At 38.1% G+C, this 139,840-nt stretch overlaps 32 protein-coding genes across 32 annotated transcripts; 12 read left to right on the forward strand and 20 right to left on the reverse strand.

Annotated features, from left to right (window-relative positions):
• Positions 1–4,678: 4,678 nt before the first annotated feature.
• On the forward strand, positions 4,679–5,249 carry GCK72_004687 (uncharacterized protein; the record flags this gene model as incomplete). The annotated part of the gene is made up of 2 exons (XM_053724831.1): positions 4,679–4,921; positions 4,971–5,249. The coding sequence occupies 2 exons, from the start codon at positions 4,679–4,681 to the stop codon at positions 5,247–5,249; spliced, it is 522 nt and encodes a 173-aa protein (XP_053589025.1).
• A 2,431-nt stretch (positions 5,250–7,680) lies between these two features.
• Positions 7,681–9,313, reverse strand: GCK72_004688 (uncharacterized protein; the record flags this gene model as incomplete). The annotated part of the gene is made up of 2 exons (XM_053724832.1): positions 7,681–8,158; positions 9,237–9,313. 2 exons carry the CDS (start codon positions 9,311–9,313, stop codon positions 7,681–7,683), a joined length of 555 nt encoding a protein of 184 aa, XP_053589026.1.
• A 1,287-nt stretch (positions 9,314–10,600) lies between these two features.
• Positions 10,601–12,270, reverse strand: GCK72_004689 (uncharacterized protein; the record flags this gene model as incomplete). The annotated part of the gene is made up of 6 exons (XM_003104227.2): positions 10,601–10,913; positions 10,959–11,236; positions 11,423–11,753; positions 11,804–12,007; positions 12,060–12,166; positions 12,217–12,270. The coding sequence occupies 6 exons, from the start codon at positions 12,268–12,270 to the stop codon at positions 10,601–10,603; spliced, it is 1,287 nt and encodes a 428-aa protein (XP_003104275.2).
• A 1,144-nt stretch (positions 12,271–13,414) lies between these two features.
• GCK72_004690 (uncharacterized protein) lies at positions 13,415–14,943 on the reverse strand (the record flags this gene model as incomplete). Its single annotated transcript, XM_053724833.1, has 6 exons — positions 13,415–13,715; positions 13,767–14,044; positions 14,092–14,401; positions 14,484–14,687; positions 14,736–14,842; positions 14,890–14,943. The coding sequence occupies 6 exons, from the start codon at positions 14,941–14,943 to the stop codon at positions 13,415–13,417; spliced, it is 1,254 nt and encodes a 417-aa protein (XP_053589027.1).
• Positions 14,944–16,032: 1,089 nt separating this feature from the next.
• On the reverse strand, positions 16,033–17,255 carry GCK72_004691 (uncharacterized protein; the record flags this gene model as incomplete). Its single annotated transcript, XM_053724834.1, has 4 exons — positions 16,033–16,294; positions 16,375–16,487; positions 16,530–16,799; positions 16,842–17,255. The coding sequence occupies 4 exons, from the start codon at positions 17,253–17,255 to the stop codon at positions 16,033–16,035; spliced, it is 1,059 nt and encodes a 352-aa protein (XP_053589028.1).
• A 3,055-nt stretch (positions 17,256–20,310) lies between these two features.
• On the reverse strand, positions 20,311–21,450 carry GCK72_004692 (uncharacterized protein; the record flags this gene model as incomplete). Its single annotated transcript, XM_053724835.1, has 3 exons — positions 20,311–20,584; positions 20,641–20,918; positions 21,175–21,450. The coding sequence occupies 3 exons, from the start codon at positions 21,448–21,450 to the stop codon at positions 20,311–20,313; spliced, it is 828 nt and encodes a 275-aa protein (XP_053589029.1).
• A 1,319-nt stretch (positions 21,451–22,769) lies between these two features.
• GCK72_004693 (uncharacterized protein) lies at positions 22,770–24,402 on the forward strand (the record flags this gene model as incomplete). The annotated part of the gene is made up of 5 exons (XM_003104291.2): positions 22,770–22,823; positions 22,871–22,977; positions 23,022–23,538; positions 23,795–24,072; positions 24,129–24,402. 5 exons carry the CDS (start codon positions 22,770–22,772, stop codon positions 24,400–24,402), a joined length of 1,230 nt encoding a protein of 409 aa, XP_003104339.2.
• Positions 24,403–24,718: 316 nt separating this feature from the next.
• GCK72_004694 (uncharacterized protein) lies at positions 24,719–25,036 on the forward strand (the record flags this gene model as incomplete). Its single annotated transcript, XM_003104275.2, has 2 exons — positions 24,719–24,763; positions 24,857–25,036. The coding sequence occupies 2 exons, from the start codon at positions 24,719–24,721 to the stop codon at positions 25,034–25,036; spliced, it is 225 nt and encodes a 74-aa protein (XP_003104323.2).
• A 136-nt stretch (positions 25,037–25,172) lies between these two features.
• Positions 25,173–26,395, forward strand: GCK72_004695 (uncharacterized protein; the record flags this gene model as incomplete). The annotated part of the gene is made up of 4 exons (XM_053724836.1): positions 25,173–25,586; positions 25,629–25,898; positions 25,941–26,053; positions 26,134–26,395. The coding sequence occupies 4 exons, from the start codon at positions 25,173–25,175 to the stop codon at positions 26,393–26,395; spliced, it is 1,059 nt and encodes a 352-aa protein (XP_053589030.1).
• Positions 26,396–27,484: 1,089 nt separating this feature from the next.
• On the forward strand, positions 27,485–30,284 carry GCK72_004696 (uncharacterized protein; the record flags this gene model as incomplete). Its single annotated transcript, XM_053724837.1, has 6 exons — positions 27,485–27,538; positions 27,586–27,692; positions 27,741–27,944; positions 28,027–28,336; positions 28,384–28,534; positions 30,064–30,284. 6 exons carry the CDS (start codon positions 27,485–27,487, stop codon positions 30,282–30,284), a joined length of 1,047 nt encoding a protein of 348 aa, XP_053589031.1.
• Positions 30,285–31,426: 1,142 nt separating this feature from the next.
• GCK72_004697 (uncharacterized protein) lies at positions 31,427–33,782 on the forward strand (the record flags this gene model as incomplete). Its single annotated transcript, XM_053724838.1, has 6 exons — positions 31,427–31,480; positions 31,531–31,637; positions 31,690–31,893; positions 31,944–32,274; positions 33,147–33,424; positions 33,470–33,782. 6 exons carry the CDS (start codon positions 31,427–31,429, stop codon positions 33,780–33,782), a joined length of 1,287 nt encoding a protein of 428 aa, XP_053589032.1.
• Positions 33,783–36,644: 2,862 nt separating this feature from the next.
• On the reverse strand, positions 36,645–37,645 carry GCK72_004698 (uncharacterized protein; the record flags this gene model as incomplete). Its single annotated transcript, XM_053724839.1, has 3 exons — positions 36,645–36,957; positions 37,003–37,280; positions 37,451–37,645. 3 exons carry the CDS (start codon positions 37,643–37,645, stop codon positions 36,645–36,647), a joined length of 786 nt encoding a protein of 261 aa, XP_053589033.1.
• Positions 37,646–37,826: 181 nt separating this feature from the next.
• Positions 37,827–38,297, reverse strand: GCK72_004699 (uncharacterized protein; the record flags this gene model as incomplete). The annotated part of the gene is made up of 3 exons (XM_053724840.1): positions 37,827–38,034; positions 38,087–38,193; positions 38,244–38,297. The coding sequence occupies 3 exons, from the start codon at positions 38,295–38,297 to the stop codon at positions 37,827–37,829; spliced, it is 369 nt and encodes a 122-aa protein (XP_053589034.1).
• Positions 38,298–39,126: 829 nt separating this feature from the next.
• On the reverse strand, positions 39,127–40,705 carry GCK72_004700 (uncharacterized protein; the record flags this gene model as incomplete). Its single annotated transcript, XM_053724841.1, has 6 exons — positions 39,127–39,427; positions 39,487–39,764; positions 39,862–40,192; positions 40,246–40,449; positions 40,495–40,601; positions 40,652–40,705. The coding sequence occupies 6 exons, from the start codon at positions 40,703–40,705 to the stop codon at positions 39,127–39,129; spliced, it is 1,275 nt and encodes a 424-aa protein (XP_053589035.1).
• A 1,024-nt stretch (positions 40,706–41,729) lies between these two features.
• On the forward strand, positions 41,730–44,167 carry GCK72_004701 (uncharacterized protein; the record flags this gene model as incomplete). The annotated part of the gene is made up of 5 exons (XM_003104283.2): positions 41,730–41,783; positions 41,828–41,934; positions 41,998–42,201; positions 42,252–42,597; positions 43,886–44,167. 5 exons carry the CDS (start codon positions 41,730–41,732, stop codon positions 44,165–44,167), a joined length of 993 nt encoding a protein of 330 aa, XP_003104331.2.
• Positions 44,168–45,287: 1,120 nt separating this feature from the next.
• On the reverse strand, positions 45,288–45,697 carry GCK72_004702 (uncharacterized protein; the record flags this gene model as incomplete). Its single annotated transcript, XM_053724842.1, has 2 exons — positions 45,288–45,623; positions 45,671–45,697. 2 exons carry the CDS (start codon positions 45,695–45,697, stop codon positions 45,288–45,290), a joined length of 363 nt encoding a protein of 120 aa, XP_053589036.1.
• A 3,749-nt stretch (positions 45,698–49,446) lies between these two features.
• GCK72_004703 (uncharacterized protein) lies at positions 49,447–53,345 on the forward strand (the record flags this gene model as incomplete). The annotated part of the gene is made up of 4 exons (XM_053724843.1): positions 49,447–49,459; positions 49,510–49,616; positions 52,704–52,981; positions 53,027–53,345. 4 exons carry the CDS (start codon positions 49,447–49,449, stop codon positions 53,343–53,345), a joined length of 717 nt encoding a protein of 238 aa, XP_053589037.1.
• GCK72_004704 (uncharacterized protein) lies at positions 49,682–51,298 on the reverse strand (the record flags this gene model as incomplete). Its single annotated transcript, XM_003104195.2, has 6 exons — positions 49,682–50,021; positions 50,080–50,357; positions 50,455–50,785; positions 50,839–51,042; positions 51,088–51,194; positions 51,245–51,298. The coding sequence occupies 6 exons, from the start codon at positions 51,296–51,298 to the stop codon at positions 49,682–49,684; spliced, it is 1,314 nt and encodes a 437-aa protein (XP_003104243.2).
• Positions 53,346–54,114: 769 nt separating the features above from the next.
• GCK72_004705 (uncharacterized protein) lies at positions 54,115–54,593 on the reverse strand (the record flags this gene model as incomplete). Its single annotated transcript, XM_053724844.1, has 2 exons — positions 54,115–54,450; positions 54,498–54,593. The coding sequence occupies 2 exons, from the start codon at positions 54,591–54,593 to the stop codon at positions 54,115–54,117; spliced, it is 432 nt and encodes a 143-aa protein (XP_053589038.1).
• Positions 54,594–58,148: 3,555 nt separating this feature from the next.
• GCK72_004706 (uncharacterized protein) lies at positions 58,149–58,439 on the forward strand (the record flags this gene model as incomplete). Its single annotated transcript, XM_003104253.2, has 1 exon — positions 58,149–58,439. The coding sequence occupies one exon, from the start codon at positions 58,149–58,151 to the stop codon at positions 58,437–58,439; it is 291 nt and encodes a 96-aa protein (XP_003104301.2).
• A 202-nt stretch (positions 58,440–58,641) lies between these two features.
• Positions 58,642–60,640, reverse strand: GCK72_004707 (uncharacterized protein; the record flags this gene model as incomplete). The annotated part of the gene is made up of 5 exons (XM_003104205.2): positions 58,642–58,939; positions 58,985–59,262; positions 60,031–60,340; positions 60,386–60,574; positions 60,621–60,640. The coding sequence occupies 5 exons, from the start codon at positions 60,638–60,640 to the stop codon at positions 58,642–58,644; spliced, it is 1,095 nt and encodes a 364-aa protein (XP_003104253.2).
• Positions 60,641–62,781: 2,141 nt separating this feature from the next.
• GCK72_004708 (uncharacterized protein) lies at positions 62,782–65,809 on the forward strand (the record flags this gene model as incomplete). The annotated part of the gene is made up of 5 exons (XM_053724845.1): positions 62,782–63,054; positions 63,176–63,302; positions 63,836–63,943; positions 64,072–64,430; positions 65,519–65,809. The coding sequence occupies 5 exons, from the start codon at positions 62,782–62,784 to the stop codon at positions 65,807–65,809; spliced, it is 1,158 nt and encodes a 385-aa protein (XP_053589039.1).
• Positions 65,810–67,019: 1,210 nt separating this feature from the next.
• Positions 67,020–67,619, reverse strand: GCK72_004709 (uncharacterized protein; the record flags this gene model as incomplete). Its single annotated transcript, XM_053724846.1, has 4 exons — positions 67,020–67,223; positions 67,272–67,379; positions 67,422–67,477; positions 67,523–67,619. 4 exons carry the CDS (start codon positions 67,617–67,619, stop codon positions 67,020–67,022), a joined length of 465 nt encoding a protein of 154 aa, XP_053589040.1.
• Positions 67,620–68,650: 1,031 nt separating this feature from the next.
• On the reverse strand, positions 68,651–71,935 carry GCK72_004710 (uncharacterized protein; the record flags this gene model as incomplete). The annotated part of the gene is made up of 6 exons (XM_003104267.2): positions 68,651–68,781; positions 68,879–69,215; positions 69,819–70,341; positions 70,396–70,711; positions 70,966–71,077; positions 71,729–71,935. 6 exons carry the CDS (start codon positions 71,933–71,935, stop codon positions 68,651–68,653), a joined length of 1,626 nt encoding a protein of 541 aa, XP_003104315.2.
• Positions 71,936–72,577: 642 nt separating this feature from the next.
• On the reverse strand, positions 72,578–79,623 carry GCK72_004711 (uncharacterized protein; the record flags this gene model as incomplete). Its single annotated transcript, XM_053724847.1, has 11 exons — positions 72,578–72,657; positions 72,706–72,932; positions 73,208–73,300; positions 73,533–73,842; positions 74,755–74,935; positions 75,052–75,299; positions 76,097–76,339; positions 77,454–77,719; positions 78,370–78,487; positions 78,648–78,798; positions 79,492–79,623. 11 exons carry the CDS (start codon positions 79,621–79,623, stop codon positions 72,578–72,580), a joined length of 2,049 nt encoding a protein of 682 aa, XP_053589041.1.
• Positions 79,624–88,938: 9,315 nt separating this feature from the next.
• On the forward strand, positions 88,939–96,603 carry GCK72_004712 (uncharacterized protein; the record flags this gene model as incomplete). Its single annotated transcript, XM_053724848.1, has 8 exons — positions 88,939–89,039; positions 89,117–89,206; positions 92,836–92,959; positions 93,008–93,266; positions 93,756–93,865; positions 93,914–95,755; positions 95,880–96,002; positions 96,400–96,603. 8 exons carry the CDS (start codon positions 88,939–88,941, stop codon positions 96,601–96,603), a joined length of 2,853 nt encoding a protein of 950 aa, XP_053589042.1.
• GCK72_004713 (uncharacterized protein) lies at positions 95,116–96,640 on the reverse strand (the record flags this gene model as incomplete). The annotated part of the gene is made up of 2 exons (XM_053724849.1): positions 95,116–95,450; positions 96,373–96,640. The coding sequence occupies 2 exons, from the start codon at positions 96,638–96,640 to the stop codon at positions 95,116–95,118; spliced, it is 603 nt and encodes a 200-aa protein (XP_053589043.1).
• A 685-nt stretch (positions 96,641–97,325) lies between these two features.
• GCK72_004714 (uncharacterized protein) lies at positions 97,326–101,753 on the reverse strand (the record flags this gene model as incomplete). Its single annotated transcript, XM_053724850.1, has 7 exons — positions 97,326–97,446; positions 97,980–98,284; positions 99,809–99,984; positions 100,525–100,619; positions 100,666–100,787; positions 101,200–101,436; positions 101,748–101,753. 7 exons carry the CDS (start codon positions 101,751–101,753, stop codon positions 97,326–97,328), a joined length of 1,062 nt encoding a protein of 353 aa, XP_053589044.1.
• A 3,974-nt stretch (positions 101,754–105,727) lies between these two features.
• On the reverse strand, positions 105,728–106,169 carry GCK72_004715 (uncharacterized protein; the record flags this gene model as incomplete). The annotated part of the gene is made up of 2 exons (XM_053724851.1): positions 105,728–106,110; positions 106,157–106,169. 2 exons carry the CDS (start codon positions 106,167–106,169, stop codon positions 105,728–105,730), a joined length of 396 nt encoding a protein of 131 aa, XP_053589045.1.
• Positions 106,170–110,671: 4,502 nt separating this feature from the next.
• Positions 110,672–117,914, reverse strand: GCK72_004716 (uncharacterized protein; the record flags this gene model as incomplete). The annotated part of the gene is made up of 7 exons (XM_053724852.1): positions 110,672–110,826; positions 111,450–111,825; positions 112,888–114,171; positions 114,843–114,986; positions 116,057–116,458; positions 117,284–117,388; positions 117,867–117,914. The coding sequence occupies 7 exons, from the start codon at positions 117,912–117,914 to the stop codon at positions 110,672–110,674; spliced, it is 2,514 nt and encodes an 837-aa protein (XP_053589046.1).
• On the forward strand, positions 113,878–114,192 carry GCK72_004717 (uncharacterized protein; the record flags this gene model as incomplete). Its single annotated transcript, XM_053724853.1, has 1 exon — positions 113,878–114,192. The coding sequence occupies one exon, from the start codon at positions 113,878–113,880 to the stop codon at positions 114,190–114,192; it is 315 nt and encodes a 104-aa protein (XP_053589047.1).
• A 5,203-nt stretch (positions 117,915–123,117) lies between the features above and the next one.
• On the reverse strand, positions 123,118–126,241 carry GCK72_004718 (uncharacterized protein; the record flags this gene model as incomplete). The annotated part of the gene is made up of 3 exons (XM_053724854.1): positions 123,118–123,258; positions 125,078–125,246; positions 126,111–126,241. 3 exons carry the CDS (start codon positions 126,239–126,241, stop codon positions 123,118–123,120), a joined length of 441 nt encoding a protein of 146 aa, XP_053589048.1.
• Between the last annotated feature and the right edge of the window lie 13,599 nt (positions 126,242–139,840).

Raw genomic sequence — 139,840 nt, forward strand, 5'->3', positions numbered from 1 at the left:
TGCACTTTTAGTTTTGAATTGTGAACATTTAGTTTTGAATTGTGAACAATTAGTTTTGAATTGTGCACTTTTAGTTGACAAATTGTATACATTTGTTTTTAGCTTGACATTCTCTATAAAACTTTGATATCATTGGGATATAGGATAGGTATATGTGTGCATAGAGGGGTCCACCTGTGTGTCAGCTAAGGGGTATCTGCGGAAAAATGGTGTTTTCATAGAAAATTGGGTAAAAGTATAGGAAAATATATGAATTTTTGTAGTTTGAGGGTATAGTTGTGTGTGTAGTAGGGTACCCTTGTCTGATTATGTTCTAACTAGTAGATTAGTCTATTTTTTCAAAAGTATTGTATGATTTTTGTAGTTTCAAAGTATATGTGTGTCATGGAGGGGGCATCTCAACTATGGGGGTATATGTGTTGTAAAATTGTGTGTATTCACTATTTTTTCGAAAGCATAGTAGAATTTTTGTAGTTTCAAGATATGTGTGTGTGTGTGTCATTGAGTGACTATGTTGACTATGGGATATATGTGCTGTAAAATTGTGTGTATTCACTATTTTTTTGACAGGGTAGTATGATTTTTGTAGTTTGAGGGTGCGTGTGTGTGGGACTCAAGAGTATGCTGACTATAAGGGGTATATTGGAACAAACTTAGGTGTTTAAAAAATCATTAACCTCATTGAAAGCCACCAGGGTTAGCCTCAGAATTCGGACATCAGAAAAGCAATATTGTTCCATCTCCGTGTACAAATCAAACGGTGTGTTGTAGTTCTCCTCGTACCACTCTTCAAATTCTTCTCTTTTGGACGTACCCATGAAATCAGGGCTGTAGTACTCTTTGGGTGGCAGTGTTGTGAGTACTTTGTCGTAGTTGTCAGGATGGTTGTATAGATAGGGGAAGTATCCTTTTGCTTCTCCGGTCAATCCAAAAGCACTGGGCATCTTTGCAAGACCCATTTGGAGGTATTGAAGTGAGTCTCGAAAGTGTATCCTCTGCTTTTTGTAACTGAATTCGGCACTGATGAATGTTTTTCCGTTCATGATGAAGCTCGGTGGTGTTGCCTCAGGTCCAGCTAACCTATCCATCTCGGCCATTACCATAACGTGATCATATCGCCCGCCATTATGAGCAATGACATAGGCTCCGTTTGCTCTTGGGTCCGTCATCAGAAACTTGGAGAATTTCGTCAAAGTCTTACTTCTCTCTTCCGGTTCAGGCTCATCCATGCTACATTCTGAGTCGCTTCCAACTTCAGAGTCTTCTTCCTCTTCCTCTTCCTCTCCGGCAAAGTGGTGGTCATCGTCCTCCTCCTCCTCCTCATCATCCTTATAACTGAATATTATTGGTTCTTTCCACGATTTTTCAACAGGTTTTGATTTTCGCTGATCAGTATTAGCTAGAGACTTGTATTAGTCGTTTTTAAGGGTTAGTGTTTTGTTAGTGCGTGAAGTAGTAAGCTTTAATGTGTAAACGTTGTTTATTGGGTAGTGGTTGGACATGGGTGTTAGAAGATATTTGATTTTAATCAGAAAAAATTATAAGATTGGGTTACAGTGTGAAATATAGCGGCTAGATAGGAAACATAATAGAGGACTCGGAAAGCGTGAATAGTACTAGTAAAAATAGTTTCGTGGGTTTGTGTGTAGAATTTTGAGGAATGATGGAGTTAATACATAGAATGTTGGTGGCTAGTAAAAGTTATAGAGAGAATTCGGTAACAAAATAATAATATAGCTGAAAAAAGGGTAGTCTTTTGTTGTTTGGATGAAAAGTCCAGATGGAAAAATAGAGACGTGGGTCAGTTGATGTGGGTAGATAGGGGGTTTAACGACTCATGGATTGTTTAGGTAAGTCTTGGAAATTTAGTGGACTCTCTCTTTTTATTTATGGCAAACCAAAAACGTGTTGTGAAACAGACATGTGGACACTTTCGATATTCCGGTGTTCTGGCGTACCGCATACAATTTGAGCAACTGAAAAAAAGATTGTTTTGCGGAAGAGGAAAAGGGAAAGCTTACAAGAAAAATTTTTTACAGTTGGGTAGAGCATGTCCCGAAGTACATTTGAGGTGTCTGTCAAAGCAATCATGTCCGGGAAAGTCGATATTGCAGTCATCACAGTGAATTTTTATGGCCGGTTCGGGCTTACAGTTGGTGAACCCACACCACCAACACTTAGCTTTGCATTTTTCGGAGTGGTGCTTACCAGCCCAGGTGGAGCATTTGTAGCAAAACCTGAAAAAAAAGATTATTTGGCATACACAAGAAAAAAAAAGTTACCTTGATGGTTTTCCACTCTTGGTATGTGTCACGTATTCATAGTGTCCCTTGTAGTGGAAGAGGCCAATGAATCCTTGTCCTTTCTCGTTATAGTGTGCTTCCTCAGTGAGAACAGTGTCACGGCCTTTGAGTGACCATAGGGTGATCTGATAGTCTTCAAGGTAAGCAGCCAAAACCTCCAAATCCTCTCGTCCATGTTCTTCTTGATCAGGATCCAACTGTGCCTGTTCGAGAAAATTTCTAGCCATCTTTAGTTGTTCTTTCGCTCGAAAAGCTTCGGAGCAATCTTTCCTTGTAAGATTGGAGAGTTTTTTCCTGATGTCAATCTTTTCCACCTCACTGGTTCTTGGGTTAGATGAATCGGAGACGAGTTTTCCAAGACATAGAGCCTTCACCATACAATGACTGTCACCTGATACACGTGTACGTTTCTCTCCAAAGTGATGTAGTAGGATCGTTTCCCTCATTTTCTCCACAGCTCGAAAATTGTTTGTCGTATCCCCCTCAGAATTTAGCGCCGCAAGTGCACTGATCTTACATCTTTCCTTTTGACTTGATTCATTGTCTTCTTGAGCAAATTGAAGTTGATGGCCTTGGGGTCTTTTCTGTACATAAAAAGTATCAGAAAATTAAAGTGTTCTGGAAAATCAACTCACCACACATTTGACATGTTTCTCTCCGGCTTTTCTCTGTCTTGGAATTGCTCGAGATTGGAAATCAGATAATCTCTCCCCTAGATAACAAGATTGGGTCACTTGACTTTCATATGGTGGTGGTGGATAGTCAGAAGCATTGGTTCCATCACTAAAATTCTTGGGTGGATAGGAAAAATCCAAACATTTCAACACAGGAAGAGCAAAAGCTGGTTTATTTTTACTTGAATAAAATGCTTCATCGCCACCTATTTCTTCTCCATCAGTCACATCGTTGTCATTGTCTGTAGAATTTTTTCTAAATATTTCGCGAAAAGTTTCAAAACTTACATTGGCTGGTTTCATCGATTCGTGTGGATCCATCAATTTTTCCGACGTTTTCAATAATACCAGGAATCGAAAGACATTTTATAGGGGTACTAGTCATCAACGCAGGACCGATATCATTAACATCAAGAGGTTTTTGGTCATTTAGATTGTTGAATAGACCGTTTGTGGGTAGTTGGGAGCAGAGTTTCATAGTATCGACACGGGAAAGTTTTGTAGCATTTTGAGGAAAGTCATCAAAGGAACAATCAGCTGGGTTCTGACAAAGAGCCATAGCCTCGGCATGAGTACGTTTTGTAGCACCATAAGGAAATTCGTCAAAAGAATCAGACATTTTTCAAGACACGACTGATCAAGAGCTTTGAAAGATGTTGAAATGAAGTTTTCTCTGTCCAGGTACCGTATTCACCTAATCCGCCCACTTTTTTACACATCATATGAGAGACCAGTGCATGTTACGTAATAGTATCAGTTGTCGAGCATTGAAACTTGGGATGAATGATTCACTTAACTAAGTTACATCAGTATTGTGAATAGTTGTTCATTAGGTATCTGGTATAGCGAAATTTTAACAATGAATCTGAGAAAGTATGAAAAAAGCAGACTTCCGATACAAATTTTTGGGTGAGTACTTTAAACCTTGAGAGGTGCAGAAAAGGTTTATTCCTAATGTTCTATGATAGAAGTTTCTGTATTTTTGTAAGTGTGAGTTTTTCGCAGATATCGAAAACAAACCGAAAACTTATTATTCTCATAAGAATATCAAGTTGTTTTTTCGAATAATTTATATTTCATATGTTTTTTCAGACCATGAAGATCGATGCGACAAGCAGATTCAGACAGTTTCTTGATGAGGAGATCTATAGAACTGTGGTCAGATGGAATCAAGAACATCAAAAGCATCCATATCATTTTGATTTCCACGGGCTGACAAGAAAAAGTGCAGAATGGTATATTGGTATGCCACTCCTGGGATAATCGACCTAAAATCAAACCTCATCTTATGGAAATGCTCAACAAGCGTTCAAGATGCTCACTTGAGCCAGAAAAGCACAATGATAGGGTTCTCAGACTGATAATCTGCTAAGTACAAGATTCTTTGAGTACGTTGTCTCTTATTGGTTTTGATGAAACAATCAAAAATGTGTGGTCCATGCATTTCTGATAGAAACATTACATGTATCGTCTGTATTATTGCTTGACTCGCCAGTAAATTGTTATTCTTTGACTCATTAGTAATTGTTAATGTCTTTTCTTTGGGTTGTTTCAGTGCATTATACTTTCTTCGATTCTTTTTCCAATATATTTTGCAGGATAGTTTTTAGAGCCTTTTCTAATTAGGCCCCGTCCCTTTTGTAAATCCTTAGTGAAGCATTGGATTCTCCAAGACCTCATTCTTTCATTTTGTTGGCGTCGATGTCAGCCGCTTTTTCTGGAGCTCTTTCTAACTCTAGCTATGTGCCGAAAACCCCACTCAAAAACCCCAACAAATTCGAACAACGAACCACTGGTAAATGGAAACGTTCAATTGAAGAGTCACATCCTGGAGCTAATCCAATTAAGCGAGCTTCAACACAAAATTCTGGAGAAGTCGAGGGACAGTCATCTGGAGACAATGCGACGAGCGGAACATTGCATGACGCTGCTCAGGCTCGTAAAGTAAGTCATACATTCCTCATACCATACACTAATTTTTCTTAATTTTCAGGATTATCTTGAAAGCAAAGCTACGGGAGTAGAGCTGCCAACCGAAGAGTCTGCCAAATTGGATCCGAAGTTTGCATTTGGAGAATCTACACTTATCATTCACATGTGTACCAAATGTCGCACTGCAAGTCGTATTTTGGACTGTATTGATATGGGAAATGGAGACAACGGTCTGGTCATCAATCTCTGCACAATTTGTCGCGCCTTGTTCAACACTCAACGCCGTATCAAATTCTTCCAACACGAACTCGCTTGCATCAAACGTCGTCAAATCCAATAATTTTCTTCCAATGTTATGCTTTACATATTCGTAGCCAACCCAATTATCTATGTTTCCCACCAAATTTTCAATTGTTTTCTTTTTCTGACAATAACTCTGTGGTCACTTATTATTCAAAAATAAATTAACAAGTTCCAATAGATCATATGTTCAAGTCTAATCATGATTATGTAACATACACCAAGGTTTTTATGAGCGAACAACAGACACTCTCTTTTCATCAGTGTATTACTTCTGGAGTAATACAGTGTGGCTGTCGCACTAGGTTGATCATGGTTATGCAATACACGCCAAGATTTTATGAGCGAGCAACAGACACTACTTTTTTTCATCCGCACTAATCGAATCATGGCTATGTAACATGCCCCAAGACCAATCTAGAAAATAGGAAACCACAGTATATGTACAGCTCTACAATGAATAAATGTCATCCCTAGTAGAATACTCATGCACTCTAAAAATGTGGTTCCTTAAAGAAAATCAGACCTGAACTAGCAAAAACATACATTTTCACTTGAAATTATGAATTGTGCACAATCGAGTTCTTAGTCAAAGAAATTTTTTCTGTGAAAAAGAATTCTGAGAATGTTTTTTGAAGCAACTTTCTCATAGTCTTTGAGGTATCCTCTCTATATCTTTGTGCAAATCTTGGACTGCAAATACCAACTGTTGTTTATGACAATTGGATAAATCAGCTGTGTGGTAGTAAGAAGGATATCCAAGAAAAAGAGCCGACATGAGGTAAATAGCACCAGAAGGGTCACTCTGTGTGTATTAGATTTTTTTTTTTTGCGGTAATTCTGGATGTTGAGTAAGAATTGTGATGGGAAAATTTAAAAATTAAGCATTGTGTGGGAAAATTCAAAAAGAATTAACACACAATGATGGAATACTATTTGAAAAAAAAACAGATGACAATTGAAAAAATATCACAATCAAGGAACAGATTAGTCAAAAAGCAAATTGACAAACATTCGAAAAAAATTGGCAGGGAAAGTTTGAAAAAATTTGAAAAGAATTTGAAAAAATAAAAAAATTAGCGCGAAGAAGTGTGAACATTTTTTGAAACTTCGAAATTTTTGTAATTTGAAAAATTTTGAATCTTTGAAAAATTTTGAAATTTGAAAAATTTTGAATCTTTGAAAAAAATTTGAAATTGGAAAAATTTTGAATCTTTGAAAAATTTTGAATCTTTGAAAAAATTTTGAAATTGGAAAAATTTTGAATCTTTGAAAAAATTTGAAATTTGAATTTGAATCTTTGAAAAATTTTGAATCTTTGAAAAATTTTGAATCTTTGAAAAATTTTGAATCTTTGAAAAAATTTTGAAATTGGAAAAATGTTGAATCTTTGAAAAATTTGAAATTTGAATTTGAATCTTTTGAAAAATTTTTGAATCTTTGAAAAATTTTGAATCTTTGAAAAAAATTTGAAATTTTTTTTTTTGATTTCACCCGAGATCGAACCTACCCTCTCCCTCCCCTCACCCTCACCTTCCTTCTACCATCCACCCTCCGCGCAACACCTGACACCCACATCTTCACCCTCTCCCTCCTGGAGGGGAGGGTGAAATTATCCCATCCTACTACTTATTTTCATGGGAAATATTCTCAAAAAAGACAAAAAACAGAAATTAATCGAAAAAATGGAGAAAATGCCCGATTTTGACAAATTTTTCGACTAAAAGATTTTGGTTTTTTTTTATATGTTCTCAGTTTTGGTGAACTCCAAATATAATAGATTAGCGAATGAATCAATCTTCAAAGTGTGGTGGCTTTTGTATACCATAAAACGGTCCATACCTAATATTTTTTGAAAATTCTTTTTTCTCCCCTTAGATAATGTCTATGACAACAGTATATGACGAATAAATAAAGCTTTTAGTGAAACACTTCCGAAATCAAACCGTCCTAATGATTCCTCCCATAAATTCAGCTCAAAATCGGGTTTCCACAGAATGACCCCCCATCGAACGGAATCATCCAGGGATTGGTATTCCATTAGACATCACCAAAACTGAGAACATATCAAAAAAACCAAAATCTTTTTAGTCGAAAAATTTGTCAAAATCGGGAATTTTCTCCATTTTTTCGATTAATTTTTGTTTTTTGTCTTTTTTTGACAATATTTCCCATGAAAATAGTTGTAAATTTTACATAAATCGAAAGATAATGTTCTCTTCTAATAGTTTTTTACATTTTTCCGATCGAAATTTCATTCAAAACCGGCGAAATTCCGTTTCCGCCGCCTCTCCCTTCAACAATTGGAGCGGGGAGGCGGGGGACGAGAGAGCGTGCGGCGGCCGAGAGACGCAGAGAAATTTTCCCGTGGCGACCAAAGACAATCTTCACTCTCGCCCACCACTGATTTCAAGAAATCCTGACTCCTAGACTGTCTATCTGTCTGTGCAACCAAAACTCCGGATGTCTGTCTATCTGTCTGTGAGTAAATCTGGATGTCCAAATGTCTCTCTACCCGGCCTTCCAGATGCCTGTATGTCTGTCATGTCCAGATGTCCCTCCTCAAACTCACAAATGACTTCTTTCTTGTGCGCTCGGAACGTCTTCACCTCCTTCATCATCCGAATATCGTACAATTTCACCAAATGATCTCTTCCACCCGTCAACAACCAATTCCCGTTTTTATTGAACTCCACCGCCATCACACTACTCTTGTGCTCCTGAAGAGTCGCCAGACACGATCCAGTCTTCGGATCCCAAATCTTCACTGGTTGTTGAGTGTCACGTGATCCTGTCACCAGTAATCCCTTCGTCGGATGCCAATCGATACATCTCACTTCTGCTCCATGGCCTCTGAGCACTCGTTCTTCTGAGTACCGCGCGAAATCCCAGACACGGGCGGTTCCGTCGTCGGACGCTGTCGCGAATTTTACGTCGGTTGGGGCGAATCTGAAAGAATAAGTGGATGGGGATTTGATATTTTTACAGGGATTTTCTTATAAGAACAAGCCGTTTTTGAACAGTTTTTGCTTCAGAAATAGAAATTTTCAGGTATTTATTAGGAAGAAATGTGTCAATTAGATTTGAAGTATTGCAAGACAGTTTCAGCCAAAATTTCTGTTTTTCATTTATTCAGCTTGCAAAATGAGCAAATTTTCCGATTATTTGTGTCTTTTTGTTCAAAAACTATAATTTTCAGACAGTTTTAAAGTGAAATCAGAAAAAATGGATGTATTTTTAGTAAAATAAGGGTTTTCTAACATTTTCCGAATAAAAAAACAAAAATTTAGTGTTTTTGATCGTTAGAAAAATTGAAATTTCAGTGTTTTTCAAACAAAAATCGCAAATCTGACTGAAAAACATGATTTAAATCAGAATTTATACGATTTCTATGTAGGTTTTTATCAATTTTCTGTTTAAATTTGCGGTTTTTGTTGCAAAAACAAAAATTCTGACAAGGGAACTCCTTTTAGAAAATTTTTGAGAATTGGCTCAAAATGGGTTCATAGGTAGTTTCGACCATTCTGAATACGATGGTAACAAAGTCTTTTGCCCCTTCCTGCTCTGGAGCTCAAAACATGAGCTCGAAACATGCAGCACATGGTTTCGCACTCTTGTCACTCCCTTCCGGGCATTACTTTCCCGTGGCTTCGGCGGCTCAGTGGTAGTGGGCGGGCGCGACAGTGGGAGAGTCCGGTGTTCGACTCTCTCTCTCTCGAGATTTTGTTTTTGCTTTTTTGTATCCCTCAATTTCAGAAGACAGTGTTATAACTTTGTGCCAGAAATGGCTTTTTTTGAGCTTCAGTTTTTGAGTTTCAGCCTAAAGAGTTCCCTTTTAAGTGTTTTTTAAGTAAAAAATAGTCAAAATCAGAATAAATTTCCATGTTTTGCGTTGCAAAACCAGAAATTTAGGTGTTTCAGACTGATTCTAGCTCTAAGTTTTTTTTGTCATTCTAATGAGGGTTGGTTTCCGACCAAAATTCTGACAATTTAGGGAATTTAGCATCGAAAACAAAAAAAAACTTACGCCAATCCTCGAATCGCTTCATCTTTGTGTGCCGAGAACATGTGGGCGTTGTTCATATTCGGTTGCCAGTACTTCATATTCTAGCATTCGTGGATTGGGCGCCCAGCCAGTGCTGAAAATAAGGGAAACTTGCGGTTTTTGAAATGGCGGAATAGAAAGATTTTCGAATTCCCCTCAACTCCGATTCGCATTTTAGATTCTCAAAAGTGTATTTATATGTTATAACATTTTTCAGAATCTATTATCCTGAGTTTTAATCTTAAAATTTCTAAATTTACCTCTATTTCTGCACTTTTACAGCTCACCGCCGACGATTAACTGCATAACTTCTCGATGAAATGCGAGAGAAAAAACATCGCCGGGGAAATTCGCGCCCACGTGGGTTACGGTATTGAAGGCGCAAACAAAACTTTAATTGAGTTTCTGGAAAAAGTACTCATGCCATTTATATTTGAATTCATTAAAAGCAGATTTTCGTGAAATAATTTCCCGAAACCAATCGCAAACAATAAAATTCATTAATTCGAAAATTATAATTTTCAAATAAATGACAATAGATAGCCTCATCTGATTTGGAATCAATATTTGTTGATAAGGCTTTTTTCTCTCGATTTTGAATGAAGTAGAGGTTTTGCAAATAAGTAAGGCATTCAATTTTAAAGGTACAACAATTCCAAGGTACAAGAATATACAACAGGGTACAACGTTTCCAATATTTCTATTCGAGGGTAAATTGTAGGGGGATTAATGTGCGGGGTACTCATGAAAAGTCACCTTATTAATATGAAAAGTGTACTAGAAAAATATTGAAATGAAGAGGAGAATGAAAACGGGAGGAGAAACAAATCCCGCCTTTGCAAAAAAATGTATGGTATTTTCATATTATAATGTATGCGTTTCGCCAAGTTCACTTTCATTCTTCAAGAACCAACTGAAATCGAAGGTTTGGTCAGTGAGAAAGTTCTAGAAATTTCAATTACTAGGGAAGGCCATGGTCTGGAGTTTTGGGTCATGACCTATAACGTTGGAAAGCTCAGAAAACGCAGATTTCAAAGATATATTTACTTGTTGTCCTTGAGATATGGTATTCCAGAAAAACAAGGTTAAGTTTAGAAAAATGTCAAATTATTGCCTTAACGAACTTGTGCGGAGAGGGTTCAAAAGCAAGCATATCTAACTTTTTCGAAATGATCTTGAAACAGGTTTGCATGGTTTGCAGTTCTTTTTGGATCTTCATAGCTCAAAAACGAGGCCATTTGATCTTCTTCAGCTACAAGATTATTCTGTCAATTACAAATTCGCTGGAAGTATGAAAATGTACTCGCCGCATTATAATATGAAAACATCATAACTGACTGCCGCATTTAAACTGGATATTGAAGTATAAGACCATATTCATTGATCTCATCAATCTGCCTTCTCACTTGTCTCAGCTCCTCCTCTAACTCTCGTCTTCTTCTGTTTCTCTTTTCAATTTCTTCATTACTATTTGGCTCATCTCCTTCGTCTATTCTCAACAATTCCTTCTCCAACTCCTTCACTTTTTCCAGTAATTCAAGCATTTCAAATATTCCACTCCACTTATCTGTTGGCCACACATTGAACTCGACAGTTTTATCTTTCTCAAAATCAAGATGACCGACCACTAGTTTTTCGTTTGAAATTTTCTTCATTTTTCTGAAAACTTACACATGACATCCTCCTCTCAATTGATAAACTTACAAAAAGAAATGCGGCAAACCGTTTACATAATACAGTAGAATAGTGAGCTGGTCAGTGAGCACAGTCTCATCAATTACTGTACCTTCCTTCAGTTTCATTGTCAATCTTGTCAGTATTGCCTCATCACAGTCAACCCAATGTTTCAGGAATTCATTCAGGTCTTTGCAATCAAAATTTGAAGATTTGAGATTGACAAAACATTCATTCTTCACTGATTTTAAGTCATCCAGAGTTGCCCATCGTCCTTCATTATATTGAATTTTTTTGTATTTAAATGCCTGAATTCGAAAAAGTTAAAAGCGTGGTAAAGTCGGCAGTGCGAGGTTACAGTAAATATCAAATTGAGCCATTGAGTTACGGGAGTTATTTCAGTTTTTCAGAAACGAGTCCTAACTCCTCAAAGTAATTATCTACTACATTTTGAGGTGGCTTTAAAAATCTCTGAATATTTCCTTCGAACTCACTTTGGAATGTTTGAAATCCGTCGGTATGCCCGCTGTCACTGCCAAATTTGCCGTCACTGGTATCAAATCCATCACTTCCGTCAAAAACTCCCTAGTCAAGCTGCCATTATGAAAAACAAACGTATGAATAATTGTCTTATCATAGTTGTTAACAGCTGTTAGATTTTCAACCAAGTAGCGGCAAACACTATCCATCGACGGGGTTTTAAAATAAAATATCCATTTGATAAGAGAAGGAGAGTACAGTGAAATGATTCGTCTGTAGATTTCGAGCATTTCGTCTGGTGGAAATTCCTGATTGAATTGAATTGAACCGTTCTTTTCTTGTAAACTGAAAGAAAATTTCTATAACTTTTGATATTTCAATAATCTCCGAATTACCTCTCACACAACATTCCCATCTTGTTTACCAAATTCACTTCTTTATTCCCTACTCCTATCTTAAAACTCAATTTCAAAGAGTCTGGAACTTTCGATAAAAATGTCATGTGTCGATCATTGATATGAACACAGAAAAAGTTCATTTTATGTCTGGATGCTCTCAGGAAGAGTTCCAATCGATATGAGCACATTGATAGGTTTAGTCTGCAAAAAATAAGACTCAGTTCGATAGTTTCCAGATTTTTCTAGAACTCACATTTCCTCTGGATTCATCATTTTTGTTATAAGTCTCAATGGAATTGCTGGAAGTCTCAGAAGTGGAAGCGGTTTCTTTTTTGGCGGGGAAACTAAAGAGTTTATGATCTGAAAGAGTAAACAAGGATAAAAACTAATCGATTAATCAGATCACTTACACAAAGAGGACATGAATAACTTGGAACCGTTGAGCCAATTTTCCAGAAGCACATCTTTAGAAAACCGTGAAATCTGAAAACTATAATATTAGTAACATTCAAAAAGACGAAAGAGGATTATCGATTCTGAAGGTGTAACGTCGTTCTCATAGGCCAATTAATGGTTTATTTATCTTGGTATTCCCAGGGACCCCCTCCGGGGTGCCGAACAGCACTATCCACTGCTGTATGTCAATCTTATCTACCAAATAATTGGAAAGAGTCGAGTTGGTATTTACAACGACAAACCATTGAACACAAGTTATGTGTGCAATTAAAGATTCATGATTAAATTGACACATAACAGCTCGAAAACTTGAAATTGCTGAAATACGCCTGGGAAAGAGAGGAGACGACGAAGAAATGGGACAGAAACCGAAACGAATCGAGGTACAACCCTTATGGTTAAATGTGCTTAGGCTGCAAAGCGTAAGGTCTGCAACGGAAATAGTTGGAATTTTCCCAAGTCCCGCTGCGTGCGCGTCGCGGTTTATATTGAAGGATACGACAAATAAACGTAAAATTTGAATTTAGCACCGTGTCAACCGTTTTGCGATGAAGCGCGTTTGGGCGCGTTTGAGCGAATTTACGCCACGAACTGTTGTAAATGTATGGCAATATTCTAATGTTCTTAGTTCCCACTACAGTATAAACAGCTGCTCCTTATTTTATTTTTGTAATTGGTCTGCTGTACGACCGTATTGCCTCCTTTTCCTAGAAGGCTAATCCTCCTGCAGAGGGCCTTCCTCACGAATCAATACACCTTCTTCTTCTACTTCTTTTTCTCCTGTTTCTTCCGATTTTTCTTCAATTTCAGATAAACGAATGTGCGTTTGGAAAATTGGAAAATTTCGTCCGACTTGTCAACGTACGCTATGTGTGACCCTAGAAACCCTACATGAAAAGTTAGGCTAGCAATGGACGATTTCAATTTCTCGAGTCATATACATGTTTTTAGTTAAAAATGTTCTAGACTAAACCACTAGATACACAAAAAAAGGGATATTCAAAAGCCTTTAATTGGTTTTTGATTTTTCAGTAAGGCTATGGTAGTACATGGAAATATACCTATAAGGTTGTTTATTAGCGAGCAATATATTTATTTAACTGTAATATCAAATCAAAGACAGTTGAAGAACCAGAATATTGTTGCTGTTTTCTACATTGCAAAAATATATTCTTTCTCATTGTTTTCCATCAGTTGTCTTCTCAAAAGCACTAATCCGGAAGAAATTTCTCGAACTATTTTGTTCCTTGCTTCCGTCTCTCCAAGATTCTCAGCTGCTTCTTCGATTCTCGACAATTCGATTTCCAAGTCTTTCTTCTTCTCAAGTAGTTTCAAAAGTTCATTAATATCGGGATGTGTCTCAGGGCGTAGTACTAAAAGCTCAAATATATCACTTACAAAATCATTAAAATATGCCAGCGAGAACTCGTTATTGATGTCATTTCTCATTTTTCTGAAATCATTCAAATAAGAAACTCTAACAAAAAATAAGAGAATAACTCACATGAAAATATGGTTACAGTTGTCATTCGGTGTCTGGACAGTCACCAATTGATCAGTTAGAATGTTCTTATCAATTACAGTACCCTCCTTCATTCTCAGGTATAGTCTTCGAAACATATGTTCCTCACAGTCAACCCAATACTTCAAGAACTCGTTGATATCAGAACTATCGAAGTTTGTAGTTTCCAGTGTAACTACTTTGGAGTTTCTGACAGTTTTCAAATCGTCTACAGTAACCCAACGAGCTTCTTTGTAGTTTATTGAAAAGTACTTCATAGCCTGAAATGTTCTAAAATAACACAAATCACACCCCAATTAAAACGAACCTTGGAATGTCTAAAATTCAATGAAATATCTGAAAATATACACATCTCCATGGAAACCGGGGCGCGATCCATTACAGCTGTCAACAACTCCTCACTCAAACTGCCTTCCCGAAATACAAGCATGTCACATTTTCCGGTCAACGCTTTATCGAAATAGTACCAAAAAGTGGGCATTTCCATATCATCAAAATGGAAAGCCCATTGAATGAAGGGGCTTGAATGAAGTGAACTGACGAGGTTGCACATTGCGAGGATTTCGTTTTTTGATATATATTCAATCGAAAATATGTTTTGATCTTCTTGATATCCTCTATAAAGAACTAGTATTAAGAATTATTACGGTTATGACTAAAACAACTATTCCGATTTGGACTGTGAATTGAATAGTTTACCTGTTACACAGTTGCTTCATTTTGGTGACCTTTTCCAGTTGTCTCTCATTTTTCACCTTCTCAAAATTGACAGAGAGGTAATCCCGTTTGCCCATATCAAATTGAAGAAATGAATCATTCAATTGGTAATGAAATCCTCTGACTTTGTATTTTGATGATTTGAGAAAAAGTTCCATTTGATAAGAGCATATGGAGAGTTTCAGGCTAGAAAAGGGAAACATGGATTGGTTGGCACTTATAACATTCCCTTACATTTCATTCGAATTCATCATTCTTGTGATCAATCGTAATGGAACTAATGGGAGTTTCAGCAATGGAAATGGTGTGAATTTCAAATTGAATAATTTTGATAAAAATCTCTGAAATAAAGTAAACAAAATCAATTGAAAAGTGCACTTAAACTTACACAAATTGTGCATCGACAAGTCGGACTAACTTTCCCAGTTTTCCAAATACACATTGTTTGTCTGAAAATAGAAAAAAGATGTAGAGAGCGGGAAAAAAGAACGACAAGAATTATTGATTCTTGAGGTCTGTGCACACATCAGACTATTTACAACGTCATCTGTTCGTCATTTGTCCTACTGTAGTAGAGGATGGAGGGTCATCGGCCCCAACTCCAAGGGTGCAACGGTTTGAGGGTACAACGAAACGTCATGGCGTCCATCCTTTGATGAAAAATTGAAAAAAATGTTCACAGAAGAAAGTTGGATCACCCGGATCAAAAAAAGTTCCTGATTCTTCTCAAATTAGTAGTGACTTCTGGAAGAAGATAGATGGGAAACGTTTTATTATGATGCAGGTAGGTTTTTAAAAACAAGTTTCTTAAAATTTGTTTATGGTTTTTCATTTGTGATAGTATTTTGTAAAAATTTTGTTGCTTGTTATTGAATGAACATTTTGGAACAATTCGATGCACAAAGGGTATTCCATTTTCAGAATCGATTATCATGAGTTTTAGTTTCGAAAATATTGAATTTACCATTCTAAATATCTGCACCAGAGCTGTGCGGAATTCCTTCCTTCGACTTCCTTCTTCTTTCTTCCGTTGAAAATTTTTTGCCACTTCCGACTTCCGTGTAAAAAGTTTACAAAATTTTTGTAATTTTCGACAGATTTTCGGTGGAATTTTGGTGGCTTTTGATGGAATTTTGTATGAAAACAACGCCAAAATTCGTTTTCAAAGATGACTAGAAAAAATTTCCACAAATTTGTCATTTTCAAAATGATCTTCCGACTTCCGGGTTCGGAACCCAACTTCCCTTTTCCATACTTGTCACGGGCCGGGCCGGGCCGGGCCCGCTAAAAAAATCTTCGGGCCCGGCCCTGGCTGGCCCGGCCCGTCAAAACATTGAAATTTTTTTTTCGTTGTTTTCGCATTGTTTGGTCGTTTACTACTTTATGGCAAACATATTATTGATTAGTAATTATAAAAAGACAACAAGTGAAAACGGAAATTGACAGAATAATTAAACGAATCAGAACTAGATCAAATGACAACGAAAGAAACACGCACAAAAAAGATTAAAATAACAAATAAAACCAGTTATCATGGCAATAGTTCTGGGTATTTGTTAGTCAATTGAGTTCCCAGCACGACGTACTCAGCCTTCAAGTATGAGAGTCTAGTTCTTCGTTTGTCAAGAAGAAATGCAGCTTGGGAAAATGCAGATTCACATACAGATTCCGAAGGAACAACTGACAGCACTTTGAGCGCGACATCGAAAAGGTGGGGGTACACGTTTCTCCGGGACTTCCAGTAGTCCTCGACGCTCTCATTGGAAAGCGCATCAACATGCTCGGACTCGTATCTGAATAAATATGCTCACAGGAAACTGTCTTGATGTCTCACCTTTCTAATTCACTTGTAGTTTCACCAGTACTCTCTGACACATCCGATACAAGTGATAGCAGTTTTGAAACACTACTGGAAGATTTAATTGGTTTCGGTGTAACTGGCAAGCGGATTTCCTGTAGCAACAGACTGAGAATGTAGCTTTTTGCCTGAAAAACATGTTGTTTCTAGTCCTGTTGTCGATCCCGTACCTTTTGACGTTCTGAACAGCTGAAACTCAACATCTTCTTTGTTTTTGGAGATATATAGACGGCGGCGAAATGAACACTATCGAATTCTTCGTAATAGTGCGGAAGTACAGCCAATCCTGATCTTGATAATGCGTCAACAGTCTCAGAACAGATCGAATCCAAATCATGGAGAGAAACATCATCGAATTTTCCAGATAACAATGAATTGAAGCGAGTTTCGAGCAGTTTATAAGTCGGAAGAACCAGATGGAGGGTTACTTCAGATTGCGTCTGAAATTCTATCGATTTGAGCATTTTGTATCATTTACTCACCTGGTAGAGTTGATTATAATCGAGAAGCGGCTCCATAACTAACAACGTAGATTTTGCAACTTTCAGCGACTCATTGAATAATTCATGATGTGCCGAACGTACTTTGGTTGGAAGCATGCCAATAACCAAAGAGATTTCATCAGACAAAATGATAATATCCTTCAAACATTTCAGTCCGTTCATCCAACGAGTTTCGATCGGCAATGCAGGAAGTCTCGAGAGATTTTGACAGGCGTTTACATTTCCACGGAGGCCACCGGAAATAATTTGAGCCAGCTTGAAAATTCTCGAAACTTTTTCCAATTGCTTTGAAACTGGAAGTAGTTCCAGGGAATGAGCATCGAGAGGAACCACCATATGTTGAGCCACCAAATTCAACGAATGGTTCACACAGCGAATATCTGAAAACGGCATTTCACAGTTGTATATTTTTTAGGAAAAATACATGATTCAAAAAATGCGGAAAATAGAAGTTTTTACCCGGAACCCCCTTTTTTTATGTGTCTGAAGTTAAAAACCAATCATTTATATCACATGAAAATACAAAAAATCAAGTAAAACGAACCAAGAAGACGATGGCGACGACGAGGAGGAGAACGAGGAAGATGGCGGTGCAGCCGATCACCCCGTATCCGACAAACAATTCCTCCTCGCCTCCCACCGGTTGACGCTGAGCTACCTCGATATCGATGGCTACATCTTCGACGCGTTGAGCTTGACGACGACGAGGCTTAAAATAAGAAAATTTTGAACTTCCAACACAAACTGACGATGAGAAATCGGCCCCTCTTCTTAAATCACGTAAGTATGAGCTTGCCGATTTGAAGTGGGCGGAGCTTAAAAAAATGTCGATAATTTTGTCGATAATTTTGTCCGCACTCATTTTTCTTAATAACTTTCTTTGTTCTCAACTTTTTCAAAAATTTCTTTTTTGGGGTGATTCAAAAACTTGGGGCGCCAGTGGCGACCGGCAGGGGTTAGGATTAGAGCAATTGAGCGAAAGTTATGAGCTAAAAAGTGAGTGCAACTTTTTTCGCTCAAAAATATGGCTTGAGAAATTTCCGATTTCCGCCGTTTTCTATTTCGTACAACGCCAGCTTTGAATATTTCTGGGGGATCTTTTGGACTCAAGATCTCTAAACATCTGGCTATCGAGACATGTAAAAATTATTTGGATATCTGGCAAAATAAGATTTACAGCCATAAAAGTGTGAGCTCAACTTTTTTTCTCGATTTTTTCACTTTCCTCTCGATATCTCGTGCTGTATTGAACCGAGAGCTTTGAAATTTAGTACAGTTATGTAACTTGGCATGGGAAAGATGGCTAAAAAATTAGATTTCGAAATAGATCTGATGGCTTCGAGTTACATTCAAATAACCTGAAAAAAATGAGCAAATGTAAAAATGACGAATAATGACGTGACGTAATGGATAATTGAATTTTAAATCTCAGGTTTCTTTTTTAATTTATTTTCATTTCTTAATTCATTTTGTGAGTATACCTCCATACTTTCAAATGTATCTCAGCTGAAACAAGTCAGTTTTGAAAAAACTTTTTTTTCAAAGGTAGCTGAAATATCCTGTAAAATTTACATAAATTTTTTTTTCATTGTGATCGGCTGAGTTTTTTGATTATCGATTTTTTCTGATCTTGCTTTGAAAATCCGGAAAAAACTTTTTATTTTTGAACTGCACCCTATGATTTTTTGAGTTGAAAATGTTGAACAACGTTCATAAATACAAAATACAATGTTAGAATGCTTCTGTGAATCTTGAACATCGTGCTACAGCTCCAGAAGTCCAATGTGGTATGATCGGCTAAATCGTCATAACTCATCGAAAAATAGTCCAAATTGGTAGAAAATTGCGGGAAAAGATGCGTATTACATTTATCAACATTGTTACAATCGAAAATCATAAATCTGAGAAAATTTTTTTGAATTTTTTCACTCAAAAAACTTCGGCTTCCAACTTTTTGCCAATTTTTCATGTTTTTTTAATTATAAAACAACTGTAACTTACTAAAATAAAGTTTATGTTTTGCTTTTCATTTATAATTCAACTTCTAAATGCGAGTTGTCACTGTTTTATAATCAAAAAACATGGAAAATTGGTTAAAAGTTGGAAGCCGAAGTTTTTTGAGTGAAAAAAGTTCAAAAATTTTTTTTTCAGAATCATGATTTTTTAAAATTGTAACAATGTTGATAAATGTAATACGCATCTTTTCCCGCAATTTTCTACCAATTCAGACTATTTTTCGATGAGTTATGACGATTTAGCCGGGCATACCACATTGGACTTCTGGAGCTGTAGCACCGTGATCAAGAAGCACAGAAGCATTCTAACATTGTATTCTGTTTATATGAACGTTACTCAACATTTTCAACTCAAAAAATCATAGGGTGCAGTTCAAAAATAAAAAGTTTTTCCGGATTTTCAAAGCAAGATCAGGAAAAGCCGATAATCAAAAAAATCAGCTGATCACTTCGAACAAAAAACTTATGTCAGTTTTACTGGATATTTCAGCTACCTTTGAAAAAAAAGTTTTTTCAAAACGGACTTGTTTCAGCTGAGATACATTTGAAAGTATGGAGGTATACTCACTTATGCTCGCTACTGTACATAATGGTCCGTGAATCTATTCGACTCGGCAACTTTCTGCAGCATCTCTGCCAAATGTATGCAAGGCATCTTCAGAATGTTTCTAAAACTTCCGCAAAAAATCGGCTGAACCTCCGCAGACAGTTGAGGGTTGTAAGAATTCGATGAATTGTTCTCTACAAAAACGTGTGAATCGGAACCTGAAGCAATCGAAAAATGATGGCCCGCGGTATGAACTTTCTGAAAGATTGTGTGAGGATAGATTGTTAAAGATCTGGATTTTTTGACAGAACATGGGAGAAATAGGACCAGTCGATTTACTGCGAGTGCCTTTGCTTTGAACTGAAAAGCGTTTTTTTTTTCAAGCCGAGCAAATTAATTTCTGAATTTGAAACTTGCTAAGCACCGCTCACGAGGCGCAGCCGAGTACTGCGGAGCCCGCCGGGAGGCGGGGGACGCTAGTCAAGATTTTTATAAACAGAATAATAGAAAAGAAGAAAATTTACCTCTCCGTAGAAGGTGGGCGGAATGATGGCAACTTTTCTTGACATGGCTGGAGTCAGCTCTGAAAACTGTCCATGCAATAGATATGGTGAATTTTTGAAAAAAAAAAAGTCGGAAAAACTGTTGAAAAACTGTTGAAAAAAGAAATCGTTCGGCAATAGAAAAGCGGTTGGTGATATGATTTTGCGCGCTAAAATATTGGGCGCGCCGCGGGTGGATCAAAAATTTTTAACGATAATTTTTTCTACCTTTCAGCTCACTGAAAATGTGCACAAATGTTTATTGAGATTGTCATTAATAATCATCAGTCATTAAAGAAAAAACAGTATATTTATAATTTATCTTCAATTGGGGTTTGCCAATACTAGAAAGTGAAAATAAATCCTTTCTCTTCCTTTTCATTTAACTGTTTTGTCAATTGTTCCAGCTCTGTAGAGATCTCTTCCTTCCGTTTGTCCCTACTATCCTCCAGGTTCTTCAATTCCATCTCCAAATCTTTTTTCTTCTCAAGTGATTCTAACATTCCGTATATTTCTGAATACTCATCCGACTTGAATGCCCAAAACTCGATTTTATTTTTTGCATTTATATCCAAGACACCGAGAGGAGATTCTAGGTTTTTGTGGTTTTTAGCTTTTCTGGAATGGGAACAATTATTTCGTTTCATAATAAATTATTAAATCCATCAACTTACACATAAACATGATAGCCTACATCACTGTAAAACTGGACAGCCATCAGTTGATCTAATATAACATCTCTATTGATTACTGTACTTTCCTTCATATTCAGTGACATTGATTCCATCATAAATTCATCACAGTCGACCCAATATTTCAAGAATTCATTGATATCAGAACAATCAAAGTTTGTAGTCCCCAGCATAACGGAGCCAGGAATTCTAACAGACTTCAAGTCGTCTACAGTAATCCATCTTGCTTCTCTGTACTCCATTGTAGAGAATTTCAGAGCCTGTAGGTAAATGAACGATGAGTTTTCGAAAATACTTGAAAATTTAAAGATGTCGGCCCGTTTTGCAACTATAGTTGCCACTGCTGGCCTAACTTTTCATGTAGGGTTTCTAGGCCGACGGTCGCAATCAAACGTTAGTTTAATTATAATTTCTACTTATTCCTTTCAATCTGCTATGAAGGACATTTGTCGACTGGATTTTTTAAAAGCAGTAACTGAATAATGTGTCCGAATTTCGTTTGTATAACCAACTCACCTTCGGATGTCTGAAATCCACCGGAATACCCGATTTTATATCTATCCCTATTGTCACAGGTATCTTATCCAGAATCTCCGTTAATAACTCCTTACTAAAACATCCTTGCATGAAAGTTATCATGTTCTCACATACTCTTGTTCTCAATACTTCATCCAGATACTTCATGAGAGTGTCTTTCTCAATTTGATCCAAATAAAATACCCATTCAAGCAACGAGTATGAAAACATTGAACTGATTCGATTGCACATTTCCATTATATCTTTCTCTGACATCGATTGAACCCAAAGGAAATCGTCGTTTTCGTTTAGAAACCTGTCACACAGATCTGTCATTCTGGTAATCCGTTTCTCATTATGCACAACGTTGAAATAAGTTGAGAGATTATTATTTGGAAGTATCATAGTGTCGGCTTGTAGGCTTATTATGTAGGCTTATTGTAGGCCAATTTTCCAAATGCACATTTCGTTTATCTGAAATCAATCATATTCATACTTGCAAAATATCGGCCCGGGCCGGGCCGGTAGAGAAAGTTGTCGGCCCGGCCCGGCCCGGTCGGCCCGGAGTCAAAAAATGAGCACAATTTTTTCACAAAGTTTTTCGAAATTTTCGTCAAAAATAGTCAAAAATCCTATGTAAACTTGAGTTTTTTATGTAAAAACATAGTCGAAAATTCGACTTTTTTGCGAAAAAATCAAAAAAATTTCAAAAAAATTCAAATTTTTGTACTGTGACCCGGGCCGACCGGGCCGGGCCGGGCCGGGCCGGTGAAAATTCTCAAATCGGCCCGGCCCGGCCCGTTGCAAGTATGATCATATTGGAAGGAACAGGAGAAAAAAAAGTAGAAGAAAATGGTGTATTGATTCATGAGGAAGGCCCTCTGCAGAATGATTATCCTTCTGGGAAAAAGAGGGAATACGGTCGTACAGCAGACCAATTACAAAAATAAAATGATGAGCAGCTGTTCATACTGTAGTGGGAACTACGAACATTAAATGTGTATAAAGGAGGTTATCCCTTGAACAATAGATTTTATAATGATGAAAGTGGGCGGAGCCAGAGAGAAATAGTTATGTTGTTCATGGGCTTTTGTTAGGTTTTCTAGGTGATAAAGTTGAGAATTATTTACATTCAAAATGAGACGGAGGGGACGGTGGAACATAATTAAACATAAATGATACATAAAAACAAAAAAGGGAAGTTAAAACGTTAAAAACTAAAGAAAAGCCTATTCGAAAGGTTAATTAATTTGAATCTGCCGCCAGACGAGACAGTGTGTGCACAGTGACCCCGGCCCGGCCCGGCCCGGCCCGGTCGGCCCGGGTCACAGTACAAAAATTTGAATTTTTTTGAAATTTTTTTGATTTTTTCGCAAAAAAGTCGAATTTTCGACTATGTTTTTACATAAAAAACTCAAGTTTACATAGGATTTTTGACTATTTTTGACGAAAATTTCGAAAAACTTTGTGAAAAAATTGTGCTCATTTTTTGACTCCGGGCCGACCGGGCCGGGCCGGGCCGACAACTTTCTCTACCGGCCCGGCCCGGGCCGATATTTTGCAAGTATGAATATGATTGATTTCAGATAAACGAAATGTGCATTTGGAAAATTGGAAAATTTAGTCCGACTTGTCAATGTGCTCTTTGTGTGAGTTTAATATACTTATTTTATTTATTTAGTATGTTTTATTTTAGGGAATGTTATCAAAATGGTTTTCTCTGAAATTCACGCCATTCCCATTGTTGAAACTTCCAACAATTCCATTACTATTGATTACCAGAATGATGGATTCTAATGAAATGTAAGAGATTGTAATAAGACCAGTACATATATCTTCTATTCCAGAATAAAACTCGCTATGTGCTCTTATCGATTGGAACTCTTCCTTCAATTTTTCAAATACAAAGTCGATCATGTATACTTCCACTTAAGTGACATATTCCTACAAGCCGACACTATGATACTTCCAAATAATAATCTCTCAACTTATTTCAACGTTGTGCATAATGAGAAACGGATTACCAGAATGACAGATCTGTGTGACAGGTTTCTAAACGAAAACGACGATTTCCTTTGGGTTCAATCGATGTCAGAGAAAGATATAATGGAAATGTGCAATCGAATCAGTTCAATGTTTTCATACTCGTTGCTTGAATGGGTATTTTATTTGGATCAAATTGAGAAAGACACTCTCATGAAGTATCTGGATGAAGTATTGAGAACAAGAGTATGTGAGAACATGATAACTTTCATGCAAGGATGTTTTAGTAAGGAGTTATTAACGGAGATTCTGGATAAGATACCTGTGACAATAGGGATAGATATAAAATCGGGTATTCCGGTGGATTTCAGACATCCGAAGGTGAGTTGGTTATACAAACGAAATTCGGACACATTATTCAGTTACTGCTTTTAAAAAATCCAGTCGACAAATGTCCTTCATAGCAGATTGAAAGGAATAAGTAGAAATTATAATTAAACTAACGTTTGATTGCGACCGTCGGCCTAGAAACCCTACATGAAAAGTTAGGCCAGCAGTGGCAACTATAGTTGCAAAACGGGCCGACATCTTTAAATTTTCAAGTATTTTCGAAAACTCATCGTTCATTTACCTACAGGCTCTGAAATTCTCTACAATGGAGTACAGAGAAGCAAGATGGATTACTGTAGACGACTTGAAGTCTGTTAGAATTCCTGGCTCCGTTATGCTGGGGACTACAAACTTTGATTGTTCTGATATCAATGAATTCTTGAAATATTGGGTCGACTGTGATGAATTTATGATGGAATCAATGTCACTGAATATGAAGGAAAGTACAGTAATCAATAGAGATGTTATATTAGATCAACTGATGGCTGTCCAGTTTTACAGTGATGTAGGCTATCATGTTTATGTGTAAGTTGATGGATTTAATAATTTATTATGAAACGAAATAATTGTTCCCATTCCAGAAAAGCTAAAAACCACAAAAACCTAGAATCTCCTCTCGGTGTCTTGGATATAAATGCAAAAAATAAAATCGAGTTTTGGGCATTCAAGTCGGATGAGTATTCAGAAATATACGGAATGTTAGAATCACTTGAGAAGAAAAAAGATTTGGAGATGGAATTGAAGAACCTGGAGGATAGTAGGGACAAACGGAAGGAAGAGATCTCTACAGAGCTGGAACAATTGACAAAACAGTTAAATGAAAAGGAAGAGAAAGGATTTATTTTCACTTTCTAGTATTGGCAAACCCCAATTGAAGATAAATTATAAATATACTGTTTTTTCTTTAATGACTGATGATTATTAATGACAATCTCAATAAACATTTGTGCACATTTTCAGTGAGCTGAAAGGTAGAAAAAATTATCGTTAAAAATTTTTGATCCACCCGCGGCGCGCCCAATATTTTAGCGCGCAAAATCATATCACCAACCGCTTTTCTATTGCCGAACGATTTCTTTTTTCAACAGTTTTTCAACAGTTTTTCCGACTTTTTTTTTTCAAAAATTCACCATATCTATTGCATGGACAGTTTTCAGAGCTGACTCCAGCCATGTCAAGAAAAGTTGCCATCATTCCGCCCACCTTCTACGGAGAGGTAAATTTTCTTCTTTTCTATTATTCTGTTTATAAAAATCTTGATTTCTCATCGTCAGTTTGTGTTGGAAGTTCAAAATTTTCTTATTTTAAGCCTCGTCGTCGTCAAGCTCAACGCGTCGAAGATGTAGCCATCGATATCGAGGGAGCTCAGCGTCAACCGGTGGGAGGCGAGGAGGAATTGTTTGTCGGATACGGGGTGATCGGCTGCACCGCCATCTTCCTCGTTCTCCTCCTCGTCGTCGCCATCGTCTTCTATGTTCGTTTTACTTGATTTTTTGTATTTTCATGTGATATAAATGATTGGTTTTTAACTTCAGACACATAAAAAAAGGGGGTTCCGGGTAAAAACTTCTATTTTCCGCATTTTTTGAATCATGTATTTTTCCTAAAAAATATACAACTGTGAAATGCCGTTTTCAGATATTCGCTGTGTGAACCATTCGTTGAATTTGGTGGCTCAACATATGGTGGTTCCTCTCGATGCTCATTCCCTGGAACTACTTCCAGTTTCAAAGCAATTGGAAAAAGTTTCGAGAATTTTCAAGCTGGCTCAAATTATTTCCGGTGGCCTCCGTGGAAATGTAAACGCCTGTCAAAATCTCTCGAGACTTCCTGCATTGCCGATCGAAACTCGTTGGATGAACGGACTGAAATGTTTGAAGGATATTATCATTTTGTCTGATGAAATCTCTTTGGTTATTGGCATGCTTCCAACCAAAGTACGTTCGGCACATCATGAATTATTCAATGAGTCGCTGAAAGTTGCAAAATCTACGTTGTTAGTTATGGAGCCGCTTCTCGATTATAATCAACTCTACCAGGTGAGTAAATGATACAAAATGCTCAAATCGATAGAATTTCAGACGCAATCTGAAGTAACCCTCCATCTGGTTCTTCCGACTTATAAACTGCTCGAAACTCGCTTCAATTCATTGTTATCTGGAAAATTCGATGATGTTTCTCTCCATGATTTGGATTCGATCTGTTCTGAGACTGTTGACGCATTATCAAGATCAGGATTGGCTGTACTTCCGCACTATTACGAAGAATTCGATAGTGTTCATTTCGCCGCCGTCTATATATCTCCAAAAACAAAGAAGATGTTGAGTTTCAGCTGTTCAGAACGTCAAAAGGTACGGGATCGACAACAGGACTAGAAACAACATGTTTTTCAGGCAAAAAGCTACATTCTCAGTCTGTTGCCACAGGAAATCCGCTTGCCAGTTACACCGAAACCAATTAAATCTTCCAGTAGTGTTTCAAAACTGCTATCACTTGTATCGGATGTGTCAGAGAGTACTGGTGAAACTACAAGTGAATTAGAAAGGTGAGACATCAAGACAGTTTCCTGTGAGCATATTTATTCAGATACGAGTCCGAGCATGTTGATGCGCTTTCCAATGAGAGCGTCGAGGACTACTGGAAGTCCCGGAGAAACGTGTACCCCCACCTTTTCGATGTCGCGCTCAAAGTGCTGTCAGTTGTTCCTTCGGAATCTGTATGTGAATCTGCACTTTCCCAAGCTGCATTTCTTCTTGACAAACGAAGAACTAGACTCTCATACTTGAAGGCTGAGTACGTCGTGCTGGGAACTCAATTGACTAACAAATACCCAGAACTATTGCCATGATAACTGGTTTTATTTGTTATTTTAATCTTTTTTGTGCGTGTTTCTTTCGTTGTCATTTGATCTAGTTCTGATTCGTTTAATTATTCTGTCAATTTCCGTTTTCACTTGTTGTCTTTTTATAATTACTAATCAATAATATGTTTGCCATAAAGTAGTAAACGACCAAACAATGGGAAAACAACGAAAAAAAAATTTCAATGTTTTGACGGGCCGGGCCAGCCAGGGCCGGGCCCGAAGATTTTTTTAGCGGGCCCGGCCCGGCCCGGCCCGTGACAAGTATGGAAAAGGGAAGTTGGGTTCCGAACCCGGAAGTCGGAAGATCATTTTGAAAATGACAAATTTGTGGAAATTTTTTCTAGTCATCTTTGAAAACGAATTTTGGCGTTGTTTTCATACAAAATTCCATCAAAAGCCACCAAAATTCCACCGAAAATCTGTCGAAAATTACAAAAATTTTGTAAACTTTTTACACGGAAGTCGGAAGTGGCAAAAAATTTTCAACGGAAGAAAGAAGAAGGAAGTCGAAGGAAGGAATTCCGCACAGCTCTGGTGCAGATATTTAGAATGGTAAATTCAATATTTTCGAAACTAAAACTCATGATAATCGATTCTGAAAATGGAATACCCTTTGTGCATCGAATTGTTCCAAAATGTTCATTCAATAACAAGCAACAAAATTTTTACAAAATACTATCACAAATGAAAAACCATAAACAAATTTTAAGAAACTTGTTTTTAAAAACCTACCTGCATCATAATAAAACGTTTCCCATCTATCTTCTTCCAGAAGTCACTACTAATTTGAGAAGAATCAGGAACTTTTTTTGATCCGGGTGATCCAACTTTCTTCTGTGAACATTTTTTTCAATTTTTCATCAAAGGATGGACGCCATGACGTTTCGTTGTACCCTCAAACCGTTGCACCCTTGGAGTTGGGGCCGATGACCCTCCATCCTCTACTACAGTAGGACAAATGACGAACAGATGACGTTGTAAATAGTCTGATGTGTGCACAGACCTCAAGAATCAATAATTCTTGTCGTTCTTTTTTCCCGCTCTCTACATCTTTTTTCTATTTTCAGACAAACAATGTGTATTTGGAAAACTGGGAAAGTTAGTCCGACTTGTCGATGCACAATTTGTGTAAGTTTAAGTGCACTTTTCAATTGATTTTGTTTACTTTATTTCAGAGATTTTTATCAAAATTATTCAATTTGAAATTCACACCATTTCCATTGCTGAAACTCCCATTAGTTCCATTACGATTGATCACAAGAATGATGAATTCGAATGAAATGTAAGGGAATGTTATAAGTGCCAACCAATCCATGTTTCCCTTTTCTAGCCTGAAACTCTCCATATGCTCTTATCAAATGGAACTTTTTCTCAAATCATCAAAATACAAAGTCAGAGGATTTCATTACCAATTGAATGATTCATTTCTTCAATTTGATATGGGCAAACGGGATTACCTCTCTGTCAATTTTGAGAAGGTGAAAAATGAGAGACAACTGGAAAAGGTCACCAAAATGAAGCAACTGTGTAACAGGTAAACTATTCAATTCACAGTCCAAATCGGAATAGTTGTTTTAGTCATAACCGTAATAATTCTTAATACTAGTTCTTTATAGAGGATATCAAGAAGATCAAAACATATTTTCGATTGAATATATATCAAAAAACGAAATCCTCGCAATGTGCAACCTCGTCAGTTCACTTTATTCAAGCCCCTTCATTCAATGGGCTTTCCATTTTGATGATATGGAAATGCCCACTTTTTGGTACTATTTCGATAAAGCGTTGACCGGAAAATGTGACATGCTTGTATTTCGGGAAGGCAGTTTGAGTGAGGAGTTGTTGACAGCTGTAATGGATCGCGCCCCGGTTTCCATGGAGATGTGTATATTTTCAGATATTTCATTGAATTTTAGACATTCCAAGGTTCGTTTTAATTGGGGTGTGATTTGTGTTATTTTAGAACATTTCAGGCTATGAAGTACTTTTCAATAAACTACAAAGAAGCTCGTTGGGTTACTGTAGACGATTTGAAAACTGTCAGAAACTCCAAAGTAGTTACACTGGAAACTACAAACTTCGATAGTTCTGATATCAACGAGTTCTTGAAGTATTGGGTTGACTGTGAGGAACATATGTTTCGAAGACTATACCTGAGAATGAAGGAGGGTACTAAACACAACTGGCTGTGGTTTTAATATATTTATTAAAGAAGATAGAATAGACGCTCTCCCCTGGGCTTTTATACCAAGAACATAGGCGGAGCTTATAATAATATATAAAGTAGGATAGAATAGTATAGATGATGATTCACCCAGACGGTGAATCATAAAAGTGCAATAAGGTGAAAGGGGGGCACGAAAGTGGGAGAGTGTACAGTGTACAATCGAGTACACTCCCGGCCTTCAGAAGGAAAGAAAGAAAAATACAATTACCAAAATATGAATTATCTTGTTGCTGCATCCTTCCATTTTGACGACGTTGACTATAATGTCCGGTTGTTTTCGTCTGTCATCGTGGTATTCTTGAACTGGAGGTCTCTCTGTGCAGAGAGAGGCTCCCGGCGAGCAGAAGGGGTTGCGTTGCGGCTCCTTGATATCTCTGACCTTGTGGTAACAGAGAATTGTCCGAAGCGTAGTCCTAAAGCAATGTCTCTGTCGCGTTGTCGATGTTGTTCTGAATGAAGAGAAACTTGTGTTTCATCTTCTTGGTTGTCTGTCTTCGTTGTTCGATTAGGCGAACGACAGGATCTTCTGAATGAGTGAAGAAACAGCTGAGTTTGGACCCAACTCCACTCTGTCCTTCGGGGTACGAAATGTGATTTCCGTTTCTTGGGTGACGTCCTTTCGATGTCCAATTGTCCATGTTGAACGGTCCGTCTTCTGGTTGAGCTTTTTGTGAAGCTCGATGAGTGCTGGATTCGCTATCGTTTAGCTTGTCCAAGCGAATGTCCCGTTGTCGATTTTGAGACTGGTGCCAAAATACTCGAGGATCTGCGGGTGTCCAAGCAGCGTAATGGCGATAGGTGAAGTTTGAGTGAGCCAGGTGCTGCACCTTCCTTCTGACTGTTAGTTCTTCGGGAACTACAGTTCGGGTGATCTTCCTCGACAAGTCCATCGTTCGTCAGCTTCAGAATAATAGAACTAGTCAAGCCCACAGCCAGCGCCTGCCACGCGGGACTTGAGAAACACAGGGGGCCGAGACCCACGATGCACCATAAACACAACTGGCTGTGGTTTTAATATATTTATTAAAGAAGATAGAATAGACGCTCTCCCCTGGGCTTTTATACCAAGAACATAGGCGGAGCTTATAATAATATATAAAGTAGGATAGAATAGTATAGATGATGATTCACCCAGACGGTGAATCATAAAAGTGCAATAAGGTGAAAGGGGGGCACGAAAGTGGGAGAGTGTACAGTGTACAATCGAGTACAGGTACTGTAATTGATAAGAACATTCTAACTGATCAATTGGTGACTGTCCAGACACCGAATGACAACTGTAACCATATTTTCATGTGAGTTATTCTCTTATTTTTTGTTAGAGTTTCTTATTTGAATGATTTCGGAAAAATGAGAAATGACATCAATAACGAGTTCTCGCTGGCATATTTTAATGATTTTGTAAGTGATATATTTGAGCTTTTAGTACTACGCCCTGAGACACATCCCGATATTTATGAACTTTTGAAACTACTTGAGAAGAAGAAAGACTTGGAAATCGAATTGTCGAGAATCGAAGAAGCAGCTGAGAATCTTGGAGAGACGGAAGCAAGGAACAAAATAGTTCGAGAAATTTCTTCCGGATTAGTGCTTTTGAGAAGACAACTGATGGAAAACAATGAGAAAGAATATATTTTTGCGATGTAGAAAACAGCAACAATATTCTGGTTCTTCAACTGTCTTTGATTTGATATTACAGTTAAATAAATATATTGCTCGCTAATAAACAACCTTATAGGTATATTTCCATGTACTACCATAGCCTTACTGAAAAATCAAAAACCAATGAAAGGCTTTTGAATATCCCTTTTTGTGTATCTAGTGGTTTAGTCTAGAACATTTTTAACTAAAAACATGTATATGACTCGAGAAATTGAAATCGTCCATTGCTAGCCTAACTTTTCATGTAGGGTTTCTAGGGTCACACATAGCGTACGTTGACAAGTCGGACGAAATTTTCCAATTTTCCAAACGCACATTCGTTTATCTGAAATTGAAGAAAAATCGGAAGAAACAGGAGAAAAAGAAGTAGAAGAAGAAGGTGTATTGATTCGTGAGGAAGGCCCTCTGCAGGAGGATTAGCCTTCTAGGAAAAGGAGGCAATACGGTCGTACAGCAGACCAATTACAAAAATAAAATAAGGAGCAGCTGTTTATACTGTAGTGGGAACTAAGAACATTAGAATATTGCCATACATTTACAACAGTTCGTGGCGTAAATTCGCTCAAACGCGCCCAAACGCGCTTCATCGCACAACGGTTGACACGGTGCTAAATTCAAATTTTACGTTTATTTGTCGTATCCTTCAATATAAACCGCGACGCGCACGCAGCGGGACTTGGGAAAATTCCAACTATTTTCGTTGCAGACCTTACGCTTTGCAGCCTAAGCACATTTAACCATAAGGGTTGTACCTCGATTCGTTTCGGTTTCTGTCCCATTTCTTCGTCGTCTCCTCTCTTTCCCAGGCGTATTTCAGCAATTTCAAGTTTTCGAGCTGTTTTGGGTCAATTTAATCATGAATCTTTAATTGCACAGATAATTTGTGTTCAATGGTTTGTCGTTGTAAATACCAACTCGACTCTTTCCAATTATTTGGTAGATAAGATTGACATACAGCAGTGGATAGTGCTGTTCGGCACTCCGGAGGGGGTCCCTGGGAATACCAAGATAAATAAACCATTTACTGGCCTATGAGAACGACGTCACACCTTCAGAATCGATAATCCTCCGTCGTCTTTTTGAATGTTACTAACATTGTAACTTCCAGATTTCAGGGTTTTTTGAAAATGTGCTTCTGGAAAATTGGCTCAACGGTTCCAAGTTATTCATGTCCTCTTTGTGTAAGTGATCTGATTAATCGATTAGTTTTTATCCTTGTTTACTCTTTCAGATCATAAACTCTATAGTTTTTCCGCCAAAAAAGAAACCGTTTCCACTTCTGAGACTTCCAGCAATTCCATTGAGACTGATAACAAAAATGATGAATGCAGAGGAGATGTGAGTTCTAGAAAAATCTGGAAACTATTGAACTGAGTCTTATTTCTTGCAGACTACACCTATCAATGTGCTCATATCGATTGGAACTCTTCCTGAGAGCATCCAAACATAAGATGAACTATTTCAGTGTTCATGTCAATAATCGACACATGACATTTTTATCGAAAGTTCCAGACTCTTTGAAATTGAGTTTCAAGATAGGAGTAGGGAATAAAGAAGTGAACTCGGTGGACAAGATGGGAATGTTGTGTGAGAGGTAATCCGGAGATTTTTGAAATATCAAAAGTTATAGAAATTTTATTTCAGTTTGCAAGAAGAGGATGGTACAATTCGATTCAATCAGGAATTTCCACCAGACGAAATGCTTGAAATCTACAGACGAATCATTTCACTGTACTCTCCTTCACTTATCAAATGGATATTTTATTTTAAAACCCCGTCGATGGATAGTGTTTGCCGCTATTTGGTTGAAAATCTGACAGCAATGGACAACTATGATATGACCACTTATCATAGGTTCGTATTTCTTTATGGAAGTTTGACTAGAGAGTTTTTGACCGAAATGATGGATCGGATACCAGTGACGGCAAGTATGGCAGTGACAGCAGGCATACCGACGGATTTCAAACATTCCAAAGTGAGTTCGAAGGAGATATTCAGAGATTTTTAAAGCCACCTCAAAATATAGTAGATAATTGCTCTGAGGAGTTAGAGCTCGTGGTCGAAAAGAGATGGCGGCCGATTGCCAAGAGTTGGGATAAATGAGGGTGCCTCGCAATCACAGTCACAATTGTATTTGCGTTCTCACCTCCTCAGAAGAGTTCCTCACTCGGGAATGACTAAGAAAAACCGAAATTAAAGCGGTGTTTTCTGAGGTTTCAAGGAATCACACAACTTTTTTAATATGTTCGAGAAATTAGGAGTGTTGAGAACTAGTAACCTCTTGAATTTTTTTTGCAACCGTAATGATTTTTACCTTCATTCGATAGGCAATAACACTGACTTTGAAAATTCCTATTGGAGCTATTGCCAAAAAACATAAACTGCTGAACTATTGTTGAAAGTGTGGAAAAGTCATCAGTGTGAGATTGCAATAAATGTCAAATTTCGACAATGGAGGGACTACCATATTCTCACCCCGAGTAATGTTTAAATATAGCTCGAGCCTTTGAGTTACGGGAGTTATTTCAGTTTTTCAGAAAAATTACAGCTTTTCCACGTATCCCTACGTTCAATGTTCATAAAATAATTAGAACAATAGAGAACTAACGAAAAGGATGCTAGAGAACGAGATTTTTCATTCACTAGCCATGAATGAGGTTTTTGGTGCGTGAACTTTAATATAAATTCGGGTCAATTTTCGACAACAGAACGTACGTGGAAAAGCTGAAACTTTTCTGAAAAACTGAAACAACTCCCGTAACTCAAAGGCTCAATTTGATATTTACCGTAACCTCGCACTGCCGACTTTTCCACGCTTTGAACTTCAAAATGCTTCATTGAATTCAGGCATTCAAATACAAAACGGTTGAATATAAAGAAGCTCGATGGGCAACTCTCGACGACTTGAAATCAGTGAAGAATGAATGTTTTGTCAATCTCAAATCTTCAAATTTTGATTGCAAAGACCTGAATGAATTCCTTAAGTATTGGGTAGAATGTGATGAAGCAATATTGACAAGATTGACATTGAAACTGAAGGAAGGTACTGTAATCGATGAGACTGTGCTCACTGATCAGCTCACTATACTACTGTATTATTACAGAGACATGCCACATTTCTTCTTGTAAGTTTATCAATTGAAAAGAGGATGTCATGTGTAACTTTTCAGAAAAATGAAGAAAATTTCAAACGAAAAACTAGTGGTCGGTCATTTGGGTTTCAAGAAGGATAAAACTGTCGAGTTCAATGTGTGGCCAACTGATAAGTGGAGTGGAATATTTGAAATGCTTGAATTACTTGAAAAAGTGAAAGAGTTGGAGAAGGAATTGTTGAGAATGGACGGAGAAGATGAGCCAAACAATTATAAAGAAATTAGAGAAAAAAACACGAGAAGACGAGAGATAGAGAAAGAAGTGGAACAATTGAGAAGACAGATTGATGAACTAAATGACGCTGGTCTTATACTTCAATATCCAGTTTAAATGCGGCGGTCAGTTATGATATTTCCATATTATAATGCATGCATTACGACGAGTTCATTTTCATACTTCCAGAGAACTTGTAATTGACAGAATGATCTTGTAGCTGAAGAAGATCAAATGGCATTGTTTTTGAGCTTTGAAGGTCCAAAAAGAGCTGCAAACCATGCTTTCTGTTTCAAGACCCTTTCGAAAAAGTTAGATATGCTTTTGAACCCTCTCCGCACAAGTTCGTGAAGCGATAATATCGAAAATAGGCCTGGCATTCAAGAAAAATAGGGTTAAATTTCCGAAAAATGACAAATGATTTTCGCGTGTTAAAAATGCAATTATTAGACATGTTTTCTAAATTTGACCTTATTTTTCTCGAATACTAGATCTCGAGGGCAAAAAAAGAATATATATTTGAAATCTGCGTTTTCTCAGCTTTCCAACGTTTTAGGTCAGGACCCAAAACTCCAGACAATGACCTTCCCTAGTAAGTGAAATTTCTAGAACTTTCTCACTGAACAAACTTTGCTTTCAGTTGGTTATGCACCAAAAGAAATTCTTAAAGTATGAAAGTGAACACGCCGAAACGGATACATTATAATATGAAAATATCATTTTTTGCTTTTTTTTCTCCTCCTCATATCAACATTTTTCTAATACACTTCATTATAACTTCAATATCCAGTTTAAATGCTGCGGTCAGTTATGATATTTTCAAACTTCCGCGATTTTACAAGTTTTTTTCCGCCTAGAGGTTATCAGCTTGAAACATCTGCTTGCCTACTCCAATTTGGGGATTTTTAAGGTTTTTTCTAGAGTAAAGCTATCAGTTTTTACCAACAAAAACCCCTCCTCGCGAGTTCGTGAACTGATAATATCGAAAATAGAATTAACAACATAGTGAGAAAAACTACCTATACCTAAAGGGAAGTTTCTAGAACTTTCTCACTGACCAAACTTTCCGGCGCTCACTTTCAGCTGGTTATGCACCAAATTAAAGAAATTCTTGAAGTATGAAAATGAACTCGCTCACACATTTTTTTTCAAAGACGGGCTTTTTTTCTCCTCCCGTTTCCATTCTTCTCCTCATATCAACATTTTTCTAGCACTCTTTGCATTATAATAAGGTGACTTTTTATGAAAAAGTTGCCCCCTCAAATACTTTTACTTGGACCCCGCAATTTATTCCCCCTACAATTTACCCTCGAACTGTAGATATATTGGAAACGTTGTACCCTGTTGTATCCTCTTGTACCCTTAAAATTGAATGCCTTTTTTATTAACAAAACCTGTATTTCACTTCATTTAAAAACTAGAGAAAACAAATAATCTTTATCACCAAATAGTGATTCCGAGGCTATATGTACTGTCATTCATTTGAAAATTGTAATTTTCGAATTAATAAATTTTATTGTTTGCTTGTTGAAAAAAACAATTATTGTTTGCTTGAAGGCGGAAGGCGGAAGGCGGAATGAAAATTTATTTGGCGGAAGGCGGAAAAAAAGTTTTTTGCCGGAAGGCGGAAAGAAAAAAGTGGCGGAAAGCGGAAGGCGGAATTCCGCTCAACTCTGCCTTCAATACCGTAACCTACGTGGTTTTCCCCGGTGATGTTTTCTCTCGCATTTCATCGAGAAGTTATACAATTAATCGTCGGCGATAAGCAGTAAAAGAGCAGAAATAGAGGTAAATTTAGAAATATTAAAATTAAAACTCAGGATAATCGATTCTGAAAAATGTTATAATATATAAATACACTTTTGAGAGTCGAAAATGCGAATCGGAGTTGAGGGGAATTCGAAAATATTTCTATTCCGCCATTTCAAAAACCGCATTCCGCTGAACTCTGATGCGTGTTCTCTTCATGAAAATTGAATGGATATTCCAAGAAAAATGGATTCAGGCTGTCTATTGTAGACAAATCTTTTTAAAATTGCTAAAAGTTGCCTAGAAATTAATATTGATCCACTTTCAGACCGCTTCAAATGCACCTACTACTGCAACTCGTCGGAAGGAAGATCCGGTTGCCGAGGCGTTCAGAAAGATTTTATCATCTTCTTCGCATGCATCCCCTTTGGACTCTTGTTATCTTCTTGACCTACGTGTTTTTTTTCATTTTCATTCGTGATGTCCTTGATTTCTAGTGTCGCGGAGCCTCGTCTTCTACTTCCCGTTCTGCCGTCAACCGCCCGTTCGTATCTCGCAGTGTCTGCGTCTCTCGTCGTACAAGAGGATACAACAGGGTACAACGTTTCCAATATATCTACAGTTCGAGGGTAAATTGTAGGGGGAATAAATTGCGGGGTCCAAGTAAAAGTATTTGAGGGGGCAACTTTTTCATAAAAAGTCACCTTATTATAATGCAAAGAGTGCTAGAAAAATGTTGATATGAGGAGGAGAATGAAAACGGGAGGAAAAAAGTCCGTCTTTGAAAAAAAATGTGTGAGCGAGTTCATTTTCATACTTCAAGAATTTCTTTAATTTGGTGCATAACCAGCTGAAAGTGAGCGCCGGAAAGTTTGGTCAGTGAGAAAGTTCTAGAAACTTCCCTTTAGGTATAGGTAGTTTTTCTCACTATGTTGTTAATTCTATTTTCGATATTATCAGTTCACGAACTCGCGAGGAGGGGTTTTTGTTGGTAAAAACTGATAGCTTTACTCTAGAAAAAACCTTAAAAATCCCCAAATTGGAGTAGGCAAGCAGATGTTTCAAGCTGATAACCTCTAGGCGGAAAAAAACTTGTAAAATCGCGGAAGTCAGAAAGTCAGAAACGTTCTACTCTGTTGTGCACCAAATACAGAAATCCTGAAAGTATGACGATGAACTTGCCGAAATGAGTACATAATGATATGAAAATATCATAACTGACCGCAGCATTTAAACTGGATATTGAAGTATAAGACCATATTCATTGAGTTTATCAATCTGTCTTCTCACATGTTCCACTTTCTCCTCTATCTCTCGTCTTCTTCTGTTTCTCTTTTCAATTTCTTCATTACTATTTGGTTCCTCTCCTTCGTCTATTCTCAACAATTCCTTCTCCAACTCCTTCACTTTTTCCAGTAATTCAAGCATTTCAAATATCCCACTCCACTTATCAGTTGGCCACACATTGAACTCGACAGTTTTATCTTTCTCAAAATCAAGATGACCGACTACCAGTTTTTCGTTTGAAATTTTCTTCATTTTTCTGAAAAGTTACAGATGACATCCTCCTTTCAATTGATAAACTTACATAAAGAAATGTGGCAAATCGTCGACATAATACAATAGAATAGTCAACTGGTCAGTGAGCACAGTCTCATCAATTACAGTACCTTCCTTCAGTTTCAATGTCAGTCTTGTCAATATAGCCTCATCACAATCAACCCAATGTTTCAGGAATTCATTCAGGTCTTTGCAATCAAAGTTTGAAGATTTGAGATTCACAAAACATTCATTCTTCACTGATTTTAAGTCATCCAGAGTTGCCCATCGAGCTTCATTATATTGAATTTTTTTGTATTTAAATGCCTGAATTCGAAAAAGCTTAAAGTGTGGAAAAGTCGGCAGTGCGAGGTTACAGTAAATATCAAATTGAGCCATTGAGTTACGGGAGTTTTTTTCAGTTTTTCAGAAACGAGTCCTAACTCCTCATTTTGAGGTGATTTACAAAAATCTCTGAATATCTCCTTCGAACTCACTTTGGAATGTTTGAAATCCGTCGGTATGTCCGCTGTCACTGCAAAACTTGCCGTCACTGGTATCCGATCCATCAGTTCCGTCAAAAACTCTCCAGTCAAGCTGCCATTATGAAATACGAACGTATGAACAGTTGTCCTATCATAGTTGTTAACAGCTGTTAGATTTTCAACCAAATAGCGGCAAACACTATCCATCGACGGGTTTTAAAATAAAATATCCATTTGATAAGAGAAGGAGAGTACAGTGAAATGATTCGTCTGTAGATTTCGAGCATTTTGTCAGGTGGAAAATCCTGATTGAATTGAATTGAACCGTTCTTTTCTTGTAAACTGAAAGAAAATTTCTATAACTTTTGATGTTTCAAAAATTTGCGGATTACCTCTCACACAACATTCCCATCTTGTTTACCAAATTCACTTCTTTATTCCCTACTCCTATCTTGAAACTCATTTCCAAAGTGTCGGGTGTTTTCAATCGATATGTCATGTGTTGATGACTGACATGAACACTGAAAAAGTTCATCTTATGTTTGGATGCTCTCAGAAAGAGTTCCAATCGATAAGAGCACATTGACAGGTTTAGTCTGCAAAAAATAAGACTCAGTTCGATAGTTTCCAGAATTTTCTAGAACTCACATCTCCTCTGCATTCATCATTTTTGTTATAAGTCTCAATGGAATAGTTGGAAGTCTCAGAAGTGGAATCGGTTTCTTTTTTGGCGGGGAAACTATAGAGTTTATGATCTGAAAGAGTACACAAGGATAAGAACTGATCGATGGATCAAATCACTTACACAAAGAATACATGGATAACTTGGAACCGTTGAGCCAATTTTCCAGAAGCACATCTTCAGAAGACCGTGAAATCTGAAAACTATAATGTTAGTAACATTCAAAACGACGACGGAGGATTATTGATTCTGAAGGTGTGACGTCGTTCTCATAGGCCAGTAAATGGTTTATTTATCTTGGTATTCCCAGAGACCCCCTCCGGGGGTGCCGGACAACACTGTCCACTACTGTACGTCAATCTTATCTGCCAAATAATTGGAAAGAGTCGAGTTGGTATTACAACGACGGTAATACAACGACAAATCATTGAACACAAATTATCTGTGTAATTAAAGATTCATGATAGTTTAATACACAACAGCCCGTAAACTTGAAATTGCTGAAATACGCCTGGGAACGGAAGGAGACTACGAAGAAATGGGACAGAAACCTAAACGAGTCGAGATACAACACTTATGGTTAAATGTGATCAGGGGTGCGAGGCGTAAGGTCCGCAACAAAAAAATTTGAATTTTTCCCAAGTGCGCGTGGGTTTTATTGAAAGATACGAGAAATAAACGTAAAATTTGAATTTAGGACCGTGTCAACCGTTGTGCGGCGGAGCGCGTTTCCCCGACTTTACGCCACGCACTGCTGTAAATATTTGGCAATTATCTAATGTTCTTAGTTCTCCAAATTAGTAGTGACTTCTGGAAGAAGATGGATGGGAAACGTTTTACTATGATTTAGGTAGATTTTCTAAAACTACAACAATTAATGCAGCTGCAAAACATTCACAGAATAAAGTGGAAAAACATGGTTTAATAAAAGTTTATTAAAGTTTATTAAAATTAGATTTTCATGAAATAATTGGCCGAAAACGAACCAATCCCAAACAATAAAAATTTAATTTCGAAGTATCAGACCGTATTCATTGAGTTCATCAATCCGTCTTCTCACTTCTCTCAGATCCTCCTCGATCTCTCGTTTTCTCCTGTTTCTTTCTCTAATTTCTTCATTTGGCTCTTCTCCTCTATCTATTCTCAACAACTCTTCCTCCAACTCCTTCACTTTCTCCATTGACACAAGAATTTCGTATATTTCAGGATACTGGTTAGGTGGCCCCACATTGAAGTTGACAATGTTGTTCTCACTCGTTTCAAAGTGACCGATCACTAGTTGTTCATTTACAATTTTCTTCACTTTTCTGGAAAATTGGAAGAAAAAAAAAATTTGCAATAAAGAATAATCGATGGATCAACTTACATGAAGAACTGTGGCAATTCATCTTCATAATACAGTAAAATAGTCAACTGGTCAGTGAGCACAGCCTCATCGATTACAGTACCTTCCTTCAGTTTCAATGTCAGTCTTGTCAGTATTGCCTCATCACAATCAACCCAGTATTTAAGGAATTCATTGATGTCATGACAGTCAAAGTTAGTTGATTTCAGATCTACAATCCATTCATTTCTCACGGATTTCAAGTCGTCGAGAGTTGCCCATCGTCCTTCTTTATATTCGATTGTTTTATATTTGAATGCCTAAATATTACACACATATTTATATTTAATTTAGGAAAACCGAAAGCATAATTAATAATTCTTATGGAAAATTGGATTATAAAAGTGTTAGACTCACATTGGCATGCTTAAAATCCAACGACAAGTCTGCATCGATTTCTACTTTGGCTGTCACAGGTATCCAATCCATCAGCTCCATCAAAGTTTCATTTCTTAAACTACCTGTTTGAAGTGAGAACTTGTGACACATTGTTTGATCACAGTTGCTCATCTCTGTCAGATTTTTAATCAAATAACGGAAGAAATTGTCAATTGGCAATTCATTGAAATGAAATACCCATCTGATGAATGAAGGGGTGTACAGTGAAATGATTCTTCTGTAGATTTTGAGCATTTCGTCTGGTAGAAATGGTTGATTGAATCGAATAAAACCATTCTCTTGTATCAAACTGAAAAGAAAATTTACCATTTTTCTAGCCAGAAGCATTTCTAGATTACATACCTCCCACTCAGCAACCCCATCTTGTCCACATAATTCACTTGTTTCTTCCCTACTCCTATTTTGAAACTCATTGCCATAGTATCGGGTGTTTCCAATGAATATGACATGTGTTGATGACTGACATGAACACTGAAAAAGACCATCTTATGTCGGGATGCTCTCAGAAAGAATTCCAATCGATAAGAGCACATGGATAGGTTTAGTCTGTAAGAAAATATGATATTTTCAAAAGATATGTCTAAATCTCACATCTCCTCTGCATTCATCATTTTTGTTATCAGCCTCAATGGAATAGTTGGAAGTCTCAGAAGTGGAAACGGTTTCTTTTTTGGCGGAAAAACTATAGAGTTTATGATCTGAAAGAGTAAACAAGGATAAAAACTAATCGATGGATCAAATCACTTACACAAAGAGGACATGGATAACTTGGAACCGTTGAGCCAATTTTCCAGAAGCACATTTTCAAAAAACCCTGGAATCTGGAAGTTACAATGTTAGTAACATTCAAAAAGACGAAGGCGGATTATCGATCTTGAAGGTGCGACTCATAGGTCAGTAAATGGTTTATTTGTCTTGGTAATCCCAAGGACCCCCCCCCCCCCGGGGAGACTGGACAACACTATCCACTACTGTCCGTTAATCTTATCTGCCAAATAATTGGAAAGAGTCGAGTTTTTACAACGACAAATCATTTAACACAAATTATGTGTGCAATTAAAGCTTCATGATAGTTTGACACACAACACCTTGAAGACTTGAAAGCGGCACGGTACTGTAGAGGACACCAGAATAATAGCATTCCAGCGTACACTGTTCCGTTTGCAACTGAGGATCAAGCTACGTCCCTTTAGATCTGTATGGGATCTTTTGGCATCTTTTGGCAAAATAGGCGGAGTATGAAATATGGGGACACCGGTAGTGGCAACCGGTTGAACCAACAACACTCTCTCTCTTCTCGTAGATGGAGTAACAGAGAATGGAAGAAAGAGGACCACTACGCACACCGTTTGTTGAGAAATCACATCCCCCCGTCGTGCTCCTCTTTTCATTTATCGATTTGTCCCTCCTGGTAAGCAATGGACGTAAACCAGGCATCCCGGACTTTCCCATGAAGTTTTAATTGCACAGTCACGAAGTAATAGCGAGGAACCTTCAATTCAACTTTTCCAAAGGAGATCCGTTGCGTGCACGTCGCAGATCCTTTCCAGTGATAAAAGCACAGCTTTCTTCATTTTTTGTCGTGTAAAGCCAAAGCCCCCAGCGCCGTCCGCCTTGTTTTGTATCAACGGAGCGAGTTTTTGCGAGGTACCTCCCCATTAGCCAGTGCTCATTTAATTTCTTTCCAATTATTTGGTGTCCGACATCCCGCATAGGCCATTTACTGGCATATGAGACCGACGTCACACCTTCAGAATCGATAATCCTCCGTCGTCTTTTTGAATGTTACCAACATAATTATTATTAGATTCCAGGGTTTTCTGAAAATGTGCTTCTGGAAAATCGGCGCGACGGCTGCAAGTTATCCGTGTCTCCTTTGTGTAAGTGATTTGATTAATCGATTTATTCTTACATACCCTTTCAGACCTGGAACTCTTTACTTTTCCCGCCAAAAGAGAAACCGCTTCCACTTCTGAAACTTCCAACTATTCCATTGAGACTGATAACAAAAATGATGAAGCCAGAGGAGATGTGAGTTCTAACAAGTTTTAGACATATCTCTTGAAATTGAAACTTGTTTATTTTCTCTTACAGACTAAATCTTTCAATATGCTCTTATCGATTGGAACTCTTCCTGAGAGCATCCAGACATAGGATCACCTGTTGCAATTTTCATGTCAGTGATCGACACTTGTCAGTTTCATTGAAAATCCCAAACAGTATGGCAATGAGTTTCAAAATAGGAGAAGGGAAAAAACAATTGAATTCGGTGGACAAGTTGGGAGTGTTGTGTAGGAGGTAATCCGGAGATTGTTGAAATATCAAAAGTTATATAAATTTTCTTTCAGTTTACGAGAAAAGAAGGGTTCATTTTGGTTCAATCAAGAATTCCCACCAGACGAAATGCTCGAAATCTACAAACGAACCATTTCACTGTACTCTCCTTTCTTAATCATATGGGTATTTTATTTTGATAGTTCGTCGCCGTCGGTGGATAGTTCTTGCCGCTATTTGGTTGAAAATTTGACAACTATGATATCAGCTAACAACTATGATAGGACAACTTATCATAGGTTCGTATTTCAAAATGGCAGTGTGACTAGAGAGTTTTTGACGGAACTGATGGATCGGATACCAGTGACGGCAAGTTTTGCAGTGACAGCGGACATACCAGCGGATTTCAAACATTCCAAAGTGAGTTTGACGATGATACAAAGAAAATACCAAGAGTTGGGATCATACTTGCAAACCGGGCCGACGCGTAACTCGCTTGAAACGCAATATAATACGCTGGAAAATATACCAAAATCTTGGCAAGTTTTATCTCCGTCACTTACTATGGGCCGGTCCTTAATATGCCGTGGGCCGGACTAGAATGACTTCTTGGTTATTTTGCGCTTTTTCCGGGCCCGCGGCGCATTAACGATCCGCTATCCGGCCCGTAGTAGGTCACGGATAGAGAACTCGCCGGTCCGTATCGGCCTATTTAGGCACGGTTTGTATAGTGCCGCTCAAAAGTGTATCAAGTTTTGCCTTTTTCAGTTTAAAGTGCCCAACTTTGAGAGTGTGTCATATTAAAACTAACTTTCTTTCAAAATAACTTTTTATGGGATCAAACAGACCAAGAATAGAACTCCATTTTTGTAGTTGACAGCTTTTTTGTACGAGTACTCCCTAGAGAGTTATAGTAATTGTTTTCAGCTCAAAATCACACTATTTTGCACTGAATAGTCGATTTGAGGGAGAAATTACTTTTGAGGGAGAAAATTACTCGATACGTATCTTGCTAGGGACGGGTCGTAAAAAGTTGTCAATTACGAAAATGAAGATCATCTTTTGATCTGTACCAGAGCTGTGCGGAATTCCTTCCTTCGACTTACTTGTTCCTTCTTCCTTCTTCCGACTTCCCTTTTGAAAAGTTCAGTTCCTTCTTCCCTCTTCCGTCTTCCGTTGAAAATTTTTTTGACACTTCCGACTTTTGTGTAAAAAATTTACGAAAATTTTTGAATTTTCGACGGTATTTCGGCAGAATTTCGGTGGTTTTTGATGGAATTTTGTATGAAAACAACGTCGAAATTCGTTTTCAGTGCTGACTAGAAAAAAATGTCCTCAAATTTGTCATTTTCAAAATTAACTTCCGACTTCCGAGATCGGAACCCAACTTCCGATTTCCCTTTTCAAAAAATTATTTCCGACTTCCTTTTTCGAAAATTTTACTTCCGCACAGCTCTGATCTGTACGATTCCATAAAGAAGGTTTTTGTGGGACTGTTAGTTTTACTATGACACCCTCTCAAAGTTGAGCATTTTTAACTCCAAAAGGCCAAACTTAATACACTTTTGAGCGGCACTGTATAAACCGTGCCTAAATAGGCCGATACGGACCAGCGAGTTCTATATCCGTGACCTGCGGTACTGTAAGAATGGTTGGGATAAGTGACATGTAATGACCGTGTTTTTGAAAATTATTTCATTGAATTCAGGCGTTCAAATACAAAACGGTTGAATATAAAGATGCTCGATGGGCAACTCTTGATGACTTGAAATCAGTGAAGAATGAATGTTTTGTGAATCTCCAATCTTCAAACTTTGACTGTCATGACCTAAATGAATTCCTGAAATATTGGGTAGACTGTGATGACGCAATATTGAAAAAAATGGCATTGAAACTGAAGGAAGGTACAGTAATCAATGAGATTGTTCTCACTGATCAGTTGACTGTTCTACTATACTATGTAGACGGATTGCCACATTTCTTCTTGTAAGTTTATCAATTGAGAGGAGGATGTCATGTGTAAGTTTTCAGAAAAATGAAGAAAATTTCAAACGAAAAACTAGTGGTCGGTCATTTCGTAGTTAAGCAAGATAAAACTGTCGAGTTTAATGTGTGGCCAAGAGATAAGTTTAGCGAAATATTCGAAATGCTAGAATTGCTGGAAAAAATGAAAGAGTTGGAGAAGGAATTGTTGGGAATAGACAGAGGAGATCAACCAAATAGTTCTGAAGAAATTGGAGAAAGAAACAGGAAAAGCCAAGCGATTACGGAGGAAGTGAGACAATTGATAAGACAGTTTGAAGAACTCAATGAATACGGTCTTATATTTCGTTATGATATTTTCGCATGATAATTCATGCATTTCGACGAGTTCATTTCCATACATCATTAATTTTTTATCCGGTGCACAGGCCGTTGAGAGCGAGCAGCAAAATTGCCGAAGAAAACTGTGGCCTAGAAATCGACTACGGCCGTGTTGTTTTTTAAAAAATTACTATCGAAAATAACGCCAGAAATAGCAGGATACTGACAAGGGAAGTTCATGACGAGGCGAGTTGAACTTTTTCTAAAATTTGGACCTAAGGTACTTTCGATCCTGCTGATTCCAAAACTGCAAGAAAAATTAGCCAAATGTTTACGTGAACCGAGTTATGGCCCGCCAAACTTGGAATTCTACAACACAAATTTCGATTGTCTAATTGGTGAATTGATTTCTTGCAGTTTTGGAATCAGCAGGGTCGAAAGTACCAGAGGTTTAATTTTTAGAAAAAGTTCAACTCGCCTCGTCGTGAACTTACCTTATGAAAGCGGGATGTGCACCGAATTAAAAAAATCCTGAAGTATGAAAATGAACTCGCCAAAACGCTTACATTATTATATGAAAATACAATAATTTCTTTTTGCAAATAGATGCTTTTCTTTTTTTTTTCTCCTCCCGCTTTCATTCTCCTTTTCATAAATATCTACATTTTTCTGGCAAACTTTTTATAATATATTAATTCCCCTACCATTTTTTTTACCCTCAAATTATTGTCAAGTAATGAACCATTTTAAAGTGGAACCTGACGGTTAACGTAACGATGGAGAACGGAAGAATATGTATATAAAAGTTAATTTATTCTAAAAATACACATATAATGAACATTCCCCAATCCGTTGTCTTGTTGGATTTTGGAATGGAAATATGTGAGATCCTGAAGAAACCAGTAGCGATTGGAACAATCATATTGAAGATCCAGAGTCATGCATTGTTCCAACTCGATTAGAGCTTTCTTCTCCTTGTCGGAGACCTTCTTCTTGAGAACTTCTACAAACTTGTTTCTGGCTTCCGCAATGTCGTAGACCCTCTTGTAGTGCTCGCGGAACCATTCGACGTCGACGTCATACATGTGCTCAGAATTCCATCCGAGATAAAGGACGGCAATCTTCCCTTCTGTTTCCGCTCCCTATAATTAAGTCTCAAATTCAAAATTATAATTGATTTGAACCGTACCTCGAAAATCGCTTGTATTTCCCACATCTTGTCAACCAGTTTATTTTCTGTTCCCTCATATTTAGCAACTTTTTTAAACCAGTGCTTTGACATCATGCTCCTTGAAGACAATTGTTTGTTTTTTCATTGGTTTCACAAACAGCGTTTCGATCGATGTCCACTTTCCATCCGATTGAATCCAGTTGACATATATCTCTTCTTTCGTTGTGTTCATCGGATGAGGAATGCATTCTACGAATGAATACACTCTCCATTTCGAATCGAACATTTCTACAATCGAATCCGAAGTGAGGTCCACAATCCGATTTGTTGGGCTCCAGGCGTCCACAAGAATAACGAAATATAATCCTTGCGGGGTTATACATTTCTTTTTGTAAACCTCACAACTGCAATGGCATTTAGTCGAAGAGAGGGTTGGACTGATCGATTCTGAAAATAAGCCTTATACTTCAATGTAATTCAATCTCTTATTACATTTACATGTCTAGCAAATCTAGTTCAGGCTCTCTACTTTGAAGGGGGACTGCGGTATTCCAAAAATTGAGATTTTTGATATGGATCGACTCAGAATTTTGTAGAAAAGAGAAAAGTCTCACGGAGCTAGGTCCGAAAATTAGTCTGAAACGAGTTATGAGGCTTCAAAGTGTCAAAAAAAGGGCCTCTCGCATGGAATTTTTCATAATATTTCAACGTAAAATTCTCTCGCCGTGCAAAAATGTTGAAATATAATGAAAAATTCCATGTGAGAGGCCCTTTTTTTGACACTTTGAGGCCTTATAACTCGTTTTAGACTAATTTTCGGACCTGGCTCCAAGAGACTGTTCTCTTTTCTACAAAATTCTGAGTCGATCCATATCAAAAATCTCAATTTTTGAAATACCGCAGTCCCCCTTTAATTTCAAAAACTTTTTTCCATTTTTAGAGCCCAAAATATATGTTTTCAAAAACTCGCGGAAAAACTCACCTCCTCACGAAATCGATAATACTTTTCCAAATCCATTTATAATTCAAAAAAAATCAATAAATACAGTTGTTTCGACATCCATTCCGTTAGGATATCTGAAAAATATGGTTTGAATATATTTGAAACTGTTTGTAATATCATTTTCGAACAATTTTTCAAGGTTCGAATATGAAAAACTGAACTTTTCCATTTTACACCAAGAGAATTGCAAAATAATTTGAATTCTAGCCCAAAATTCTTTAATTTTCAGATGATTTTGGTCCGAAAATCACCCAAAATGATTTATTTCAAATTAACAGGCTTATGCTTACCTCAAGAAAACATAAAAATATGTTTGAGAGGGAGTTGTGAGTAGAATTGGAGGGGTGTGAATAGGCATTCAGGGGCCATCTGTCTTTCTTTTCCCTCTCCACTTTCCATGGACTATCTCGGTGGGGGGCAGACACACCACCGCAATCTTGTTGATTGCACACACGGTGATTTTTTCTGTACATTAAATTTGGGTTTCTCTTCCATATTTTTGCTTCTCGCTAGGCCACGACCCCGTGAGGCGAATCCGCTCCGCCGGACAGCGCAGTGTTAATTTCTCTTCCACAATCTTTTATCAGCTATATAAAAAATTAGAATCAAAATTTTCAAAAAACGCTTCCATAGGAAATTTTTACTTAGATCTATTTTTTGTAGAAAAAAATTCTAGTCGTTTTGATGCCTCTTCATATAGAAAACGAGATTCTTCTGAAGTTACAATCGTCAGTGTTAATTTCTCTTCCACAAACTTTGATGAGGTTTTAAAAAAAACTGAATCCATAAATTTAAAAAACGCTTCCATAGGAAATTTTTATTTGGATCAAGTTTTTGTAGAAAAAAATTCTAGTTGTTTTGATGACTCCTTCATATAGAAAACGAGATTCTGCTGAAATTAAAACCCGATGGCCTAGTTTTTGAAATGGCCTAGATTTGAGGAAGTGCACGAAGGAGCTCAGATTTTTCGTGTAATTTAACTAGGGAAAGATCCCGAGTTATGGGTCGACGCACATATCACTAAAACGGCAATTTCGCACTGATTTCAGATCTGTATTCCAATTTTTCAGAACGATTCTGTGAAAAAAATTATTCAGGTTTTTGTGAGATCTCAGTAATAAAAATGGAAAAGACACGAAAATTGTCTAAAAAGCTAATTCAGTGGGATTGAAATGAACCATAGTGCGCTTCAAACGATAGGAGAACATTTTCAGTCGTTTTTTTCCGACGAATTCTGAAGTTTTTTGGTGGCCAACCCATGGGCGAAAATTCGACCACTTTGTTTTTTGATTTTTATGTTGTTAACAGCTGTTAGATTTTCAACCAAATAGCGGCAAACACTATCCATCGACGGGTTTTTAAAATAAAATATCCATTTGATAAGAGAAGGAGAATACAGTGAAATGATTCGTCTGTAGATTTCGAGCATTTTGTCAGGTGGAAAATCCTGATTGAATTGAATTGAACCGTTCTTTTCTTGTAGACTGAAAGAAAATTTATATAACTTTTGATATTTCAAAAATCTCCGGATTACCTCTCACACAACATTCCCATCTTGTTTACCAAATTCACTAGTTGCTTCTCTCCTCCTATTTTGAAACTCATTTCCAAAGAGTCGGGTGTTTTTAATAAAAATGTCATGTGTCGATCATTGACATGAACACTGAAATTGAAATCTTATGTTTTAACTGCAAAGTCTTTTGGTTTGGTTACTGCTCACAGAAGAAAGGTGGAGCTCCCGGATCAAAGGAAGTTCCAGATTCTTCCCAAATTAGTAGTGACTTCTGGAAGAAGATGGATGGTAAGCGTTTTATTATGGTCCAGAGAGGTTTGTTCCCTTTGAGCCAGCAATCTATTGTACCCCAAAAAGTATAGTTGTATTTTCCTTAAAGATCGTTTTACCCTCGAAATTAAATTTTTATTGTTTGCGATTGGTTCGTTTCTGGCCAATGATTTCATGAAAATCTATTTTTAATAAACTTTAATAAACTTTTATTAAACCATATTTTTCCACTTTATTCTGTGAATGTTTTGCAGCTGCATTAATTGTTGTAATTTTAGAAAACCTACCTGCATCATAGTAAAACGTTTCCCATCTTCTTCCAGAAGTCACTACTAATTTGGAGAACTAAGAACATTAGATAATTGCCAAACATTTACAGCAGTATGTGGCGTAGCATTAAATCGCCAGACGCGCTTCATCGCACAACGGTTGACACGGTCCTAAATTCAAATTTTACGTTTATTCCTCGTATCTTTCAATAAAGCCCATGCGCACTTGGGAAAAATACAAATCTTTTCGTTGCAGACTTTACGCCGCCTCGCACTTCTGCTCACATTTAACCATAAGGGTTGTATCTCGACTCGTTTAGGTTTCTGTCCCATTTCTTCGTCGTCTCCTTCCGTTCCCAGGCTTGTTTCAGTAATTTCAAGTTTACGGGCTGTTGTGTATTAAACTATCATGAATCTTTAATTACACAGATAATTTGTGTTCAATGATTTGTCGTTGTATTACCGTCGTTGTAATACCAACTCGACTCTTTCCAATTATTTGGCAGATAAGATTGACGTACAGTAGTGGACAGTGTTGTCCGGCACCCCCGGAGGGGGTCTCTGGGAATGTCAAGACAAATAGACCTGGCCTAACTGGCCTATGAGAACGACGTCACACCTTCAGAATCAATAATCCTCCGTCGTCGTTTTGAATGTTACTAACATTATAGTTTTCATATTCCAGGGGGTTTCTGAAAATGTGCTTTTGGAAAATTGGCTCAACGGTTTCAAGTTATCCATGTCCTCTTTGTGTAAGTGATTTGATCCATCGATTAGTTTTTATCCTTGTTTACTCTTTCAGATCATAAACTCTTTAGTTTTTCCGCCAAAAAAGAAACCGTTTCCACTTCTGAAACTTCCAACTATTCCATTGAGGCTGATAACAAAAATGATGAAGCCAGAGGAGATGTGAGTTCTAGACATATCTTTTGAAAAGTTCATAATTTTCTTGCAGACTAAACCTATCAATGTGCTCATATCGATTGGAACATTTCCTGAGAGCATCCAAACATAAGATGAACTAGTATGAGACCGTATTCATTGAGTTTATCAATCCGTCTTCTCACTTCTCTCAGCTTCTCCTCTATCTCTCGTTTTCTCCTGTTTCTCTCTCCGATTCCTTCATTTGGCTCTTCTCCTCTATCTATTCTCAGCAACTCTTCCTCCAACTCCTTCACTTTCTCCATTGCCACAAGAATTTCGTATATTCCAGGATCCTGGTTAGGTGGTCCCACATTGAAGTTGACAATGTTGTTCTCACTCGTTTCAAAGTGACCGACCACTAGTTGTTCATTTACAATTTTCTTCACTTTTCTGGAAAATTGGAAGAAAAAAAAATTTGCAATAAAGAATAATCGATGGATCAACTTACATGAAGAACTGTGGCAATTCATCTTCATAATACAGTAAAATAGTCAACTGGTCAGTGAGCACAGCCTCATCGATTACAGTACCTTCCTTCAGTTTCAATGTCAGTCTTGTCAGTATTGCCTCATCACAATCAACCCAGTATTTAAGGAATTCATTGATGTCATGACAGTCAAAGTTAGTTGATTTCAGATCTACAATCCATTCATTTCTCACGGATTTCAAGTCGTCGAGAGTTGCCCATCGTCCTTCTTTATATTCGATTGTTTTATATTTGAATGCCTAAATATTACACACATATTTATATTTAATTTAGGAAAACCGAAAGCATAATTAATAATTCTTATGGAAAATTGGATTATAAAAGTGATAGACTCACATTGGCATGCTTAAAATCCAACGACAAGTCTGCATCGATTTCTACTTTGGCTGTCACAGGTATCCAATCCATCAGCTCCATCAAAGTTTCATTTCTTAAACTACCTGTTTGAAGTGAGAACTTGTGACACATTGTTTGATCACAGTTGCTCATCTCTGTCAGATTTTTAATCAAATAACGGAAGAAATTGTCAATTGGCAATTCATTGAAATGAAATACCCATCTGATGAATGAAGGGGTGTACAGTGAAATGATTCTTCTGTAGATTTTGAGCATTTCGTCTGGTAGAAATGGTTGATTGAATCGAATAAAACCATTCTCTTGTATCAAACTGAAAAGAAAATTTACCATTTTTCTAGCCAGAAGCATTTCTAGATTACATACCTCCCACTCAGCAACCCCATCTTGTCCACATAATTCACTTGTTTCTTCCCTACTCCTATTTTGAAACTCATTGCCATAGTATCGGGTGTTTCCAATGAATATGACATGTGTTGATGACTGACATGAACACTGAAAAAGACCATCTTATGTCGGGATGCTCTCAGAAAGAATTCCAATCGATAAGAGCACATGGATAGGTTTAGTCTGTAAGAAAATATGATATTTTCAAAAGATATGTCTAAATCTCACATCTCCTCTGCATTCATCATTTTTGTTATCAGCCTCAATGGAATAGTTGGAAGTCTCAGAAGTGGAAACGGTTTCTTTTTTGGCGGAAAAACTATAGAGTTTATGATCTGAAAGAGTAAACAAGGATAAAAACTAATCGATGGATCAAATCACTTACACAAAGAGGACATGGATAACTTGGAACCGTTGAGCCAATTTTCCAGAAGCACATTTTCAAAAAACCCTGGAATCTGGAAGTTACAATGTTAGTAACATTCAAAAAGACGAAGGCGGATTATCGATCTTGAAGGTGCGACGTCGTTCTCATAGGTCAGTAAATGGTTTATTTGTCTATATTCCAAAGTGAGTTTGACGATGATACAAAGAAAATACCAAGAGTTGGGATCATACTTGCAAACCGGGCCGACGCGTAACTCGCTTGAAACGCAATATAATACGCTGGTAAATATACCAAAATCTTGGCAAGTTTTATCTCCGTCACTTACTATGGGCCGGTCCTTAATATGCCGTGGGCCGGACTAGAATGACTTCTTGGTTATTTTGCGCTTTTTCCGGGCCCGCGGCGCATTAACGATCCGCTATCCGGCCCGTAGTAGGTCACGGATAAAGAACTCGCCGGTCCGTATCGGCCTATTTAGGCACGGTTTGTATAGTGCCGCTCAAAAGTGTATCAAGTTTTGCCTTTTTCAGTTTAAAGTGCCCAACTTTGAGAGTGTGTCATATTAAAACTAACTTTCTTTCAAAATAACTTTTTATGGGATCAAACAGACCAAGAATAGAACTCCATTTTTGTAGTTGACAGCTTTTTTGTACGAGTACTCCCTAGAGAGTTATAGTAATTGTTTTCAGCTCAAAATCACACTATTTTGCACTGAATAGTCGATTTGAGGGAGAAATTACTTTGTCGATACGTATCTTGCTAGCGACGGGTCGTAAAAAGTTGTCAACTACAAAAAATGAAATTCTACTTTTGATCTGTACCAGAGCTGTGCGGAATTCCTTCCTTCGACTTACTTGTTCCTTCTTCCTTCTTCCGACTTCCCTTTTGAAAAGTTCTGTTCCTTCTTCCCTCTTCCGTCTTCCGTTGAAAATTTTTTTGACACTTCCGACTTTTGTGTAAAAAATTTACGAAAACTTTTGAATTTTCGACGGTATTTCGGCAGAATTTCGGTGGTTTTTGATGGAATTTTGTATGAAAACAACGTCGAAATTCGTTTTCAGTGCTGACTAGAAAAAAATGTCCTCAAATTTGTCATTTTCAAAATTAACTTCCGACTTCCGAGATCGGAACCCAACTTCCGATTTCCCTTTTCAAAAAATTATTTCCGACTTCCTTTTTCGGAAATTTTACTTCCGCACAGCTCTGATCTGTACGATTCCATAAAGAAGTTTTTTGTGGGACTGTTAGTTTTACTATGACACCCTCTCAAAGTTGGGCATTTTTAACTCCAAAAGGCAAAACTTAATACACTTTTGAGCGGCACTGTATAAACCGTGCCTAAATAGGCCGATACGGACCAGCGAGTTCTATATCCGTGACCTGCGGTACTGTAAGAATGGTTGGGATAAGTGACATGTAATGACCGTGTTTTTGAAAATTATTTCATTGAATTCAGGCGTTCAAATACAAAACGGTTGAATATAAAGATGCTCGATGGGCAACTCTTGATGACTTGAAATCAGTGAATAGTGGATGTTTTGTGAATCTCCAATCTTCAAACTTTGACTGTCATGACCTGAATGAATTCCTGAAATATTGGGTAGACTGTGATGAGGCAATATTGAAAAAAATGGCATTGAAGCTGAAGGAAGGTACAGTAATCAATGAGATTGTTCTCACTGATCAGTTGACTGTTCTACTATACTATGTAGACGGATTGCCACATTTCTTCTTGTAAGTTTATCAATTGAGAGGAGGATGTCATGTGTAAGTTTTCAGAAAAATGAAGAAAATTTCAAACGAAAAACTAGTGGTCGGTCATTTCGTAGTTAAGCAAGATAAAACTGTCGAGTTTAATGTGTGGCCAAGAGATAAGTTTAGCGAAATATTCGAAATGCTAGAATTGCTAGAAAAAATGAAAGAGTTGGAGAAGGAACTGTTGAGAATAGACAGAGGAGATCAACCAAATAGTTCTGAAGAAATTGGAGAAAGAAACAGGAAAAGCCAAGCGATTACGGAGGAAGTGAGACAATTGATAAGACAGTTTGAAGAACTCAATGAATACGGTCTTATATTTCGTTATGATATTTTCGCATGATAATTCATGCATTTCGACGAGTTCATTTCCATACATCATTAATTTTTTATCCGGTGCACAGGCCGTTGAGAGCGAGCAGCAAAATTGCCGAAGAAAACTGGGCGCGGTGGCCTAGAAATCGACTACGGCCGTGTTGTTTTTTAAAAAATTACTATCGAAAATAACGCCAAAAATAGCAGGATACTGACAAGGGAAGTTCATGACGAGGCGAGTTGAACTTTTTCTAAAATTTGGACCTAAGGTACTTTCGATCCTGCTGATTCCAAAACTGCAAGAAAAATTAGCCAAATGTTTACGTGAACCGAGTTATGGCCCGCCAAACTTGGAATTCTACAACACAAATTTCGATTGTCTAATTGGTGAATTGATTTCTTGCAGTTTTGGAATCAGCAGGGTCGAAAGTACCAGAGGTTTAATTTTTAGAAAAAGTTCAACTCGCCTCGTCGTGAACTTACCTTATGAAAGCGGGATGTGCACCGAATTAAAAAAAAATCCTGAAGTATGAAAATGAACTCGCCAAAACGCTTACATTATTATATGAAAATACAATAATTTCTTTTTGCAAAGATATGCTTTTCTTTTTTTTTTCTCCTCCCGCTTTCATTCTCCTTTTCATAAATATCTACATTTTTCTGGCAAACTTTTTATAATATATTAATTCCCCTGCAATTTTTTTTACCCTCAAATTATTGTCAAGTAATGAACCATTTTAAAGTGGAACCTGACGGTTAACGTAACGATGGAGAACGGAAGAATATGTATATAAAAATTAATTTATTCTAAAAATACACATATAATGAACATTCCCCAATCCGTTGTCTTGTTGGATTTTGGAATGGAAATATGTGAGATCCTGAAGAAACCAATAGCGATTGGAACAATCATATTGAAGATCCAGAGTCATGCATTGTTCCAACTCGATTAGAGCTTTCTTCTCCTTGTCGGAGATCTTCTTCTTGAGAACTTCTACAAACTTGTTTCTGGCTTCCGCAATGTCGTAGACCCTCTTGTAGTGCTCGCGGAACCATTCGACGTCGACGTCATACATGTGCTCAGAATTCCATCCGAGATAAAGGACGGCAATCTTCCCTTCTGTTTCCGCTCCCTATAATTAAGTCTCAAATTCAAAATTATAATTGATTTGAACCGTACCTCGAAAATCGCTTTTATTTCCCACATCTTGTCAACCAGTTTATTTTCTGTTCCCTCATATTTAGCAACTTTTTTAAACCAGTGCTTTGACATCATGCTCCTTGAAGACAATTGTTTGTTTTTCCATTGGTTTCACAAACAGCGTTTCGATCGATGTCCACTTTCCATCCGATTGAATCCAGTTGACATATATCTCTTCTTTAGTTGTGTTCATCGGATGAGGAATGCATTCTACGAATGAATACACTCTCCATTTCGAATCGAACATTTCTACAATCGAATCCGAAGTGAGGTCCACAATCCGATTTGTTGGGCTCCAGGCGTCCACAAGAATAACGAAATATGATCCTTGCGGGGTTACACATTTTTTATTGTAAACCTCAAAACTGCAATGGCATTTAGTCGAAGAGAGGGTTGGACTGATCGATTCTGAAAATAAGCCTTATACTTCAATGTGATTCAATCTCTTATTACATTTACATGTCTAGCAAATCTAGTTCAGGCTCTCTACTTTGAAGGGGGACTGCGGTATTCCAAAAATTGAGATTTTTGATATGAATCGACTCAGAATTTTGTAGAAAAGAGAAAAGTCTCACGGAGCTAGGTCCGAAAATTAGTCTAAAACGAGTTATGAGGCTTCAAAGTGTCAAAAAAAGGGCCTTTCGCATGGAATTTTTCATTATATTTCAACGTAAAATTCTCTCGCCGTGCAAAAATGTTGAAATATAATGAAAAATTCCATGTGAGAGGCCCTTTTTTTGACACTTTGAGGCCTTATAACTCGTTTTAGACTAATTTTCGGACCTGGCTCCAAGAGACTTTTCTCTTTTCTATAAAATTCTGAGTCGATTCATATCAAAAATCTCAATTTTTGAAATACCGCAGTCCCCCTTTAATTTCAAAAACTTTTTTCCATTTTTAGAGCCCAAAATATATGTTTTCAAAAACTCGCGGAAAAACTCACCTCCTCACGAAATCGATAATACTTTTCCAAATCCATTTATAATTCAAAAAAAATCAATAAATACAGTTGTTTCGACATCCATTCCGTTAGGATATCTGAAAAATATGGTTTGAATATATTTGAAACTATATCATTTTCGAACAATTTTTCAAGGTTCGAATATGAAAAACTGAACTTTTTCCATTTTACACCAAGAGAATTGCAAAATAATTTGAATTATAGCCCAAAATTCTTTAATTTTCAGATGATTTTGGTCCGAAAATCATCCAAAATAATTTATTTCAAATTAACAGGCTTATGCTTACCTCAAGAAAACATAAAATATGTTTGAGAGGGAGTTGTGAGTAGAATTTGAGGGGTGTGAATAGGCATTCAGGGGCCATCTGTCTTTCTTTTCCCTCTCCACTTTCCATGGACTATCTCGGTGGGGGGGCAGACACACCACCGCAATCTTGTTGATTGCACAGCACGGTGATTTTTTCTGTACATTAAATTTGGGTTTTTCTTCCATATTTTTGCTTCTCGCTAGGCCACGACCCCGTGAGGCGAATCCGCTCCGCCGGACAGCGCAGTGTTAATTTCTCTTCCACAATCTTTTATCAGCTATATAAAAAATTAGAATCAAAATTTTCAAAAAACGCTTCCATAGGAAATTTTTACTTAGATCTATTTTTTGTAGAAAAAAATTCTAGTCGTTTTGATGCCTCTTCATATAGAAAACGAGATTCTTCTGAAGTTACAATCGTCAGTGTTAATTTCTCTTCCACAAACTTTGATGAGGTTTTAAAAAAAACTGAATCCATAAATTTAAAAAACGCTTCCATAGGAAATTTTTATTTGGATCAAGTTTTTGTAGAAAAAAATTCTAGTTGTTTTGATGACTCCTTCATATAGAAAACGAGATTCTGCTGAAATTAAAACCCGATGGCCTAGTTTTTGAAATGGCCTAGATTTGAGGAAGTGCACGAAGGAGCTCAGATTTTTCGTGTAATTTAACTAGGGAAAGATCCCGAGTTATGGGTCGACGCACATATCACTAAAACGGCAATTTCGCACTGATTTCAGATCTGTATTCCAATTTTTCAGAACGATTCTGTGAAAAAAATTATTCAGGTTTTTGTGAGATCTCAGTAATAAAAATGGAAAAGACACGAAAATTGTCTAAAAAGCTAATTCAGTGGGATTGAAATGAACCATAGTGCGCTTCAAACGATAGGAGAACATTTTCAGTCGTTTTTTTCCGACGAATTCTGAAGTTTTTTGGTGGCCAACCCATGGGCGAAAATTCGACCACTTTGTTTTTTGATTTTTATCTCAAAAACTGTTCTTGTGTGATTGTAAATGTAAATAGGAGTTAACAACAATTCATTTATCAGATTATCTCCTAGATGTCTTAAAATTGTTATTAGAATCGAGGTGAATTGAACATTAAAATGCACTTTTTACGCCTCTTATCACCGAAGAACAGATGAACACAGCTGAATTGTCAAATTTTAGATGTTTTCCACTTGAAACTTTCCGGTTTCATAACCTAAATCTCTTTTTCGAATGAATGTTGACCTATCTTCCATTTTTTAGATTCCAAACGAACACTTTTCATAAAACTTCCTCTGCAATTTATTAACCTCATTTTTCTGTGCCGCGGGGTCGCATCTTTCTGATTCCTTGGCCCCGCCCATTTTTCTGCGCCCCACGGGGCGAAAATTTGTCAACGGGAAATGTACACAAAAAATCACCGTGGCACAGAGTCATTTTTTTTGTCCATATGAATTCAAATTATTTTCCCGCGAAATCGAAAGTCTAGTGGAGCGCGTTTGCACACGAGTCGCTCAGAGTATTTACAATGTCATCTGTTAGTCATTTGTCCTACTGTAGAGAGATAGAGAATGGGGGTCATCGACCTATACTCCAAGAGTACAACGGTTCGAGGGTACAACGAAATATCAAGGGGTCCACCCGTTCGTAAAATATTAAAAATCTGAAATTGAAATCTTATGTTTTAACTGCAAAGTCTTTTGGTTTGGTTACTGCTCACAGAAGAAAGGTGGAGCTCCCGGATCAAAGGAAGTTCCAGATTCTTCCCAAATTAGTAGTGACTTCTGGAAGAAGATGGATGGTAAGCGTTTTATTATGGTCCAGAGAGGTTTGTTCCCTTTGAGCCAGCAATCTATTGTACCCCAAAAAGTATAGTTGTATTTTCCTTAAAGATCGTTTTACCCTGTACTCTTGGAGTATGGGCCATATTTCAATCCCAACCAACATCTCCTCTCTGTCTTATCTCAACATTCCCTTCGTATGACTCATTCCGTCTCTGTCTGTGTAAAAGTAACCAACAAAAATAATCCGACCGGCCTCTTCGTCTATCACACTCTCTTCGTCTCGGCTTCTTCTTGTTCCCAATCTACACTTTTTCATCATTCGACTTCTCTTGCGACCTCGTGTTCGGTTGCTACCTATACTGTTTTTATTTTTTCAAAATACTTGAAGTTTAATTATTCTGCTGTTTTTGTTTGGAGGATGATCACGATTGAAATAGAAATGGTGAGTTGAACTAGTCACTTGGCTTTCCATACTTAACCGTCCTATGAGCATAGTTATAGTACGTATTTTGCGTTTTTTAGATAGAAAGTCTCTTTACAACGGTATAGTAATAATGTAATCCTACTCCTTGTTTCAGGTGTTCGCTTATGAGCATCGGACATGTTAGATTAACGTCAACATCGAGAAAATTGCATTCGCTGAATACCGAAGTACTATCGATGCAAGTTGGAATAAAAGCGTTTGAAAAAGCAACATACGCAATTTTCGCTGATGAAGAACGACAAATATTTCATTCGATCAAAAAATTGGAAGGAAGAACTGTCGACCTTGAAAACGAACTCCTTATTTTTGAGAAAGCGGAAAACGATATTGGAGACGACATCGAGTTGAGCAAGAAGGGTCCACTACTCCACCAATGCTGGTTGCAAAAAAATTAGAGAAAAGTCAAAAACAAATTTTAAATTCAATAAATATTTTCCTATTGGTACCAAGTGTGATCGTGTTAGGTTTTCTTTCAGGAAAAAATAGGAAATTACATTAGAGGGGAGGTAACAATTGAATTAGTTTACAGAACAATTAAATTGACAAAAAATTTGAAAAAATGGGCATATACACATTAAAACTTTTAATTCAATTGTTCTAAGAAACATAAATAAACCCGAAATCATCTTTCTCCTCCATCAGTCTCCTCAACTTCTCCACTTCTAATGGAATCTCTCGTCGCCGTTTGTTCTGTTCCCTCCAATCTATCACCTCCTCTGATTCCTCCATTCTCAACAACTCATTCTCCAATTCTTTAATCTTCTCGAGCATCTCAAGTAGATCAAACACACCGGGGAACTCATTGGCAGACCATACACTGAAGTTGATTCTGTTGTCTTCTTTTGGTTCGAAATGACCGACGACCAGTTTCTCATTTGTTATCTTTTTCACTTTTCTGGAATCATACTGGGAATAAAGATAATTAACAAGATAAACTCACATAACAAAGTGCGGCAGGTCTTTGTAATAATACAGTAAGACAGTGAGCTTGTCAAGAAGTACAATATCATCAATTACTGTATCTTCCTTCAGTTGTAATGTCAGTCTTGTCAACATTGCCTCATCACAGTTCACCCAATATTTAAGAAACTCATTGATGTCATGACAGTCAAAGTTAGTGGATTTCAGATCTACAATCCATTCATTTCTTACGGATTTTAAGTCGTCCAGAGTTGCCCAACGTGCTTCGCTATAATCAATTGTCTTGTATTTGAACGCCTGAATGAAACACAATATATAAAGTTGAAATGATCATTTTAGTATTACCGGCACCGAGTTGCCCTAGCAAAGACATAGTATCGCCCTTATTCAAGCAAACACAGTATAAATATAACCATTTATTAGCTCGGCACAGTTCTTACAACTGCGCTCCACCGAAATGTTGCTTGAAAAATGTCTCTTTTTCTCTGAGTCTCTCAATTCGAACACAATTTTCTTCGGTTTCAGTAGAGCGCGGTTGTGAGAATTGTGTCACGCTAATAACTCTATCTAAATAGTTGGTGAGCAATAATCGGAATACCTGACTCTACATTTCTGTGGTTTTCTCGATTATACATTTGCACCGGACGGGGACAGTCTATATTAGAATGTCTCACTAGGGTAGGCCTCCTAGTGACCGTGGAGTTATGGAACATGACCTATGTCATTGAAGAGCTCAGAAAACAGTAATTCATATATATATATTTTCGAGGTATGGTACTTGAAAAAAACAAGGTCGAAGTTTTGAAAAATGTCATACTATAGCCTTTCTGGCACGCAAAAAAAGTTTTTTGAAATTTTCGCGTTTTAAAAAGATGATAATTCTGTTTTTTCGAACTTTAACCTTGTTTTTCTCAAATACCAGGCCTCGAAAGGAAAAACTGAATATATATTTGGAATCAGCGTTTTCTCTAGCTATAGTAACCCGATTTTGCGATCCGGAGCAGTGGCATGCAACTTAGAAAATACATTTCTTTTCTATTTTTTTAGTAAACACAATCAACTTACATTGGGATGTTGAAACTCCACTGGCATATTTGAGGTAATCTCCAACTTTGTTGTCACGGGAGTTTTATCCATTAGTTCTGTCAGCAGCTCTCTACTTATAGTTCCATTATAAAATGATAGCCTATGACATTTTCCAGCCAGAGCAATATCCAAATACTCATGAAGATCTTCAAGCCACAACTGGTCTAGATCAAAGACCCATCTGATATGAGGGCATGAGTAGAGGGAAATGATTCTGTTGTAGATTTCAAAAACGTCGTTTGGTAAGAATGATAGATTGAAGAAAAACATTGCTCTTAAGTTAAGAAATCTGAATAAAAGTTCTCTGGGTAAGGGTATTCTAACATGAGATTACCTGAAGATCACCTGAGAAATATCCATAAATTCTTTATAATAAGTGAAATAAATCAGAGAATTCTTCCCGGATTTCGTGATGCAAACTCGAATATATCGGCTACTAAAACGCACATGGAATGCATCGATTTCGAGTTTGGACGATGTTAAAATCGAATACATTCGATGAGAGCATAGAGATAGTCTGTATCTGAAATGAGAGCATTATTGATTTTTTTCTTGGAAAAACAACTCACACTTCCTCCGGTTCCATCATTTTAGTAATTAATATTCTCGGAAAAAGTGGCAGTTTTAGTAATGGAATGCTCTTTTTTAGGCGGTAAAATATGGCGTGGATAGTCTGGAAATATCATATCAATGTGAGACAGTTCAAGGGATTACTTACACAAAACAAGCATGGATAACTTGGAGTAGTTGAGCCGATATTCCAGAAACACATTCTTCAGGAATAAACCTTAGGAGCAACAATTATCGATTGAAGAAGACCGTGTGAGACTATGAGAATGGGGAAGACTGCGACAGTGCGAATCTTATCTGTCTTCTAGGAGAAATACCTGCGGCACGGTTTTTTTAGGCTCCGCCTCTATACACACACCCCAAAGAACAGTGCAGTGCGGGATCATTCCGCGTATTAGCACGACACGCTTCTTACAACCGCGCTCTACCAAAACCGAAGAAAATCGTGAGCGAAACAGAGAGACTCAGAGAAAAAGAAACATTTTTCAAGGGTGTTTCGGTGGAGCGCAGTTGTAAGAACTGTGCCGAGCTAATATGAAATTTTCGGTTCTCAGAGAATTCCGAGATAGAAATAGAGACACTCAATACTGAGCTAATATAGTATTTTGAGCTATAGCAAAACATCCTGTAGCAAATGAAAATCTTTTGAGATAATCTGAAATACTAAATCTAAAAATATTTTGAAAATTTGCCACAACGCCCTAAAAATTTAACAATGGAAAATCTGAAAATGTATTCAGAAATGCAGAAAAACCCATATTGTCTGTTCAACTTTAAAAAAAACGTATTTTTTCTTTTGAAGTTATGGTACCCAATTTGAAAACATCACATCCTCAGAGTTCCTTATTCTGCGTATTCTAGGCCAATCGTTGATCCCGCCGTGTATCCGCTAACTTCCATTTTTTATCAGCGTTCACTCAATCAAAACACTTTCCAATTATCATCATCCCACTCCTTCTAGACATTAATATCCGTCTCGTTGTCATGTTATTGTTTCCAACTATACACCGGATACTTATCACACCCAAGAGACGTGAAGTCATTTATTATTCTGTCTCGGTTTGAGCAGTCTCTATGGGTTTCAACCCAATAATTATGATTATGAGAAGAGGTGTCGTGTTGGTTGTTATAGTAGGAAGATCCTTTTTTAAACTATGGTACAGACATCACGGTGTCTTCTTTTTTCCATCTCTTTTCTACTTTCCCATTGTTGTTTTTTTTAACTCGACAGAGTATAGGTTGCCAGGAATACATACACTCTTCAAATGATGGACATCCATAATTTTGAAAATAAAAAAATGATTTGAAAGTGCTCCTCTCTTTGCTTTTTTTGCGTCTTTTTGGTTGATTGTGTTTTGAGCATCGTGTAGCAATAGATTTGTCTCAAGCTGTTGCTCAGAGCCTTCTCAGTTTTCCCCCAATCCCAATTTGTTCCAACTTTTCCATTTTAAGGTTTTTTTCTGAAAACTCTGAAAATTGTTTTTACCTAATTCAGTCACGCTTCCATCGAATGCATGAATGAGTTCCAAGTCGTTGATAACAACATGAAGTTCTACTACGTAAACCTTTCTATCACAAACTCATAAACAAGAAAATTCGAATTATTGATGCTTGAGAGCACAGGATTTCGATATACCAGTTATTTGTGGAGTCCCGCCCATTTAAGATGGTGGTGGTGATCGGATAAAGAATGGGAGAAATGGTACCGCCCATATTTTTCAGCATATTTGAGAATATAACAAATAATCAGACTTTTGGACAATAAAACTAGTAAATTGGGCAACGTTTATTAAGGTAGTCACAAATAATTGTGACTTATGAAGTTGTCATTCGGTATGCTTCAAATGCTAATTAATTTTGAGAATATATTCAAAATCCTCACGACACCATCTTTTCAGCCATATAGGATTCAATAAGTCTACAGGCGAGAAAATCAAGGAATCAAGCAATAATCTTGTCCGAGAGGATTACACGGCCGCGCGGAAAAATATGGTTTCAGTCCTCCTTTAACTACAAAATTATTTTCAGTTCCGGTATTGGGCATTTTCAAAAACTCGTGTTGGTACCAGGGCTCAGTTTTTACGTCCCTCTGTCTTATCTCCCTCTATCACACTCATGGTGTTCTTATTTCTTACCCAATTATTCCTTTTCCAGATTTCCATGCCTGTCACCCTCCTCCCAAACGACTACTCGTCACTCCTCTTCCCCGACCAACCAAATCAGAAACCCCTCAGTTTCTTCGGATGCTTGACTATAAACTTCTGGAAAACCAACGAATTGGACACTGGAATATGTTCTGGTCGAGGTCTGGGATGCGGAGGAACCGGAAGTGGAGTCTACTTCACAAACTGTCACCAATTGACTCCACTGGTTCCACGCGTTCAATTCGATTCAATGGATTTGAAGGGCGTTGAGGAGGGACACGAGGTTCCGGTGAATCCAAGGCTAGCGGAATGGAGTCGGGAGACTTTGGAATTGATGCTTCATGCAAGGGAATGCATGATTAAGAGCAAGGTAACATTGGTTCAGACATTCAAGATATCATGAATTTCAGGAAAACGAACAATGCGTCGCCAGAAGTCTTCCACCACGTCATCCTCGATGCAACATGATCTTATGCCCCTCCATGAAACGGATGTTGGAACATTTACCGGATTGTGATGGTGGTGTTCTTTGTGAACGTTAGTTTGTTTTTTCTTGTTTTTTGTGTTGACCAATATCTGGTGTTCTTTTAACTTTTCAAAGTCAGACCGTCCAAAAGACCGTGGGGGATTCTATACAGGAGGGACGCGTAACACGCTTCAAACTTAGTATTATGAGCTGAAAAATATACTAAAATGTAGATCACAGCGAGTTCTATGCCCTTGACCTACTACGGGCAATGTGGCTATTCGTCACTGGCCAGGTTTGGCCATTTTTGCGTATTCTGGCACTTAATCCGCGGTACATTAACAACTTGCCATTTGTGTTCTCCACGTAAATATAGGTGTTATGTCAAAACGTCTAAGTTTAGAATATGTATAGCAAAATCTAAAAAGGTCACAATGCAGACATTTTCAGTTTTCCAATGGTGTAGGTTTCATCTGGTAAATCACATTTACGTCTAGATCATATCATAGTCGGAATTCAAATGGAATTTCACATAAACTCAAAACTCTAAGAGACAAATCTATTTCTAACATCGCCATCAGTTCGAAATTCTCAAAATTTCCAGGAAATGTGTGTCAAGACATTGAACAACTGATTGGTCACTGGAAGAACTGCAAAGATGAAGGATGCATTGTTTGCAAGCCGATTCTCGAGGAGCACGATAAGAAAATTGGTGAGTTTATGAGCAGATGGATAGCTGACGTCGCGAGGATTTGGATCAGTTTTCTCAAATTTTGGCTGAAGTTGACATGAAGGGAGATGTATGCATGAACATGTTAGCCAAAATTTAAAGACATTCAGAATCTCCACAATTTCAGTTTCCACATGACATGTTATTCATTCCAGTCCACGTCTCCTACATCAACGACATCCATCTCGGTGGCAAATACTCAATGCTCGCTGGATACACCGAGAGTCCATTTCTCTCAACTACCGTAGTCAACAACTACGAACCCTCTCAATTCATGAGACTTATCAAAGAGTCTCTTCGTGATCATCTCAGACAAAAGATCTACGAGGCCATGATCCAGACTCCTGATCCAAGTCCATTGTGCCAGGCTCGGGAGGAAAATTTGAGGGAGTACGCGATGAGAATCGAGAAGGAGGTGTTGATCGAGTCGACTAGTCTCGAAGTTTATTATGCGAGGATTGCGTTGAAGGTAATCAATTTACTGTGTGCAGGGATGGTTCGAAACAGAGGCATTTGGCAACTTTTGAAACAAGTCGCGTAACTCTCTTAAAAAAAGAGTTTTTAGAACTGAAAAATATACCAAAATGTAGATCTCGGCAAGTTCTATGTTTCTGTTATAATACGGACCGGATGGCAAGTTGTTAATGTGCCGCGTGCCGAGAAAAAGTGCCAAAAACCGGGAAAACGGCCAAGAAAGCCATTCTGGCCCGGCCCAGGGACGAGCGGCAATGCCGTTGCCGGGTTGCCGACTTTTTTCTGCAATGTTTTTTGCAGTTGTTTTTCTAAATTTGTTCAATTTTCAAGCTGACTAGGGAAGGCCAGGTGACCGTGGAGTTATGTGTCGTGACATACATCGTTGGAAAGCTGAGAAAACGCTGATTCCAAATATATATTCAGTTTTTGCCTTCGAGGCCTGGTATTCGAGAAAAACGAGGTCAAACTTTGATCACGAGCCATAACTCCACGGTCACCTGGAGGCCTCCCCCAGTGAGTTCGGCAGAGGTAATACAAAAATCGAAAATTCTTGCTTGAAAAAGAAAAAAACGCGGAAGCCAAAAGAAAGTTACTTCAGAATATCTTTATGAAATCCGATGCTGAAAAAACACTTGTGGTTCCTACAATGTTCCAACCAGGCCCGATAATCATGAGGAAGCAATAAAATGTTGTAATCTAATCAATGTGGCTCATATTTTTTCTCGACTTATTACATGTTGCCGAAAGTTGCCGACTTTTGAAATCGGCAATTGTCGGATTGCCGGGTTGCCAAAATTTTGCGTTGCCGCTCGTCCCTGGCCTGGTCCACCGCACATTAACGATTCGTCATCCGGCCTGTAGTAGGTCACCATTATAGAACTCGTCGAGATCTACATTTTGGTTTATTTTTCAGCTCATAAAACTCAGTTTTAATCGAGTTACGCCCGTGTCGGCGCGTTTCTGTCTGGTTTGCAGTTTTTTTCGGTTTCGGTAGAGCGCGGTTGTAAGAAAGGTGTCGTGCTATTAAGATGGCTAGTGAAAAGTTGTCAATTGTCTCAATGTCCTAGCTCTGACAAATTCCAGATCCAAAAACTGCTTCAAGAGAAGTTTGGTTTCGACCAGAACTTCAACAGTCCATGGCAAGCGGACATACCAATTAAAAAGCGTCACAACTCCATCATCCAACTTCTCAACACTCTCCAACCGTGCTCCAATTGTTCAGTTCATCAGACGGAGCAGAATTTGAAGGATCTGTTGGTATACTGTCAATCTGTCGAGGAGAATCACTTCATGACTTCCCAATCAGAACAGGAATACTTTGAAGCTGTTGATAAGAATGTCGAGCATTTCCAGAAGATTCATCCAGGAAATTGATTTTCCTAGAACACCTCTTCCTTCTTTTGTCTATCTCATTTATCCATCACCTCTTTTCCTTCTCCTTCGTAAAATAAAGACTCAGTTTCTAGCTCAATGATTTTGTCATACGAAATTGAATTCAGCACGCTGAGAGCTTTCAGAAAAGTATAATCACAACAAGGTTTGGTAGAAGTTGGGTCTCGCCACGAAAACTACAGTAATCCAAAATTTCGTGGTGAGACTCAGCTATCTCCTAATCTAGTCATGATTATACTTTTCTGAATGCTCTTGACGAGACGATTTCAATTTTGTCCGTTTTTATCAATTTTGGTCAAAAAACTTCCAGGATTCACTGCTGACCCAAGTATTTTGAGCGAAATTGATAAAAACGGATACAATTGATATCGTCTTGTCAAGAGCATTCAGAAAAGTATAATCATGACTAGATTTGGAGAATGTTGGGTCTTTCCACGAAATTTTGGATTACTGTAGGCAAGATCCAATTTTCTCTAAAGCTAGCCATGATCATACTTTTCTGAAGCTTTTTATCCGCGGAGCCTAACTAAATTATTTTCATATCCTCATTTTGGAATTCTGGGTCACCATTAAAGCAGGGACTTATAATTTCGTCAGTTTTGACCAAAATTGATAGAAACGGATAAAATTGAACTCGTCTCGTCAAGAGCTTTCAGAAAAGTATACTCATGACTAGGTTTGCAGAAATTTGATTCTCGCCACGAAAACTACAATAACCCGATTTCTCGTCAAAACCCAACTTGCTTGGAAACTTAGTTCTGGTTATACTTTTTTGAAAGCTTTCAGTGAGCTGATTCTCAATTTCTCAAGTTTTTCACGACAAAGCCACAAAAGTTCAAAAAAATTTTTTGGAAACGGCTGAGAAGTGATTTTTGGTGTTGAGGCCGTATTATTGGAGGTATGCGCTAAAAAATTTGGCTACCAAGGTTATTTTGGGCGCCGAATTTAATGGTATTAACAGTTTTCTTAACAGATAGCCCCGATTAGGGAGGGGGTGACACAAACTTATGACTTTGCTTCAATGTTGAAAGTTTCTAAATTTTCAAAAGTATCGGACCCTGCACAATAAACAAATAATGACTTCAGTCCTCTCCTTTAAATTTGATGAGCAAAAAGTTGATGTGCCAAAATGAATAGAGTTTAATGCAATGAATATTTTTTATTCGCCAACATGAGGTGTCACGGAAGTAAGTTAGCGTTGAGGTGGAGCCAAAGAGTTCCAAGGCCAACCCACAACACCGAACTTTTTTTCCGACCAATAACAGCAAAACTCTGTGTATTTAAAGCTTCGAACATATGCGTCATCAGGTTTATTCCAAAACCACAATCCAGTTTGTGTGTCGCATGTCAAGGGTATTAGCGGAGTTGAGGCTTCGTTTAATTCACGTCTCACGAGCTGTAATTATAGTTATTCTTTTTTTCTTCGCCGCATGGTAAAACATACCGCTCCAGAATTAATGTACGCTGGATGTAAAGTTGAGAAATTTCCAATTAGATTGTAGAAATAAGGCTTCGATCCTCTACCATCAACCTCGCATCCCATATTGATTAACTGATCACAGCCGTTCCAAATATACCTTAGGGGAAAACTTACCACTTGGTAATTCTTTGGACGGTTTTCTGGGTAATGAACCGGATATTGACAGCACTCTGAAATTGAGAATCTGGGTTGACAGACTGAATAGTTCGACTCACTTTGGACTGTTGCTCCGAAGAGACTTGCGAAGAGAAGAAGACAAAAAGAGAGATGCATTGTCACCCAATGCAGTGAAGAAGTTCGAGATGCCCTCATGTTTTATACGGTTCAATTTCTCTCACGAAGTAATAAATAATATAAAAAACACACGAGTTATTCTCTTCGTGATAATGCGTGAGACACAAATCCAAAAAGAAGGAACTATTTTTCTGACAAGATGCAAATGCATACAGCGGATCAAACATCTCCTCGAGTGAACTTAGAGACAACGGACAGTAGTCCTTAATTAGACCTGTCCGAAGTAAAACTGGTACAAATCAAAACCATCAATATTATGGACCTATTCTGGGGTAGCAAAAACTATTTTTTGCTTATTTTTTTGCTATTCAGAAAGTAGCAAAAAAGCAAGAAACTCCTGCTTTGGAGGTATCTTTTGCTTGACCTTTTCTAGGCCAGCCGGAGGATTTCTAGGCCATGTGTAGATTTACGGAAGAATTTTTGTGATTTTTTCAGCATCCATGTACTTTATCGCTACTTTTGAACTGAATTCGTAATTTTGTTAATTTATTTTATGCTTTGTAATCGTTTAATCATTTTTTTCCGAACTTTGCTGAAAAAATCACAAAAAATCTCCCGTAAATCTACACCAAACACAGGTCTCGCAGCGAATGGCCTAGAAATCCGCGGGTTGGCCTAGAAAAGGTCAAGCAAAAAATACCTCCAAACCAGGAGTTTTTTGCTACCCCAGAATAGATCCATTACGTTAAATATAACTACGAAATACACCCCTAACTAGTTTCATGGCATCATTTTAGATTTTTGGGTCAGCAGGTTTTTGCCTGGAATTTTTTTTGACCAAAATTGATAGAAACGGATAAAATTGAAATCGTCTCGCCAGGAGATTTCAGAAAAGTATAATCATGACTAGATTTTGATCATGTTGGGTCTCGCCACGAAATTTTGGATTACTGTAGTTTTCGTGGCGAGACCCAACTTCCTCCAAACCTAGTCATGATCATACTTTTCTGAAAGCTCTCAATGAGCTAAATTCAAATTTTCCAAAAAATTTACCGAATAGTAAAAGAAACAATGTTTTCATTCATAAATACATAAATTAATTAAGATAATTACAATCTAGACTTTCTAGAGTCCAAAAACGCCTTCTTCATTGTTCTCCTCAAGATTTTTCCGGTTCCAGTGCGTAGAATTTCACCGACAAACTCAATTTCCTTGATGTGCTTGTAGCGGGCCAGTTTTTCTGAAATTTTAGGTTTTAAGCTTCTAGAAAAGTATAATCATGGATAGGTTTGGGTCTCATCACGAAAACTACAGTAGTCCGGATTACTGTAACTCACGATTAATATGTTTCATGATGGCCTTCATCGTCTCCATATCCGTCTTCCCTCCTTTTGACACAACACACGCCACTGGTCTCTCTCCGGAATTCGCATCATCCACTCCGAAGACACAGACATCTGCCACGTCATCATGCTCCAGAATCACTGATTCCAACTCTGCCGGGGCGACTTGTTTCGCATTGACTTTGATGAGTTCCTTGATTCGATCACAGATAAAAGTGTCTCCGTTTTTGTCGAAATAAACAATGTCACCGGTTCTCATGTATCCATCTTCGTCTACTAGTTCTTTGAGGAGATTCTCTTTTTTCCAATATCCTTTCATCATTTGGGGACCCTGAAAAACACTTGCTAGCGGAAAAGAACGTAGAAATTACATAAGTCGGATGTGGCACAGATTTTGTTCAATATACCAAAAAGTTGTTGAGACTCTGATTCAATAATTGTGGAATATCAGAACAAACCAAGTGACAACAGTTTTTGATAAAGAGTTCACAAAGGGTACCTCGGATCGTTTTAGCGCTAGACAAAATTTGGAACAGATTCTGAATCCTCACGACGTCAGCTTTCCAGTCATATTGTTTTTAATTGCATGTAATTGACCAATCACTACTGTTCGTGAGATGGTAAACACATGTATTTTACATGTTTTGAACGATTTATATTACTGTATCTCACTATGAGTGTAATTATCGGATGTATAAAAACTAATGACAGACTAAATATGGAAAGGCTTTTCATAAACCGCATAGCATCTCATTTTTAAGGCGTATCGGGGTCAATTATGATATTTTTATGAAATAATCTATGCGTTTCGGCGAATTCATTTTCATATTTCAAGAATTTTTCAATTCGGTGCACAACCCGCTGAAAGAGAGCTCCAAAAAGTTTGGTGAGAGAAATGGCCGAAGCAAATTTTTAAATCTTATGATTTCCTTACCTTAATCCACAACTCTCCAACTTCATGTGGTCCACACAGTGTTCCATCCTCTTTCTTTACCTTCATACTCGTCCCTGGAATCAACCGTCCGACACTTCCATCAGGACTCTCTGGTTTCTGCATATGAGTCGCAAATGTGAGTTCAGTCATACCGTAACCTTGAACTATTCTCAGTTCCGGAATAATTTGTCTCAATTTTTGAACAGCTCCTTCTGGAAGCGGGGCGGAGCCACATGAAATAGTGTTGAGGGAACTGATGTCATATTTTTTGAGCAATGGGGAATTGACCATCCGCACTGCGATAGCTGGTACCATGGATAACATTGCAATGGAATATTTCTCAATCGATTGCAACATCAGCTCCATATCGAATTTAGTGAACAGGATTTGGGTGGAGCCACGATAAGAATTGAGTAAAGCACGGAACATTCCCATGACATGGTACAGAGGGAGGAAATGTAGATCATATGGGAATACAAAGTTTTCAGGGAGACCGAAGGAGCGGGCAATGTCGTCAGCGAATCTGAAACAAAAATGGAACAGTCGGGTTACGGTAATTTTCGTGTCGAGACCTCACCTGATACACGAAACCATCATCATCGAGAAATTCAAATGAGTGATCATTACTCCTTTCGGTTTTCCTGTCGTACCCGAGGAGTACGGTAGGAAGACCAAATCGTTAGCTGGGTCAATCTTTGGCATTCGTAAATTCCTGATTAGACGAGATGTAAGAATATCGAAATGGATGACTGGAGATGGTGGGTTGGCAGAGATCGAAATGATATGTTTCACAAACGATATACCTTTGGAGGCTTCGAGAACAGTTGGTAGGGTATGACTATCAGCGAAGATTAGTTGAGATTGGGAATCTTCAATTTGATACCGCATTTCGTCTGAAATAAAGTTATTGGTTTTCTACTTGTGCAAGCAGTGTTAGTCTGAATTTCAGCCACCAGCATGTCGTAGCTGCACGGTGACACGGTGACCTATGCAAACACGCTCTGATGAAAAATTGGTCTGCAATACGTTTGAAACTTTTTTACGTGAGTTTTTATTAGAGCGAGTTTGCATTGGATACCATGGATGTAGGTAGCGATAAATAAGTCATGTTCAGGTTTTATAATTTTTTAATGTTCCAAAATCTTACACGGTCTGAATTGACTAGACGCTGCAGAAACCACCAATCCAGCTCTCCATGCTCCGAGAGCAGCAGCAAAGCATCGCCAATTGTTGTATGATGCGAGAAGTACGACGTCTCCCTGAAAACCGAAATCTCTTTGAAAAATGCCTCTTTTTCTCTGAGTCTCTCAATTTCGCGCGGAATTTTCATTAGTTTCGGTAGAGCACGGTGGTGAGAAGCGTGCCGTGCTAATAAAGAAGTGTCATTTCGATTACCATAAGTTTGAAAAGTTTGATTGCCACTGATTTATCAAACTTTGCCGAGAGTTGACTACTATCGTGTCGCCAATGATACGTAGCAAGATTTCGAGTTCGTGGTGCAAATGCTGATTCCCTAATTTTCAAATTTTCAAGTGAAAAAAGAAATGATTTCTCGAATGTTTTACAGTTTTTACAACTGCTCTCCTACGATATCATTTCGCACCACTCAAATCCCAAATTACAAATTCCAGTTTTCCTTAGTTTCGGTAAAGAGCAAGGCTGTCAGAAATCGCGAAAATTTCAAATAACCGCGGCTTTCTAGAGTTTCAAGGGAAAACATGACTTGATATACTTTTGACTTTTTGGTACCAATCTGACAACCAGGATTCGACCCCCACTTGGGACAAAACTTTTTTGGGACGACAGCGACTATTTGAATTTTTCAAGAAAAAGCCGCGGCCGGCCGTGCGACAGCCTTGGTAGAGAGTAAAAAGCGCGCCGTGTTAAAAATATCGACCTATCATACCCACCTTCTTATATCCATTCTCCAGAAACCACTCGGAAATCTGAATGATCTTCTTCTGAAGTTGTCCATAAGTCAACGAGTCATTCTCATCTTCTGCAGTAGTAAATGCCATATTATCCGGATCATTTTCATGATGCATTTCATATCTTTTCATCAAGAACTCGTGAATAGGAGTGTCATGATGTTCCAGTTTATCACCGTGGAATATCATTTCTGGAAAGTATTTTCGATTATAAGAGAAGTTCGGTGCAGAAAATAACTAATACTATTAAAAAAATCGAAAAAATAATCTCTGCGTTTCGTCGTAAGATGAAGTGCACTCATGGTGCTTGCACAGATTCTAAGCTACAGTAAAATCTGGAAATTGAGTTCAAAATTTCAAATTTAGAAGATTTAAGCATTTGAAACAGTAAACAAAAAACTTATTCAGATTGTTTCGTTTTGTTATTTGGTCAGCCAAATAAACCGATAAGAAACAAAATGTGTGATACGCGGTAGAAGAAAGAAAGAAGAGAGAGAACAGTGTAGTCGATGTGCGTTGTATCAAATGATTCAACCTGACCACACCGTGGTCTTGAATCAAAAGTCAACAATGGATAGATTGAGAAATGTAGGTTGACTAGAAAAAAAACTATTGGGTGGAGACAAAATTCTTCCACGAAGGCTCACTTTGAGTCAGAAAAACGGGAATTGTGGCATTTAGAGCGATTTTTAGAAATCTCAACAAATTAAATCCTGAAATCTCAACTAATTAAATCCTGAAATCTCAACTAATTAAATCAATAATTATTTCATACAACAATTAGAATAGAGCCAACAAGTAAAGAAACACCATACAATAAATCACAATTATTTATCCCCAAACATCTTCGATGTATTGATCCGTCTTTTTCAGGTCCATCAGCTTCTTCTTGGCGTCCAAATCCGAGATTTCTGGAAAATAATAAATTAAATTGTTTCTTCTGTTCTCTCGTCTCTTACTCTGCTCATTCGCCACAATATCCGCAAAACACTGCCAAACATCTTTCGACATTCCCTTCGCATCTCCACAAATGAAAATCTTCGATTCGGCAGATGGTGTCAGGAATGGAAGAACTTTATCCAAGTGTTTTCTTAGGCCATCCTGTACTCGTTCTCCTTTTTGTTCACTTTCACAGATTATGAGATCGGTGAGGATTCCTTCCGACAAGAATTGCTCCAATTCGTTCCTGGAAAATTGAAAATTCGCAAATTGTCGGTAAATCTAATGTAACAAATCTTATGACAAAATGCAGAATTTCTAGAAAATTGTCGTAATATCTGATGTGTTTGCACAGAAATCAAAGTACAGTAATCTTCCGGTTACTATAGCCCCGGTACCACCACAAAACACTATATTTGACGACAATTCGCAGAAAAACTCAATTTAGGGTAAAACAAGTGCCGGAAATCCAATTTTTCTATCTAAAACTCATGAAAATCTGAAATTTTTCATCAAACTTACATATAAATCGAATCCACAGTGACGTCACGACATCCGAAAAACAGAATACGTGGCACATCGACGAAATCGGACGGCGAGTCAATTTTGAGCTTTCTGGAAATACAAAATTTTGAAAAATTTCTGCATTTTGTCGTAAGATTTGGTGTTTGCACAGAATTGGAGGTACAGTAACCCAGAAACTTAAAAAAAATGTAGTTTTAGGCGGGAAATTCAAATTTTTGTCTCAAACTCGTTTTCAAGGTTACTGTATCCTGAATTCTGTGCAAATACCGACCCCAATACACCATATTTTACGACAAATCACATAATTTTCGGAATTTCGCACCTCAAAAAGTGCAAAAACGACAAGAAAACGGAGACACCAGTTCCGGGTCCAACCATGAGCAGAGGCAGTGCTCCTGCCTGATTTTTCTTCATTCCGAGTGGCGGAAGACGGAATCTCGCTGGCTCTTTGCCAAGAATCTCTACTTTATCTCCAATTCTCAGAGAATTCAACCAATCCGTGGCAAGTCCTTTTCTCGAGTGTCTTCGACCGTCTGTAGCTGGAAACTCCATTTCAGAGTAGACGAAACGGGCACGACGATTCTCGTATGATGACATACTGTACGGACGGGGGATGAGGCGAGGCAGGAGTTCTGGAATACGGTGATTTTTACATGGGAAACTCTGCAATTTGTCGTAAGATCTGAGGTTGCGCAATCAGTACATCAGATCTTACGACAAATTACAGAAAAGTTGAATATTAGTTCATTTTATCACTTTTCAGCTGGAAAACTTGTGAAATACCGACATTTCTGCACATTGTCGTAAGATATGATATACTGGACGGTGTTTGCACAGAAACTCAAATTTTTGGATAAATTTTAGAAAAACGAATCTAAAAATGGACTTTCTCACCTAAAAAGTTTATCAAATTTTTAAGCTTATCCGGGTTACTGTACCTCCGATTCTGTGCAAACACTTATGAGCACACCAAATCTTTCGACAAAATGCAGAAAATTTTCAAAACATTTTCATTTCAGAATACTCAAAATTGACTCGCTGTTCGATTTCGTCGATGTGTCACGTATTCTAGTTTTTGGGTGTCGCAAGGTCACTGTCGATGATATTTATATGAAAGTTTGATGCAAAATTTCAGATTTTTGAGACAAAAATTGATTTTTCATGACTGTACTTTCATTTCTGTGCAATCACCATCAATACGCCAGATATTACGGCAATTTTCCAAAAATTTTGCATTTTGTCGTAAGATTTGATTTATTTTTTTACCGATCTCACGACAATTTGCGAAATTTCAAGATTTTTGAAAAACCATCTCAAATTTGACTTCGCCACCTAAACATCATTTTCATCAAATTTTCAAGCGTATCCGGGTTACTGTACCTCCCATTCTGTGCAAACACCGATGAGTACACGACATCGTACGAGAAAATTCAGAATTTTCAAATTTTTGAGTTTTAAGCGCTTTTCAACAAGAAAAATGTCTAGATATAGGTAATCAAACGCCCTGAATCCGATTTCCACCTCAAAATTAGTGAATTCCCTACCAATAAGCCTATCAACGGGTGGTTTCACATTCGGAAAAGCGAATAGCATATCAGCCAGTGACAAGCCAGGAGTTCTGACAAAATCTGTGAAATCTTTCATTCCTTGAGCACTACACAGCTCCAGAAGTCGTCGTTTCTCCTGGGGATTCGATGTGCTCTCGGCAAGTACACGGATTAGTGGCTGGAAATCAAAAATTTGAAGAATTTGGGGTATTCTGGGGTAAAAAATATGATTTTTTGACGATTTTTTAGACCAAAAATGTCAATTTTCACCTATAAAGCACAATAATTGCTCACCCTTCCCGGCGCTCTGCGAATATCCAAACAAGTGGTGAACATGTGTCGCAATGTCGTGATTTTATGAACGTGTCCCGGAATTTGAGCATTGATTTTCTCGGTTTTCGAATCAATCGATAATTCGCATTGCTGATCGGCGATCGGGAGGACTCCGCATCTTTTGAGAATAAAATTCACTTCTTCAACTGGATTTGGGACACAGAAATAGATGGCATCTCCTGGTTCGTATTGGAGCGAGGGGGCGTGGTCTGGAAATTGGGGAAATTTTGATTTTTAATAAATTTTTGAAGAAAATTGCATAGTTGTCAAGGCCCGGGCCGGGCCGGTAGAAAATTTTCAAAGCCCGGCCCGGCTTCAAAAAATGACCTTTTTTTCCTAATTTTTTATCGAAATTTTTTCAATTTTTTATCGAAAATGTGACCATTTTTTACTATTTTTCAGATTTTCTTCTAATTCTGAATCATAGTCGAAAATTTGACTTTTTCGCGAAAAAATTCAAAAAAATTTGAAAATTTGACTTTCGCGCCAATTTGCCCGGGCCGGGCTTTGGAAAATTGGGTTTTTGAGGTTTTGAGCGGGAATTTCGAAAATTCTGTAATTTATCGTAAAATATGGTGTATTGGTTGGCGTTTGCACAGAAGTACAGTAACCTGGAGAATAAGTTTGAGGTAAATATTTGAATTTCCCGCCGAAAACTACTTCAGACCAACTTTAAGCATTTTTACTCAATTTTTGCAGATTCTGGGTTACTGTACCTCCACTTCTGTGTGAACACTTGCCAATACACCATACCTTACGACAAAACGCAGAAAATTTCAAATTTTCGCAGATTAGAAACAAAAAAACACTTAAATATTCATAAAACAGTGTCTGCAGTTCGAATTTACAACGAAAAACCGATTTTTTTTCGCGTTTTTCCCAAAAATTCCCATTTTTCTTTAAAATCCACATTTTGTCGTGAAACCTGTCACATTCTGTGTTTGCACACATCCCAATCTACAGTACCCTTCCTCCTCCATCTTCCCCCTATCGACTCATGTTTTACCTCCAAAATCGACAGTAATCATTCTCTTTGTCTTAATTTTTTTCGAAAACGGATCAGTCACAAATCCAGCAGAAACCACAAGAACTTCGAATGGTTTCGTCACGACTCCCGGCATTTTACACAGATTTTGCCATTCGAGTTTAGTGTCTCCGTCGAGTTTCTGATGGGACACAGATGAGACGATGAATGGTTGAGGAGCGATTGGAACACGTAGATTCTCGTCATTGGAGAGAGCCGGGGACCCTAAAAACAGAGATTTTGGGAACAATTGGGTAGTTTTTATACGGAAAATTGAGTTTTTTTTTTGGCTGTTTTTCATACTCGTCAAAGCCCGGACCAGCCCGGAAAGGCTCGGAAAGGCCCGACTTCAGAAAATGAACCAATTTTTTTGCAAAATTTTTTAACTTTTTATTGAAAATGTGAACATTTTTGATAATTTTTCAGCATTTCTTGAAATTCTGAATGATTGTCGAAAATTTGACAATTTTTTTTTCGCAAAATTTTATTTTCTGAAAATTTTCCCTATTTTTCCTCAAGTATATTCCTCAAAAATCTTCGAAACCTACAAAAAATCGTTGTAAGGATTTTTTTCAAAAAAAAATTGGAAAATTTTCAAAAAAAAAATTGAAATTCTTTCAGTACTGAACTTCCGGGACGGGGCGGCCCGTTACAAGTCTGGTTTTTTTAGGGAGATTGATATTTTTGCCTGTTTTTGTGACTACCGTAGTCGACTACCGTAGTATAAAACCTTTTTATGGCTAAAGTACGGTCAAGAGCCGCCGTAAATCGAAATTCCGCAACGAGACCCACTCCGCGACCGCGGGCCGAACTTTGAGCGAGTGGTCAGCCACAGAGATGTTGGGAAGTGAAAATTTTCTTATCAGGAAGTCGGAAGTCGGAAGTAAAATTTCTTATCCGGAAGTCGGAAGTCGGAAGTACAAAAACACCCGGAAGTCGGAAGTCGGTGTTAGATTTTTTCGCAAAGATTCAAAAATTCCTAGAAAAAGTTCATAAAATTCGCGAAAATCAGTGGAAAATTAGTTTTTGGCTGAAGAAAAGCCTATTTTCTGTCCTTTTAGACCATTTTTCCATGTATTTCTGCGAAATTTACTTTTCGGAAATTTCACCGTTATGTAATGACAGAAGTCGGAAGTAAAATTCCTTATCCGGAAGTCGGAAGTCGGAAGTGAAATTTCTTATCCGGAAGTCGGAAGTCGGAAGTTGGAAGTGAAAAAAACCCGGAAGTCGGAAGTCGGAATTCCCAACAACACTGGTCAGCCACCGGCGGATGGGTAATAATCTTTTTGTGATAATTAAAAAAAAAAGCATCACTACCCCCGGCCGAAACCCTCTATACCTTTCAACAATGAGACCTCTGGATACTCATAATGTTCTGGAATCAACATCTGAATTCCCTGAACTCCCCCTCGTCCCTCATCATCTGATTCCTCGTCTTGTTGTCTCTTCTGAAGTAACGCCTTCTTCTCCTCTTCTGATTTCACTTGATTCAATTTGATATTCGGCGATTCTGTGATTGCATTCATCTTTTCCGCCGGAATTTCGAATCGTGCACCGAGAATTTTGAATAGTTGATCGATCCATGGCTCGACAACTAGTTCCAGACTGAAAAAAAAAACGTTTTTTAAACGAAAATTAGAGAATTATAGCAGTTTTTTTTCTTAACATTTCGGTTTCAAAACCATTTTTTTTTCTAATTTTCATGTTTAAAGTTTTTTTTAACCTTCCTCAATCGAAAAGACAGATTTCTTTTTTTGGTTGAAACGAAAATTGGAAATTTCTGCATTTTGTCGTAAGATTTGGTGTACTGGTCGGTGTTTGCACTGATTTGTAGATACAGTAACCAAGAAACTTTAAAAATTGAGTAAAAATGGCGGGGAATTCAAATTTTTATCTCAAACTCGTTTTCCAGGTTACTTTACCTATAATTCTGTGCAAACACCAACCAATACACCATATTTTACGATAAATCACAGAATCTTCAAAATTTTCGCTGGAAAACCACCTCAAAGACCATTTTTTCTATTTTTTTTAAATGGAAAATCATTTTTTTAATAGTAATAAACCTTCTTCAATCGAAAAACCAGGTTTTCATACTTTTTTTTTGTTAAAAACTCTCGAAAATTTGTCTTTATCAGTGTTGCTTTTAACATTTTCTGAAAACTCTGAATAAATATTTCCCTATTTTTGGTCTTTTTCCATACTATTAATGTCCGTCTGTCCATCCCTATATCGAGATGTCCCCTATAACTAACCCAACTTGATCATCAGCCTCTCCTAAATCTGATAGACGATTCGCACCAAGTGCCACGAGTTGTTTATCGATTTTACGTGGAATCAGTTGGTAGGATGAGTAATTCGAGTCGCCGAGACCTGGAAAAATGGTTGTTTTTCTGTTTTTTTTTGGCTAAAAACAGCTGAAATGTACGGAATTTTACAAAAGTTAGTGATTTTTTGTAAAAAAAAAACTTAATATTACGAATTTTACATTCAAAAGTGCAGTTTTCCATCCTCTTTTTTCTCAAAATCTCACCCAAAATCATATAATCCAATCCCTTCAAATAGTCATCCGTCAGTGTCCTCCGATTGATTCTCCGAACGAAACGAGCACAATTATCGGGTGCATCACCATCTCCTGTCGATGAGACAACGATTACACACAGCTTTTCCTCGTTTAAATTGAACTGAAAATGGGAAAATTAGAGAATTTTTAGTTGGAAAATTATGAAAAATTGAATTTTTGAATATTTTTTTTCATTAAAAAAGAAGGTTTAGCTCGCAAAATGAAAAATTAGCTAATTTTTACTAATTTTTCATTGAATCTGTTCCGAATTGACGGATTTTTGAAGAATTTGAGCGTTTTTTTCGATAAAAAATCAGACTTTTTAATCATTTTTAGACTAAAAATTTAATTTTTCGCCTAAAAATCACACTTTTAGAGCCATGAGAGTCAAAAAGTGAAAAACGCGCCGAAGGTACGCCAGTTGAGACGATTAAGCTCACGCCACGCCTACTTTTAGCAATTTGAGAGATATTTGTGTGGATTTTCAGAAAAGTGATGCAAATGTGGGCGGAGCTTCCCGATATTTTGAGCATTCATATTTTTACTTCTCAATTGGATTTTGCGTTTTTACATTATGCTAAATTTTCAATTGAAAATTTACAAATTAAAGATTTTTTGATAGAAAAATGGAAAATTAGAGCCCGAGTGAGTGTTTCGAAGAAAAATAAGCGATTTTTGAGTAGAATTTGTTATTTGATGATCAAATCAGTTTTTTTAATCGACAAAACTTTTTTATTTATTCAAAATCGCAAATTTTAGTAATTTTTACTCAAAAACTCTTCAAAATTAGCAATTTTCAAGCTTCACAACTCACTTTTTTCTCATTCTCATCAAGTGGAAACAGCCGTGGTTTCAACCCGATTAACTCTGCTTTCTCCTGTAAACTCTTCGCTATCGTCTCCGCTTGACCCGTTTGTGAACCGTAGGCGATTAAGAAATCCGCCATTTTTCGTCTGAAATTAAAATTTTCGTGGATTTTATTGATTTCTAGACGAATAAGCGACAAAACAAGAAATTCCTAAATGACAAAATGTGACGATTGCTATCTTTCTGGTGACCAGACGCCGGCATCGATGAACAAATAGTGATCTTTCAAAGTTTGCCATCATTTCTCACATTTTCTTTAATTTTCCCCTGATTTTCATTGATTTAAGTCATTTTCGACTTGAAAACTGACGTCAAATCGTTATAGAAACCTATAAATCCCCAAAATTTTATAGCAGAACGGGTTTTTCTTTGTGTCGTTGTGCCAACATGACGAAATCGGAAAAGTGCAAATGATGTGGACGAGAATCAGACAAGGCCACGGCCTTTTCGAATTTTTTGTGATTTTTTAGGCCAGGGATTTCTGAAAAACCCTGCAAATCTTCTTGTTTTTCGATGGGAAATCCGATTAATTCATTTCAAAAAATTAATTAAAATTTTTTATAAAAATTACAAAAATCTGCAATCTGACGTGATGGTGTTTGCACAGCGCGTCGAAACCTGAGAATTTTTGATAGCATGCTCCTTTAAGATTACTGTAAGAGACCGAAAATTTTTAATTAATTTTCACTCATTTTTCATCAGTTTTTCATCAAATTATCTCAATTTTTCGCGATTTTTCTAGTTTTTCATATCAAAATTTCAATTTTCTGCATTCTCCCTCCGCTAAAACCTGAATTTCATCATCGTCATCATCATCGCTGTGTTCAGTGGCTCACTGTTCTGTTTATATAAACAAATTGTCTTTTCTTTCTCTCTTTTCTCTTCTCCGACGGCGGAAAAGAGACCGCAGAGTGGCAACCTCCTCCTATTCGTCTCGAATGTAAACATATCCAATACAGCCCCTCGACGTTTTTTTTTCTATGTCAAGTGCTATCAAAATTGAAAAAAAAAACGAAGAAGAAGACACGTCAGATAGAGAAAAAACGAGCGTGTCGTTTCGTTGAGTCATCCAGTTTTCGTTCCATTTTTTCTCAATCATTTCCGCCCCTTCCGTGACGTGTAATTGCACTTTAATAGGTATTTTCTGTCGACTTTTGGCCTAAAATTGGTTTTTATTGTCAAATTTTGAGTTTTCCAGCAGAAAAGCGTTCTTCTGACTCTAAATTGGTCAAAAACTCGGTCTCCCGATGCTAAAACTTATACTTTTTGCGATTTTTCGTAGGTTTCTCTGTTAAAACATTGATTTTTATAAGTTCAGGTTCCAGATCCCTCTTTTTCGTTCGTTTTTGCGTTTTCCTCCGAGAAATCTGCCGAATAAGTGAAAAAAATCGATTCCAGGGCCTGAAATTTAGCTGGAATTTAATTTTCAGTCTGTTTCTCAGTGATTTTAAGTTTTTCCAGTTGTTCAGATTCCCCAGAAGCTCCAAAAGTGGTTCAGATTGCTCAGAATCTGGTTCCCAGCAGCTCAAATTCAGATTTTTCCAGTTTTTGACTTGAAATTCGAATAAAAATCGTCGTTTTCCGGCTCCTCTGACTAAATTTTCCATAATTTCTCTGAAAATTCGGTTTTACGACTTCCAATACATCAGATCCCACGATAAAGTTCAGATTTCCTCCTAACTGTAGTTTTTGCTTGTTCAAGTAGTAATGTTTCCTTCGAGTAATCACTGGTGTGTGACCTGTTATCACCACAACTCCTCAATAACAAGTCTCTACCCTACATTTTTCACCGAAACACGCCCACAACAAATCAACACAGTAATTGGTAGTAGTTATACGGTAATTGATAGCGTCGAATAAGGGGAAAGAGAAGGGGAAGTGGAATACGGTGGTATGATCGTCGTCATATATGGACAGAGAGCCTATTAAAATCAAATCAAATTACATAAGGGTGTTCTTATCAATAAGACGACTACAATCGTCGTCATCATTTGGGGAAACGACGAAAAGAAGAAAATTCGACCTTGTTTGAATTAGAAACGTCTGCTGTTGCTGCCTACCTCCCCAACCTTTTTGCTGTCAGAAAGGATTTGTGTAACAATGGCGGAGAGGTTCAGTCGAAAAGTTCGCGGAGGGAAAAGTGGCAAAGAAGAGAAAAGCGGTTTAAATTTGACGGGTTGAGAAGGAGAAGCTTGCGAGAAATTTATTGCTTTTTGAACGGGGCGCCGAATAAAAGAATGAAAGAAATTTGAAGGAAATTAGAAAAAGGTCGATCGAAATTTCACACTAGAAAAATGAGTCTAGAGGCGATAAATTCTATGAATTCGGTGCTTGAAAATCGGTCAAAAAAGTACGATTTTTGAACAAGGAAGCTCAAAATTCGGTCTAGACTTCAAATTTCCAGGAAAACTCGAAATTTTCAGTCAAAATAGCTTTTTTTGAAGCTGTTTTGACTGAAATGTGGCTTTAAGATCCAATTGACGGCCTAAGAGCTCAATTTTAACAGAATTTCAGCTATGATTCAGAATTCCAGTGCTCAGAGCATTTTCTCCAATTCGATTCAAAATCCATTAAATTCCACGTCTAAAGTTCAATTTTCGCCATTAAATTTCGAAATTCCCTCCCATTAAAACCCAAAACGACGTACTTCTTTTCCCCCCGCCATCTATTGACTTACACTTTTTTCTCACTAAAATAAACCAACTTCGATCTCGTTGGACATAAGAAAACAGAAACGAGTTGTTCAAAAGACGAGAGGTTGGCGGGGTGACACGTGCAGAAACACAAAATGCATCAGTTATATTGTGTCAATGACAAGAATTGTGAATCACGAGACACATACACAATGATAAAGTGATGTATTGATAGGGGCAGCTGTTTGGTTGATTGGGAGACAAAGATAATTTTGAATTCCTTTTTTTTCGAAATGAGAAAAACATGTTATTCATCAGGAGCAAAAAGAAGAAAAAATAATTGGAAAAACGGGGAGAAAATGCATAACGAATGACACCTATGAGTCAGCTCTCATGAATAATGCAAATGTGCTCTAATGAGCTTCCGGGGGTGAGAAGCCAAGAGCTATCCTCAAAGTGCTCGATTTCCAATTTAGAACCTACAGTAGCCTAACCACATGGTGCAATAGAGCGAATTTGCGTAGTTTGGGCCCGACCTCGAGAAAGATATCGAAAAAAAACCAGTTCCTTTACTAAATATGTCAGGGTTACAGAAGACAAGGGCATTCCGTTCGCAACCGGTGGGGGGGGGGGATGACGAAGAAGAAGATCATTATCAATATATATTTTATTTTTCGTCTCTTTTTGTATTTTTGTTGGTTTTATAATATAAGATTTAGATTTGAAAAAGAAAAAGTTAGAAATTTGGATCCGGGAACACTTTTAGATAGGAATAGAGTAAGTACCGTAGCAAGCTTAAGAAAAACTACAGTAATCCCTTAGACTATGCCAGGATTCACAAAACAATGACGTCACCAGTTCAATAGAGCGGATTTGCAAAAGGCGGAAGTTTTATTTTCCATTTCCTGGACTTTACGTCATGAGTTTTGCCGTAGGGCGAGTTTGCCTAGTCACGGGGATTGTGAATCTTGTTTCAAAGATTCCTGGCTGAAAATCCTTGTAAATCGATTGAAAATTCTGACTAGACGAAAAATGTGGGAATAAATCGAATTTTACACCATTCGAAAGCTCCGAACTCCGAAATTTCACTATTTCACTATTTCACCTAGACAAGACAATGAAAAATGAAACAATCACAACATTTAAAGTGACAAGTAGTGGGTTGGAAACAAAGACCTATACATATACTACTACTCTGCTGGCTGCAAGTATACATCGATGTACTATAGACCTTCGATTGTGAAGGCTGTGTCGATTTGGGGGGACGGAAAGAAAAGAAAGACAAGGGCAAACCAACGGGCGGCAGGGCCAGTTCGTCAGCAAGACAGACACACGGTCTCCAGCCAACGCCCAGTCTCTCACCCCGATTCCCCCCTTCAGAAGAGACCGCCCGTGTCTGGTGTCTCTCATGACTTCAGTATACTCTCCCCTGCCGACTCGTCGAGGGTATACGGTGTGTCTGAAGTCTCTAATCGTGTCTGTGTCTTCTCTACTCTCTATTGATTTGCAATAGGAAGGGAAAGAAGAGAGAGAGAAAGCGCAACGACGAAAAACGGCGTATGCGAGAGAGTGTCTCTCTCTATATGCTGTGTGCCCATCGGGCGCCCCGCGCCTCTCTCTCTTCTCAACCATCTTCGGCAGAATTTTCGGTTCTGTGTTGTGTAGAGAAGGGAGATATATCACGTTTTTTGTCGCTATGCCGTTTTTTTTTGGGGCACTTTTTTCTTTGGGTGTTTGGGGTTCGGATGCTGGTTTTGTTGTGTAGTTCTTAAATATTAGTTAAATTTCGAAATTCTTGGCTTCCGGTGTCATTTTTGCGCTGTGGCTAATCTCAGTTTGATCTACCATTAGTTTCCGCCTAGATTTTTCTAAATTTTCTAGTTTTCACGGGTTTCTAGAAGAGGATTTGTAGACCAAATAGGTTTTTGGTTGGATTTACAATTTTCTGAATCGTTTTTCGTGGATTTTAAGCAATTTTGAATCTAAAAAATTACAGTTTCGTCAATTTTTAGTTTTTGAGATTCAGGTGCTTGCTGTGAGTAAATTCGCTATTCTGGCATTATTTTTTCAGTAATTTTTGGTAAAATTGTCGTTCTGGAGTACTCTAAAGCTACGTTTCATAGTTTTTGAGTATTTATTAAATTTTCTCAAGAATTAGATCGATTTCCTGATCGTAAACCTGTTTTCAGTCATTTGACTCGTATTTTATCAGTTTTCCCACAAACAAATCAATTTTTTTTCCATTAATCATGAAAATTTTCTTAGTCGTGCTGATTTCATATTTCTTGGCTTGATGGATTGTTTTTCATCTATTTTTTTCACTATAAGTCGGATTATTCCTCCAAATTTTAAAATTTTAAGACGTTACTAAAACTGCTACTAGAATTTGAAAAAAAAAGTAGTGCAGAAAAAAATGGTTCTGCCCAAAAATATGCCACTAATCTCCCCCCGTCTCGTCCTCTCAATTGAATTGCTTTTTGTGTCTAATCCAGACACAAATCCAGTAGAATGAGAAGAGAAATGTGTAGATTAGTAACACATGCTAGCACATTTTTCATATTTTTTTAAAAAGAGAGAGACGTTTTTTTGTTGGCTGACGGCGTTGGGATTCTGAATTTTCGAAATTTATATTTTTTCTGACATTACGAAGATTCTGAATTGATTTTCAGTTTTTTTTTAAATTTGAAAAGCTAGTTTTATTGTTTTACAAAATCTGAAAGCGGATTCAGAATCCTCGGCTTTCCGACTATATAATCTACGTATGAAATCTCAAATTTTTCCAAAAAGCTTAGCTACAGTAATCCATTTTTTGCGAAATTTGGCATTTTATGATGGCATTTCCAATTTCTTCTTTTATCCAATCGAAAAAATAGGTTCTCCAAGTCAATTTCGACTCGATTTCGAAAACGCGCTGAAGGTGCGCCAGTCTCTCAGGTTTTTATTTGAAAATTACAGATATTTCCATAGTTGTCAATACCCGAAGGCCCCGGCTTCAAAAAATGACCCCTTTTTCCAATTTTTCATCGAAATGTGACCATTTTTGACTATTTTTCAGAATTTCTTCTAATTCTGAATGATAGTCGATAATTTGACTTTTTTCGCGAGAAAATTCAAAAAATTCAAAAAATTTGACTTTCGCGCAAATTTTGGATTTTTCTATTCTGAAAACGCGCCAACGGTACCCCAGCGTCCCTTACTTTTCTCTCAGATTCGTATTTCCTTCACATTTTTTCTCTCGATAAAAGTCTCAATAAAAGTTAATAAATATTGCAAATCTATACGGAATTGATTAAAAACATTAAAAACAATGTAATAAAATAATTCTGAAGAAAAAAAAATGCATTCGATGTATACTGTAGGGGTAGATGAAGAGGTGGAGAAGGGTTTCTGAACGAATGGAAACAACATTTCGCAATCATTTTCCCCTTTTCTTTTTCTTCTTTTTCTCAACTAAGAGTTCGTTTTCTTCTCTCTCTTTTCTTCTTTTTCTTTTTCCTCACATACACAAATACATCCATTATTTCCATCCCCCCCATCACCACGACACACTCAATTTTTTGTCTCTTCTCTTGATGCTCGAATGCTCTTTGAGATGAATGAATGATGCTCCATCAGATGCATACATAGACAACAATTCGTAGAATTCTGGCAATTTTTCATTTTTCCACCCAAAAAAGGACGGAAAATTGGAAAATTCTCTCTTTTTCGAGGTCAATGTTGACAAATTTCGAATGACAGCTCGTGGAATTAGAAAATTTTGAAATTCAGTTTTTGGAGGTATACGGTAGATTCGATTTCTGAAGTCCGCAAATCTGCTCCATTGAGAACTTTTGTTTCAATAGAGATTGAGGCTGGCGCGTCGTTAGCGCGTTTCTTTTCACCCAAAATTTATATGATTGGATGCTAACGTTGTGGAGATTGTGAACCTGTTCTAACAATTTCAAAATTCGGTCAGTTTTCAGATTTTACAAAAAATGACAATCGGATTCAGAATTCTTACAACGTAAGCTTCCAAGTCATGAATTTGTTTGTTGGAAAAACGTCAACGGCGCCCCAGTCTTCCAGCGCTTTTTCACTCTGTGACTATATAAATTACGTCTGAAATCTCATCTCCAATTTCCTAAAAAGCTTAGCTACAGTAATCCATTTTTTTTTTGCGAAATTTTGCATTTTATGATGGCAGTGCGCGGTGGTCCAATTTCCAATTTCTCCTTTTCTCCAATCGAAAAAAAAATAATTGGGCTCTCTTTCTCCAAGTCAATTTCATTTCGATTTCATCATACTGTAGTTTTATGGCGCATCCATCTCTTTTCGTGAAGAAAATTGAGCCCTTTACGATTTTTACGTTTTTTCTTCGTTTTAGGCTCTCTCCTGACTCCTCCTCTTTGCATGTCTTTCTGACGGATACTAATGTTGAGCCACGTCTTCTTGTTTCTCGGAGCAAAAAGTTTTCCGTATTTTGTGTCTGGATTACTAGTAGAAGTTGATTTGTAGTTTTTTGGCTCTCTAAATCGGCTGAAATCTTACTGAAATCGGAAAATTCGTTTTGAGCTGATTCTAATTAGAATTCGAAGGGGAATATCGATACAAAAACTTGATTAATCGATTTTCCTTCAAAAAATTCCTTTTCCTAATAGAAAAAGCTTTCAAAAAACTTTTCGCAACTCTTTTTTTTTCTCCTCTTTCTCCCCCAGGTACCCCCACCCTCGCTCGCTCCCGTCTGTGTCGTTCCCCTCCCTTTCCGACACCAATATTGACATAAACTTTTTCAAAAACTAAAGTACACAAAAGACGAAAGGAATAGAGGCATAAGCTCCGGTTTTACCTCATTTTTCTATTAATTTTACCTTTTTGGGTTCAAAATGAATCTGAGCTACCGTAATCCTGGGTTTCTGGAATTGGAGGTACTGTAGTTTCATCGATTTCCACGATTCGCCGATCAGAGTTAGAACGCGACAAAGGTGCGACAGTCAGTTATCGACGAGTTGTAGATTTCTGGAAAGCTGGAATGAACTGAGTTAAAGAGTTTTTTTGTCAGAATATTTAGTTTTCAGATCGAAAAATGCTCTAACTCGACAATTTTTGATCCGAAGCTAGTTTTTTGGTTACAGATTCAAAATCGTCACAACGTCAGCTTTCCAGTGGTATAATTTTTGTCCGCGCCAAAGGTGCCCCCCACGCTGAGAATTGTTGAATTCGCTCATTTTTCCGAAAACGCGCCGAATATGCGCCAGTCTCTCAGGATTTTTATTCTGAAAACGCGCCAGAGGTGCCGCAGATTCTTGATTTCCTCAATTTCTTCCATTTTTTGGCTCTTAAAATCCTCCATCGGTGTCTGTACAATACGCGCCAAAGGCGCGCCAGACTCTACTTGTTCCTCCAAATATTGAAATTTTCAAGCCTAAACGCGCCAAAGGCACGCCAGACTCAACTTGTTCCTCCAAATATTGAAATTTTCACGCCTAAACGCGCCAAAGGCACGCCAGTCTCGCTGTTTACTCTTCTTCCTCCGTATCAAAAACCAAAGTTGCGAACCCCATATTATTAGAAAAGTTGTTGTTCTTTTTCCGTCGTCGTTTTTGTTTCTGACATCAATTCAACCGACCGATTTTTTAGTTTCGAATCATCATTGCCTTCTTCTTTTTCTACTGATCGATCAATCGTTTTTATCTCTTTTTTCGACGTCTTTTTTTGATAATAAATGATAATACTCGTTGAGTGACTGACTGACTGAGAGAGAGTGCCTCCTTCACGTCTCTTTTCTGCAGCTGATTATCGTTTAAATTGGGTGTTTTTTCGATTAGAATGTTCTGGAAATGTTGGAATTTTTAACTTTTTTTTGGGATTTTTTTGTTGAAATTTTCTCTGACCTTTCGATCTATCTTCCGTCCTAAAGTTCTCAGTTCTCCCATCGAGAAGATTCTGAATCCCTTTCTCGATAGCATCAGGAATTTCTGTCTCAAAATTTATTGATTTTCTTCTAAATGCCTCCAACTCGGTCAATTTTGTTTATTTTCAAATGTTGAAACCTGATTCAGAATCGTCGGGACGTTGGCTTTCCAGCGGTATTGGTTTCTGTAATAAACGCGTCAAAGGTGCCCCAGTTTCTCTTTTTTTTTCGACTTTCTCCGTTTTTGGCTCTTAAAATCCTTCCTGGGTGTCAGTCCGAGTAGATTTTTGTTCTAAAAGGCGCCAAAGGTGCCCCAGACTCTGGAATTCGTGTCTGAAAGTCCTTTAAGTTGAGTCGTTTTTTTATTCCCTTCGAATCGTATTAGTTTCGTCTAAAAAGCGCCGAAGGTGCCCCAGACTCCATTGATTTGCCAGGCTTCTAGTAATACAAAACGCTCCGAAGGCACCCCAGCCCCCACACTTTTTCGCTTCAAGACCTTCTCTCATAACTTTTGACCTACTCATTCCTCATTTTCCCGCCAAATTTTCTTTCGCTGATTTCTGCCAATTTCCGTCGATTTTTTCCCGCCGGAAACCAATTTTCTTAAAATAATTAGATGCGATTTGCCCATTGTTTCTCCGTTAAACGATCTCGAGTTTTGAGCATTTTTCTTCTCATTTTTGTCAATTTTTGTTTTTCGACATTTCTCGCTCTCAAAAATCGTATTTTCCTTAATTTTCAACCCTAATTTTCTAAATTTTCAGCACAAGGGAATGCGTTGAAATCGCCCATTCAAAATCTCATCAAATAACCCAAAATTCAACAAAAATTGTCAATCTAACCCCCCAACCAACTGACACACACCATAAAAATGGAATCTCGACTCTATTTGCGTCGAATTATGTGCAATTCGATGCAATTCGGCGGAACGGCTTCGTTGACGGACGAGGAGAAGCGACGGACTATCATTTCGTGAGTCAGAATGGCTGAAAATCGTATTTTTGGCCTAAAAATGACTCTAAATCACCCCTAAAATCTGAAATTTTCAGATTACAAGGCGGCAAAACGTTCGGACGTGGCTCGAAGAACGACGTCATGTTTGTGGATGGAGCTGATGGTTCGGACGATGCTCTCAAATCGTGAGTAGATGCAAAAAAATCTCTGGAAAATCGAGAAAAAAAAGCAATTTTTGACACAAAAGACTGTGGAAAATCGAGAAAAATGGAACTTTTTGACCAAAAAATTCTGAAAAAAGAAAATAAAAAAGCATTTTTTTGATCAAAAAACTCTGAAAACTCGAGAAAAATGCAACTTTTCGACCAAAAAACTGTACAAAAATCGAGAGAATTGCTACTTTTTGATCAAAAAGTCTGCGAAAATCGAAAAAAAAATGCAATTTTTGACTAAAAAACTGTTGAAAATCGAGAAAAATACAATTTTCGACTGAAAAAAACTGAAAATCCACGTGGAAATAGCCAGAAATTGAGTTATTTCAAGCTCCGCCCACTTTTCGCATATGTTCCCCAGATGGTGTAACACCATTGGGGTTTCTAGGTGCCAACACTCAATGTCGAGTGTAGACCAAATATTAGGCTCCGCCTCCTTCTGTACAGATGTTCCCTAGAATCTCTGCCACCAGACTCCGCCCACTTTTCCATGCTTTCCATCAGAAACGTCTAGAAACGAAGCTTTGCTCCTCGCTCTTCACAATTTCTCTTCGTCAACCACCACCAACTCGTCTTTCCTTTCTCTTCTTCACAATATATAATTTGAGTTTCCAATTTCTCTTCTCCTCTAGACTCCGCCCCTTTCCCCTCTTCGCCAGTCGTCGTCTTCTCGTCGGAGCTCCTTCGTTATCCGCAACCCGTGTGCGTGTCTCATAGCAACCGATTTTTATGTTCAACTTCTCTTTTGAGAGCTCTCCGTCGAGCCCCGTTTGGCTGGCACCGGAGTTAGTATAGCCACGCACGTCTCGTTTGGTTTTCGTCAAATTAGAGACGGCGGAGCGCTCGAGTTCTGACTTTTCGCTTCTGATGGAAATCGGCTATGTGAGCCTTGACGGGGGGTTTCAGAGAGATCGAGTGACTAATGTCGAAATCTCATCAGAATGTCGGGTGACCGCGGAGTTATGAAATGTGCCATATATCATTGGAAAGCTGAAATCACGCTGATTCCAAATATATATTAAGTTTTCGCCTTCGAGGCCTGGTATTCGAGAAAAACGAGGTCAAAGTTTGGACCACTGACAAGTCATTACCCAAAAATATCTATATTTTCACACGTCGGTAAGCTAATGACTTTTCAGTGGTCCTAACTTTGAACTAGTTTTTTCTCGAATACCTGGCCTCGAGGGCGAAAACTTAATATATATTTGGAATCAACGTTTTCTCAATGATATAGGTCACGCCCCATATCTCCACGGAAGGCCTTCCCTAGTAAAGTGGATATCCAAAGTTGGAATTCTTGACAATCGAATCTGAAATTTCCATCTGAATATATATATTTCAGCCTCACTGTACCTAGAGAGTCATCGCTCCTTCTAGTTTTCGCTTATCATTGAGACATTTTTACGAGTTTTTCTTGAATTTTCGTTGATTTCTCGATCCTTCATCCTGATGCCTAACTTCCGTCTGATATCTTGCTTTTCCCCCCAATTTTCGCCAGTTTTCATCTTTTTTCGCTTCTGATGTATTCTTGAAAGAAATCTGGACTACCGTAATCCTGGGATTCTGAAGTTGGAGAACTCTAGAGGTACTGTAGCTTCATCGATTTCCACGATTCGTAGACAGTCCTCTAGAATCTACTCGATTCGTTGTCTTAAAGGCTCCACGAGCTAGCTCCCAGTGTCTTGATACCTCTGAATTTCCGTCTTCTCAATCTGTAGAAAGGATACGAAGATGACGTCGCGAGGTGGTTCCTGAATATATCTTCAAGATTAAGAATCCTTCAGTGTTGTATCTAGGAATTTTCTAGAAACCGTCTGCTTTCGAGCTGGAGCTCCAATACAATAGGAGAGATGACGTTATGATCAGAATCCTTCAATGTTGTATCTCGCAGGATTTTCTAGAACCGGTCTAAAACTTTTGAGCTGAAATTCAGCCGCATGACCGTTTGTCTACGTTCTCTTGTTTCTCATGAGGGATACGGTATGGGTTTTTCTTTTCTTCGAATCTTCTTTTCGAAACGAAAAAAAAACTGTGTTATCTTATCATTTCGCCCCCATCTTCGAAGAAGATTCAATCGAAATTGATGGATTTTTATTTATTAAATTTCATCTTTTTTTGAAATGTCACGTTCTCTCCTTCTGAATCCTTTCATTTCAAGCTGGAATTTTCAACATGATGTGATGTGAGATGGCTGAAAAAGTCGTGTGAATTCTCAGAAATTTCCCAGAAACAGGTGAAAATCGAGGAGAATTTATTTGATTAGCGCCCTCTGAATCACCAATTGATTTTAGAGTTTGTGGACATTTTTTGACCTTTTTAAACTGAAAATTGGAAAGAAAAAGCTACCGTAATCTTTCTTCTAGAATAATAATAATTAAAGAATATATATATATACATATATAATAACAACGACTACGTCGAGACGTTTCCAATTTCCGTTATTATGTTTTTCCCACCTGAAACAGCTATATATTCCCTCAACTATACAACTTTCTTTATTATTTTTATTATTCGATTAATTTTTCAGTTATCACTGTATATATATACACATCCACCTCTGTCTGGTACATAGCCGTCTGAAATTGTATGTTTTGATCACTGGCGAAAACCTACCAATGATCTGCTGTAATTTTCCCGTTTTCTAGACGCCCATATTACTGTTTTCAGCTTTTGGTGAAGATTGGCGGATAACAGAGACGAAATTTGGTGGATTTTTGAGCTTTTTCAAGCAGAATTCGCCATTTTTCGGGCTGAAATCGTAGTTTTTGAATAGGATAAAACGCTGAAAATGTCTGTGATTCGGTAGTCTATTCCGTCTTGCTTAATCTAATTTCTGGCTTGAATCGGTGATTATCTACTCTGAAAATGGATCAAAATCAGCTGGAATTTGATGGTTTTTTGAGATTTTTGAAGCGAAATTCGCCATTTTTCGGACTGGAATTGTAGTTTTTGAATTTAATAAAACGCTGAAAATGTCTGTGATTCGGTAGTCTATTCCGTCTTGCTTAATCTAATTTCTGGCTTAAAATCGGTGTTGAATCGGTGATTATCTACTCTGAAAATGAATAAAAATTAACAGGAATTTGATGGTTTTTTGAGCTTTTTGAAGCGAAATTCGCCATTTTTCGGGCGGAAATTGTAGTTTTCAAGTCGAATCGAAAGCTGAAAAAGGCTGGAATTCCAGATTGCTTAACCAATTTTCTGTCTTAAAATCGGTGTTGAAATTGGTGATTATATCATCTGAAAATTACAGAAAACCAGTCGAAAATCACTGTTTTTTTTTGGGATTTTTGAGCTCTTTGAAGCCAATTCCCGCATTTTTAGGCTGAAATCGTAGTTTTTGAATCAAATGAGACGCTGAAAAAGGCTGGAACTCGGTAGTTTATTCCATCATGCGTTTCCTCGTTTCTATCTGAAAATCGGTATTTATATCATCTGAAAATCACAGAAAACCTGTCGAAAATCTTTTTTTTTTGAATTTCTGAGCGGATTTCCCCATTTTTCAAGACTGAAAATTTCCGTAATTTGATACAACTTCTCTCATTTCCACATGGATTTTCCAATTTATCTGAAAATCTCGCTCAAATGTTCCCTATTTCCAGCCCCCAATACATATCGAGAATCCACGCACGCGTCGAACACACCTCCGACGACGACAATTTCGAGCAGTACTTCCTGTATGATTCCTCAGAAAACGGGACTTATATCAACGACAAGAAGTTAGAGGTGAGTTTCAGCATTTCAATATATCTGAAATTCTCATTTTGTTTGCAGAAAAATAAGAAGCACACCATATCGATCGGAGAGTCGATCAAATTCGGACATCGGAACGGTTCACAACACGTCGCTGGTGAGACTTACGATCAACCAAACGCCCAGTTCGCGTTCATCGTCGAAATGGTCTCGAATCGAGATCCACTTTTCGAGGAACTCGGAAAAATGGGCGCGACGAAGGTTAAAGTGCTCACAGAGAGTGCTGTGACGAGAGTGATGACTGGAGACACGAGAGAACCGTCACCAGTGAATGGAGGAGGTAAGAATTGGATCAGAGCGCGTTGAAGGCACGCCAGTCTCTAGAAAACTCGCCAAAGATGCGCCAGATAAACGAGAAATTCTCTGACTCCGCCCCACTTTTTCACCAAAAGACATGACAAAAGGCATAACACGTCGAAGGCACGCCAGCTCAAAAGGCAGTTTCCCACACCATCTTTCGTGGAAAGTATAGTATATACGCGCCAGACAGTCAATAGGCCCCGCCCCTTTTTGCGATTTGCCACAGTACTCCACCCCTTAGAAAACGCGCCAAAGGTGCGCCAGATCATCAAGAAATTCTCTGACTCCGCCCACTTTTTCGCTCAAATGGCAGTTTCCCACATCATCTCGTGGAAAGTATAGTATTTACGCCCCGCCCATTTTTGCGATTTGACATCACTTCTAACAGTACAGTAACCCTGGAAAACGCGCCTAAGACACGCCAGCCCAATTTCAGCCTACATCGATTCCTAGAAAGTTCGATTTCCAGGTTGCCCAGAAAATGGAATTCCCTCTTCATCGTCTGCAGCAGTTCCTCCTCTTCCTGCTCCAGTTCCTGTTCACCCCTACAACGGAATCACGATTCCGGGACAGATGCCGGTAAGGATTCAAATTCTACATCTGGAAACTCATATTCCATAATTTCAGAGCACCTCTAGAACCATCAACATCCCATTAATCCCAAAACGTGCTCCACACGACGCGCGATTCGACGACCCACTCACTTGTTACGTCCTCAATGCCAACCGATACAATCCGAAGTATACGGAAGCCGTGACAGCGCAATCGATGAGATTCCAGCTGAGACTGCCCGCGTTGCGAGCGGTGAAGGATATTCTGGGAAATTTCTTGGATGTACACGTGGCATACGAAGATATGAAGTCGAAACAGCAGAAGATTGCGGTTATTGATAACTTCTGTAAGACGAATCATCAAAAAGAGGGTATCCAAATACTGCATTGCCAAATGGACGGATTGGCGGATCTTTTGATTGAAGACGAGAAGAAAACTGATGAACTTCGAGATCTTTTAGTCAAATTGAGCACAAAACCGAAGGAGCCGATACCATCTGAAAATAGTGCATTTGAGAGGACGTATCCTCAACCGGGGCAAATCTTCCGTCCTGTGGCTATCCATCCGGAGCATAGTGAGACGGATTATGTGAACTATTTGCGATTCATCGCGATCGCAGAAGCGCAGGCGAGAGAACTCGCTAGACGGCGATCGGAGATTCGGGAATCTGAACTCAAGATGAGAATTGAGATTCCGATTTCAGATCTCATTTTGAATGGAATTGATATTGGAAGATATCGACAGTTTCCGTATCCACCGTATCCGTTATTCTGGGGAAACTACTTGTCGCCATTCCGACAGTTGGAAATGTGTCCGATTGTGGCCCCCACAGTCTCAGTTATCACTACGGCACCGAGAGCAGCGGAGCCCGCAGAGCCAGTTGCTCCTGCTGTACAAGACGTTGCTGACGTTGCTCCACCTACACCAAGACCTACGCCAAGACGAATGGATCCAGCAGAAGTTGACGAGGAGAGACACTCGGCTAGCTCTGGATCGACGACTGAAAATAGCTTCCGTCAGCGTACCGATTCAGTGGAGAGCGAAATTGTCGACGTAGTGAGCACCGATGACGATAAGACGGCGAAGGATGAAGAGCAAGAGGAGAAGGGCGGTACGGAGACGGACACGCCTACACCGTCGCCAGAAGATTCTGAAGCGAATGTGGAGGAGGATCCACGCAAGAGCTCGACACCAAGAATCGATGCGCAATCGACGTCTTCTGCAGTGGTATCCGCGTTGCCAACTCCAATGAGCTCTCCGGTGCCAAAGGTGAAGACTCAGAAGGCGTCAGCTCCAGAAGCCGCGTCTCCAGAAGTCACCGCTCCAATCCACGTGGAAACTGCAGCGCCAGCGACACCTTCTACTTCATCACCGAAGATCGCGACACCGAAGGCTCCAATGATTGCTTCCCCTGAGAAGGAACCGTCACCGGATTCAGATGAGCCATCGACGTCTTCTAAACCAGTCGATGAGAAGAAGATCAAGACGAAATCTGCAGTGCCTTCTACTTCAACGTCAATGCCTTCCACTTCAGATGCCTCAAAAACGAAGCAGAAGGAGGCGACAGGACCATCTCGTAGAATGAAGCAACTCGACGAGTCGTCGGCGGATTCTGAATCAGAAGACGATGACAAGTCGAAGCGACTGAAGAAGGTCAGAAGATCCACACGGACCGCCAAAGCGTCGTCGCCGATTCCAGCAAAACGGAAGAAGGTCGCAGATGATGATATGGATGAAGGATCGGAAGAAGTTCAGGATGAGAGCAAGGCGACGCCACGTGGAAACGGAAATGCTGTGAGACGGAAGACTCTGAAACGCGCCAACGCTGAGGAGCAGAAGCCGCCGAGACGTTCGATGAAGGAGAAAGAGAAGGTGGAGGTGGAGACCGAGGAGCCGCCGAAGAAAAAGCGTGGAAGGGTACGGCCTCAGACAATTGTGAGCAGCAGCATAAGTTAATGCATGTTGTGATTGTTGTAGACATTAGATAGTTTAGCAGTTCTTTTGGATCGTATAGACATATATAGAAAATTAATATTTACAGAAGAAGGCCGAACCAGTTGCAGTCGAAGACGAGGAGCCAGTGGATCCGGATAAGGAGAAGTGCGGAGTCGCCGGCACATTCTGTTTGTGTATCAAGTATGAGAAGCGGAAGAATCTTCAATGGGTGAGTAGAGATAGCGAAAGAGATAGAGATAGCGATAAAGGATAAAGGATAGAGGATAGAGGATAGAGATAGCGATAGAAGATAAAGGATAGACGATAGAGGATAGAGGATAGAGGATAGAGGATAGAGGATAGAGGATAGAGGATAGAGGATAGAGGATAGAGATAGAGATAGAGATAGAGATAGAGATAGAGATAGGGATAGGGATAGGGATAGGGATAGGGATAGGGATAGCGGCGTGTCACCACGAAAACTACAGTAACCCGGAATACCGTTTCGAGACCCAAAACTGCTCCAAACTCAGTCATGATTATACTATTCTGAAAGCTCTCGACTAGCTGATTCCAAATATCCAACTTTCGTGTCCTACCTTTCTCAACCCTTTCTCGATTTCCAGGTTTCCTGCTCCGACTGCAACCAATGGTTCCACGTCTGGTGCGTCCGTCTCGACAACATCTGCTACGGAGCCGACGACAAATTCGCGTGTTGCGGACCGCACGCCTCACCGGAAGCCATCGAATGCCTCCAAGGAGACGTCCATCGAAAATGGTGGGCGATGCCCGGAAAACGTCCAGTTCCACAGTCACCGGAGCCCGAATAAATTCAGTTTTATAATGCTTTATTGTTGTTTTTCTCATAATTTTTTTCTCATATCCCAGGAATAATTAGTGACACCGAGGTAGCATTTCATTTGGTATTCAATTAGTTCTCTTTGCTTTTTTTCCACAATTTTTGAGTATTTCTCCCCATTCTCATCGTTTCTAATCCATTTCCGTTCCGGGTTGTTCTCTCTTTTTTCTCTCATTTTTATTGTCTCTAATGTTGCCCCGCCCCCAAAAACCCCGTGTTGTGAATTCCCGCACCCCGCCCATTTTGTGAATCTCGTTGTTTTTGCACAATTTTTTTTCCAAAATTAAAATGATATTTCGTCCCAGTTTTTTCCCTAATTCCAAATCATTGTTTCATCATCATTTCTCCCCCAAACATCCCATTGATTCTAGTTTCAGTCCCATCGTTTTTTTTTCTCAATTCTCATCCCGATGCCAATTAATTAACCGTAATTAACCCCTGTTCTAACTATACTCATCATAACCCGCGTTTTCCCTTTTCCCCGAACTCGTATGTCCTCAAAACCAAAATTTGGTTTGGAATATATATTAACCCCGCCCACTATATTTTATCTATATTCTATTATTATTTTATATTTTTGATCGGTGATTTTCTCTCTTCCTTTGCCCTCCCTGCTGACAAATAAATTTAGATGCAATCTGTGAAAAAACGTTTATTATATATTTATTATGTACAGAATTTCAGACTTTCCGATCAAACCAAATTCGCCTCATCGATTCCCTGACTCATACAAGCGTCGAGAGTCTCGCGGAGTTGAGTCCGCCGCAGGAGGTACTCGTCGGAGATTACGGCGTACAAGGCGCTCCGTTCGCATCTGGAAGAGTAATGGATAGAATATTTGAAATCAGCAAGTTGAGAGCTTTCAGAAAAGTATAATCATGACTAGGTTCGAACAGATTTGGGTCTCGCCACGACTTATTGGGTTACTGTAGTTTTCGTGGTGAGACCCAAACTGCTTCAAACCATATCATGATTATACTTTTCTGAAAGCTCTCGACTCGCTGAATCTGACTACATCAATTTCAAAACGATTTTCCTGTAACTGACGAAAATCCAAAAATGCAAAACCTGCCGGGGTAGCTAGTTACCTAGAATTCTAGATCTAGGCCATGAAAGTTGGATATTCGGAGATAGCTCGTTGAGAGCTTTCAGAAAAGTATAATCATGGCGTGGTTTGAAGCAAATTTGAGTCTCGACACGACTTATTGGGTTACTGTAGTTTTCGTGGCGAGACCCGACTTGCTTCAAACCTAGTCATGATTATACTTTTCTGAAATCTCTCGACTCACTGAATTCAGCTATCATAATCTGATTTCTCAAAACTGTTCAAATTAAAAAAGAACTAACACATCAGCCTGCACACAACAATCTCTCAACAGAGCGCATTCCTTCCGTTTCCTTGACACCTCGAAATGGCAGTTGATTGCCTCTTTTCTCGGTTTTTTCTCTTTGAGTGTACTCGCACGACACACCCGGTCAGTTATCTGAAACTCTCTTGTCACATTTGCAATCGGAACACATTTATCCAGATAGGCGAACGCTTCTTCTCTTCGCTGATTCATCAGATAAAAGTCTTCTTCTAAAGATGTCTTGCATGTCTGCCACGTCGCATGTGAAGTGTCATCTGAGTCGAGACCGTCGAGGGAGTGGCGCTGAAAATGAGAGAAAATGATGGGTTGAAAATAATGATGTTGGAAAATCTGTTAAGACATCAGAGAAGAAACCAAAGTTTAATTATTTTTATGTGAATATGTACAGTACCGCTCATAAGTATATTAAGTTTTGGTTTTTTCAGTTGAAAAGGTCCGACTTTGAGATTGTGTCATGGTGATACTTATTGTCCCATCTAGTGGATTTTTAATTGATTATACAGATCAAAAGTAGAGCTCCATTTTTGTAGTTGACAAATTTTTTGTACGGACACTCCCTAGAGAGTTATGGTCATTTTAAGACGACAGCTCAAAAATCGCACTATTTTGAACTGAAAAGAGTCGATTTAAGGGAGTAATTACTTCGACGATATGTAAATCTCTAGAGAGTGTCCGTACAAAAAAGTTGTCAACTACAAAGATGGAATTCTGCCTTTGATTTGAATGATCCATCAAAAATCTACTTGATGGGACAATTAGTATTACCATGACACAATCTCAAAGTTGGACCTTTTCAACAGCAAAACGTAATATACTTTTGAGCTGTACTGTAGATCAAGCGACAGTAACCAATAGTGTCGGTCATAGGGTTGTTCACTTCCACTGTTTTCAGTTGAAAATAACCATAGTTGTCAAGGCCCGGCCCGGGCAAATTGGCGCGAAAGTCAAATTTTCAAATTTTTTCAAATTTTTTCGAATTTTTTGAATTTTTTCGCGAAAAAGTCTAATTTTCGACTATGATTCAGAATTAGAAGAAAGTCTGAAAAATAGTGAAAAAATGGCCACATTTTCGATAAAAAATTTAAAAAATTTCGAAAAAAAAATTAGGAAAAAAAGGGTCATTTTTTGAAGCCGGGCCTTGAAAATTTTCTACCGGCCCGGCCCGGGCCTTGACAACTATGAAAATGACTGATTTTGTGAGCTCAACAATACCAATTTTTGTTGGGGGTGTAGATCAAAAACAGGGCTAAATTTTTCTAGTTGACAACTTTTTTGTACGGGAGACCTCTAGAAAGTTATTCAGCAATCTAGCCCAAAATTGATCAAAATGAGGTACCCAGTAGTTGGTGACACGTAACTTTCTAGGGAGTGTCCGTACAAAAAAGTTGTCAACTACAAAACTGTAGATCAAATCTAGATCTTCATTTTTGTAGTTGTCGGTATTGTTGTACGAGCCCTCGCTGAAAAGTTACAGGTGCATCAATGTAAGTAGCTCTTAAATCTCACTTTTTCCACTGAAAGAGGGAGATCTGTAACTTTAGAACAAGCCCTTGTACAAAAAAGTTGTCAACTACAAAAAGAGATCTAGATTTGATCTACCAGATCTAGATTTGATCTACCAAACAAAATCCATTTTGGAGCATTTGGTTCACATAGGGCTGTTTTACACTCTCTCAAAGTTAGTGATTTTCAATTGAATATCATTTTCCGGGTGTTTCATACTGTAGCTATCGTATACCGTATTTTTGTGGTCAGACCTTCCTAATATATGACATAACTCCTTAGTTTCTAACTGAAAACCCTTACATTTGAACTCTTCGAGCAATTAACTCTCATTTGATGTGCATCCTTTTGACACTGCAGATATTTCAGACAGAGTGAAAATGGCGGCGATTCGATTATTTTGATTTTTCGTTGCTTTTTCGTAGATTTGTCGGAGAGAGGATTTTGGGAGTTTTGAGGGTGTGGACGGAGTTCTTCTTCTGGAAAATAAGCAGTTTTTTTAAAAGATTTTTACCGCCATAATCATGTTCAACTCGTTGGGAGCTTTCAGAAAAGTATAATCATGAAGGCGTTTGAAGCAAGTTGGGTCTCGCCACGAAAACTACAGTAATCCAACTCGGGTTACTGTAGTTTTCGTGGCGGGACCTAAGTTGCTCCAAGCCATGTCATGATTATACTTTTCTGGAAGCTCTCAACTAGCAGTTTCCGAATATTTAACTTTCATAACCTAGTTTTTGAATTCTAGACCACAAGCAAAGTTTTTGGGTCCAAATTTTCAGATAGTTAAGGACAAATAGTTTTAAAATTGTACTAGTCAGATTGAGCTCAACGAGAGCATTCAGAAAAGTATAATCATGACTAGATTTGGAGCAAGTTGGGTCTCGCCACGACAACTACAGTAGCCCTAGTTGGATTACTGTAGTTTTCCTGTCGAGACCCAATTTGATCCAAACCAAGTCATGATTATACTTTTCTGAAAGCTCTCAACTTGCTGATCCCAAATATTTTATCCATTTTACCATGCTGTGCACACTCCGCCATTTTGATCTCCACCTCCTCCTTCAACCCGCTCAATGTCCGCCCATTCTCGCTGTACATTGTTTGTTGTTCGCATCTGAAATTTACTTTCTGATTTTCTGCAATTTTTTGATTTTCCTTACCGAACAGCCGGCTCACAACACCGTCTCAACGCATCACATCGATTCTGTGCTCGTGCGATTCGAAGTGGACAGTCTCCATTGGTATCCGGACGGTTGAAGAGGTAACTGGCACAGAATCGGTTCTAAAATTACATTTTAGAGTTAAATAAGTGTCAAAATCAAGATTTTCAGAGTTTTTTACGACAAAAGGTTTTTTTTCGAGAAAAAAACCAGATTTTTGAAAAAGTCCGCAATTTGTCGTAAGATCTAATGCATTCAGTGTTTGCACTCAATTCAAAGTACAGTAACCTATTAGTATTGATTGAGAAACACTTTCCAATAAATATTTTTCAATGAGACGAGATTACTGTAGTTTCGTTTCTGTGCAAACACCGGATTCTCAAAATACACCAGATCTTACGACAAATTGCAGAATTTTTAAAAATCAACGAATATTCAGACGGAAAAAAGCTAGACAGGAGTAAAAACACCTGAAAATTCCGAATTTTTATGTTTTAAACCCTAAAAACTATTAGATTCCCCTGAAAATCTCACCTTATCCTTACTCGTTATATACGACTGATTTCTCTCCTTCATCTCTGCTTCTATACAATTTTTCGACTCAATTTTTATCATTTCTTCGTATTTTCCAATTCCATCAAAGTCATTTTTCATTTTTTGCGCACATTTTTTATCCCATTTCCGATGTTTTTGGTCGCACATCTGGGTTAGTTGAGATTTCTCTTCGAGGCATTCTTGGTAGGAGTCACAGACGAAACGGAGCTCCAGAGGCTGAAAAAATAGGAGTTGGGAATTGAAATTTATATATTTCAAAAGCTGAAATAATAAGGATTCTGAATCTGTTTTCAAATTTAAAAACGGATAAAAATGAACCGAGTTACAACAAAATGTTTGTAGGGATTACTGGAACCAAGAATAGAAACATTCATAACTCAGTGTATTATGTCATTTTTAAAATTTTGAAAACAGATTCTGAATCCTCACAACTTTTTCTTTCTAACCATCTTCATTTCAATTCTAAAATAACTCACCCTACTACAGTAACCCACAGTAACCAATGACAAAAAGAAAACCGTAGTCACCCTCATGATCATCAGGAAGGAATGGCAGAAATGGAGTGAAACAAAGATATACTATCATCATTCTAGCCGCCCGTTATCATTTAAACGGCTATTCCATTCCATCTATTGTTCTATTGTGTCCATAAAAACAGAGAAAGAGAGAGAGAACCGGTTTAGCGAAATGATGGACACCTGTGATGGGTGTGACCCTTTGTGAACTTTCTGGAATTCCAGAAGATTTTAAACAAGGGTATTGGGGGGATTCAATTCAAAATCGATTCAAAATGTTGGGAAAAAGAGAAACGACCTACTTTGAGAACGTGTTACAATGCCAATAATTTCCACATGAGCTCTATTGTTAGACAGGTCTGTAGCAGAGTTGTCCGGAATCCGGATTCCGTATTCCGAAATTCCGACTTCCGGGCATTTTTTCCATTCCTACTTCCGACTTCCGACTTCCGGATAACAAAAATCACTTCCGACTTCCGACTTCCGGATAAGGAATTTTACTTCCGACTTCCGTCATTCCATAACTGTGGAATTTTCGAAAAGTGCATTTTGCAAAAATACATGGAAAAATGGTCTAAAAGGACAGAAAATAGGCTTTTCCTCAGCCAAAAACTAACTTTTCCACTGATTTTCGCGAATTTCATGATTTTTCTCTTGGAGTTTTTGAAAGTTTGAGAAAAAATCTAATTCCGACTTCCGACTTCCGACTTCCAACTTCCGACTTCCGGGCGTTTTTTCACTTCCGACTTCCGACTTCCGACTTCCGGTTAAGAAAACTTCACTTCCATGCAACTCTGGTCTGAAGCAGAGTTGTCCGGAATCCGGATTCCGTATTCCGAAATTCCGGGTTTTTTCGGCATTCCGGTTCCGGTTCCGGATTTCGGTTTTTTGAGTCTCCTTTTTCCGGAATTCAGAAGTAGAAATTTTAAAAATTGTTTGAGTTTAAAAGACAACTAAAGTACTTCTTTTTCGGTTTTGATCCTCAAAAGTAGTTTTAAACTTTGTTTATCATTAAAAACACTCGAAAAAAAGACTTGGCCTTGCAAATTTATCGAATCATTCCGAATTCCGGATTCCGAAATTCCGGAGTTCCGGGTTTTTTCGTCATTCCGGTTCCGGATTCCGGATTTCGAGAATTTGATTCCGGTTCCGGATTCCGTATTCCGGAAAATGTAAAATCTCATTTCGGTTCAGGTCAAAAGCAGGTCTTTACTTTTGTAGTTTTTATATGAGACCTCGCAAAAAATTTACAGGTCTATCAATTTATACAGCTTCGAAATTCCGAATTTTTTTAATTGAACATTTTTGAACAAACAACATTCACGTGCATGAAGATGAGAATTTCTATTGAAAAGTGCTGGAAAACTACACGACAGTGAGATTTTTGGCACTTTGAGGTCTCATAACTCGTTTCAGGCTCATTTTAGGATTGAACTCTAAAACGATTTCCTCTTTTCCCTGGCTTTCTGAACCAATTAAAAGGGGGCTGCGGTATTCCAAAAATGAAGATTTTTTGATATCGATCGACTCAGAATTTTGTATAAAAGAGAAAAGTCTCTTAGAGCGAGGTCCGAAAATTCGTCTGAATGAGGCCTCAAAGTGTCAAAAAAGGCCCCTCGCCGTGAAGATTTGCTTTATTTTCAAAGTAAAATTCTCTCGCCGTGAACATGAAAAAATTTAGAAATATAAAGCAAATCTTCACGGCGACAGGCCCTTTTTTGACACTTTGAGGTCTCATAACTCGTTTCAGACGAATTTTCGGACCTGGCTCCAAGAGACTTTTCTTTTTTCTACAAAATTCTGAGTCGATTCATATTTTAAAAAAAACTGGATTAATGGAGTACCACAGTCCCCCTTTAAGCATGGTATGCGGTTCCTGAAATTCTAACAAAAAGAAAGAACAATAACACTATTAAAAACGCTTTTATCGGCATGGTTGATTTGTATAAATTTTGGTATAAATGATAATTTGAAGTATTCGTTTAACAATTTCCTTTTGTGCTTATTCTTCTTCATCTTCTTCTATTTTCAACTCGTTTCCACGCGTTCTTTGCGATAATCAACTGAATCACTTGCTAGAAGAGTTTTGGTTTTCATCTCGATCTGAAATTAATTCCAAAGTGTTATGTGACTCCTGGTACATCTGGAAGACTAACTTACTTCTCATCGACATTATCTTCCTAATCCACTGAGATGATCACCATTCAAGAAGGGGAGTTGGAAAAGATTACAAACTGATTGTGACGACGATTATTCTCTAATTTATATGGGAAATAATTAGAGCAAGGGAGGTCAGGTCAATGGAAAATGAGGATAAGGGAATCACGTTTTTAATGATTTTTCCCTGAGACATTTTGAAACGAAATGTGAAAAATTATTGAAAAATGAAGCATTTTCTGTTCAATTTAAAGCATACTAGCAACGGGCCGGGCCGCGCCGTGACGAGAATTTCCAAGGCCCGGCCCGGCTGAAAAATTTGAACTGAAATTTTGAACGAAAATTTGAGTTTTTTGAATTTTTTTCCAAAAATGTCGAATTTTTGACTATACTTCAGGATTCAATCAAAAGATATTATCGAAATAAAAAAGTTCCGACATTTTTTACCGACGCGTGTTTGCGGACTTAGTGGAAAATTATTAAATTTAGCACTAAGGCCGCAAACACGCGTCGGTAAAAAATGTCGGAACTTTTTTATTTCGATAATAGTTATACATCAAAAAATTGAAATTTTTAATGTAAAATTTCAAAAATATTGGTAAAAAATAGGTACCTTTTTTTGAAGCCGGGCCTTGAAAATTCTCTACCGGGCCGTAAATTTGCAAGTATGATTTAAAGTGGATTTTTAGTGATTTTTCTCTGCCAAGTTTCGAAATGTCATGGATTTGAAATTATTAGTGTCAAAATGACAAGGTTACCAAGCGTCTCAGTTTCGAAGCTTCCTGGAGCATGGAATTCCGACTTCCGAGTTCCGGATAAGGAATTTGACTTCCGACTTCCGTCATTCCAAAACTGCGGAATTTAGAAAGAGTATTATCGGAATAAAAAAATTCCGACATTTTTTACCGACGCGCAAAAGTCCCGCCTCTGATCTCCGGGAACGCCCACTTATCATCTTGCAATTTCAGGGCACGGTTTCAGTTCTATTTACACTGATTTCGCGGGCAAAGTTTTAAAAAGTATTACTTTTTTAATTAAATTTGATCTATTTTCCTTGAAATTTGTTTTTTTCTGTCAAATTTTATGTCGGAACCTTTTTATTCCGATAATACATTTACCAGAAATACATGGAAAAATAATCTAAATTGACACTAAACAGTAAAAAATCATGGAAAATGAGACATTTTCTGTCCTGTTTTCATCATATTTTGTCGCCTCGGTTTCAAAAAGTCCTGAAGCGAGATTTCCCTCCATATGCTACTTTCAATGCCAAGCGTCCTCTCTCCTTTTCTTTCCATACTCGAATAAGAGACGACAGTCTTCTGGGGGGAAGGACAGGTGCATTTTCTAATCCTATTGTCCTTCTCTGTGGGAAGGAAATATGAAGTTTGAAATGAGAAATCAGGAGGTGAACAACGCATACAGTAGCGAGCATAAGTGAGTATACCTCCATACTTTCATATGTATCTCAGCTGAAACAAGTCCATACTGTACTTGTCTATTGTGTAAGTACATTTATCTTTTGACTTCAGAAGAGTAGACAACATGGAGGGATTTCTTGGCGAGTGGTGAGAGATTTCGGAATTTTCTGATTCAAGACAATTAATTATCATAATTGAGCTAAATTAAATTTTTGAATACACGATTGTTTTTCAAGTTGATTCCTTGCAACTAATAGTTTCTGTTACTGTGATTAGAATTACAATTGAAGTGCGCTATTTTTTTTAGGTGTTTTTAACTGTCCTCAGTGTAACTCTCAAAAACTTAAAAAAAAACATTTACTTAGAGCCAGTTAAACTGAAAAAAAAACGAGTAAGGTGTTCACAAATAAAAAATCAATAACCAGACGAAGCAGTCGTTGTTGTCTTCTTGGTTTTCTTGTCTTTCTTGGCTTTCTTTCCAGTTTTTGACTTCATGGTTTTAGTTCTAGTCGTTCCCGTGGTTGTGCCTTTTTTAGTAGTTCCTGACGCAGCGACAGTTTGTATTGTATCCTTCGAATTTCTTGACTTGTTTCTTTTTCGGCAGCAATAAAACAAAATAATTCCAATAACGAAGATAACAGAAGTAATAATAACTACTCCGATGATCAACGGGATGTTACTCGCACTGGTAGAGAGGTTGGGGGTGGTGGTGATGGTGGTAGATGGAGTCGTAGTCGTTGTGGTAGTTGTAGTTGTAGTTGTAGTAGTGCTGGTAGTCAACCATCTACACACAGCTGCTGAAACACAATTTTTCTTGCAAATTTTTACGAAGAAACAACTCACATCCAACATCCATCTTGGTGCAATACAGCTCAACACCCTCAGGAATCAACGTGTCGCAATTAGTTCTTTTAAATTCCGCACACTTATCGACAAGAAAAGAAGTGGCATCGACACAATAATTGCACCCTTGAAAATAAGGTTTTTTTGGGAATTCTTAAAACTGTTTTCATCCTGAGTAAACTTTAAAGCTTCTGACTTACATCCTTCTTTACAGCACTTATGGATAAAATCAGCACTGAAAATTTTGCACGTACATACATATTTCAGTTCAGAGAAATGCTTACATTGTTCCACTGTTTCGAAAAAAATCCTCAATACTGACACCCCCCATCGTACCCAACTCTTGTAGAAAAGCCTTCAGCTGTTATTGCACTTTATTTCAAGACAAACTAATTTAAAACTGGTATTCTTCGCTCTTTTATGCGTTTTATAAAGATTACTAGACTAGGAAGGTGCCGTCATAGGTCGGTGGGTTACCAAGAGGTGTTAAACAAAGGTTAAGGGCCAAGCTGTCAGGTTTTAAAAATGAAAGTTGTAAAAATTAGTTACAGTTAACTTTACCTGAAAAGCTTGAAATTTTAATTTTATAGGCCAGCAGCACCCATAGAGATTGATTTTTTTTTTCATTTTTTGGGTCACAAAACTATAACATCAGCCTATTTCGTTTTTTGTCCAATTGACCGGTAGTCAAATGTGTACTTTTAAAATAGACCGGCAGTCCAGTGTTGGTTACTATACATAAACGCTCAAATATTTATTTTCAGACTGTTCAAACCAACCTACGACATGCAACGCAACTCTCTCATCCTGGCAATATTATAAATTCACAACACTGCGCCGCATGGCTTTTGGCGCCTCTTATTTGTTCAAAATGGTCTCGAAGCGAAAAACATTATTTGCATTTATTTTTAGACCTGCAAAGCTCGAAAATGCGGTATTTGATCTTTTTCAACTACGAGACCATTCCGCGAAATTTCTAATAAATTAGATGCGCCTTTAAAGCCATGCGGCGCAGTGTTGTGAATTTATAATAATGTCATTTTTTTTTTGTAATTTTCTGAACACCGTCAATGTTGCTCGTCATCGAGTGTTTGTGATCCAATAATATTGATTCTGAAGTTTTTACCATACTTGTCAACCGGGCCGAGCCGGGCCGACGGTTTTTCTTGGATAACTTTTTTCAAAAAAATCGTACCAAGTTGGTTGATAGCTCAAAAGATAGGTATTTTGAATTGTCATCCATGAAATATAAAATCAATTTCCCAAAAAAATCTCCCGAGTTACAATCGCTCTCGGCCTGGTTCGGCCGAAGGCTGTATTGGCTTGTCTGTTTATTTTGGGAAATTGATTTTACAGTAGCGATCATAGGTGAGTACACCTGCATACTTTCATATGTATCTCAGCTGAAATAAGTCCGTTTTGCATAAACTTTTTTTTCAAAGATAGCCGAAACATTCAGCAATACGAAAATCAGTTTTTTGAAATAGTTCCAATTCTGATTTTTTTTTGATAATCGATTTTTCCTGATCTTGATGTCAAAATCCGAAAAAAAACTTCTTTTTTTTGTATTGGACCCTATGATTTTTGAGTCCATTGAGTGTTAGAATGCTTCTGTGAATCTTCATCATCGTGCTACAGCTCCAGAAGTCCAAAATGGTATACTCGGCTAAATCGTCATAACTCATCGAAAAATGGTTCAAATAGATTGAAAATTGGGGGAAAAATGCGTATAAAGTTTATCAACAATCTCATATTTAAAAATAATAACTTTGAGAAAAATTTTGGTTCCAACATTTGCCCAACTTTACATGTTTTTGATTAGAAAATAGTAACAATTTGCGAGTTTGAGTTGAATTTTACATGAAACATCAAATTTAAATTTTCATTAATTGTTAAGTTTTTTTGGACTTCTGGAGCTGTAGCACGATGATGAAGATTTACAGAAGCATTCTAACATTATATTTTGTTTTTATGAACGTTGCTTAACATTTTTAACTCAAAAAATCATAGAGTCCAGTTCAAAAATAAATTGTTTTTTCGGATTTGGAAATCAAGATCAGGAAAAATCGATCATCTTAAAAATCAGCTTATCACTTGAAACAAAACATTTATGTAAATTTTACTGGATACTTCAGCTATCTTTGAAAAAAAAGTTTATGCAAAACGGACTTATTTCAGCTGAGATACATATGAAAGTATGCAGGTGTACTCACCTATGATCGCTACTGTAGGTGATTTTTAGTCTGGAAATTCAGAAATTTTTAGCTCGAAACTTTTTTTGAGCAGTTTCAGGTCGAAAACTATTCCGCAGAAATGTCTTTCCTCTGACACTTTCTCATGATATAGAAGGTCAACCCTCTCATTTATCATGTATCAAATATCATGTATCAAACCACCTCTTCGTATCTATTTTTGTTCAAAGAGTTCCCAAAACGAGAGGATTGCTCGGTGATGGAGTGAAAGGGACAACTGACTGTATTCCACCCATCTAACCTCTCTTGGTCAGGGGGTGTGGTCTAGTTATTGCGCCCGAGAAAATTTTCCAGATTTACTTTCGACTTCCGACTTCCGACTTCCGTTTTAGAAAAAAATCACTTCCGCGCAACTCTGCTGTGTATGTAATTGCGCTCTATTGAACTAAAGGAGGCGTGTCTCTGAAATTGAACACAACAAAACAATTATTCCAACAAAAATGTTTTTATCGGTGTGGTTGATTTGTATAAATTTTGGTATAAATGATATTGTAGAATTTTTCTTTCGACTACTTCACTCCATTACTTCTGGAAACTTCTGGATCCACGCGTCCATTGCGATAATCAATTGAATCTCTTGCTAACTTGTCTCTCGGTTTTTATTAGATCTGGAATTCAGAGGTGTTAGATGAATTCTGGAACTTCTAGAAGGGGATAACTCACTTTTAATCAGTTTTTCTCGCATGAATTCATTGAGAAGATTCTGATGACATCGTCATTGAGAAGACTGATTCTTGAATAGTTGAAGTCGTTAGGAAACTGATTGTGACGACGATTATTCTCCAATTTATATGGGAAATAATTAGAGCAACGGGGGAGGGGTCAATGGGTAATGAGAACGAGGGAATCACGTTTTTAATGATTTTTTTGAAGAAAAAGTGAGAATTGACGAGTTCACGTGTTAATTTTTTTCAATGGAAATGATTAGCTCAAAAATATTGAAATTTTGTTCACACAGTAATATTCAGCTCACCGAGAGCTTCTAGAAAAGTATAATCATGACTAGGTTTGGAGCGATTTGAGTCCCACCACGAAAACTACAGTAACCCCGAGTTTCGTGGTGAGACCCAATTTCTTACAAACCACATCTTGATTATACTTTTCTGGAAGTTCTCTATTCGCTAATTCCGAAAATGAAGGCTATTCGTGTAGTGTAGCGGAACTGACAAAATTATGGGCTCAAATCTACAAGACAAGCCACTAATTCCATGAATTTTGTGACAAGACCAACACAATCGGCACCATTAAATTCACCTCGTCGAGAGTTTTCAGAAAAGTATAATCATGACTAGGTTTGGAGCAAGTTGGGTCTCGACGCGAAAACTACAGTAACCCCGAATTTCGCGGCGAGACCCAACTTTGTTCAAACCTAGTCATTATTATACTTTTCTGGAAGCTCTCAACTCGCTAAATTCGAATATTCAGGTTATTTGAGAATTTAACCAAAAATTGAACCTCTGACAAGATCACAACTTAAACTTCGCTTGATGAGGCTCTAGCTCTGTGAATTTTGTGACAAGACCGACATTAAAGCTGCCATTGAAATCAGCTCGTTGAGAGCTTTCAGAAAAGTATAATCACGACCAGGTTTGAAGCAATTTGGGTCCCACCACGAAAACTACAGTAGCCCGAAAATTTTGAGATTTCGTGCCAAGACCCAACTTTCTTCAAACCTAGCCATGATTATACTTTTCTCAAAGCTCTTTTCAAGCTAAATCTGATTCTCTTATCCATTTTACCGTGCCGTCCACCATATTAATATGAAAACGCTTTATTCGATGTACTATAAAATTGGGGAAGAAAGGGGGAAAGAGAATCCATCACAGATGCCATCAGGAGGGGGAGAAAAATACATATTATTATTACATGAAACGGAGAAAGGGAGAATTCATTTCATACATATTTCTGTTTAAAATTTGGTCAGTATGGGGGAAAAAGATGAGAATTGATTGGAAGGGGAATGAGAGATACCCTGTTTCGAGACAAAATATTAAAACTTTTTTCTTTTTTTGTGTGCCTGGGGGGAAGCATTAACATATATATTATACGAATATTATACTCAATGATATCAATAATTAGAGGGAAAATTGGTTTAAAAAAATCGAATCTGTGACTGACTGGTGGTTCAGAAATGGTACCCTGGACATGGCTGAAACTACATAACAACGAGAAAATGAGGTAAAATGTGTGGGATGATCACCGATTGGAAGGAAAGAAAGAGAAGAAAAAAACAAACAAATGGGCTAAAAAAAGGGGGCGTGGCCTAATCCGAATCGCCGTCTTCTGAATAAGCGTAGTTGGCGTCGTGACGTTTCATCAGTGGAGACGCTCCTTCGCCACGTCGATGCAACTTCTGACTCGGGTAGCCACGTTGCTGATGGTGGTGAGGGGGTTGGGGACGACCGGCGCCTGATGAACCTGCAAAATACAAGGATTTGAGGAAAAAATATTGGAAAATCGTTCAAGTAACGGCAAATTCGGATTCAGCTCGTTTCCAGCTTTCAGAAAAGTATAATCATGACTAGGTTTGAAGCAAGTTGGGTCTCGGCACGAAATCTTCAAATTTTCGGGTTACTGTAGTTTTCGTGGTGGGACCCAGCTTAGCTCAAATTTGATTATACTTTTCTGAAAGCTGGAAACGAGCTGAATTCAAATATAATATAAGAAACTGATTCGAAACATTTTTGCAAAAAATGATCATATTATCTAAACATATTTTCCAAGTTCGCAAAAACTATTCTACTGAATTTCCACGACGAATCTGAATTCAGCTCGATTTCAGCTTTCAGAAAAGTATAATCATGCCCCAGTTTGTAACAATTTGGGTCTCGACACGAAAACAACAGTAACCCGAGTTGGATTACTGTAGTTTTTGTGGTGAGACCCAACTTACTTCAAACCTAGTCATGATTATACTTTTCTGGAAGCTGAAAACGAGCTGAATCTGACTGTGACATCCAAACTTCGAAATCTAGGGTCTCGACGCTTTTTCAGAGCTTTCAATGTCCCCAGTGCCGAAAATTCCCGACTCCCCAACTAACCACTATGAGATCCAGCTCGATTTCCATGATGCTGTTGCTGGAGGATCGAGTGGGCGGGACTAGCCAACGACCACGATTGGAGACGGCTTCGAATCTCGGAGAACGACGGTCGCCTCTCGATATTCTCGTGCCAACACTCAACCATTAGACTATAAATATTCGTCGGACAGTTATGAGGACATTCCAATAAATGTCGATTCGCAATCAATTCGATGACTTGTTGATTCGATGCACCTTCATACGGTTGACGTCCGAATGACCAGATCTCCCAAAGGGTCACTCCGAATGACCAGACATCTGATGCCTCACTGAATCGCCCTTGTTCAATTGCCTCTTTTGACATCCAACGGACTGGCATCCACGAGCGGTGAATCATCTGGAAATTTCGTGATTTGAGAGGGCGAAAACTAGTTTTTACTCATTCAAAACTGATTTTAATCAGCATTTTTCGTTAAAAAAGGTTATTTTCAGTTTTTGATTAGAAACATCCAAAAATTCTGTTTTTTCACTTCAAAATCAAAAATCCTGCAATTTGTCGTAAGATCTGATGCATTCGGTGTTTGCACAGAAACCGAAGTACAGTAAATCGAGAATTCCGTTTTAACACAATTTGGTTTACTGTACTTTTATTTTCACGTCTTGATGCATTGTATTATACGTAAAATTGCAGAATTTTTTGAAAATCTTTATTTTTCTGTGCATACACTAAAACCCGATGCACCATATCTTACGACAATCTGGAGAAAACTTCAAATTCTTGCAAAAAACGTCTCAAAATTGGAAAAATGACCTTTCTTTTAAATTTCATATGTTCAAGGTTACACTCATCCTGTTTTTGTGCAAACACTAAAACCCGATGCACCATATCTTACGAAAAAATGCAGAATTTTTTGAAAATCTCTATTTTTGGAAACAAATGGAGGGAAATGATTGAAAAACTATAAAACGACTCTCAATTTTCAAGATTCTTTCTTTAAATATTTCCAATGATTAAACCTTCATTTTCCGTGCAACACAACTTCGATGCACCATATCTTACGACAATGTGCAGAAAACTCTAAATTCTTGCTAAAAACGGCTTGAAACAGGTAAAGTAATCGACTTTTTTTCCGTTTTTGTGCAAATACAGTACCCGATGCACCATATCTTACGAAAAATTGCAGAATTTTTTGAAAATCTCTATTTTTGGAAACAAATGGAGGAAAATTTGAGTGGAAAACTCTTAATTTTCCGAATTCAGACATTTCCGGTTACTGTACCTCCATTTTCTGTGCAAACATAACCTCAATGCATCATATCATACGACAATATGCAGAAAATTTAAAATTCTTATTAAAAACTGCTTTAAACATTTAAAATAATCGAGTTTTTTTCCCGTTTTTGTGCAAACCCGATGCACCATATCTTACGAAAAAGTGCAGAATTTCCAGTTTCTCACCTTATAATAATCACTTCCATAGCTAGTCCGCATCAATCCAAAGTCTGCAATTTTGATCGTCCTCGTATCCCCAACCAAACAATTTCTCGTCGCCAAATCTCGATGAACAAACGACATCGACGCCAGATATTCCATTCCAAGTGCAATCTGCGTGGCAATGTACAAGAATTCCGCATTCGCCTCGTTGATTCCGCCCATATCGTGATCCGCTGGTGGCACACGGACTTTCAGCAACTCGTGAAGATCTCCATGTACCATATACTCAAATACAGCTAGTAATTGGTTATCAATATAGCAGACGCCGAGAAGCTTAATCACATTCGGATGGTCAAACGTGGCAACCGTACGAATCTCTTGTTCCAGCTGGGCTCTATCGGCGTTCGTCGCGTCTTGTTTACACTTTTTGACAGCGACGGCAAGCGGTTCCGGCGCGTAGATTCCAGATGTATAGATTCCAGAGTGCACTACACCGAACTGTCCCTCTCCAATCTTTTCACGAACACTCAATTGACTCGGAGTGATTTCGAAAACTTTATACGAATTCTCATCGATCGGCTCCTGGGAAGGGAATCGTCGTGCTTGTTGAAGGTGTTGTCCTCCTCCTAAATCCATTGGGTACGGTGGCGGTCCAAAATTGTGAGAAGTGGGAAGAAGTGACGTCATCTCAACGGGCGGTCCTCTTCCCATAATTGGGGTACTTGTTCCATTAAGTTTCCGGTAATAAGCTGAATTGGCGGCACTATTGATAACAGACGACGGGGCATTGGAGCAATGAGTATTCTGATGACGTGACTTCTGCGACTTCTTCTTCGCTCGACAACAGCAAGCACAGCAGAAGAGAAACAGAAGAATCAGGGAGAACAAGACTCCGCCCCCTACTAGCGCCACTTGAGACGTGGGATCCAACGAATCCCAGAGAGCAGTAACGGACTCGCCGACGCCTCCTTTCGTCGATCCCTCCACTTTTTTATTGTTGTTGGCATCGTTCAAATGGGGATACATATCACCCGGACATTGTGGCACATCACAGTACTCCTCTTGACCCATTGGCTTCGTATAACACCACGGGCGGCTCTTTTTGCCACCTGGATTCCTACAGTAGTTCTTGGCGTTTTGGAGTTCGGGGAAGCGATGAACGTTGAAGTCGCGCGACGTCGAGTCGATCCATTGAGCGCATTGTTTGCCGGAAGAGGACTGGGCGACGGTTCCCTCGTATTGAGTTCCACTGTTCACGTAGCACCAATGAGTGAGATGGCCACGTGGAATTTCGGGCACCAGGGGGTTCTGGAAAAGAGCAATTTATAGATCGGAAATTCACAATTTTTCAGACAAAAACCGGGGTAACTCGGTTCATTTTTGATAGAAATATTCTGAATACAGATTCAGAATCCTCATGACGTTAGCTTTTCAAAAATAAGGGATTTGCGGCTCAAACAGGAGCTAAAGATGGTTTTGGAGGCTGGTAGTGTTCTAAAACAGAGAGAGATTATCTCATGTCGATAATTCGACCGAAAGCGGAAATTCTTGGCGGAAAGATTCAGAATCCCATCTTGAAGATGTCAAATCTCATCAAACCACTACTGGATGGTCTGGGGGACCTTTTTTGTTTTTTTTTTTTAATTCTAAAGATCCTGCAGTAACACCAAAGCGATTTGGCTCCAGAAATTTGCATAAAACTAGAAATCCACCTGAAAATTTCTATTTTCGTCGACTAAAATTGCTGAAAATCTACGAAAATTGACAAAATTAAGACTGAAAATCTAGAAGAGCTATGTGATGACTTTTCTGGGTTCAGAAACAGTTATAATTAATACAATTTTTGTCTACAGATTCAGAAGGCCAGTCAGATGACGTGTTGAGATATTCAGAATCTACCGTCAACTCAAATGGCGGAACTCGGATCCCGAACTCCTTCAAAGTTGGTGAAATGCTTTTTTTTAAACCTTCAAACTCACATTCTGTTGCATAGCAGTACTGACAACAGGAATACAATTGGACGTTGTCGATAGACGAGAACACAATGGAAACAGTGCTTTCGGCGTGTCACCAACCAATTCGTGTTGGGCGGCAAGTGCCAATTCTGTTGGACATTCGTCATTCTGCAAGAGGGATAATGGATGTGGGCGGGAATATGGAGAGAGTAAACGGGTAGATCAAATTGCTCAAATTAATTTTTATGGGTCTGGGATACTGTATTTGAATGGAAGATTTTGAAATGAGCGGGAAATGTGCTCAGGTGTCGAAAATTCACATTCAGACTCAGATTATTTAGGAAAAATGAATAAATTTTGACAAATTTTTTGCTTCAAGTTCAAAAATTCTGCAACTTATCGTAAGATATTGTGTACCGACTGATGCAGGGATGTGCCTTCGGAGGCGCTTTGGGCGCTGAGAAAATCAAAAGTGTGCGAAAACGCGAAGAGAGAGAGTGTGTGAAATCGAGAGACGATATCTGGCGAGGGGGACTAGTTTCCGCTTCGGCCACGGCAAAAATGCGAATATTGCTCATGCTTAATCTCAAGCGACCAATCAGCGTTCAACGAGAGACTCCGCCCCTTTCAATCAGCCAATCAGCGCGAGATTGGCTAGATATCGTCTCTCATTTTTACACACTCTCTCTTTTCGCATTTTCGAGTTTTTTCATCACACTTTGAAGAAATGCGAGGCGCTCAACGCCACCCAGGCACATACCTGGACTGATGCTTGCACAGAAGGGAAGCTACAGTTACCCAAGATCCGCCATTTCGGAAGGTCCGGGGTTACTGTAGTTTCAAATCTGTGCAATCACCAATGGATACACCGAATCTTACGATAAATTGCAGATTTTTTACATTAGGTGTAAAAATGGGTTGGGAAATTGATATTTTCGATGAAAACCCGTTCAAAAACTGTTTTGGACGCAAAATTTATATTAAAAAGAAAGAAAAATCTTATTTTTTCGAAATTATTTAGTCCGAAACTGCTGAAAAAGCGGGGAAAAAGAAAAAAACGAAAATCCCAATTTCAGGATTACTGTACTTCCGATTTTGTGCAAACACCAATTGACGGATTTTACGATAAATTGCAGAAATTTCAATTTTTTCGAAATAGCGGTGAAATTATGTTAAAAATTTGATTTTTCATGTCAAAATAGTCCCAAAAACACCCTAAAAACTTCTATAAACCGTACCTGAATGACATCACAATCGTGTCGACAAATCGAGACAATTTGATTGTTAGTATCCGATTCACAAACTTTATACATATGATGACAAGCGACCGCCTGTGACAACTGTCGACATTTCTGCGATATCGTCGGCGCTCCATTGATAAAAAGCATCGCGGCGCGAAGATTTCGATCGATATCGTACATTTCTTCGCGCGATTCATTAGTCATCATTACAAACTTGTTTGACAAGTACTGTCGACACGCTTCTCCTCGATATTGTACACAGTCACCGACTCGGTATTTGATACCATCGAGCCATCGCTCGGAGACGGCGACTGGTGCAAAGTTGGCTCCGGCGGCGCCATCAGGGACACGGTAGAGGTCTGCTTCCTCTTCATCTGGGAGACGGCCACGATCCATTAGCTGGAAATTTCAATTTTCGGAACATTTATGAGGTTTTTGCTTAAAAATCCCGTCTAAACTTTGTTTCACATTTGTTTAATCAAAAAATCAGACTCTTTAGTCCGTAATTATAGCAATTTTCAGACGCTTTTTTTTACGACTTTCGACAATTTTACAGAAAATTACTTGGGAAAAATTTACTTTGAAATCAACTATTAACCTGGAATCCAAATTTTGACACCTTTACATAGAATTAAAGCTACAGTAACCCAAGATCCGCCCTTTTGGAAGTTCGGGGGCTACTGTAGTTTCAAATCCGTGCACTTACCAACCGATACACCGAATCGCACGATAAATTTCAGATTTTTGAAAGTTTGGGGTGAAAATGGGTTAGGAATTAAAATTTTTGCTGAAAATCCAAATTTCGACAACTTTTTCGCTTCAAACTCAAAAATTCTGCAACTTGTCGTAAGATTTGATGTATCGACTGATGTTTAGAAGGGAAGCTACAGTAACCCAAATTCCGCACTTTCAGAATGTCCGGGGTTACTGTAGTTCCAAATCCGTGCAAACACAAATCGATACATCGAATCGCACGATAAATTGCAGATTTTTTGAATTTGATGTGAAAAAGAGTTGGGAATTAGAATTTTTCAATGAAAACATCTTTTCCCAGTAATAAACCTTGAAAACCTGGAAAAAAGCTAGCTGAAAACCAGCTGATTTCGAAAATACGATTAGTCTACGAAATCTGTGCCGTTTCAGCTTTCAGGCTATTTTTGACATTTCAAGAATTCCAGATCGTCTCAAAAATTTCCAAAGAAAAGTAAAAAAAAAAAGAAAAACCTCGTAATCCTCGTACTCGTCGAATGCAATATGTTTAGTCGAGTGATGCGATGATCCACCTTTCTGTTGCTTTGACAATTTCACCGCATCCGGCACGTTGTTCACCTGAGAATGAGACATCAGGATATATATATATATTTCGATTCGGACGAGTTTCGGTTGAGATCAAAAAAGTCTCTTTTCTTTTGATGAGGTGCCGCTTCGAGGGGGAATGATAAAGTGATTGTAGTGATAGCAGAGCAGAGAAATTGATAGAGAAGAGAAAAAGAGCAAGGGTGTAAATATGAGGGGTCAATTGGGAAGACGAAGAGGTTATGCGTGGGAATCAGTGTGTAAAACGTAGTATGCAAATGAATGTATTCAAACTGATAAGAGAACAGTTTAGTATTCATAGTTTTATGTTTAAAGAAAGGAGGTCAAAAGATGGACTTTCAGACAAAAAATCGTTTGATTCTTTTAATTTCGGAGGGAATCTAGAAGAGGTTGGAGGCGTGGGGACTGAAGAGAATCCGCTTTCAATAGAACCAAGATGAATAGAGTTACAGAGCTTTTTGTCTGAAAATTTTGTGATTCTCAGACAAACACTGGTGTAACTCGGATCAATGTGATCGTAGGCAAATTTCGATAACATATTCAGAATCCTTACAACGTCAGCTTTCCAGCCATATAGGTAGGAGGACTCAAATCTAGTGTCTTGTCAGAAGCGGTCTAAATCAGGTCCTGGCAATTTTGACTAGCGAATCCGGAAATTATTGAAACCGCCATTTCTCAACAGTTCTGGAAATCTCATCAGGACAGGCAAAATCATGAAAGAAAAATGAAAATATCGAAATTTTCCATTTTTGATCATCTCGGGTAGAAATTCTCAATTTCAAGTCCTGGAACCATCAGAGATCTCGTTAAAACAAGAGGATCCGTCTGTGTGTGGCAAACGATAATTGCCAGAGACTATATTGAAGCTTGAAAACGGGCGGTCTGGCGAGAAAATTGCCATTTTGGCTGAAATCGACTGAACTGTCTGAAATTTCATTTTCATCAGTTTTTCAAGACAGGCGAACCAAAAGATGGGCGGTCGGACATTACGAATCGGATTCTGCCCATTTTGATCCAAAAATGATCAAAGCCAGTTTATGTCATTTTGCACACTTTCTGCAGACACCGAACTTCTCCAGCAGTCTTTTCGGGACCGCTCGTTTTCGACCTTTTCCAATTCGTCTCAATAAAGTATACACTATTCTCCTGATCAATACAGAAAAACAGGAGCAAAAAAAAAGAAGATAGGTTGGAATAAAGGAGGAGACTTTCGAGGAAGGAGGATGGAAGAAGGAGGTCCTTTCACCCATAAATCAAGTGAATCTCTCTCTCGCTTTCTCTATTTCTCGTCGAGACAAACACACGACTCTCGAGAAGACAAACGACGACGCCTGTTATTTGTTGCACTTCTCACTTTTTGCCTATTGGCTCCCGCGATTGGCTTCTCACTTTTTTTTGTTGCATTTTTGAAAAATTGGGCGAGAGACACGCGGAATGGGGTGAGAATGGGTTGAAGTTATGTCGGGTGGTCAGTGTCTCGGCTGGGAGATAGTTACAAAAATGGTATAAGGGTTTCAATTTGAGAAGCAGAGAACGATTCGAAAACGATTTCCGTTGATTGAAAAGCCTCAGGGAGCTCAGATATGCTCAGAAATGGTAGAAATTGTCAAAACCAAGCAAAAAAAGGCTGAAAGGGCGGAACGGTCAGAAAACGGTCGGAAAGATCGAAACGGGCGGAACGGTCGAAACCGAACTAAGGACCGTAGACTGTCTAAGACGATCGAAATCGTACAAATCCGTTCCAAACTGACTCGCAACGGTAGGAAGCGGCCTTCTAAGAGTTCTTGGCTGTTCAAAAACGTTCGAATCGTTTAAAATTGGTCAGAAACCGCTCTGAATCGTGTCAACCAAGTTCAAAACGTCCCAAAACGTCTCAACCGTTATGAAACCGCCCAAATCTCGCCGAAAAATCATTTCCAAACAATTCATCGCTCGTGAGAGACCACCACCCTCTCAACATATGATTAATGTCCGGACGACGACGAATAAGAGACGAGCCCTGACTCTGATCGAACGTTTTCTTCGAGAGAGAAGGGAACGGTTTGTAAATAGAGAAGACACCACCATAGATGGATACAATTGATATGGAATATGAAGGAGAGGAGGGGATGCACACGAGAACGGATGGATGATCGATTAGAAGATGTGAAAGAAGACGAATTGGTGGTGGTGGACGTCATCTGGTTAGGATGGTGGAATAGCAGTAAACAATCATTCACTGGAGAAGGAGCATGGATCAGCAATTCGTTGGATTTGTCTGGACATGGTTGTTACCATCCGAATGCCGAAGTATTGTCAGAGGTCTGAACGCTCAGAAAACGGTCGGAAAAGATCGAAACGGCCGAAACCGAACTAAGGACCGGAGACTGTCTGAAACAGTCGAAATCGTACAAATCGATTTCATACTGGCTCAAAACGGTCGGAAAGTGAGAAAATCAGAAATCTTGACAAATTTTCAAAGCTGAGTTGGTATTCTACTGAAATCTATCTGGCTAGCTAAGCTAGCTAAAGCTGAAACAGGCTGAAACCATGAGCTTCCTGGACCGTATGGTCTAACAGGAGCAAGACAACTTTCAGGTCCAATATCGAATCGAACGGTCTTGACTATAGTCTGAAACTCGTCAAGAATCAGACAAAATCCAGTCTGCACCTGATTTGAAACCACTAGACTAGTTGACTTGAATCAGGTCATTTCACCAGGCTGATAAAAACCCGAGGACCTTTCAACTCATGGCAAGTTCAGATCTTGACATGAAATAGGCTGAAACTTCCAGTTTCAAAGCCACTGAACCTAATCTGCCACAAGATTTCCTCCAAGATCACAGCCTCTCATAGAGAAATGAAAAACGATCTCTAGAGGAGAGGATTGTGAAGTGGAGACTATGCAGATGTTTTGATACATACCCAGCCACCTGTCATACCATTTTTTGTTGTGGTGTTGGGTGGCTATGATATATGTTGTGAGAACTTCTGTCTGAAGGACATATCCAGTCAGTGGTGGGTGGTCAGATCCAAAATGTATGCAATTTTGATGAGAGAAATGACCAAAAGCGGACCAGAAATTCGAGCAAAAGAGAAAACGGAAAAGAGAAAGAATCCCATTAGAGGCAGTGTGTTGAAACAAAACGGACACCACGGTAATGTACTAAAATATGTTGTACCCATCTCTCATTTCTTCTTTTTTCTCCCCCCAAATGTGTTTCTGTTTAGGAAAAGAGGGAGGAGAGAGAGAGAGATGAGGGGAGCGAAATTCTGGGAGGTTTGGGGGCTCAAGATTCAGAATCCGCTTTGATGGAACCCAGATGAATAGAGTTACAGAGTTTTCTGTCTGAAAATGTTGTGATTTTCAGACAGAAACTAGTGTAATTCAGTTCAATGCTGTGATAGCCAAAATTTTGGAAACAGATTCAGAATCCTCACGACACCAGCTAGCCAACTAGATCACTTTTAATATCCATTTAGTGGAATAGGCGGGATATAACCGGTTGGAATCCGAGTTTCAAAGTTTTCAGATCAGAATGGAAAATACTCTATTTTCCAGAACATTCTTACAGTAAAAACACATTTTGGACCTCTTATTCCACTCGAGAAACTGTCATACCACCAATAAATGTCAAGAAAAAAGTCGAGCAGAAAACCGCCAATCAATAAAATGATAAGAATCGGCCAAATTAGTGTCTTCTCTACTGATGACTATCATAAATAATGCGCTCGTTTACTAATTTGCTCTCGCTTATCAGTAGAGAGATAACGAACTGATGATCGATTGCAAACAGAGACGCAGAAAATGATTCCACAACATTTTCAGGGAATTCGTCTCAAAAACGAATCGCATCATAAAACGCGTGGCGACCTCTAGAACACAACGAACGGGCGACAGATGTGCACTATAGAAGACCCGGGCGGTCTCTTCTATTTACAAGTGCGAGCAGATTCTCTTTGATCAAGTGGATGGGAATTAGGGAGAGAGATCATGGATAAGAGGGTGTCAGATTTATGATGGTTTGACGGATACTCAAGAGATTAGAGAATCAGAAATCTGTGAGCTAGATTACAGTAATCAGAACTGAATGGTCTGAAAACTTGCAACCGAAAATTCCTGATTTTTGGACTTTAGAATAGCCGGGATCATGATTTTCCGGGTTTTCTTAGCATAGGAGCTTAAAACTCCTCGGAACCGTCCATATCTCAGTTTTAGACCTCTGAAACTGCAGAAATCATGAATTTTAAGATCGTGAGACTTTCTGTGCCAAAATTTCGAAAACTGAGAATTTCGAAGTCACCATTCCATCAAACTCCAAAATACGAAGGTTTCTACGCAAAAATTGCTCAAAAAAACTGCTAAAACTACTAAAACCTTGCATTTTCACTTTTCAGAGTTGGAAACTTCGAAAGTCTGAGATTTTCAGACTTTGAGGCAGTCCCAGTCACTCGCTGACTGGAACACCCTACTCAAAATTGTGACTTTTAAGTCGAATTCCAAAGTTTCAACCGATTCTACCGATCCAAAAAAGTAAAAGTTGCAATGTTTCAAACAAAAAAAGAGAGACCACCAATACTAACAAGAAGAATGTGGTATTGTTGGAGGGGGTGGTATAAGAGACACGAAGAAACAGAGAAACACACAGAAGAGGAGAACGAGGAGGGGAACGATCCATCACTGGAGCTGACAACCGATCGGAGGAGGGCGAAGAGGTCTCTCTACCACTCTCATTCATTCAATTGATGAAGGAGAATTAGAAGTAGAAGAGGGAAGAACAAAGAGGATCTACCATCATGGGCGGTAAATCTCATTTTTCATTTTTTCCTTCAAACGACTACTCTAAGGTTTGAAACTTTGAGAGGAGAGGACCGCCCGTGGTGAAGACTGTAGATCAAATCTGGCCACAAGATGAAATATGTGAAGACCGCTCGTAACTTGACTTATAGCCGAGGTTTGACAGGATCTAGGACCTTTGAGCCGTCCGTTAAATCTTGGGATTCAGTTTCAGACCCCCTATAACCTGACTTCCAGCCGAGGTTCAGCAGGATTTAGCCAGTGCTCGAGCTCCACCTTTGGACCGCCTGTTACAGCTCGAGCTTCAGCTTCAGACCGACGGTAATTCTTGATTTTCAACCAAGATTTAGTGAGATCCAACAGGCGCTTCAGACTGCCCGTTTCAAATCTTTTTCTGTCACCTCACAAATCTCCTCCGATTACTAATGACCACTCAGCACGCCGCACCACATCTCCCATAAATTTTTCAAAAAACATCGTGTCCCATCCAGGTGGTACCCCCGAAACATCTGCCCTTCCATGAATCATCTCTATAAAAAGTTCGTTTTTTCAAAAACGCAACAATCTATAGAGAACGAGAATGTCAGCTGTTTCAATTGGAGAGCACAACACACTACTCGCCGCCTGATTTACTATTCTCGATGGAAGATGGATGGGTCAGATTGAAGGAAAAGGATAGGAGAGGCGAGAAAAAAACAACATAGACAAGACAAGTGTTGTGACGGTCTTTTGATCTACTGGACCGGGTTCCTGTACTTATCAAGAAGTTGGCGGAGAAATCTTCCAGAAGCTTCTAAACCGTCTTGAACCGTAAAAACGTTCTGAGAATTTCAGAGAGCCTCAGGGCTCTATCGAGCTCAGACGTTTATCATAGCCAGAATCTTTTCGCTATTCTGTAGAATCTTCTAGATCTTCAGAAATAGGTTTCTAGACCTTTTCTGCTATGATAGACACATCAAAAACCCTAAGGACGTCTTCTAGACCGGTATAAATCTTTCTGATGCCTACGAGGTTCTAGAATCTTAGGATTACTGTCTTCCAGGCGATTTTGGACGTATTCGAGACCTGGGACTTTCCGACTATGCAAGACGCCTCCAAGGTCAGTCTGGAACTTTCAGACTAGACCTGTTTCTAGACCTTCAACGTCTTTTAGAACTTCTGAAAGCGTGTCAACTGACCATTTAAGGCTGTCAGGAACTTTAGCTCTAGAATTTGGGATCCTGTCACCTCCTGACTAGTTCTACGGCCTTCAAAACCCATAAAACCGAAAAAAACACCAGTGAATTCGGTCCCTTCGCACAAAAATGGAGCTAATTCCCTTTGTCTGCCGTCATATACATTTCGCAATGCAGAAAAATGAAATTTTCTCTCATTTCGCAACCACAACTAAAATTTCGAAAGCGTCGACGACACGCCAGCCTCTTCTTCCCCTCACCCTTACTACTACTAGTATAAAGAGTCACAAAAGAGAAAATAGGCCTCAAAAAGACAATTTCAATTTGTGTCGTCTCTGCTCCGCCTTTGACTGGACATTAGAGGACGGGGAGGGTGTCCACTATTTTGTTGCACCGCCCCTAGTATTCCATCCCTACCACAGCTGATGCCTATATACGGCCGCCTTTTCGGTTAATCATTTGTGTCGGAGGGAGAAGAAGAAAAGGGACGGAAGAAGAAGAAGACACTGCAGCAAAACGACTACCAATTGGTTCCGAATGAAACAGAGAGAGAATAAGGGGATAGTATACTATTCGGAAATGTAATGCTGCAATGGGTTGATTTAGACGGGGAGTGATTCGAAAATTTTCGAGAAAACTGAGAAATCGGGCATCTAGGCATATAGCAATCTGTGCTTTGCCACATTTTCTGATTTTCTTTGTGATTATTTAGCAAAAAATCGGATGTTTTACGCTGAAAGTGCGCAGAATTTCAGGAAAAACTCATTACTTTTGCTAAACAACGAAAAAATTCGTGAAATGGACATCCGGATATTCGAGCACACAGACATCCTTGTGGCGACTGAAAATGCGCTGCATTTTTGCGAAATTTCCAGAAATATCGGAAAACTTTTGACTAAAAACCGCGGAAATGAACATTTCGAGCCAGATTCGGATATCCGGACAACTAAACACACAGACAGACGTTCAGCTGATAAACGACGGATTTTTCAGCAAAAACATCAAATTGTACTGAATTTGAATGAATTTTCGGCGTTTCGAGCGAAATTTCGAGTAAATTCAGTCTTTTTCCGACAATTTCAGAAGGGTTTTCGTCTCGAAAGAGTACTTGAACCGGCTGAATTACAGAAGTTGCTCAAAATTGTTAATTACTGAAAACGATCGAATGAAAATTCGGAAAATTCGTATGAAAGGAAGCATGGAACTATTAAATACAGCTCACTGAAGCTATTAGCACGGCACGCTTCTTACAACCGCGCTCTACCGAAGTCGAAGAAAATTGTGTGCGAAATTGAGAGACCAGAGAAAAAGATACATTTTTCAAGGAAATTTCGGTGGAGCGCAGTTGAAAGGAGTGTGCCGTGCTAATATGATAAATACAGGAAAATAACAACTCTAGAAAATTCTAAAATACAAATCGGCACCTCATCTAATTTTAAACAAGTAGTCAAAAATCGGGCCGGTCCATTTTTAACTAAAATTTGTTGAAATTTTTCGAAAAATAGAGTGAAAATGCTTAAATTATCATAAATATTCACATTTTGATTCAATTTTGAAGTTTTGGTCAAAAACTATACTTTTTCCAAAAAAAAGTTCAAAAAATGTCAAAAAAAAAGTCAAAAATTCAAAAAACGTTTCAAAACGGGCCGATCGGGCCGGACCCCGCCGAGATTTTGTTTGATAGGCCCGGCCCGGCCTGTGACTGCTTTAAACAAACATCAAAAATCCTTTTGAGAACCCCCCACTCACCCTCAACACACTGGTCGTATTCACTGAAGCGGCAGAGTTAGTAACAATACATTGATAATAACCACTATCAAGAACATCGAGTTGTGTGATGACTAGACGCGACGAGTTCTCTTTATCACGGATTTTCACTCGCTTCGATTTCTCGATTGCTCCTTTGTTTTTTAGCCATCTGGAATGGAGAGGATTATTTGAATAAATGAATAAATTAAATAATTCAGCTAAATTTATCAGTTTTTTTTTCTGAAATCGGGTAACAAACTACAAAACCTCTAAAAAACTTGAAAAAATGTTTTAAATTCGAAAATTTGAAATTTTTTCGACGTTCGAAAAATATGATTTCGCGATTCTTTTCTAAATTTTAACGATTTTGAAAGTAATTTTAATTTAAAAAATTAAACATTTTTAAAACTCGAATTTTGTACATATTATCGGTCGGAGCGAATTTTCTGTAATTTTTAAAATTTTCGGATTTTCAGGAGGATTCTCTGGAGAAATACTCATTTTCAACCTGAAAAATAGGTGTTTTAAGTATTTTTTAAACAGTTTAAACATTAAAAATGCATGAAAATTCAGCTAAAAACCGGTTTTTTGCTGAACTCAATTTATGAGAATTTTTTTCGAAACAGTCAAAAGTTTTCCAAAAACTGATAAAAACATATGTTGTTCCAATTTTTTTCCAATTTTTTTTTCGCAATTTTTTCAATTTTTCACCGAAAATGTGACAATTTTTGACCACTTTTCAGAATTTCTTCTAATTCTGAATGATAGTCGAAAATTTGACTTTTTCGCGAAAAAATTCAAAAAATTGACTTTCGCGCCAATTTGTCCGGGCTTTCGGGCCGGGCCTTGACAACTATGGATAAAAAACCGTTTTCTGGGTCAAAAAGTGTTTAAAAACGAAAAAAAAAACAAAGAAAAATTGTAGATTTTTATGTTATTTTTCCAGTTTTTCCTCGATAAAATCTAGTTTTTCTAAATTCTTTTCAATTATGTAATTACACTCTCTCAAATTAACACTGTTTCTTCAACTCACATAAACTTGAGAGGCGGTGTTCCGAGTGCTTCGCACTTAAACCGAACCTCATCTCCAGAGCTTTTTGTGGCGTTTCGAAGTTGAGAGGTTAGTCGAATGTAGGGTCGTTGGCCGGTTGATGTACCCTCCATTCTGCAAATATAGACAATTGTTTTTAAAATGGAAAGGAAAGGATGAAAAAAGTGATAGAAAAGAAGACATTTTCGGTTTTTCCAAAAATAATTTTTTTTATTTTCGGGATAATATTGGATAATTTGCTATTTTAAATACAAAATTTGAAAACAGATTCAGCGTCCACGCTTCTTCCACCCGCGCTCTACCGGAACCGAAGAAAATAGTGTGCGAAATTGAGAGACCCAGAGAAAAAGAGACATTTTTCAAGAGGCATTTCGGTGGAGCGCAGTTGCCTTAACCCCTATTTAATTAGAATTTTTCTGATTCTACGCAATTATTCAATTAATTCTTTCCCTCCTAGAACATTTCCTTCTTCTTCCCATTTTCTAATATCAATTTGCATAATATTCTATCCTTATTCCAATTCAATCGAAAAGAGAGACCATATGTCATATTTCTCGCCTCTTTCTCTTGAGACAAGAGAAAAGAGAACACCCCATAAATATATGTCGGCGACCACTTTTTGAATTTATTGCGATTGTTTATGATTGGGTGAATGAAAAATTGGTTGAAAAATGATAATTTTAACAAAAAATGGTTCAGCAAGATGCAATGTTGCCATAAATTCAAGAGAGTACAAATTGAACTACCGGGATTTTTTGGCCGGGCTGAAATCAGAATTTCTCTCGGCCCGGAAGTTCAGTACTAAAAAAAATTGGTTTTTTTCGAAAGTTTACCGATTTTTTTGCAGGTTTCAACGGGTTTTTGAAGAATATACTTGTGAAAAAGGAAACTTTGCAGAAAATAAATTTTAGTGAAAAAATTCAAAAATTGAAATCCGGACCGACCCGAAATTTTGCAAGTCTGGTTATTTGATTACAGGAATCGTGTTATTACTCGGTAAAGTACAATGATACCATTTTGGCTCTAAACTCAATGCTACCAGCTGAAAAGTATACCAAAATGTAGATCTCAACGAGCATTATGTCAGTAACCTATTGTCGAAATAAAAAAGTGATACCCGGTGTTTGCGGACTTAGTGGAAAAATTATTAAAATTAGCATTAAGTCCGCAAACACCGGGTATCACTTTTTTTATTTCGACAATACAGCGAGCTGGAAGGCGGATCGTGATTGTGTCACGGATAGGGCTAGAACCAAACTAGCAACGGGCCCGCCCCGGGTCTCAGTACAAAAATTTGAAATTTTGAATTTTTTTTGCAAAAAGTAGAATATTCGACTATGTTTTCAACTATCGATGAAAATTCGAGGATTTTGACTATTTTTGAAAAAAATTTCAAACATTTTCGAACAATTTTGTGAAAATTTTTTCACATTTTCGAGTCCGGGCCGAAATTTCGAAAGTCTGGAAGAACTGCATATTTAACGACTTCATCCGTTTTGATACTTCAGCCCGACACGCGACACAATAAGGATCCGCCATCCAACTCGGAGTAAAAATAAAATTTGGCCAAGGATTTTCGAAAAACATTCGCGAGCTGAAACACTTTAGTGCATAAGTGAATCATCAAAAGCTACATTTTGGAATAGTTTTCAGCTCATAACTATGAATTTGAAGCGAGTTACGGTCGTGTAGAACGCCAAAACAGAAATTGTCAAAAAATCGAATTCGCCTGGGCCGCGCGCCGTCAGGGACTGAAAACTACCGAATTCCCGAATTAAATAAAACTACAATTCGCTATAAAAACCGCCTTCTTCAAAAAACAAGACAAGAAAGAGGGACCCCATAAATTCCTCCAAGCTGTCAGTGGTCAAATGCGAGAACTAGGAAGCTCATTATTCACAGCAGCACAAGAGTCCTCCTATCTTTGTGTCCCAAAGAGTGTCTCTTCTTTTCCGAAAATGAAGTGAAATTGGACAAGAGAGAAATAGTGTGGAGAGGTGAGAGAGTTCAGAGAAAAAGAGAGAAGACTAACATGGTCCCGATGACACTTCTTACTTCTCTCGTTTCGAATTGAAAATGGACGGAAAGTTTTGAAAAGAGAGTCCATTTCTATTCATATTAAAATAAGTTGTAGTACTACTAGTTGATGATCAAAAGCTTGCAACTGACAGGGGTCATTTGTAGTTTGTAGTTTGAACAGAATTTTACGTTAATATAATGAAAATTGGCTAAAATAGAAAAAATGAGAAAAACTGCCTAAAATGCAATTTTGGGTGCAGAAAAAGGGTTCTAGATGTTTTTTTTTTCATATTTTTCTCAATTTTAGCAGAACTTTTGCAGAAAATGTGCAAATTTATAAAAACAATCCCGAAAAAAATTGCTGGAACAAACTTCAGAACGCAACTCTTCTGTAAGTCGCAATAAAGTAGAAAGGACTAAGTCTTAAAAAAGAATTTTCGCCGAAAAATGATTAAAACCAGCTTTAAAAATTTTTAATTCGCAATTTTTCGGCAAAAAAAAAGATTTTTGGCAAAAATTGCAATTATTTTTCTTTTTTATCGAAATTTGCTCAAAGTTTCAATTTTCGGCATGAAAAAGTGTTAAAAAATTAATGAAAATGGCATTTTTCGATTTTACCGGTCAAAAAAATACGAAAATTGCGAAAACGAACAATTGAAGAATCGCTGAATAGTGAAAATATTGAAAACTCAAAAATCGATAAATTCTTTCAATTTTGTAATTTTAGAAAGATCAAAAAAGTAATTTTTCACGAAAAAACAAGTCTAAAATTATTTTTTAATCGAAAAATATTCATTTTAAAGGCGCAACGAGTTACTCCGCCTGAAAAAGTTTCAAAACTACGGTTTTCGCTTCGAGACCCTTTTTTGTTTAAATTTTTGAATAAAAATACAGGAAAATAGCAAAAAATCGCAAAATATCGAAAAAGTGCTTTTTGAATGTTACTGACAGATTGTTCAAACAAAAAAGAGCTCTTTGGAGCAGATTTTTTCTTCTTTCTCTCCAGAACATTACCACTTCAGTCACAGCATAAATGGAGAAACACAAGGGGATGGAGGCTCTCGACGAATAATAATCGGATCAAGTGTTATGAAGGAGGGGACCATAACCCCATAAGCATATACACTTAACAACGTATGTGCTTATTTGGAACCAAAAAAGGAGGGAGGATAGGCTTTAGGGAGGGTGGTGACAAAAACCTAGTGAGACATAGGAAAAGATGGCTAAAATGAGTGGGGAAAGAACTGTTTTGCATTTTCTCTTAAACTGGGCAGTCCGTGTTGCCCAGAAACCAAAACTCTCAAAAATTTCTGTTTTTTTTTGAAAAATGCTCAATTTTGACTATGCAAGTTGACAACTTTTTTTAACGGTATTTCCTTGAAAAGTTATAAGCATCCGAATAAGAATAACTTTTCAAGTGAGGATCCCATAACAGAACCCATAACTTTCCAGGGAAGGAAGGTACAAAAAAGTTGTCAACTACAGAAATAGAGATCTAGGTTTGTACTTTCGTTTGGTATAATGATGTCATAGAAGTGGCTGTTCAGAAAGTCAGGGCATTCTTTCAAAGTTTACTAATTTTCCACATTGTTAGGGTGTTATCGCTGAAAAAAACTACCAGAGAAGGGTTCGGGACGCTTCGAAACCGAGACATTTGGAAACGGAGACGGTTCGAAACCAGACGTTTAGCAACTAAACATTTTCCGGGATTCACACAGTATTGAACAGGAAATATTACCCATCAGTCGGTGGCTGACCACTCGCTCAAAGTTCGGCCCGGGGTCGCGGAGTGGGTCTCGTTGCGGAATTTCGAATTACGGCTGCTTTTTACAGTACTTTTGCCAGGAAAAAGTTATATACTACTGTAGTCGCGTCGAGACCCACTCCGCGTCCCCGGGCCGAACTTTGAGCGAGTGGTCAGCCACCGGCGGATGGATAATAGCTCATTTTTAGCAGACTTGTCACGGGCCGGGCCGGGCCAAAATCAGGAAAAATTTCGGCCCGGCCCGGCCCGATTTTTGACAAGTCTGATTTTTAGGGTTTTTTTCATGTTTAGTTGAAAATTCATAGTTCCTAAATGTCTGGTTTCAAAACACCCCAGAACCATTCGTAAAGGTCAAATGCTCTACACGTTAGTAGTATTGGTAGTACTAGTAGAAGTCATGATGTAAGAGTGTGGTGTTGAGGTCTCAAGAGCTAATTAGGTTTCCCCCTTTTCCCCCTAGTCCAAGAAGGGAGGAGAGTAATGAAAAGAGCATCAGTCAAAACTAATCGAACATTTGGCTTATTCTCTCCGCCCCTCTTGCTCACTGGGACCCCCTTCTCCCCCCCACACACACACACACTCACTAAATCACGATTTGAGAAAGTTGTCCGTGGCGTAAATAGTTGAAATAATGATGAAGATTGATGGAGTTTCGAGTGAATTGAGGGGAGGAGGAGAAGTGGAGGGGAATGGAGTTGTGAAAACGAAAAAGAGAAGAAGAACATGAAGAGCTCTCATGGCTTTAAGACAGACTTTGAAAAAAAAGAAGAATTTGGAGACAAAATTTCTGGTCTGCGACTATTTTATGGCAAAACGCGCTCTACCGAAATTTTATCGAAGTGATTTCGATGGAGCGCTGTTGCATCCCCCGTGGCACGCTGGTATTAGCGCCACACGGTTCTTACAACTATTAAAGTTTCGGTAGGGCACAATTTCACGGTTTTTGCAACTGCGCTCTACCGAAACAAAACAAAATTGCTGCGAAATTGAGAGGCGCAGAGAAAAAAAACGCATTTCTTAAGGGAATTTCGGTAGAGCGCATTTGCAATAACCGTAAATTTAAAGTAATATGCGAAGAAATATTCTTTGCGACACGGTTTCCCGAAGCTCCGCCCACTTTTTTGTACTTTTTTAAAAACTCGGGAAAAATTGGGCGAAGTCTCGAAAAATCGCGACAAATTTTTTTATCGGTTGAAAGTTTGAAACAGATAAAAATAACCAAACAAGTGCGCTCCACGGATAAAAATAAATTTATCAGTTTCAGCAGGACTATTTGGACTAGAAAATATTCTGGTGGCCTAGGAATTCAAAACTTTAAAAAGTTCTTTTCTTGACATCCAGACATCCCCAAAGCCCACCGCCACTACCCTTATAAGACCTCCAAACATAGCGTAACCCGAAAATAGGAATGAGCGGCAAATTGTGGGGTCTCTAGACCGCAAAGCCCGACAAGAGAAAATGGATAAACATGATGATGAGTTGATGATGAAAGTGGATCACAAACATTGGATAGAGACGGAGAAGAAACAGTGTTGGGAATGTTGTTTTTACATTGGTAGTTAGGGTATATGGGTAGGAGCAAAGGGTGGGAATCACTTGGAGTTAAAATTAGAAGAATTTTTAGAAATATGACTTCATTTTTGTAGTTTACAACTTTCCTGTAGCATGTCTCTATGGGAAATTATGGTGCTTGAATAGTTTGAGATGTGAATATTGGCGATTTGAATCTTTTTCAGTGAATTGGCTACAACTTTTCAGGGAGAAACCGTAGAAAAAAGTTGTCAACTTTTAAAATAAAGATCTCGACGTGTACTTTTAATTTGTATAACAATGATGCAGTACCGGACAAAAAGGCATCAACTTTGGCTGTTTTCAGTGGAAAATGACCAACTTTGATAGTGTGCCATAGTAATTCTGAATGTCACATCATGAAAATTTTTAATGAATGATATAGATTGAACGTAGAGCTCTATTTTTGTAGTTGACAACTTTTTTGTACTGACACTTTCTAGAGAGTTACGTATCGACAAAGTAATTTCTCCCTTAAATCGACCAATTTCAGTGCGAAATAGTGCGATTTTTGAGCTGCCGTCTTAAAATTATAATAACTCTCTAGTAAGTGGTCGTACAGAAAAGTTGTCAACTACATAAATGCAGCTTTAATTTTGATCTCTATGATTTATTAGTCATATATTTGATGGGTCAGTCAGAATTACCATGACACACCCTCAAAGTTTGGCAATATCAACTGAAAGCGGCAAAACTTGATAGCTTTTTGTCCGGTACTGTAACTATTCGTTAAACAGTGACGCTCTTCTAATGTTGAAAATTTTTCAATGAAAAACCAAAACTCTTAAAGTTTAATTTATTTCGTCATAACTTTTAAAGGAAAAGTTGTAAAAAAAAGTTTTCAATTAAGAAAATAAGGATTCAGACATACATAATTTTTTTGTGTAATTAATTATTTCATGTAAACTTCAAGCTCTCATATCTCTGCGGCAAAGATTGTAACCAAAATGATGTCAACTAATTAAATGTGTAAAATGTAACGCTCTATAGTTTTGTAATTAATTGTTTTTTGATAGCACAAAAAGCTGCTGAGATAGGTAAATTAGACCATTTCTATTTAATTGCTCATAATTTTCTAGGAAGCGTTTGTACAACGAAGTTGTCAACTACAAAAATGAAGATCAGGGTCTAATCTCTACAATTAGTGGCAATTGATTTATCTGGGACACCGTGGCATACTCATAGTAAGTCTGTATCTTCCTGGCATACTGTATTTTAGAAGATTCCTAATACTATCTCTCCCATTGTTTCCACATTCCCAGTCCCAGTGTCCCAGGTCAACACTCCATTCGACACCTCCTCCTCCTCTTCTCCCTCTTCTAACAAATAACCGTAATAATCTGCTCAAATATCCACAACACAAATTCCTAGTAGTAATTTGAGGGGATTATTGATTCATTTATGAGAGACTGAGACTGAGAGAAGTGAGTGTTGAGAGCAAATAGTGATATTATGTACTTGTACTACTACCTACTAACACAGCTACTGACTGAACGAGAGGAGGACAGGACTAAACAGCTGGGGGGATAGAGGGATAGAAGACTCTCATGGAGACATGATGAAAGACAGATGGAGACACGGACAATAAGTGTGAAAACATGGTTAAAAAATAACTTTTTCAAAGAAATTATGACGTGGAGCACATGCCTACCTTGTCAATTGGGAGATAAGATTGGGGGTAGTGATAGTAATAGGAAGATAACGGGATGGCCTAGAAAACCCGAATTATTGGTTTTCTAGGCCATTTCAGATTTGAAGAAATCGGTGTCAAAACCACCTGGCCTAAATTTTCCAGTTTGGGATTCTAGGCCACGAGACGAAGGGACGGGTTAATTGTGTCAAAACTTGGTTTTCTAACATCGGGATCTAGAAAACTTCCTGGCGGCCTAGAAAACTTAAGCTTGGTTTTCTAGGCCATGGAATGATTTTAAGCGGTTTTTAAGGTTTTTTTTTGAGCGGAAACTGTTTGAAAAAGGAGTTTTGTACAGTTTTATTGTTAGGGTTACAAAATTTTGATAAAATGCAGAAACAGTTAAAAAAGTTCGTTACCTCGAGAAAATTGGTTAAAAACGGCGATGGCCTAGAAATCCAATTTTTTTTAGGTTTTTCGGCTATATCTGTCATATGTACGGGAAAAGTAGATAATATGGTTAGAAATCCAAAAAAAAGGGGGCGTGGTTTAGACACGTCGATATCAAACTTTTCAAATTTCGACCAGGTCGGCCCGGCCCAAAAAACTTGGCTTCAAGAAAATTTTGGCCAAATTTTTCAAAATTTTCAAAATTTTTACATTAAAAAACCCAATTTCTTGATTCATAACTAGCTCTTGATCATAGTCTGAGGCATATTCAAATATTCGACATTTTCGAAATTTAAAAAAAAATCAAAATTCAGTTCTAGAGAACATTGAAAAGGCACTTACAAAAAATGGAAAAGAGTTATGCTCCTCTAATCTGTTAGACCTGTAAAGCCATATTTTGAGATTTTAGGCCACCACACAAAGGGGCGTGGCCTAGAAAAGAAACAAAACTCATAGAACTAATAATTACAAAAAAACCATCGACTAGGGAAGGAACACCGGAAAACGCGATAAATCTCTCCACTCGAGAATCGCCTCTTTTTACGATGTGTCATCATCATCATTACAAGGCCAATAAATTATAAATCGACTGGTCGCAGCAGAGCGGAGAAAGAAGAGATAGAAGACGGGGGATGGATGTGCTGAGTCCCCCCTCCATGAGGAAATAGTGTGGTTATCCGAGAGACCGAGAGAAAGAGAGAGAGGTCAAATCCGTCCGTTTTGTCAGTGGATAGAAGACACAGAGAGACGGGGTGGTTGGGTGGTCCCGTCAGTCAGAGAGTCAGTCAGTCGGTGGACCAGTGGCTGGATGGTTTGGACCGTTGTATTTGTATGTATAGGGGAGAAGAGGTGTCAAGTGGATTATGCAAGATGTGAGAGGAAGAGAAGATCCATTATTCATTGACATGACAGGAGAGAGAGCTGGTAGGTGTCAGTTAACCCAATTTCCGGAATTCTTATGGTGAAAACTGGTAAAGGAATGGGAGGAAATTTGGGGCAAAATTTAGGGTTCTAGGCATACAGTACCGGACAAAAAGGTATCAACTTTGGCTGTTTTCAGTTGAAAATTCCCAACTTGTGCCACAGTAATTCTGATTGTCACACCAAGAAAACTTTTAATGGATCATATAGATCAAGGGTAGAACTTTATTTTTGTAGTTGACAACTTTTTCATACGGACACTCCCTAGCAAGTTACATATCGACAAACTAATTTCTCCCTCAAATCGACCAATTTCAGTGCAAATAAGTGCGATTTTTGAGCTATCTTCTAAAAATGACCATAACTCTCTAGGGAGTGTCCGTACAAAAAAGTTGTCAACTACAAAAAAGAAGCTCTATGTTTAATCTATATGAATCATTGAAAATGTTCATGGTGTGACATTCAGAATTACTATGGAACACTCTCAAAGTTGATCATTTTCCACTGAAAACAGCCAAAGTTGATAGCTTTATGTCCGGTACTGTACATGTAGAATGAAAGAGGTAAGGCTCAGGGATGTGCGGAACTAAACATTTTGGAAGTTTCGGAATTTGGAAATATTCCGAAATTAAAAAAAAAGAAAATTTCATATCTCGGAAAATCCGGAATTTTCAGAAACTCGGTATTTCAACTATTTCATAGTCAAAATTAGTAAGTATCTTCAGCAAAAACTGAAGATTTTGTAAATTTTGGCACCGTTTATATTGATTTTGCAGAATTTCTTTAGATTCCGCACAAACTCTTTTTTAAATTCACGAAAATATTTGAAATTTTAAAGCCAAAGCTATCCGAAAAAGATCTCGGAAATCGAAAAGTTCCTAAATTTTCCAGAAAAAACGGAAATTTCAAAATTTTCGATTTCCGTTCCGCCCGTCCCTGGCTAGTATCCCTAGATGCCCATTTTTGTAGTTGACATCTTTTTTGTACAGGAGCTTCCTCAATGACTTAAGAAGAATTTTTCTCCAAATTTGCCTAGAACGGACTTATTTGAATTGTAACTATCTAGGGATGGTTTGTGTAAAAAAGTTGTCGACTACAAAAATGGAGATGCATACTAGAGCTATTAATTAATGTAAAATTCTAACCCGCGAGGAAAAGACTTGAGGAAAGACTTAATCAATTTCAACTGAATCAGTTCAACAGGTTCACGTTCTCTGAAAATCAAGATAAGTTCTCTCCCACAATATCTGTTTGTCCGGATGTCCAGAAATCCAATTTTTACTTTTTTACACCTAACCGTTCATCTAGATTTTCAAAAGTCCGTTTAACAGTTTGTCCGGATGTCCGTAATGGTAAAAAAGAACCATCAAAGTATCTCATGGTACTTAAAAGTCCCCCATAATCGGTCAACTCATATATGAGTTGACCATATATGGTGGCCTAGAAAAACGAAAACGGGTTTCTAGGCCACGAAATTTTCTGAAAAAAAGAAAACCAAGCCTTGGGTTTCTAGGTCACGCTACTACGGTACATCAAGTATTTCTAATAGAAGCCATAAAACTAAAGTTGGGATTTTTAGACCACATGAATTTCAAAAATTAGGTGTCTTTATCAAGGCATCTAGACATCCAAAACACAAAATTAAAACAAAATTATCGAAACCATATGGTTTCTCATTCCCTTCTCAACTAAATTACGGGGGGTGTTCCCACATCCATCAGCCCCCCTCTTCCCCTCCCATCAGAAAGATTATGCAACCGAGAGGATCTTGATATAATTTCTATTATAAAAGAAGAAGAAAGACGACAAAAAGTCGTATAATTGTTAGGGGTGGTTTGGCGCAAAAAAGTAGGTCTTATCTACCTGTCGAATCTTGAAGAGAGGTCATTTTTCATCGGTTACAACTTCTCACTTTGGATTTTTTGACACTTTCGAAATGATTGACTGTTTTTGATCTAGTTCGTAAAACTGCAGACATACTGTCGAAAAAATAAAGTTTCGACAAGGATTTTCAAAAAAAAATTAGCGCGCAAGCGCATGAAGTTGTGGGCGGAGCTTAAACTGCAAGCGGCGCGGTTCTCAATTTGAAAAAAAACAACTGGAATTAGAACCGCGCCGCTTAATTAGCGCTTGCGCGTTCCAGCCCGCTAATTTTTTTTTTGAAAATCCTTGTCGAAACTTTATTTTTTCTACAGTAGTAGCCAGTGATTTGAACCCTCTGCTATCAGCACGATACGCGCCGCAGGCGCGCCAGCGGTTTCCATAGAGCCTTTCTGGCTGGCAATACACGATCTAGATCTAACATACTGTATTTCATTAATCTGATGGAAAATATCCGTTCCCTCCTACCAACCGTATCTAATAACTATAATTATCGTATCAGGTGTCCTCTACAGTAATCCCTTTTCTCTCATAATAATACGGTTACTTACGATGCATTTCCATAATGAAGACCCTCATCGTCGGCTGGTTCTATCACGAGATCATCGTCTTCTGGTCGGGGGGACATGTCTGGAAATATTGGAATTTTTTACATGGTTGGAAGAGTTTGAGGTAGTGGAAGGAGAAATAAGACCGAGAAAGTAAGGAACTAGAAACCGGAAAATAAGAAGCAATTTTAAAAAAATCTCAGGAGAATGCTAATTACGAATTGTGAGCATAGAGACAGTGCCGTTATAGTGAGGATTCTGATTCTGTTTTCAAATTTTTCCTATTACCAAAATGACCAAAGTTATAAGAGCAACAATAAGCGACTGAAAGTTCTGTTTTGAAGTTTTTCAGACGAAATTGACATGAAGGGTATTATCAATCTGTTTTGAGCTCTGATTTGGAAAATCGAAAATAAAATTCATCTACCTGATATTGAAAAGCTTGCAACTCGGTTAATTTAGATCCATAATCGAACTTGAAGACAGATTCAGAATCCTCAAGACTTCCGCGTTAATTTTTTTTTCCATTTTTATGAAATTTTGCACAACTAATACGGTAAACCTGGCCAAGAACTTGAAATGGGACGCAAATTTTAAAATTTAGTTTGAACGGTTTAAACAAATCAAGTTTGAAAGTTTATTTTTCAGTCAGTAGATCACAATTCCTGAATAAATGCCATTGTAATACCAAAAGCTGTGCTAGTTTACACACACCAATAATAACCGAACATTTGAAGATAAATTTCCAAAAAAAGACCTTCGAAAAACTAAAAAAAACCTGAAATTTAGTCACCAAAAAAAGTTGGTCAAACCAAAAGCAAAAAAAGAGGGAAAACCTCATAGTCAGTGAAGCGAAATGAAGCAGGTGAAATTCTCAAATAGGAGGGTTTCTTTTTGTAGAATTTATCATTAGTAAGAAGAGGAGAAAAAAGGAAAAAAAGTGAGGTCGATGAAATCAAAACTCGTAACTTTTACAAACTTGCTAGGACTAATATATTAAAGGAGGACAAAACCACAATTACCGTTCTCGTTCTCCTGACTCAAAAGGAGCCTTGGTGGAAGAGATTTTCCGCACGGCCGTGTAGTCCTCTCGGACAAGATTTTTGCTCAATTCCTCTGTTCCTCACTTTTTCCAAAAAATGTATGTAGTTTTTCTTTTTTTAAATATAAATTGAAAAAAAACATATTAGCGGCCCACGCCTTCTTACAACTGCGCCCCGCCGTAAACGAGAGAGTATCGGCGAGAGACGCAGAGTTTTTTTGAAAATCTGTTTCGCGCCAGAAAACAACTCTGCGTCTCTCTCGCCGATACTCTCTCGTTTGCGGTGGGGCGCAGTTGTAACGAAATTGCTTCGCTAATAAAAGTTTGTTTAAAAAAAAGCGATGAAACATGGAATTGGGCAAACATCTTGTCCGAGAGGACTACACGACAGCTCGGATAAACTCTTCCATCAAAGATCATTTCAAGGAAAACAGGAGTTCAACCCTCCGAAACCGCTTAAATCAGAATCAGAACCCACTAAAAGATGGTTTAACAACACCTTCACTACAGTGTCAATGACCAGCTAAAAATCATGGAAATTTGAAATTTGTGATAAAAAAGCATAAAAGACTCAACTTGAGGAAAAAAGAAACCAAAAACTTCTTGAAAACGTCACGTCATCTAAGAAGAGAGAGAGGAGAGACGCAGGTTGGAAGAAGTTTTCATTAAAACTTCGAAGAGACATGACGGGACCACACCAACCTCTTTTTCACCGGAATACTAAAAAAGAGAGAGTGGAATATTTAATATATTAGTAGTACATCTTTCTCCTTTTCGAATATATAAAATAAATGTGATGGATGACTTGGCTACTAGTTACTGGCTATTGGAGTTGGTGGTAAAAAGTCGTATAGAAACATGGAAAGAGAAATAGAAATAGAATAAGTAATATAATTTTGTAGAGTTTTAGCACCTGTCATCTCCTTTCTTATAATAACTATGTTATATTAATAATAATTGGATTTCCGGAGAGAAGAGACAGCAGCTGTAGTTAGTTAGGTGCTAACCAAGGGTGTGACAACACTGACTAAATTCCGGTTGGGTAAGGAATTAGGAAGTTAATTATGTGTACGGTCACATGTGATTAACTTTTTATGGTTAACTAGAGAAAAACGACGGGAAAAACTGTGAATTTTCAGATTTTTGATTTTTATAACCATTTTGAGTTACGGTCTTATGAAATTGATAAAATAGTAATTTGACCCTGTAGATTTCATTTCTGTTATTAAAATTATTAAAACAAACTGACTAAAATTGTTCTAGAAGATTACCTCAATTAGCTGAAATTCGAATTGTTGTTAACAAAAAAAAATGTATACCCTAGGTTTTTTTAAATAAGAAAGTATAGAACCAGGGAATAGCGAAAACTTAGACATAAACATTAAAACAATGACGAAGCAGCAACTGACAAGTTCAAGAAGTCAAGAAATTCAGGACATAAACATGATGTTAAATAACTAAACATTTTTCGTGCAACTCTACAAATAATGTTTTGTGAACTCAGTTTTTCATGATTCCATATATCAAAAAATTACAGTCTTCAAATCTTCCCCAAGCTTGTGCTTGCACCACAGTATCACAAAAAATCGTACTTGCAAATCGGGCCGACACGGGCCGGCGCGTAACTCACTTAAAACTTAATGTCATGAGCTGAAAAATATACCAAAATGTAGATCTCGACGAGTTCTATGTTTGTGACTTTACATGGACCGGATGGCTATTCGTGAATGTGCCGCGGGCCGGGCTAGAAGGGCTTTTTTGGCCATTTTGCGATTTTTGACACTTTTTTCCCGGCCGCGGCACATTAACAAATAGCCATCCGGCCCGTAGTAGGTCACGGGCATAGAACTCGTCGAGATCTACATTTTGGTATATTTTTCAGCCCAG

Source organism: Caenorhabditis remanei, chromosome II (genome assembly GCF_010183535.1).
Source record: "Caenorhabditis remanei strain PX506 chromosome II, whole genome shotgun sequence".
Lineage (NCBI taxonomy): Eukaryota > Metazoa > Nematoda > Chromadorea > Rhabditida > Rhabditidae > Caenorhabditis > Caenorhabditis remanei.